The sequence below is a fragment of the Chiloscyllium punctatum genome, chromosome 2 (assembly GCF_047496795.1).
Source record: "Chiloscyllium punctatum isolate Juve2018m chromosome 2, sChiPun1.3, whole genome shotgun sequence".
NCBI classification, from domain to species: Eukaryota; Metazoa; Chordata; class Chondrichthyes; order Orectolobiformes; family Hemiscylliidae; genus Chiloscyllium; species Chiloscyllium punctatum.
The window spans coordinates 145,114,248-145,231,478 of NC_092740.1; the positions used below are offsets into that span (position 1 = coordinate 145,114,248).

The 117,231-nt window shown below is 41.0% G+C and overlaps 1 protein-coding gene across 1 annotated transcript; it reads right to left on the minus strand.

Annotated features, from left to right (window-relative positions):
• Positions 1–30,615: 30,615 nt before the first annotated feature.
• LOC140492543 (FERM and PDZ domain-containing protein 1-like) lies at positions 30,616–73,852 on the minus strand. Its single transcript, XM_072591485.1, has 15 exons — positions 73,833–73,852; positions 72,689–72,840; positions 69,072–69,174; positions 65,627–65,672; positions 63,390–63,494; positions 60,675–60,770; positions 53,997–54,122; positions 52,147–52,266; positions 49,922–50,058; positions 47,432–47,558; positions 43,430–43,525; positions 43,162–43,344; positions 40,960–41,098; positions 35,617–36,465; positions 30,616–32,933 (listed from the first exon to the last, which is right to left on the minus strand). Exons 1-15 carry the CDS (start codon positions 73,850–73,852, stop codon positions 30,616–30,618), a joined length of 4,617 nt encoding a protein of 1,538 aa, XP_072447586.1.
• Between the last annotated feature and the right edge of the window lie 43,379 nt (positions 73,853–117,231).

Below are 117,231 nucleotides of genomic sequence, written 5' to 3' on the forward strand. Positions count from 1 at the left end.
AGCAAAAACTGTGGGCTTGTCTCTGGATTGACATTAAATGTAATCACCACTATCCCTACTCAGGACTTTTTGTCACACCTCAGGTTAAAGGAGACATCTCAGAACACAACTGAGGAAGTCAATCTGGGTGTTCCCCAACGGGAAACCCTGGATGAATCAGGACATACAGAACCTGATAAAAACCAGGCGTGAGGCCTTCAGATCAGGAGACCCACTCAAATACAAGGAATCCAAGTATGACCTCCACAGAGCTATTAAGACAGGACCAATACCGATCCAAACTGGAGACCCAGACAGACACCTGGAGACTATGGCAAGGACTGAATGACATCACAGGTTCTAAAAAGAGTCAGTGCTAGATAGCTGACAATGATACATCCCTCCCAGATCATCTCAACACCCTCTATGCTCGCTTTGAGCAGAATTTCGGCAGACAGGTAACACCTAATCTGACAAGTCCTGATGAGAGTCACTGCATCAGAGGTCAGATCAGTTTTCCTTCACGTGAATCCAAGGAAAGTGATGGGACCACACGAAGTACCAGGCCGTGCACTCCAAGCACGCGCAGATCAACTGGCAGAGGTCTTCTCGGACATCTTCAACCTCTCCCTGCAGCAGGCCACTGTCCCTGACTGTTTCAAGAGGGCCAACATCATCCCTGTGTCTCAGAAGGCTCGTGCAGCATGTCTCAATAACTACCGCCCAGTGGCCCTAACTTCAATAGTCATGAAGTGCTTTGAAAAGCTGGTCATGGCATTAATCAACTCCAGCCTCCCCACTACTCTTCACCCACTCCAATTTGCCTATCAGACCAACAGATCCATGTCAGATGCCATATCACTTACCCTTCACTCCTCCCTAGAACATCTTGACACCAAGAACAGCTTCGTAAGAATCCTACTCATTGACGACAGTTCAGCCTTTAACACTATTATCCCCTTGAGACTGATTACTAAATTTAGTGATCTCGGACTAAGCCCCACTCTCTGCAACTGGATCCTCAGTTTCCTGACCCACAGGCCACAATTAGTGAAGACTGGGGGCAATATTTCATCCTCACTAACACTCAACACTGAAGCCCCCCCAGGGGTGCGTACTCAGGCCCCTACTATACTCACTATGTACCCATGACTGCGTCGCCAAATACCAGACTAATGCCATTTACAAGTTCGCTGATGACACTATCATAGTCGGTCAAATCTCAGATGGCAACGAAACAGACTACAGACGGGAGGTGGAGGACCTGGAAAAATGGTGCACTGAGAACAACCTAGCTCTCAATGTCAGCAAAACCAAGGAACTCATTATTGACTTTCGGTGGGATATTACTCATGCCCCCCTGCACATTAACAGCACAGAGGTGGAACGACTAGAGAGTGTCAAGGTTGTGGGAGTGGTCATCCACAACAAGCTTTCTCGGACTCTTCATGTGGACGCACTGGTTACAAAGGTCCAACAACGTCTCTTCTTCCTCAGGCAGCTGAGGAAATTTGGCATGACGGCGAATACCCTTGCCAACTTTTATAGAAGCGCCATCAAGAGCAATCTGTCTGGATGTATCACTATCTGGTCTGGTAGCTGTACCATTCAAGATCGGAGACGGTTACAGAGAGTGGTGAACTCGGCCCGGACAATCACAAAGGCCAACCTGCCATCTATAGAATCCATCTACCAGGCCCGCTGTCAAGGAAAGGCCGCCAGCATTCTCAAAAATCCATCCCACCCTGGCAATGTTTTTCTACAACCTCTCCCATCGGGGAGAAGGTACAGATGCCTAAACACACGCACCAGCCGGTTTTGGAACCGTTTCTACCCTACTGTTGTTAGAATACTGAATGGACTCACAAACTCTTAACATTCACCTGTATCTGTATTTTTGTTTTTGTCGCTGGTTTACCTATTATTTACTTATCTATGCTACTTAACTCTGTGATCTCCTGTATAGCTCGCAAGACAAAGCTCTTCACTGTGCCTCGGTACACGTGACAATAAATTCAATTCAGTTCAATAACTCTCTTTTAAAGAGCCACATTCATAACATTTGCTTCAAATGAGTCCGGACTGTTCTGTTCACCAGAAGAATTATGAACGGAACTAAACCGTGCAATCATGGTGAACATCCCTACTCCTGACATTAAGACAGTGGGAAGGTTATTGTGGAGGGAGGTGAAAATGGCCAAGGCTAGGACACTTCCCCAGCTCCCCCCTCGATCCCAAAACTGCCACTTCCTCCAACATCTGCTCCCATTTAGCAGTTCTTAGGAGTTAAAATTCAGCTGGAATTGTTGGATACAGTCGAGTTTATATCCCAAGGAGATTGGGAGGCCAGCAGGACTTGAAATGCAAACATTGAGGTTCAAGATGGTTTACATATTCACTAATGGCACCCAATTACTATCATTTTAAACTCACAAATATTGGAATACAAATATTCTTATACCAAGATGGTAACAACAGAAAAATTTGAACTTATACAGCACGACTCACCGTGTGTCAAAATGTTTATAGTGAATGAATTACTTTGGAAATGTAGTCACGTAAATGCAGAGAAATGCAGCATCCAATTTCTGCACAAAAAGATCCCACCAGGAGCAATAACTTAAATGGTCAATCATGATGTTGGTTGAGAGATAAACATTGACTGAGACACTGGGTGTATTCCCCATTCTTGTTTGAAAAGTGGTTCTGCATCTTTTACTGCCAGCAGACAGAGGTCAGTTCAATGTCTCAACTCACACATGGCACCCCGGACAGTTTGGCACCCTTTCAGTACTGCAGTGAAGTGTCAGCCTGGATGATGAGCTCAAATCCCAGGAGTGGGGAATATTGAACCTAAAACCTGCTGACTCAGCAGCAACGAGTGCTCAAATACTACAGTTACATTGTCCCTTTGGCACATCAAAAGTGGATATGAGAAGCAAACAAAGAAATTTACAAGATTAAGTACCATTACAAGTTGTGTCACAAAACATTATGACAATGTAAATGCTATTACACGGAAGGCATATCTATAAAACCTACACAATATTGATAGGTCACAAAGATTTAAAGGTACACAGGCACAGCAATTGTACTGGCAATGGAAACAGCTCTGTAATGAGGCTCAAGTCCTGAACTTGCCCCCACTGGTCACAACAGTCATTCATTGTTATTTCTATGGGGAACTCTTAATTAATCTGGAGATGGGACTACTTCTAATTAAGGATGGCAGCAGGTTTGCGATTCTGGGAGGTCAGTTAGAGGCATTGGAGCGGCAGCCTGCAACTGAGTAAAACACAGACAACAGTTCAAGAGGAGTGTCACTTCCAACTTAACAAAAAAAACTGCCTTACAGTTAGAATTAGGTTTATTGTTATGCAGGTCACTACTGTAGGGTGGAAAGGGGTGGGAACAAGATATAAAATGTAAATGATTTTATTCACAGTTGCTGATAAATGAATAAAATGTAAATATTCACATTTGTAAAATTTCAATAATTATGTAAACAAAGCACTATAGATGAGTGTAAGATGTAAAATGTGAATGAATTACACTATAGTATAAGTAGAATACATGGATTAATTCCTACTTCATTGTGAATAATATATGAAACACAATGAATTATTTTACAGATGGGAATTAATTGAATGATTTCCTTCATTGGTTGGATTAAAAATTGAATGGATTCTTCTACAGAAGGGAAGAGAATGTTGCAATAAATGTGAAGATGTTTTGCAGAGATGGGACACAATATAAAATGTGAATTAATAACTGTATTGATTAGTTTGTTGAAAACATTGTGAATACATTCTACCAAAGATAATGGTATATATGATATAAATAGATCTCTTGATAAATTCAAACATATAGAATTTGAGTTCACACTCCTGAGAGAAGGGCATGATGCTTTCAATGTGGTTAGCTGCTTAGCAGATAAGAATAGTGTTTGAGGTTTTAACCTGCGCCTTTCTCACCACGTGACAGACAAAAGGGCGTCTGCACTGGGAGAGTATTACATTTGCAAAAGTCCAACTCCAAAACTGCTGCAAATGAACCAACTCTCTTTATGACCACTTCAGATTTGAGCCATCGCAACTAACTCCCTCCCCTACAGAGACAGGTCAGTGGTGTTAATATTTAAATGAGGGTGAATTAAAGAAAGTTTTAACTTAAATTTAAACTTAACCACTGCTGCATCGAGGTTCAGATTAAAATGGAGGCACAAATGAGCAGCATCTTATGGGGCCAGTTAAAGGCCAAGCCCCATCCTTCTCTCCTCGTTCTCTCTCATCTTTGGTGGTCTGCATTGCCCTAATGGGCTTTGTATGTAAATAAATCAGTTGGAAAACACGGGTGATTTAATGATGGTGGATAGGAGATGAATATTGCCAGATGATCCAGTGGTGGGAAAAACTGGTTGTACGTGATAGCACTTCCGGGTAAATGTGAAGAAGTAAAGAACATTAAAAAATTTGAAGGCCTAGAGGCCAAATGTTTACAGAGGCTCTGTGCTGATTATGGTATAATGAGATTCATGTAAGTTGTGACACAGTCACAGAGTCATTCAGCACGGAAACCAACTCTCTGGCCAACTTGTCTGTGCCATCCCAGTCTGATCTAGTCCCATTTGCCAGAATTGGGCCCATATCCCTCTAAACACTTCCTACTCATGTGCCCATTCAGATGCCTTTGAAATGCTGTCATTGTACCAGCCTCTACCACTTCCTCTGGCAGCTCATCCCATACATGGACCATCCTCTGCATGAAAAATTTAGCCCTCAGCTTCTTTTTCAATCTTTTCTCTTAAACCCATTCCCTCCAGTTTTGGACTCTCCTACATTAGGAAAAAGGCTTTAGTTTTTGATTCAATCCACACCCCTCATAGTTTTATAAACCTCTATAAGGTCACCCTTCAGCCTCTGCCACTCCAGGGTAAACAGCCCAGCCTATTCACCTTCTTCCTATAACTCAAATCCTCCAAACCTTGAAACATCCTTGTCAATCTTTTCTGCACCTTCTCACATTTAACAACATCCTTCTTATAGAAGGGCAACCAGAATTGTATGCAGTATTCTAAAACTGGCCTCACCAATGTCCTCTACAGCTGCAACATGGCATCCTAACTCCTACACTTAATGTTCTGACCAATAAAAACAAGTGTATCAAACACCTTCTTCACCTCCCTGTCTACCTGTGATTCCACCTTCAAGAAAGTATGCATCCGCACCTCTAAGTCTCTATGTTTGGCAAGACTCCCCAGGCCTTACCATTAAGTGTATAAATCCTGCCCTAGTTTGTCTAACCAAAATGCAACACATCATATCTATCTAAATCAAACCCCATCTGCCACTCCTCAGCCCATTGGCCCATCTCATCAAGGTCCCGTTGTACTCTGAGATAACCACCTTCGCTGACCACTACACCACAGGGAGAAATTTCTCATGTCTCTTCCTTCTCACAATTTACCCAAGACAATGCTGTTTCAAGTAAAAGGTTTTCAAAAAGAAAGATTACTAAAAATTCAACTTCCATAACTCAGCTGCAAAATCAACCACTCTGCTACCTGTAGGAATCTGGAATTATAGAAAGGAAGCAAACAAGGAGCCACTTTTCACAGAAAAACATGCACCTCATAGAGTACGCCCCAGACTCCTGATCAACATGGTCCTTTTGTCAACGATCTAGTTAGAAAATATTTTTTGTTCACACTCTTTATAGCAACTCTCTATCATTCTGATTTATTATAATCTGCCCTTGGTTTCCCTTCTCACTAGCTTGAAACGATTGTTTCCTGCTTTTTTTGTCCCAACTTGCAAGTTTGCTGCAAGCATGAAAATCTTTTTTCTCACAGTGAAGTCACAGCTGTCACAGAAGTCACAGAAAGTTGAGATCACAGCTGTCAAAGTGTTCAAAATCTTGAACTGAAGAAAAATTAGATAGAGGGAAACTTTCCATTGATTGAATGATGTGGGAATGTGGTGAAGACATTTATTATTGCTTTCAAAAATGAATTGGATGATTATCTGAAAAAGAATTGAAGGGCTATGGGAGCAGAATGGGCAGTGGAAGTAATAGAGTACTTCTTGCAAAGAGCTGCCTTGAGATGGTCTCCTGTGCAGTAACAACTCTATTACACTGTTTCACGTCAATTACCTTTCTACAGAGCTGGGAGGATTAGGGTGGAAACAGGAATGTTTTACTGATCACTGAAATCATTATTATCTGAAAAGCTGGGAGCATAACATATGACCTGAAATTATTGAATAAATGTTGAGTCTGGAAGGCTGTAAAGTCCCAAATGGAAAGATGAAGCCTCGCTCTAGAAACTTCTATTGAGCTTCACTGGGTTAGGGCACCAAGCTGAGATCAGAAAGACTAGAGTAGAAAAGAAGTTGCAAATTAAATTGACAGTTAGTGTAAGGTCACACTTGTGAAGCTTTTACTTAAAGCAGTCATCCAATCTGCATTTGATGAGCCCACTGCAGAGGAGACCTCATTGTGAACAGTAAATACAATAAACAGCATTGAAAGTTTTGTGAATAAGTGGCTATTTCTGAAATAAATGTTAATGTTTTTAAACATAAGAATTAGAGAAGACGAAAGGGCAAGTGTTGCATCTCCTGCACTTACATGGTAGAATGCAGTGTGAAGGGCAAATTAAGTTTTGTGTCAGGATGTCATGTGGTTAAGATCCCATTGGAATGCTGGATGGGGAGAGGCAAATGTGGTATTCTGCTGAAGTGAGCTGAAATGGTAAAAGATGTTTGTTGAACATGTACCTTGCTGGGATGATAATGTTACCTTATTTTTTTTATTAACTAAGAACTCCTATCCACTTGAGAGGAAATCGACCCTCAAACATATTCATCCAAGTTCCTACATTTCTATTGTCACTATTGTTATGATTGTAGCTGATGTTATTACTGGACAATTCATATCTTATAATGAAATACATCTTTTTTTTTATTTAATGTGATGGTCTTTCACTGTAACTTAAGCACACGGCTGCAGATTTAGTTTTAACAATAAAACAAGTTTATTTCGCAAAATAAATTAAAACTGAGAGCAAAACAAAATTTCAACTATTTTCTAACACTTTGAACTTCAAAGTTAATCATAATCCAGAGAATTTTTTCTTCCCTGTCCAAAGTATAGTTTTGACTTAACTGCTTTCTCTCAGTTCATGTCCTATGAGCTGTGGAATCTTTTTCTTGAAAGCACACACACCAGAGAGATCTTAGACCTTTTCAGTGTTTTAATAATCTGCAGAGCCATAAATTCACAGCACCAGGGAAACCAAGTTCAACTCCACCCTCAGGTGACTATCTGTGTGGAGTTAACACATTCTCCACAGTCCAATGATGTGTAGATTAGGTGGATTAGCCATGCTAAATTGCCCCATAGTGTCCAGGGATGTACAGGTTAGGTGGATCAGCCATGGGAAATGCAGGTATGGGCTCGAAAGACCGAATGGCTTGCTTCCACACTAGGGATTCTATAGATTCTATAAGCAGTCCTGGTCTGGAAGTTTCACAAACTATACACTGTCACTGAGATAACATATTCCTTTATCTGCTCTGAATAATCTTCTAAGAGAGAGTGTATTTGCATATGATTTCAGCCAGATCTCCTTTGAGCCGAATCAAAAGCTTTTGAACCAAATTTTAAACTTTGCTCATCCCAGATTCTGCTGCAGGTAATGGCTTAATGTTTCTTCTCTCCTGTTATAAACTACCATAGTATAACAAATATCCATTAACATTCCAGGAGGCCTTGCAGTTACCCACTTTCTCATATATACTGGTTTTCAGTCATAGTTTGGAAAGACTGATCTAGTTAACTGTTAAATCCCTTCACAAAAATAGGCCAATACCCATTTGACACTAGTTTGAAATCCAAGCCCCATGCCCCACAAAAAGGGTAATACATATAAACCTTTTACACTCATCCCCCACAAAACCACCAATAGTGTGTTCCTCCTGCTCATTTCCCATGATGTGTGTCAAGTTAATTAACACAGCAATGAAGGAAACAATCAGATAATCCTTTTTTCCTTGTGGCACCAGTTGAGGAAGAAACATTGGCCCTGCTGTTCTTCAAAAAAGTAACATGGTCTCTTTTTATATGACTTTGAGAGAGCAAGCCACCACTTTAATAACTCACCCAAAGGATGACCCCTCTGAAAACACTGCATGTTTTCAGCGTTGTGCTGAAGTGTTTAAGTATGAATTTGTACTGTGGTCTCTGGGTGATGAAAGACTTAACAGCAATCTGGGTTTGTTCAATCTGTCATTCCATTGCATGACACTGTAATCTTTTACTATAAATTCTGTATTTAATGTTCCTGCTCCACATCTACCTGATGAAGGAGCAGTACTCCGAACGTTAGTCCTTCCAAATAAACCTGTTGGACTCTAACCTGGTGTTTTGTGATTTTTAACTTTGCCCACCCCAGTCCAACACTGGCACCTCCACATCATGGAACTCACATGAGGAAGCTCCATGAGCCACAGCTGTCAGATTGCAATGAGACTTGTGATCAGCAAAATGCTATTTAGCATATAATCCTAAATCAAAGTTGATTACAGTTTATTAAGAAATAGAGGTTTGTAAGAAGTAATGTGGAGCATTTGCACATCCTCAAAGGCTTCCTGCCACGTTTCCTTTACTCTTTTCTAACCAGCCACCACCAGGGAATCCATTCCAATAATCTCTTCCTGCTTCTCTCCTTCCAGAGTTCCACAAGTCTTTCCTCGGCCCCCTCACTTTCATGCTACCCTTCGACAATATCATCCAAAACCAAGCCAGTTTCCACATGTACACTGATAACACCCAGGTCTACCTTATCTCTTGACCCCCTCCACTGTCTCTGATTTGTCAGACCAACAGACCATACAAGCTAGCATGAATTTTCTCCAACTAAATAGCAGATGTCATTGTCTTCGTCCTCTGCTACAAACTCCACATCCTAATCCCTGACTTTGTCTCTCTCTGTACCTACTGGCTGAGGCTGAAACCATTTGCAATAGCGTTGTCACATTTGACTGTGAGATATACTCCATTTGCAAAGTTGTTCATCTCCGTCCCTGGCTTGGCTCACCTACTGAAACCCTCATCCATATTCTGTTGCCCTAACAATGCAGCCCTGGCAGTTTTCCTATCTTCCATAAACATGAGTGCTTACAAGGTCCGCCTCTTGTATTTGAACTTGCACTAATTCCTGATCATCCATCTTCTCTACACTCACTTACCATTACAGTCCTGAAGAAGGGTTACACCCGAAACGTCAACCCCTGCACGTCATAATGCTGCCCGGCTTGCTGTGTTCTTCCAGCCTCCTGCCTGTCTACATTGGCTTCTGATCAGACAGTATCTCAATTTTCAAATTCTCAACATTATATTCAAGTATCCCAATATCCTAACCCCCCCAATGTCACCATCCTTGGAACAGGAGTCCGTGATTCAGCTCTTCAAGCCTGATCTGCCTTTCAGCAAGATCATGGATGACCATCTACCTAGATACCATTTTTCCTACTATCCATATCTGTGTATTAGTCTTCAGAAATAAATTTCTGCTTTGAATTTGCTCAGTAATTGAGCTTCTATAGCTATGTGATGCAAAGAATTCCAAAGATTTACAACCTACTGGATGAAGCAATTCCTTCTCATTTCATTCCTGCCTCTTATTCTGGTATTATGTCTCCAATCTCTAGATTCACCAGCCAGAGGAAATGTCTCTACATCCACCCTGTCATGCCTTGTGAAAATTTTATAAGTTTCAATAAGATTCTTTGAAACTTCGGAGAACACACAGCCACTTTCTTCGATCTCTCCACATAAGACAATCCCACCATCCCTAAAGTTAGTCTAGTGAACCTCTATTGCACTACCTGTATGTCAAGCACATTCTTCCTTAGGTAAGGTGACTATAACTGTACACAACACTCTGCAGTCTCATCAAAGCTCTGTACAATTAGAACAATATGTTTTACTTCTGTAATTAATCAGGTGATGAAAGCCTGCCTATGTTTGATGCACCTGCATGTTATCTTTTAGTGACACGTGAGCAGTAACACCCACGTAGCTTTGGACACAAAGACTTAGTAAAAATCTTCTGAAAATCAAAATACATCACATACACTGATTCTCCTGTATCAATGCTAAAAATAATACCTTTCAAAAAACTCCAACAGGTTTTTTCAAACATAATTCCTTCTTAATAGCTCCACATGGACATTCCCCAAATCTACTATTTATTTGTGTCCAGTTATCACTCTTTATAATAGATTATAAAATTTACCTTACTATGACATTAAACTAACAATTTTATAGTTCTCGTTTCTCCCTTTCCAAACCTTCTTAAATAATGGGGTTATGCTTTCTACTTTCTGGACTGCAGGAATCTTTTCAGAGTCTACAGAATTTTACGAGGTAACCACTGTTGCATCCATTATCTGTATGAACACTTTCTTCAACATTCTGAGATGTAGATAATCAGGTTCAGGAAGTTATCAATCTTCAATCTAGTTAACTTCTCAAGCACCACAACATTACTAAAGTTAATTTAATTTTAGTTTCACCAGTCCCTTGGTTACCTGGCATCTCTGGGAGACTTAATGTATTTTCTTCTCTGACGTCAGATACAAATAATTGTTTAGTGTTCCTATTTTCCTGTTCTTCATTCTAAGTTGTCCTGTCTCCACCTGCCCATGTTGGTCCTAACTGATCTCTTTTAGATTCACATGCTTAAATAAACTTTTACACTTTAGAGCTATGACTGATCAAATTTTTAGTTACATGTTCTCATAGCTCCTTATGAACTTTCTGCCAAATTTCATTTGTTAACTCTCCAGTGAAATGAATTCAGGTGTTTTACTGTTATAGCACTCTATAAATACAGGTTGGTTTTATTGTGAAGAATTCACAGTTGGACTTCACACACAACCAGCATTTGATAAGGTAATGGATTTCCTCCTGCTTATAAAAGTGGCAGATTCTCTAAATCTCTCACATGAATTTCATTGGTATCTCTACTGCATGGGAAAAATGCCATATTGAATTCAGTCACAGTCTGTAACTGGCAGGAACCAATACTGTAACAGACTCTGGTCTAAATGACTTAAGCAACATGTCTGGTTATAAAAAATATATAACAAAGAAACAGGTAATTCAGACACCAGTTCATGTCAGCATTAATACTTCATCCAGTACTCTTGCCATCCCCCCTCATCTATCTCTGTCAGCGTCACCATCAATATCCTTCTCCACTCTCTGCTTATTTCATTATCCTTTAAATGTATCCCGACGACTCACCTTGAGGTAGGTGGAGAGGTTTGTTCTGCATTCACAATTGCATTTCTTGGAGGCTATCTTATATTAATTGGCAACTCCCCAAGAGTCCTTTGACAGAATGTTCCAAATGTGCAACCTCTAGCACCCACAGGAACAAGGGCACATGGAAATATATTGCCATTCCTTCACTGTCTCTGGGTCAAAATCCTATTCCTAACAGCACAGGAGTGTTAAAAAAAAGTCAAAACCTGTTCACACTGGCAATTAGGGATGGGCAATGAATGCTTGCCTTGCCAGGGATGCACACATCCCATGAAAAGAAATAACAATTTTTATATTAATGACCTTTAATTGTTGTTCTTTCCCACAAATGGAAGCACACCAGGAGTTACCCGTCAGCCTTTTAATTTCAAGAGAAAGAGCTTGTTCATCTTTTGCTGATGCATATAACCTTGCAGTTCTGAAACCATCATTTTAAATAATTTTTGTACTCATTCTAGTGGCTGTATGTCTTTTTTACAATTTGACAGCCAGAACTGCACATAGTAATCTATAGATTTGAAATAATATCTTAACTCTTCAGTTCTATTCCTCACAAAAATAAACTCTGTTGCCTGCATTACTACATTTAGTGATTTGTGTATTTATACTCCCAGATCTCACTACTCCTTCACTGCTTGTGGATGTTCTAAATTAGATGTGACACCAATATTTTGTTATCAAAATATATATCTCATATTTACTTCTCTTGAAATCTTAGAGGACCATAGGGCTGCTCTCTCATCAGAGAGAGTTGACTGGTGATAAATTTAACCTGAGGGTCCCTACGCCTTAGATGAGGGAGAGGTTAAGAAATTGGGATCTTTATGATAACCTCATCTGGTAAAGGAATTGAACCTGTACTATTGATATTACTCTGCAAACCAGCTGTCCAGCCAACTGAGCTAACCAACTCTATACCACTAAAGAATGTTTTTGTCAATTATATACTCAGTCAACAAGATGATTAATATTTTTCTGTAATTAACTGCAGTCCACAGCATTAACTGTCCTTCTGTGACCACAAATACAGAAATTCTATTTTGGGTTGTAAAGCCCAAATTGTTGCTTTAAGTTGTGATCAAGCTTGTTGATGTTTGTCCCCACTACCCATATTCTGAAACTTTGAATATCTGTCCTTTACCTGACTCTATTATTTTCATTTTTTGGCTGATTTTCTGTCTTTCAGTCAGCTAGCTATCCATTCCTGGACTTGATGTGCCCTGACCTTGTTTGTTATTCTAAGTTAAAAGCAAAATACTGTGGACGTTGGAGAAATGAAAACAAAAAAAACAAGAAAGCCTATTGAAACTCATCAGGTTTGGCAGCATCTGTTTCTCTCTCCGTAGAGTTAATGGTTTGAGTCCACAGACCATGACCCCAACACTGAATATTGAGCCCATTTCCAAAATTGTCACTGGCCTCATCCCCTTTGAGATCACCCCTCCACAGCCTCCCATCTCATAGTTCCCCCAAAACCACACAATCCACTTCTACCTCCTTCCCAAAATTGACCCACAAGACTGCCTTGATAGATCCACCTTTTCAGCTTCTTCTTACTCCACTGAACCTATTTCTTCATAGAGTTATGGAGTCACACAGCACAGAAACAGACCCTTCAGTCCAACCATTCCATGCTGACCATAATCCCAAACTAAACTAGTCTCACCTGCCTGTGCTTGATCCACATCCTTCAAAACATTTCTTGTTCCTGCATTGACCCAAATTTCCTTTGAATGTTGTTAGTGTGCATTCATCCACTTCCTCAGGAAGCTCACTCCACACACAAACCTTTACTCTCTGTGTAAAAGTATTATCCGTCGTGTCTTTTTAAAAATCTTTTTCCTCCCACCTTCAAAATCCCCCAACTTCGAGAAAAAACACCTGCCATTCACCTTATCTATACCTCTCATGATTTTATAAACATCTCTAATGTCACCTATCAACCTCCCATGTTCCAGTGGAAAAAGTCACAGTCTTCCAGTCTATTTTTACATCTCAAACCCTCCATTCCCAGCAGCATCCTGGTAAATCTTTTCTGTACCCTCTCCAGCTTAATAAAATCCTTCCTATAGCAAGCTGAACAGAACTGAACGCAGTACTTCCAATCTTGATTCTATTTCTTTTCTCTGCTCATTCAGTCTTGATTATTCTTCTGACACTTTCCCTCCGTTTCACAATTTATAATTTCTAGCCCTAGCTGCTTCCTCTTCACCATGAATATACCATCCCTCTAGTCATCCATCCCCATTTCAACGGTCTGAAAGTTCCTTTCTCCCTCGAAAAGAGACCGGCACGGTCCCCATCCACCACCACATTCCACCCGGCTAAGCTCATTCTCACTTTGATCGATTCCTACTTTAACTCATCTCACTTTCTCCAAGTCAAAGCTGTGGCTTTGCGTGTCCTCATGGGTCCCAATTGTTCCTGTCTGTGTGTGGGAGCTATCTCATTCCCATCTTACTTGGGCTGCTTCCAACAACGCTTTCACCAGTCCATTAATACATCATGGATGCTGTTTCCATTTGTCATATGGAATCTGAGCCTTTTGTTAATCTAGAAATGTTGTATATTGCCCCCGGCCACTATTCCTCTTTATCTCACTGCAAAGAATTCAGAGAGTATGATCAAAGGTTTGCTTTTGAAATCTATATTGATTATTCATTTGTTTTTTTTTGGTGCCCTAGATGTTTGTCTATTTTAGCTTTTAGTTGGGATTCCTTCATTTTTCCAAAGCGGATGTTAAGCTATCTGATTCATAGCTCCCCGGATATGTTCCTGATGTTGTATCCACTGATCAATCTCTTTGATAAGTAGTGAAGCAAAATAATTATTTACTGCCAATACAGTGTCACTCTCATTGCCTGTGATTTTATGTGGACTATCCCAAATGATTCTGACTTTCCTTTAATATTTATTTGCCTGTACAATATTTTACTGTTTTATGTCTTTTGATAATTTAATTCAGAGTTTTACAGCATAGAAACAGGCTCTTCAGTCCAACTGTCCTTGCCAAACAGATATCCTAACTGGCAAACTGGTCCCATTTGCCAGCATTTGTCCCTTATCCCTCTAAACCCTTCCGATTCTTCTACCTGTCCACTTTGCTCCATCACTCGAGTTACAGGTGCATTTATTCACTCTCCCCCACCCCACCCCAGCACACTTCATTATCCAGCTGTGTTCCCCACACTTAGTATCCAGCTCCTGTCCTTGCTTGTTCTATTGACCCTATTACTTCCACTTTCCCCAGTGTCCAGGATCTTTCCATTGCCCCAGACATAAATGCCCTTTTAAGTTCTATTCCCTCCCATTCCTTTCCATCCCACCCTTCCAGTGCACCTTTTCTGTAGCTTCATCCCTTTTTCCATTCCAAAAATATACTTTAATCAGAGAATAACATGGTATACATACATAGTCACTCAGGCAGTTAGGTTCCACACAGTCTTACCCATTCTAAGAACAAGCAAACGTTGGAGTTTGACTTTCCTGACAGTTCCAACAAACAAATGCAAGGCTTTCCTGACTTATGCAAGACACTCTTTATATATATTTGAGGCATCGGGAGAGTGTACTTCAACAGAAAGAGCTTAGATGGTCTTTCTGCACTGTGCCTGGGCAGCAGCTGCCCCAAGCTTTAGTGCACCCCTCAGCACATAGTCCTGCACATAGTGCAAGTCTGTAACACTCGATCACGTCTCCTCCTTGCTCTGGACACCAACTACTTTCGGGCAGACAAATAGCATTTTTCACCAAGTTGACAGTCCTCCAGGCACAGTTGTCTCGGTGTACATCCTGGGGAACAGACCATAGAGCACAGAGTCCTGTGTAACAGAGCTGCGCGGGACTAACTTCAACACAAACCACTGCATCTCTCTCTCGACTTCCTCTGCAAAGGGGTCTGACAGTCTCAAAGGCTCTTCCCTCCCCCCCCCAATCTAACCACCTCTTCGAGGGCAGTGTGTGGTGGTGCAATTCCTTCCCAATTATTTTGACTGTTCTCTTAATCTCTTCATATCTTCCTTATATTGCTCTCCTCTGCTTTTCATGTAGTATATATCCCTTTTTTTCATTTTTATTGAAAATATATAGATTACTCCTATGAGCATGATTGATTTTTATCTTTTATATCCATTGTCCTGGACATTATTTCTATTTGACTGATAGCTGTGGATGCTATTTTTCGTTCAACTATCAATATATACAGCGACTCCAGATCTTCATGTTGCCTTTCCATCTTTTAAAGTATGCCACACCGTGCAACATTTAATTCCCAGTCCTGAGTTTTCCATGACCACTTCCCCACCATATCAGGTTCCTTACAAGATATTATTGTCACTTGTCCTCTTGTTTTATTATGGATTTGCTGTACAGATGGATTAACTCATTTTTACTAGCTGTTTCTCTCAATTTGTTATGGAACCATCTTTTTTACTCCTTTCCAATAACTCTATTCAGCTGGCTACTTATATCTGCCTGAGCTTATCTGTCCTATCATCTACTTTCCTGCTCAGAGATTTTTTTTTGCATTTCTTCTATCCTTCCCTAATCTTACTCCTTCAAAAACTTTGGCATCTCTTTACTCTTTCTCAACTATGTACTTTTTCCTCTAGGATGTTGTTAGATTGCAACCTGCAGGAGTTTAGTGAATTGTGGGGAGGAAGTTTTATTTTCTGCTGTCTGGTTTCTTAACTACTTTTCACAAATCAATGGGGACAGGAGCAGACCAGTGGCCAAGAGTTGCAAGATTGATAAGGGATTAACTGAGAAGCTCCAGAGGTAAGTAAAAGTCAGAGTATGAGAGAAGGAAATTAAAATTAAGGTAAAGGGAGTATCTCTAAGATTATTTAATTTGAAAACTTAGCAAGTAAGACTAAGTTTTAATCTTGATTGGTAAGGTCAACTGTGTAAAATGTGTAATATGTCATATGTGGGGTGTCGCAGAACCTCCAGCATCTTAGATGACCATGTGTGCAGGAAGGGATCCCAATTGCAGAAACTTGAGTGGCATCTGCAGACATTGTGGACATCGTGAGGCTGGGAGTTACGTGGATAACGTGTTTAGAAAGGTGGTCATATAGCAGGTCAAGGGACTGGATGAAGGAAGGGAATGGGTAGCCACCAGGTTGTGATAAATAATCACGCAGCTCGTCCAGAAGTCTCATGTTCACAAATTGGTTTTCCATTTTGGAAGCTGTTAAAGAGGTGCCGATTCCGCAAGGGAGTATAGACATTACCATGCTTCAAGGACACAAGAGGCCTGACTATTCAGGTCTAAAGGAACAAGTAAGCCAGAGGAGTAGTCATAGGAGATTCATTAGTTAGGAGAATAGCCATACATCTTTGCTGGCCATGTTGTCAGTTGGCTAGGTTTCAATCTCTAAAGGTTTGTCCTGTCACCTCTCTGCCTTTCTGCCTCTCTATCCTCCTTTAAGACATTCCTTAATATACAGCTCTGGCGCCAAGTTTTTGGCCATCACTTATCTTAAAATTTCCTTTGTGATTGAGTATCACTTTGTTTCATAAAGTTCCTCTGAATCAACTTAGGACTTTTCATTACATAATTGGTACTGTTAAAATACACCATTGACGTTCACTGAAGTAGGCCATATGGAGCAACCTTGTCATCTCCTGACATTTTTGGATATTTTCCTTCAAATGGGCAGCCACCCAACTTCATAGTTAATGGGCAGAGCTACAGAGCAACAGTAGGAGACCGTAGTGGGGCCTATTCTAGAGGACCTAAAGTAATCAGGAATAAGGGGAATTAGCTAGAGTTTGTAGGAGGAAGCAAAGAGGATATACAATAGGGTTCAGTAGGGCAGCACATGGCTCAGTGGTTAGCACTACTGCCATTCAGCGCAAGGGACCCAGGTTCAATTCCAACCTTGAGTGACTGTGTGTATGAAGTTGGCACATCTCCCTGCGTCTGTGTGGGTTTCTTCCGAGTGCTCCGATTTCCTCCCACAGTCCAAAGATGTGCAGGTTAGTGGGATTGCTGATGCTAAATTGCCCATAGTGTCCAGGGATGTGCAGACTAGGTGGATTAGTGAGGAGAAATGCAGTGTTACAGAGATAAGGTGAGGGAGTGGGACAGGAGGGGCAGGGATCTGGGTGGGATGCTCTTGGGAGTGTTGGTGTGGACTCGATGGACCAAATAGCCTGTTTCCACACTGTAGAGATTCTATGGTTCTATAAATGTAACACTTCTGCCTCTCCTAGCCCCATGAGAGGTGTGAAGAAAGACACAATTTGTGGGGTCAGCTACCTCTAACTCCCTTTCTCCCGCTGTCTTCCTGACATCGGGAAAACCCAGTTTGCAGTGAATTTTAAATTAGGCTACAGATTACTTTCTATTTAAATATGTCAGTGAAGGTCCCATCTCTCCATGACACCAACGCTCAGGAGGCACAAAGACTGTTCCTTTAAGGGTGATAATGGTGGGATAGGTTCACATATTTAATTGTCTAACCACCAAATCCAACTTCTATCCTGTCCTGCCTAGTGTAAGAATATTGCGGCCTCTATCCTATGAAACATTTAATATTTGATAGAACAAGGTCACTCCAAGTAACAACAAAGAAACTCTACAACATTAGTCAGGTGGCAGCATGGATGCACATTCAGTTAATAGTCGAGCCCGAGACTGTAAAGGTTTCTGGGGTCTCTGACCTTCATATGTTCCAGGATGAAATTGACTTCTTAAATTGTGTTCATTCGTGGGAGGTGAGCTTTGTTAGCCCAACCAGCATTTATTACTTGTCTCTAATTACTGTCATCTTGAACCGCTGAAGTTTACAGTGGGTTGGTGCACCCACGGCACTGTTAGGGTAAGAGTTCCAGGATTTTGATCCAGTGACAGTGAAAAAATGGTGAAATAGTTACAGTCCAAAAAAACCCCAGTAAAACTGGCAAATGAGATGTGCTGGTTTGAAGGATGTTGCCAGGGTTGGGGGATTTGAGCTATAGGGAGAGGCTGGATAGGATAGGGCTGTTTTCCCTGGAGCGTCGGAGGCTGAGGGGTGACCTTATAGAGGTTTACAAAATTATGAGGGGCATGGATAGGGTAAATAGGCAAAGTCTTTTCCCTAGGGTCAGGGAGTCCAGAACTAGATGGCATAGATTTGGGATGAGAGGGGAAAGATATAAAAGAGACCTAAGAGGCAACTTTTTCACACAGAGGGCGGTACATGTATGGAATGAGGTGCCAGAGGAAGTGATGGAGGCTAGTACAATTGCAACATTTAAGAGCCATTTGGATGGGTATATGAATAGGAAGAGTTTGGAGGGATATGGGCCAGGTGCTGGCAGGTGGGACTAGATTGGGTTGGGATATCTGGTCGACACGGACGGGTTAGCCTGATGGGTTTGTTTCCATGCTGTACATCTCTATGACTCCTCTTGTATGTTTCAAAATGGGAGATCCAATACAACCACTTGTATGTTTTTTTTAAACCGGATTTTCCTGTTGGGAAGTCAACATATTGTGGCTTGAAGGGGAATTGAAAATGGTGGTGCTTCCATGAATCTGCTGCACTTGTCTTTCCAGATGGTAGAAGTCGCACTTTTGGAAAATGCTGTCAAAGGGCCCCTGGTGAGTAGTTGCAGTGCATCTGGTTGATGGTATACATTGCTGCTGTCACCATGAGCCAGTGGTGAAAGGAATGAATATTCAAAGTGGTGGATGGGGTGCCAGTCAAGTAGGTTGCTTTGTTCCAGATGTTCTAACTTCGTGAGTGATGTTGAGGCACCAATCATCTAGGCATCTGGAGACTGTTCTATCAAACTCCTGACTTGTGCCTTGTCAATGGTGGACAGGCTTTGTGAAGTCAGGAGGAGAAAACAAGGACTGCAGGTGATTAAGACTAGTGTTGAGAATGTGGTGCTAGAAAAGCACAGCAGGTTTGGCAGCATCCGATGTACAGGAGAATCGACGTTACAGGCAAAAGCCCTTCATCAGGATTGAGGATGTGAGCCGAAGGGGTGGTGAGATAAATGGGAGGGGGTTGGGGCTGTGGGAAGGTAGCTGAGTGGAGTCAGGAGATAAGTTTCCTACAGCAAAATCCCTAATCATTTACCATTGAAAGCTTATCCATGTCATTCTGAAAGGCAAGTTATTTTAAAATAATTTTCATGGCTGCTGCAATCGGGGATTGTCAGGACCTTTTGAAGAGATGAATGAAGATGAATCAAGTATCCTTCTTTATATATCATTGTATTGTGGTTCATAATCACGAACTACAGTACTTCAATTTATTCACTTCATCATTTCCTTATAATGTTCAATAAACCTAAATTCTATCAAATTGAAGCACAAGTGCCTATTTTAATATTTGTTTCAACTTTGAGATCTGGTGCTAAACAGTCATTCATTCATATTTATCCACCCAAAGAAAAAAGAAAGGTTATATATGTACATGGCAGCAACTTAGCTTGCCACCATGTTCATCACATAAAGAGATGTATCAGGAACCTGATAGTATTGACTGGGGATACTACAGTTCAAGTAGATTAGATGGGTCAGTTTTTGTTCAGTGTGTGCAGGAGGGTTTTCTGACACAATAGGCCAGCAAGGGGTGATGCCATATTGGATTTGGTCCTGAGTAATAAACCCGGCCAGGTGTTAGATTTGGAGGTAGGTGAGCACTTTGGCGTTAGTGACTATAAATTGGTTATGTTTACAATAGCAATGGGCAAGGATAGGTACATACCGCAAGGAAAGAGGTATAACTGGGGGAAAGGCAATTATGATGTGATTAGGCAAAATTCAGGATGTATAGGATGGGGAAGGAAACTGCAGGGGATGGACACACTTCAAATGTGGAGCTTACAGTTAGTAAGTTTGCGGATGACACCAAAATCGGAGGTGTAATGGACAGTGAAGAGGGTTACCTCAGATTACAACAGGACCAGATGGGCCAATGGGCTGAGAAGTGGCAGATGGAGTTTAATTCAGATTAATGTGAGGTGCTGCATTTTTGGAAAGCAAATCTTAGCAGGACTTATACACTTAATGGTAAGGTCCTAGGGAGTGTTGCTGAACAAAGAGACCTTGGAGTGCTTGTTCATGGCTCATTGAAAGTGGAGTCGCAGGTAGATAGGACAGTGAAGAAGGCGTTTGGTATGCTTTCCTTTATTGGTCAGAGTATTGAGTACAGGAGTTGGGAGGTCATATTACAGCTGTACAGGACATTGGTTAGGCCACTGTTGGAATATTGTGTGCAATTCTGGTCTCCTTCCTATCGGAAAGATGTTGTGAAACTTGAAAGGGTTCAGAAGAGATTTACAAGGATGCTGCCAAGGTTGGAGGATTTGAGCTACAGGGAGAGGCTGAACAGGCTGGGGCTGTTTTCCCTGGAGTGTCGAAGGCTGAGTGGTGACTTTATAGAGATTTACAAAATGATGAGGGGCATGGATAGGATAAATAGACAAAGTCATTTCCCTGGGGTCAGGGAGTCCAGAACTAGAGGACATAGGTTTAGGGTGAGAGGGGAAAGATATAAAAGAGACCTAAGGGGCAACTTTTCACACAGAGGGTAGTACGTGTATGGAGTGAGCTGCCAGAGGATGTGGCAATTGCAAAGTTTAAGAGGCATTTGGATGGTTTTATGAATAGGAAGGGTTTGGAGGGATTGGGCTGGGTGCTGGCAGGTTGGGTTGGGATATCTGGTTGGCATGGACAGGTTGGACCAAAGGGTCTGTTTCCATGTTGTCCATCTCTATGACTCTATTCAAGGAACAGCTACTGCAGGTCCTTGATACATATATACATATCAGGCAGGGATGTAGTTATCGAGAGAGGGGGCCATGGTTTACTTAAGAAGTTGAAGCTTTTGTCAAGAGAAAGAAAGAAGAAGGCTTATGTGAGGATGAGGTGTGAAGGCTCATTTAGGGGGCTTGAGAGTTATAAGTTAGCCAGGAAAGATCGAAAGAGAGGGCTAACAAGAGCCAGGAGGGGACATGAGAAGTTGTTTGTGGATACAATCAAGAAAGACCCTAAGGCCTTCTATAAGTATATCAGGAATAAAAGAATGACTAGAGTAAGATTAGAGCCAATCAAAGATAGTAGTGGGAAGTTGTGTGTGGAATCTGAGCACATTGGAGAAGTGCTTAATGAATACTTTTCATCAGTATTCACACTGGAAAAGGGCAATGTTAGTGAGAATACAGAGATACAGGCTACAAGATTAGATGGGATTGAGGTTGACAAAGAGGAGCTTTTAGCAATTTTGGAAGATTTGAAAATAGATAAGACCCCAGGGATTTATAATCATCAGGAAAGGAATAATTTGATTAGGGATAGTCATCATGGTTTTGTGAAGGGAAGGTCATGCCTCATAACCTTATTGAGTTATTCGAGAATGTGACAAAACACATGGATGAAGGGAAAACCGTCAATGTGGTGTATCTGGACTTCAGTAAGGCATTTGATAAGGTTCCACACAGTAGGCTAGAGCACAAACTACGGAGTTTCAGGATTGAAGGTGATTTAGCGGTTTGGATCAGAAATTAGCTAGCTGGAAGAAGACAGAGGGTGATGGTTGATGTGAAATGTTTATCCTGGGGCTCAGTTACCAGTGGTGTGCCACATTGATCTGTTTTGGGGCCACTGCTGTTTGTCATTTTTATGAATGATCTGGATGTGTGCATAGAAGGATGGGTTAGTAAATTTGTGGCTGACTCTAAAGTAAGCAGAGTTGTGGATAGTGCTGAAGAATGTTGTGGATTACAGAAGGACATAGATAAGATGCAGAGCTGAGCTGAGAAGTGGCAAATGGAGTTTAATGCAGAAAAGTGTGAGGCAGTTCACTTTGGAAGAAGTAACAGGAATGCAAAATACTGGGCTAACGGTAAAATTCTTGGCAGTATAAATGAACAGAGAGATCTCGGTGTCCAGGTGCATAAATCCCTGAAAGTTGTCACCCAGGTTGACAGGGTTGTTAAGAAAGCATATGGTATGTTGCCGTTTATTGGTAGGAGGATTGAGTTTCAGACCCACGCGGTCATGCTTCAGCTGTACAAGACACTGGTAAGGCCACACCTGGAGTATTGCGTACAGTTCTGGTCACCGCATTACAGGAAGGATGTTGAAACTTTGGAAAGGGTTCAAAGGAGATTTACTAGGATGTTGCCTGGTATGGAAGGAAGGTCTTACAAGGAAAGGCTGAGGGAACTGAGGCTTTTTCATTGGAGAGAAGGAGATTGAGAGGTGACTTACTTGAGACGTATAAGATAACCAGAGAATTAGATAGGGTGGACGGTGAGAGCCTTTTTCCTCGGATGGTGAAGGCTAACATGAGGGGACACAGCTTTAAATTGAGGGGTGACAGATTTAGGAAAGATATCAGGGGTAGTTTCTTTACTCAGAGAGTAGTAGGGGCATGGAACAACCTGCCTGCAACAGTAGTAGACTCGCTGACATTAAGGGCATTTAAATGGGCATTGGACATACAAATGGATAATAAAGGAACAATGTAGGTTGGATGGGCATTGGATTATTTTCACAGGTCAGCGCAACATCGAGGGCCAAAGGGCCTGTACTGTGTTGTAACATCCTATGTTCTATGTTCTAAGTAGGAACACACATACACATGCTTTCATTCCCAATGATAGAAAATAAAAGTTTATTGAGGATTTCCAGCACCAAGTTAGAAGTAGTCTCAACTGCCTTGGTGCCTCAATTGCATCAGTCCTTCCACAATCGTTTCAGCAGCTTAGATTTGTAGATTTTGAAACAAATTGCTCGGTAATTGAAGCAAGAGGTTTGCATTACATCAAAATATTATTTCATTGTATCAGGAAACAACCAAATACAAACACACCTGAAATGTTTTAACTGTATCTTAGCATACAGAACAATAATTTAGTGTTCATTTTTGCTACACAGCATAATGCAGTTAATGAAGTATTTTATCATTATTTTGCAAATATATAGCCATAGCAAGTACATTGCCCATTACCAAGACCTTTTCTCAAAGCTTTAGATTGAATTATACATATTATAGAAACAATGACAATGCTGACTCTTGGACCGGCTCAATAGGAAAATGTGCAAAGTGCATTGTACATACCCAAGGAAATTCAAGTGACTAGAAACATTGCATTACCCTTTGTCAGTCTAATAAACACATTCTCTCAATCTCTTTCTTTTAGAATTTAAGAGTCCATTAGGAAAAGTTGTCAGTGGCTATTCCCGTCTGGAATTTTTTTTGCTGTTGAAAGATTTGACGAAACGTTTGCTCCATATTAACAAATTTTCCAGGGACATTAATTTTAAATTCAACCGAGGTTTTGTTTCAATAGGAGTATTGAATGAATATAAAACGCATTTGCTGACCGAAGTTTTAGGGCAAAGGTTTTTTTAGTTTCTGAGTTTTATTTATAATGACTACAATAACTGTAAAAAAAAACAAGAAATCTTTAAGCCTGCAATCCCAGGAGCACCTGCAAGATCCATGCTGCTAATTTAAATGTCTTTCCACAAGGACATGCCCGAAGTGTTTAGGGAATGCAATTTGAGAATGCCTCAAGGAAAGGGGGATGGATTAACTGTAGGAAATGGGAGACTACAACCTTTTTTATGCAACATGGAGGAGCACCTTTGACCTTTTAAAGGAAAGCTTCATCCTGCAGACATGTTTCAACCAGGTGGGAAAGTTTTGAAAGTTTTCTCCACTTAGTTTAAGGGCAGTCAGTATCCTATGTAAGGGTTCCAGTTTGAACAGAAGATGGAGACCAATTGGCTCATTGGTTCAATGCTGGATCTGGGATGGACAACATAAAACACTATTGGCTCCTGATATCACCTGTGAAAACTGCTCACTATTTCACCATCATCACAGAATGTGACACTTACCCTGCAGCCCCTACTGGAAACCATTCTCTTAAACCTAGTTCCTCCACTGTACCACAAGTGTAAGGAGCTCATGAATTCCTTTGTAACAACATTGAGACCATTCGAGCAGCTGCCTCCACCAAATCCTTCTCCTGTCCTAGATCATCAGGTCTTCCTACAGGGCTAATTCCTGCCCTAAACCAGAACTTATATCTTTCTCTAGGTGCACTCTGCTACTCCTTATGCATTCTCCAAGCTTGTTTTGGCCATGAACATTACTTCATCCTCTCTACGTCATTTATCCACTAAACTACAAACTTATCTGCTTGTCTGCCATGTTAACAACTATTGCCAATTGTTTTCACACTGCCCAGAAATGTATAGGCTAGGTGGATTAGCCTGGGAAATGCAGGGTAATGGGGATACGGGTGCTGGGTCTGCATGGGATACTCTTTGGAGGGTTGGTGTGGACTCAATGGGCCAACTGGCCTGTTTCAAGACTGTAGGGAATCTATAGTTCTATGATTTCTCAGGTCCTGAAACTCCTTTAAATCTGCTGCCATCACTCCTTCAAAAAAACTCAAACTACCATCCCACCTCCAAGGTCTTTGTTCTCTCTCCAGGTCTTAAAATGTGTAGTTACTTCCCAAATTCGCATCCCTCTTCCCTGGAACTCCGTTGGCCTGATTTCTGGTTGAAGAGTGCACAGATGGGACATTTTCTGCTTCTCAACCTGGGAAATCTAGCTCAGGAGGTTGGATTTTCATTTCAGGATGTCTGGGTTCTTTGGAAGGTGGGAATGAGTGTGGTTGTTATTGGCTGCAGAGTTAGGCTGGGAACAAAGTTTGTCTCTGTGCATTGGAGCTGTGCTGAAGATTAATTAAAAAACTAATTAAACCAAAACCAACCTCCATCCCTCCCCTCACAAAATCCCATATTTACTTCCCTTGTACCAGAGATGCTAATCCATGTCACCTAACACCCTATGCACACTTCCATAACTTCCCCATTCCCCTCTCATACTCTCTGTGCCATCCTATGTCATTTTATCCATTCGCATGTTGCCTCAATCTTCCTGTAATCCTATTCCTCTGTAGCCCCATAATCCAGTGCTAACCCGTGCCTCACTCACCCCTTCATCATCCCTATGCCAACACAGTGTCAACATGCCAACTCATGGCCACAATCCTTTGCCCTCCCTGCTGCATGTACACTTAACTAGTATACACAGTGGGAAAATCTCAGGAGCCATGCTGACATAAAATAAAATTGTGTCTATTAATGATACACTGATTAAAAAAGCTCAGTACATTGAAATTCCTAAATTTAATCTTTTATCATAGAATCATAGAATTCCTACAGTTTGGCCAAACATGTCCACACCAACCCTCCAAAGAGTAACCCACCCAGACCCATTGCCGACCTTATTACTCTACATTTACCCCTGACTAATGCAACTAACCTACACATTCCTGAATACTATGGGCAATTTAGCTTGGCCAATTCACCTAACCTGCACATCTTTAGATTGTGGGAAGAAACCAGAGCACCTGGGGGAAACCCACACAGACACAGGGAGAAGGTGGAAACTCTACACAAACAAACATTTATACAGTTAGTGGTAATATCACTGTACTAATAATCAGAATCTATGACTTGCATTCAAATCCCATGCGGAAGATGGTGAAATCTGGTCCAATCTATTCCAGTCTAAAGGCAACCACTTAACTATTGCTGTAAAAACTCATCTGGTTTATTAATGTCCATTAGGGAAGGAAATCTGCCACCCTTTACCCAGTCTGGCCTACAGGGGCCTCTAGGCCCCACTCTTAACTGCTCTTTGAGCATTTAGGATAGGCAATAAATACTGGTCTGGCTAGCATACATCCCATGAATGAGTAAAAAAATGTAATCCCTTGATAAATTTGATAATTCCTGCCCACCTTTAGAATCCTATGGGTTCTTGGGCAATGGATACCCCTCTAAGATAATCTGACTGCCCTCTCCCATGGTCTCCTAAGATAAAATCTACAGGGGTACTCAGGTCTCCTGGCTGTCCAAAATAAATTCATTGAAACACTTCTGGTTTGCTCCTTGTATTCTGGGTTCCTGACAGTGGAGATAACGAAATGGGAGTCAAATAGATTCAGATCATTTAAATGGCCAGGGAATCAGAAATAGACGAAGCTTGGGCCGTGTTTCATGAAAATCAAAAGTGTCAGGTTTAGGAATGGAATTGCTGATGTTTGGGAATTTTCACAACCTCTATGTTGTGGCAAAAAAAAAACTGCATATGTGTTAAAATCCCTCCAACCAACTTTTCACCCTGCCACATTACTGAAATGGCTTTTATCAATGTCACAATGGCGTTCTGTCTGACTGTGAAAAATATCAATTTTTTTCCCTCCTCATCCACCTGGACTAGCCATGGTTGAACACATTAGCCTCCTTTTAGATGCTACCTCATCAGACGCAAGATCTCCTTCTCTGGCTCTGTATCAATTTTCTTTTATAATGTACCTGAGCAGTATCTTGGATGTTTTATTTCATTAAAGACACTACACAGATAAAACTTCTTGTTCTAATGTTTAATTCCACCTTGGAAAATCATACTATATCAATGGGATATTTCCTATTTTCCATTCTGACCAAAGCAGAATGGATGGGTAGGGGGGTGAATAAGGTTACAGAAAAAGAATTGAGACAATGAAGAAAATTAAACAGGTAGATGAAAACTATTATTATGAAAACTAAGATATTACTAATGAATGTTATGTGATATTGTTAATTTTGTGTTAGCCTGAGCTGAATAAAGAGCAATATTGCACATTTGAATCCAGAACGGACTGTACTCGAACTGGAAAGACTAGATTTGGATTCTAGCTCGCTCCTCCTCCGCAACTGGTGAAAACAAAGGCATCAGATATGGAAGTACTTTACCCTTCCAGTCTTTAGATAGTTTAATTTAATCACATTATGATATATGAGTGAGGCCCTTTCTGTTGTATTTCTGCATTGTTAGGTTCAGGGCAGTGCTGTGATTATCAAAAAAAAAATCATGGTTATCTGCTTTACTGCAAATGAAAAAAATTGATATGAACTCATTGTTTTCTTCCTCAGTGTAAAGTATACATACATTTACACACAGAACAGTATAGCTCTGTCATTCAAAACTGATCCCATCCGCACATTGCCCAGATCCCACTATTCCCTGCTTGTTCATGTGTCTGTCTAAATGCCTCTTAAACATTCATGAGATAATTAGACCAGGAAGGTCCTTAACCTATGAATATTATTAGATGACAAACAAATCAGTGGAATCAGGATTCCTCTTAATTTATAGTTGACCTTTAACCATTGACCTAAAGAGTACAGAAGGGCTGGGGTTCATACTTTGATTATTACTCAATGCCCTCCACCCCAACCATACAGCCAACCATGGTGCAATGTCAGATGTAGGGAGTATGCTGGAAATGGTCTCATGGCCAGGATAGCCTCGTGTCACTCATTCTCCCTACACTCAACAAAATTGTACACTCTTCAATGGAACTCCACCTCAAATGAATTTCACAACCTTTATAAAGTATTTGAATGAGGACTTGAAATGTCATAATATTCAAAGCTATGGGACGAGTGTAGGTTTAGTGTAGCTTTGTCAGCACATACTTGATGGACCAAAGGGCCTCTTCGATGCAGTCTGATTCTTTGAACCAGTACTTTGTGTGAGAAGAAAGTGAGAACCTGACAAATGAAGAGCAATTTGGGTGAAATGAATTGTGCAAAGACAGATTTTGACATCACAAAATTATATATTAGTTTTCTCATAAAATTTGATATTTCTTCCTTTGTAAATAAAATACCAGAAAGTGTTTTTACAACCTAGGTTGATTTGGTTCACTCATTTAACCTACCTACTGGTTGATCATTGTAACAGTCTTTCTAGTCAATCTGAATGGACTTACTGTGTGGCCATTGTCATTTCCAGCTGGAATTTCACTAACTTCCATTTATGTAGAAATCTGAGAATAAGACTCATATTGAATTCATGCTCATCAATAACATAAGCTCAAAGGATTATTCCTTGTCCCTTATAATGATCTTATTGGTGTGCTTCATATCTCTCTCTAAGAGTTGATTTGTTTACTGGGCTGGATGACTAGTGTCTGGAGTAGAATGAAATGAACAATGGATGTTCAAATCCTGCACATAAAGGATTGAATTTTTGCCTTGCTGTGCTTAATGCAGACAGGTACCCTTCAAACTGTATAACCACATGGAACTCTGCAACATGTCTGTGGTCCCCATAGATTATGTCTAAAATCACAGTTCTATTTAATAATAATAAATACATGTTAATTTAGAGTCATAAAGTCATTTAGCATGGAAACAGACCTTTTGGTACAAATCATCCATGCCGACCAAGTTTCTCAAACTAAACTAGTGCCACTTGCCTGTGTTTGGCCCCTATCCCTCAATCATGTGCATGTCCAATGTTGTTTAAATTTTGTAACTGTGCCTGTATCTACCACTTCCTCTGGCAGTACATTCTACATATGACTCTCAAATCCCTTTTAAATCTTTCTCCTCTCACCTAGTTTTGAATTCCCCCACTCTTGTTAGGTTATAAAGACAAAGTTGAGTTTTAAATCACCCATTGTAAAATTTGTTGCTACTGTAATAGCATGAGCTAATCGGGTCACTTATGCAGGGGATCATCATATGTGTTTCCTGTAAAAATCAATGTAAATGTGAGTTGTAAATATCCCTACAGAAATCCTCAAATAGCAGAAACAATATTTTCAGTCATTTTCTGGAATGAATATGGCTTTTTAACCACATGTTGAGACTCTCTCCTCTTCCCAAACCCATGGAAATTGACCATCAATGATTAGTGAGGAAATGACTGCCAGCAGGACACTGTTAATTCTTGGATTATGCAACTCTCCAGTGATAGGTCACTGAAAAAAATGCAACTTCCTGCTTGTAGGAGCAAAGATCAGTTTATGTGAATTATAGCTGAAAGAGAAAATAAAATGTTTGAAAGTATGACTTTCTCTGTACATGCAACAATGTGCTTCTGTGAAAGTATAGTCTTTGTTGCCTTTTTATTCAAGGTTGTATGAGTTTTGAACCATTAAAAGAAAAAACAAGGAAGTTTTTCTGATTAAAAGCTGTCTTGGGCATCCATTATCACAAAGGTGATTCCTTAAACCAACACTCCCCATCTAGGGACTGATAATTGTACGGAAACTGTAGACCCAGAATTGCAAGCGATAATTTTCAATACCTTAGTTTTAATGATGGGCAAATTGTCAGCCTCAGTATAACATAATTGTGTTCAAGAGCTCTTTCAGTGCTGTGCATCAAGGAGTTAGTCCCAGACCATGTGTATAACTACGAAAAAACTTAGAATTTTTACAGTCTTGTATGTGACAAATAATGGCTTCTATCTTGATATAATCAGCATTGGCATGTCAAAAGAATTGGTGAGGTAATAGCTTAAATTTTTGTGTTGTTATAAACCACTGAGAGAATTAATGATCTTTCGCAGCATTGCCCATTTAATCTCTGTATCCTAAAATCCTAGCCTCTTTCTATTCAGATAGAAATTACACAAATATATCAACTAACTAAGAAAGTCTTTCTAGTAAACCCTAGCAAGTGATAGATAATGCAACCCGTCTCCCGCCATCCTGAGAAAATCCAATGATCACTCTTTAACATTGTAATATGGAAATAGGATTCTTTAATACCATATATTTTTCTATTGCAACAAACAATGTCAAATTAAAAAGACTGAAACATTCTACGGCTTAAAATATCTAGTGCTAATATCAAACACACAGAACATGAGATAGATACTAAGGGAAAATTCTTATATTTAAACTATTTTTCACTGCCTACTTTATCAACAGTCTGAAGACAGCACCTTCTTTCCTCAGCGCACACACACACACACACACTCATGCACTCATGCACAGACACACGTAGGCAGACATAATATTTTCATTTCGAGAGCTATCAACTGGGTCCCTCTGGATGAGATTGCTTATTTGGTATCAACTCATATCAAATGATATGAAATTTTGTAGCATGACCTGGTCCTCTCTGGTAACACGTGGGAAGCCCCTGAAACCTTCAGATCCCAACAGCCAATGGAATGAATTCAGACCTCAGTTTCAGGTTGAAAGGGCAGCATTAAAATGCTGTCTATATAGAAGTCTGAAGAATCAGCAGAGTACTATATTACCCTAGAAACAGGACATGTCTTGCATCAGTTCTGATTGTTGTTAGTCATGTGGCCAATGCCAATCAATGTGTCATATTGTAGTACACATGTTTTTCCAGGGGATGAGTTTAGTGCATGTCATGTACTTGTCACACAATTCTACATCTTTCTTTAGATTTTTCTAATTATATTCTCTCATGTCCCAAACTTTACAAACACTGTTTTCTGTTTCAGGGGTGAATTATTTGAATGGCTGTGTCAAGCAGAAAACCCCAGCGGTCAGTGCAGTACACTGTTGAGCCAGGAGTTTCATGCTTAAGTCATCACACTTCCTGCTGCATGCATCCTCAGAGATTTGCACAAAGGTTTTATAAGTCAAAGAAACCTCTTTTAAGTTATTGACCACTTCGGCATGACGTTCTGCGCAATGCATGCAGGTCGTGAACTGGAGACATGTTGCTGTTAGCTGTATGAGGGCCTGGAAACTTTCAGAAACTCCCAGGAGCATCTCCACAGGAGCCTGGTCTACTTTAATGCCCTTCTGGCAAGCAGACATCAGTTTTCCACTTTCAGTATATAATTTCTCCTTTATTGATGAAGTAAGTATTGCACATTCTTCCTCAATATGACTTTCTCTGGGGAATTCTTTCAGCACATTGAGTAGCTCCATGATATCGTTCTGTATCAGATGGAATCCATTCGGCATGCTATATCTTTTAGCCTTGAATTGTGACAGAATGGAGCTTTCAAGCTTTGGTGTAAGATCAGTTTTAGGAAAATCAAAGGAACAACAGGTAAGCATGGATTTCTCACTTCGCCCAGTAAATGTTGTGAGGTATTGAGAGAGGTGGTTTCCTGAATCAGGTGGGGTGGTCTTTGGTGAACACTGCTGTATGGAATATGCTAAATCTTTGCTTTCGTCATCAACATCAGTGCCCTGTGCTCTAAAACAATTCCCATATACTATCTTACAGCTACATGTGCTCTTATCACCCATTGGGAGCTGTTCATCTGTTTCCTTATCCAAGTCAGTTGTGAGGACAGCTGGAACTCTGGAGTCAACATTCAAACTGTGTTTATCTTTTATTTGTTGGAGACAGCTCAGTTTGGTGGAGGGACATTTATTTTGCTGAGTTGCAGTTGAGAATTCCTGAATGATTGAGTTGTCTACTTCATAAAGCTGCCTTGGTGTATTTGTCAGCGAAGATATTTCCTGAGGAAGGTTTCTATCTTGAGGGCAAATTATCGATGTACTGATCTCATTTATACTTGCCTCAGTCTGGTTAGAGATCTGTTCTGTTTTTGGTAAGTAATCTTTTGAGCTGTCTTCTGCAGGCTCTGTGTTGCACTTAGAAATGTAAAGAGACCTCACTGCGCAAGTTTCAATCTTTGGTTCTAAGTGTGGTGATCCCAAATGTTTAACCGTGCCGAATGTCTTAAAGGAGACTCGATTTAAATTCAGAAGTAACCTGGATATGTCAAGGGAGTAAGCATCTTTGCTTCCTTTGTCTGTCTCAGATGAGTTCCTCCTGCTGGAGATTCTCTTTTCCAGTACTGAGTTTTCTGACAGTGCTGTCAGATCTCCTGTAGACTTCATAGAATATAGCTGTGAAGTTATACTGCCATCATCATTTTGGTAACATGATCCTCGTCTTTGACTATTTTTAACCACTTCTTCAGAGATGAACATATTTTCCTTGGAGTTTACTTGATATAAAGTTTGCCTGAATGCAGTTCCACTTTGATCCTTGTCCATCCACTGAGCATGTTCATCTCCCATTTCTAGGACTGTGTTGTTTTTGACAATTGCTTCATCTTGCTCCTTGTCTTTCATGCTAATTGTGTTCATGGTTTGTTGTTCATCAGCGCAAGACACAGTGGTAACATTATGCATCTTATCTTCTGTTAGATTCTGTGAGTATGCATGAGCAAGCTCTAGAATTACTCCTGAAGGACTTGAACACTCCTCCACATTGGTGCAGTCAGCTCCAGGCAGCTGGGCTTTAAGAGAAAGTTTGTTTAATTTTTCTCCTACTTTAGTCTCTGTATGAGAAGCACATTCCTCTCTCATGCCTGAATCACATGGGTAACGTCTAACTGAAACTGGAGTAATGACTGGTATTGTTTCTGTGACTGACTTCGTTTCCATGGTATCTGGCTCCATTTCCATTAAATCTGATTGGACCTTTTTATTGGCACAGGTGGAAATGGATTTTAATGGACCAATAGGCTTAGTTTCCAACAAGGCAAGTTCACTCTCGATACTTGTCAAAGAAGAAAGAGTAAGTGATCGCTGCATTTTTGTCATAAGATGTTCCTTTTCATAACAACACATATGATCTCCATCTTTGTTTGAATGACACTGCAATTCAACTGCTTTTACATCATATACGTCATCAGATGCAAAATGTCTTTTTCCTGTAGTTGTGTATTTTATTTCTTCTGCTTTACTTTTGATGCATTCAACAGATTTGATGTCCAGTCCTGTGCCATAAGGACTTGGACTTATCTGCATATTCTGTTTTGCTTCAATCCCCTTAATGTTAGCAGACTCCAACTCTACCAAGAAAACAAAATAAAATATTTAATTTGTGGACATATTGTTTATCCTTTCTCCAAACATCAAACAACAGTGACTACTCTGCTAGTTAACAGAGCAGTTTAATTTTCATCTACATGACTCTTAGCATATACATGTAATCATTGGCCTCCATTGTTAATTGATTTTCAACCTATATTTGAAATAAATTCTTGAATATACCAATAGAGCTGTACAAAGAGGAACTGTCCTATCTTAAATAAAATGAATTGAATAACGGATAAGGAGCAAAACTTCAAGTTTCTATATTCCTTTCTATTTTATAGTGAGCGTAGCAAATGTCTTTACTGTACGAGAGTTGCCCCTTGAAATGATTTATTCCAGTGATTCTAGGGGCACATTAGGGTGAATTTTTATAAGTGGATTTTTCAATGGAACAAGGATTCATTGGTTAAATGCTTGTGCCCTTGCCAGTATTGTGCCTCAATGGGAAGATATACCAAAATCACAAATGTACTCTTGTTCTGCAACCTTATCTAGAATATCATGCTGCTAAATGTCCACTATCCTGTCGATAGTTACAACACTATCTTCCTACATTAGTCTACCGTTTCAGCTCTCTTTGAGACAGTAGACTGAACTAGGGTTTGGCTGCTTGGCAACAAGGAATGTTACACGGTTAATGACAGTTTCAGCTACTCAACAACATGTCGTTTCTGTTTTTTCAATGAAAGCTATGTTGCAGTTAGGAGCCAACCACTAGTGTTCTGAGGAAATGGCACTTCTGCTTGCTCTGCTTAGGTTCAACAGGTCAAGCTTTGCTAGAATGTTGCTGTGATTCATGATGGCCGACTCCCTCCTTCACAATTTGTAGATCTAGAAGAAAGGAGGGACTGCAGATGCTGGAGATCAGAGTCGAGGGTGTAGTGCTGGAAAAATACAGCAGGTCAGGCAGCATCTGAGGAGCAGGAGAATTGACGTTTTGGGCAAAAGCCCTTCATCGGGAAATCCCAAAACGTTGATTCTCCTGCTCCGGTTATATGTCTGGGCAGCTACTCCAAAGGTTTCTAAGACCAAAATCCACCATTGCAAGGTGGGAGCTTAATGAAGCAAACAAGGTCATTTATGCTGGCTACACAGAAAAAGGTTACTAGTAAAAGTTGCCAGGTAGTCAAAAATGCCCGAATGGTTCACTAATGTTAGTGAAACTGTACCGGTCTTCGCTATTGTGTATACAAATAGCATTTCAGATGCAGCTACAAGTCATAAAATGAAAAGATGGGAAGCTATTTACAATTAGCAAAGAAGTGGTATTGAGTAATTTGTTGGAGATGCAGCCTGCCATGTGCTCAGGTTCTGGTGGACTTTATTCAAGAATCTTAAAAGAAATGACTAGTCAGAGTGCGATGCAGGAAAATGTAAAATAACCATTTGTAAGTAACTTCCAACTATCAGATCTTTAAAATTAAAATTAATAAATCCCAGGATCATGTTTGAATACATTAGTGTCTCTAATTTCGATGTTCGTAATTCGGGGACCTCCCTTCCCCCCCGCACCCCCCCACAGTGAGATAGTTGTTGCCTTAGTTTTAATTATCTAAATTTCCTGAGATTCAGGAAAACTTCTATTAAACTGGAAGACAGTGAATGTAATTTCTTTACTCAAATGGGAGGAGGGCAGGAAACAGGGAATGACAGGCTGAACATCTGCATAGGGAAAATGTCAGAAGTTATTATTAAAGAAGTTATAGCAGGCCACTTGGATAAACTCTCAATAATCAGGTAGTATCAACGTGGTTTTGTGAATGGGAAATCACATTTAACCAATCTATTAGAGTTCTTTGAGGAAGGAACATGTCCCATGGATAAAAGAGAACTGATGAATGGATTGTATTTCGATTTCCAGAAGGATAAGTGCCTGACAAGACCACAACTCAGAATATCAACAGGACTGCGGATATTTTTAGTCCTTATTTCCAAAACCTGTGTTTTTTTTAAAAAGACATTAGGGAACAGTTGTTCTTATCCCCTTTTGTGATGATCAAGGGTTGTTCTGGATTTTGGTTTTGGAAACTAAGCAGGGCAGATTCAAAAAGTATCAGCAGGAATGTATTTCCATAATAGTGACCAGGATTTCACTAAACTGGTCTGGAAAATGATCAAAGACATACTAAGGGAAAAAACTTTTAATTTGGAGAAAGAAGTTTTCGTGAATTCTTCTATTTTTAGTGAAGTATAATTTTCTTAAATTGCTTTGTCTGTTTATTTCTTTAGAAACGGAATGACTTTACCAGGGATTAATTGTCTCGAGATTTTAAGCTTTATAATTCTCAGATATGTCAATTACTTAAAATTAACTTTTTCAAATGAGCTCAACAATGGGACTAAATTGAATTCATAACTGAAGATGCAATTTTTAACTTGTGAAGACATCAATAATTTCATCATTGCCTGTTTAATTCAGATTCTTCACATCACTGGAACTCAGTACCTGTTCCTCATGTGACATCACTAGTCGGGTATATAAAGGTGCATTGGTAACATGTAATAAGTGAATCAAAATAAACACAGAAAATATTTTAATTATTCATCATTCTTAAGTATGTTTGAAAATGTGTTCAAATATATTTTGGATTTCATTTAATTTGTTGTATGGAGTAAGTGGAAGTAAATGGAAACCTGATTGTCATCTGTCAGACCTACCTGCTTCAGTTCCACTGAATTTGATGTCACCTGAACATTCCACATCAGTAAACTTTTCAGCTGCATCGAAAAATTCGTCATCAGAGCTGCTGTCCTGAAAGCCAGGGGGAGGAGCCAGAATCGGGATAGTGAGGACCTCACTGGATAGGTTCCCATCAATAGCTGGTTCCTCTGGAAAAGGAATTGGTGGTAACTCAGTGAGCAGGCCACGACTTGTCACATTCCAAGACTTGTCCCCTTGTGCATAACTCTCACCCTCGTTTCTGGGGCACTGGTTGCAAAGTTCTGCAGTGCATGGGTTCTCACTTTGGCTGAGGTCAGGAATAGAGCAAACCACCTTTATATCACTTGCAATGTATTTAGAAAGGGTCGGAGTAGAGGCTAAGGAGTCTGCTGAAGGTTGTTCAAGACTGTCTTTTGATTCCATGGTACAGTGCTTCTTTGTAACTGGCTCACCATCACTCTCTTCAGCGATAGAATCTTTGTCATCATCTTCTGAAATCTCACCATGTGAGTGTGGACCTGAAGTGCTGCTCATTGAAGTCTCCGTTTGCAGTTCGTCCATAGAGTCGGCAGAACAGCTTCTTTCACAAAAGTCTCCTCCCTGACTTGTTGTTTCATCATTCAGATCAGACACATCCCCTGTGCTGCAACTGGTCTCTTCCTGGATATCCTCCCGTAAGCAGTCACTGTCTGTAGCTTCACTTTCCGAGTTCTCGATGTCCTCATTTTCTTCAGTCAGAGGCTGTAAGAATCCACTCCTCATTTTGTGGAGCTCTATAGACAAGTCTAATGATGACTCAATGTCTGATGATGACTCTGAATCACTTAATCCTCGGGCTTCGTCACCTGCACAGTAAAATAAGGTACATCTAAGGTCAGATGAAGGAACCATCTAATATTTCTTTAAAAACTGAATTCTGCCATCTTAAAATGCCCTCCTGGCAATTACTAATGGGCAATAAATGACATCCCATTAATGAATAAAAAAAATTATAAAAACTTCAATGATTAACTTCTATGCTCTTCCTTTCTGTTTAGGTTATTTATTTTGCTTGAAAATGTTTGTTTGGATAAGTTTCTTCACGTAAACAGGGTATTACTGTCTGCAAGGAGTTGGTTGAAGGAAATACCTGGGGTGGAGTCTTTAACTGTTAAAGCTTCAATATTGAAGTCATACCAATTGTACATGTTCATTCAGCTTCAGGACACCACTCAAATACAGTGCCAGGCTATTACTCACAATGTAAAAAGAAAAGTAGTAACTTTTACAGTAAATAAAATTTGATATCCTATTTCTTGATCAATATTTCTGATTGAGACATTCCTTGCATAAGCTTTCAAGACTTTCTAGATCCTATGGATACATATAATAAAATGTAAGTTCCTACATTCTGGAATTTTAACAAGACTTATCAGCAACTGTAACTCACCTAATTGGCATAAAGTCAGAGTGAGCAATGCCATTGGAAAATGTGAGTTGTGTCTGAACTCTCTCTCAGATATCTGCTACTGATATCATTCTGAGAGGGAAACATGTTTAAACTGACATGAGTTTATTTTCTATCATAACTTCATTGCAAAGAGTCACTGTCTGAAAGTGATGCCAATAATCACAAACCTCGCTAATGCTCCACAGAACTGATCAGTCTAATGGAAGGATTGGCATGGACATGAAAATTATTACCATCCCTTAGGTACAATACCCACAGGAGCTGAACAGTCCGTTAACCTCGATTTCTAATAATCTGCACACATCTCAAAGTGTCGGAGAGAAGAGTCCTCCTGTCCTTTACACTGTGTTTTTTCATATATTAATTCATGTGATGACGGCATTGCTGGATGACCAACATTTATTGCCCATCCCCAATTGCCCTTGAGAGGATGGTGGGTGAGTTGCCGTTTATCTTTACTAATTGTGTGGATGATATGTCATAGCAGGAAATGTACACTGAGAAAAGAATCTGAGCCTTTACATTCAGGAAATTGACTGAACTGAAAGCGAATAGAAAAAGTAGGGCTTTATGTAAGCACATACTACTTGGGAACAGATGTGAGTCACTTGGACAATGAAGCCTCCTCTGCCAATCAATACAACCATAACTAATCTATCTGTGTTTCAAATTCCATTTCCCCACTTCCATGTGATAACCTTTCATTCTCCTGCTTAACAAATATTTATCTACTTTTGCCTTAAAAAGGATTTAATGACCGCAGCCCCCACCAACCATCTGAAAGAAAAGCACACATCTCTGCTCTAAAAGGTTGTATTCTTTTAAAAACTGTGACCCCTAATTTTTGATTCACCCACAAGAGGAGACTTTATTTCCATTTCCAACTTGTCAAGGATTGCACTTCTAAACACCAAAGGAAACAAGGCAGTCTGCCCAACCTTTTCTCATAAGACAACTTGCACGTTCCAGGTATCAATCTCAGAAAGCTCCTCTGAACTGTTTTAAAAACATTTATGGTCTTCCTTAATCGAGAAGACCAAAACTACCTGAAATATTAGACCTGTACTGTCATCAATTCCCTGGATAATTGAAGCAAAACACCTTTATGTTTACATTCCATTAGCCTTCATAATTATGTGCTGCACATGCAAACTAATGTTTTGTGAATTATGCACTATCACATATAGATATCTCTGCTCCTTGAAATGGTGCAGTTGTTCTTACTTTAAGTAAAACTCTGCTTTTTTTCATTCTGCCTGCAAACTAAATAATTTTTCCACATTATACTACATTGGCCTAACTTTTGGCGGGGGAAAAACAATGACTGCAGATGCTGGAAACTAGATTCTAGATTAGAGTGGCTCTGGAAAAGCACAGCAGTTCAGGCAGCAACCGAGGAGCAGGAAAATCGATGTTTCGAGCAAAAGCCCTTCATCAGGAATAGAGCTTTTTGTTTCAGGATGTGGTTGAAGAGCTTCAGGGCAGAGGAAATGACCTGGGAGTTGCAGAGTGAGAGGGACTTCCTGAAATTCTTGTAGAGAGAGGAGGAAAACTTCTTCAATGCAGGCATCCTTGCAGAGGATTCGCAGTAGGGTTAAAATCAACTAGGTAAAAACAAGAACTGCAGATGCTGAAAACCAGATTCTAGATTAGAGTGGTGCTGGAAAAGCACAGCAGTTCAGGCAGCATCCAAGGAGCAGGAAATTTTTCCCAAAATGTCGATTTTCCTGCTCCTTGAATACTGCCTGAACTGCTGTGATTTTCCAGCACCACTCTAATCTAGAATCTAATTTTTGGGCACTCATTTAATTGATTGACACCCATCTGAAAACTCCTTATGTCCTCTTCACAACATACTTCCCCACCCATCTTTGAGTCATCTGCAAATTTAGCTGCCATGGCTTTCCTCCCCATATCTAAATCATTGTTATAAATGCTGAGGCCCCAACACAGATTCTTCTGGGACTCATCATCCTGCCAATCAGAAAGAGAGCTTTTTCAAACACATTCTCTCTTTCTGTCAGCCGGTCAATCTTCTAGATATTTTTAATTAACCTGTTCAGTGATGTTATTACACATCTCTGGATCAGATGGGACTTGAACCCAGCCAATCTTCTATCCATTCAAATAAGTGAATATTTAGGTCCTATTTGGTGCAATTATCTTTTATGTGGCACATCAAATCCCACTGAAAACCCAAGTATAGTATCTCTACCGGTTCCATTATCCAAAGCATAGGCTAACCCTTCAAAGATTGACATAAATTGATTAAGCATGATTTCCCTTTCACAGAATAATGCTGATTCTTCCCAAATAGCTAGAGTTGTGTCCAGCTATAAGCTCCTCAGTAATGATTCCAACACTTACCCTGTGACAAGCCAATAGTTTCCTCTTTCCCTCCCTTCTTGAATAATGACATAACATTTGCTACATTTCAATCCAATAGAACCTTATCCAAATCTATGAAACTTTGGAAAATCAACATCAATGCTTCGACTTTCACATTGGTCCCTCTGTTTAAGAACCCAGGATGAAGTCCAAATGGGTCTGAAAGCCTGTCAGCCCAGAGGTCTACCTGTTGGCTTCATCACACTTCCCTCTTAATTGTAATTTCACCAGGTTTCTCTCTCCCTTCGATTTACAGCTATTACTAGAGTGTTTTTGTATTTTCTATAGTGAAGACAGAAGCAAATATTTCTTTAATTCAACTGCCATTTATTTATTATATATTAATTTCTCCCCATTCTCACTATCAAGAGGATCACTCACCTTACTTAATCTTTTCCTTTCTAAATACTAGTAAAAACTCATTATCTGTTCTTCCTTTTCTAGTTAGCATCCTCTCATACTCTAATTTCTTTCCCTTGATTAATCTTGTTGTCATTCTATGCCATTCCTTATCTTCTGTCCAATATCTGATCTGCTAATCATATTATACTTCTTCCTTAATCTCAGTACCTTCCTTAAATTCTTATGTTGGCCATAGATGGTTTGTTCTTCCTTTGCAACTTCTTTTTTACAGTAGGAATACATTTACTCTTAAATATACTTATTTTGAAATATCTCTTAAATATCTACCTTTACTTCTATATGAGTCTATTCCTGAACTTAGTGTCTCAGTTCATCTTAGGTGTGCAGTTTTCGAGCATACATAATTGCCCTTTTTAAATTGTAAAATACTAGTCTCAGACCCACTCATCTCCCTTTAAAGCTGGAAAGGAGATTCAATCTACCTAGAGATGCCTTTTCTCTGTGGCCAATAATTAATCTTGTCACCAAGATTGGTACAAAAGACCAAGATACCAGGAGAAACCTCTTCCCTTTTTTCCAAATAGTACACAGAATTATCTAAGCTTTCCCAAGTCTTAATGTTCAGCATCCAGTCAGTGAGAGAGTCTTCAAGTGTTACTTGAAACTGCAACTTTCACACAGGATGTAAAGGTTGCCACTTAACAAAACCTGACATTAACCAAGGATTCAATCAGTCTCTATATTCAGAACATCCCTGTCTGATTTGGAGTGTTAACAAATGGCAGAGAAAACATAGTTCTGCCTGGGGGTGGTGACAATAGAAACAAAATTCACATTTGGAAGTTTGCTTTCAAAGATCAAAGAAAACTTACAGCCCAGGAACAGGCCATTCGGCCCTCCAAGCCTGAGCCGATCCAAATCCACTGTCTAAATCTATCGCCCAATTCCTAAGCATTTGTATCCCTCTGCTCCCCACCTACTCATACATCTGTCCAGATGCACCTTAAATTAATCTACCGTGTCTGTCTCTACTACCTCTGCATTCCAGGCATCTATCACTCTCTGTGTTTCTTGGGCAAAAGTATGGCAGGAATAAAACTGGGATTCTTATTTTTTAAAAAAACGACTAATGTATTACCTTCTTCAGTTGTCTGACTTTGATAGTTGCTAGGCCAGATGAATATGGAGTCTGTTGAGTTCACATATAGCCTATGATATCCAGCAATCAAACACACAAGGTCTTTAGCATGATGAGCTTCCAGTAACAATGTCAGAGACTGTAAATAAAAACACAGAGTCAGTAATTAAACTTTTCCACTAACAGACCTAACCTGAAAATGATATCAACTCACTCATTTTAAAGATTTTGCTCAACATTAGCTTCCTTGAATTTGCTGGGAGCAGTGTTTTCCCTCATTTGTTTTCCTTCCAATCTATAGCGTGAAAATGTTGTACAATGCAGAAATTGCGAGTTGATAAGTGAGGGCAACAGGGAATCTGAGATCTGGGCAAATATTGGATAAAACAATCTATTTCTTTAACCACGAAATTCAAGGATTGAGAAAGAAGCAGGAACAATAGAGAAGGCAGGTGAATTAGTCAAATTGGGCTCAGAAAGAGAAACAAAGAATAAGAAAAATTGTTTGGACACAGACAAAAAAAAAGTGAAAGGAGAAGTGAAAGCAAATGTAAAAGGTTGCAAATTTCTAACAACATTTATTACAGTTTGGAATAATATCTGGGGTTTGATTTATTCCTCTTCTGAATGGGAGAGGTGGATTGTGTTATGAAAACCTAAACTTCATCATTAAAAATGTCTTGATGTTGTCAAGTACTAACTATTGCCAACTTCCTGAAAGGAAACTTTGCATTTATATAGCATATTTCAGAGCCACTAGACATCACTTTACAAACATGGATTATTTTTCAGATACCATCACTGTTCCAATGTAGGAGTGGGGTGAGTTCAATTAATCATTAATATTTAAATGCAACAATTTCTTATAACTTTCAGGCAAATTTGTCACAGAGAAATGGGGCGCATTCAAGAAGGAAATATGGAGAGTACAGGGCCAACATGTTCCAATAAAGGAAGGGGTGAGACCATTAAATCCTGTGAGCCCTAGATATCTAAAGATACACAGCAATGGATTTAAAGAATAAAGAGATACTTATGGCAGATATCCAGGGCTGAAAACAGCTGAAATCCTAGAGGAGTACAGAATGTTCAAGAGGGAACTTAAAATGGAGAATAGGAGACCAAATAGGTGACATGAAAGGATACTAAAATTAAAATAGAAGGAAATCCTAAACTGGTTTACAGTTAGGGTAAAAGAGTAGTGCCATTGGGACTACAGCAGTAATTTGTGCAGGGAGTCAGGGGATGTAGGTAGGATTCCAAAAGAATACTATGAGACAGTACTCACTTGTGAAATGGACAATATGCATACAGAAAACAGGGAGAAGGTCTGTGATACAATTCAAGAAATTATTATTGACAGAGAGAGCTCTGAGTGGTCTGGCTTAGAATTCGATAAATGTCCAGGGCTGGATGAAATATATCCCAGGTTGGTAAGTGAGGCAGGGACAAAATCAGGGACATTGCAATAATTTTCTATACCTGTCTGGCCCAGGAGAAGAGTCAGAGGACTTGAGGACAGCCAGTGTAGTACTGTTATTCAAAAAGGAGCAAAGGATAAACCAGGAGCTAGAAGCCAGTCAATCTTACCTCGTGGTGGAGAAATTGCTTGAATGATTCTGAGGAACAGAATTAATTTGTAATTGGAGAGGCAGGAATTATGACTCGAAGAGACTGCCTTCCTCTGGTCTGCAGTGGCCTAGTCACTGCTGCCTTTGGAAATTATTCCAGTGTCAGCAGATTAGTGTCACTGGCATTCTGGGAAAACAGGCAAGACGGGCTGGCAGACAGGCAGAAATCCCATCTTTCCTTGGTAAATGTCCTTGGTACTTCCTCCCTTTCCTTCACTTCACTTTGCTGGGCTTGATCAGATTGGCCTGGCCTGGCTGGAAATATGCAGAGGCCTCCCTAGCTCAGGCCCGAGTTAAATTGCAGTCAGGTCTCTTCATGTTGGGATCATGGAGGTGCCAGTGCGGGTAAGTACTAAAGGCATCTGCTGTCTGATTGACAGTGAGCAAAGGTAAGAGTCACTCCCAAGTAACTTCATTGCAAAACATTAGCAAACTGAGGATAGGAATAATTGCTAAACAACTGTTATTGCAGCACAGGTCACAGCATCAAGGATTTGACCAGACAACAACCTGTATTATAAAATGTACCAAGCCCTTGTCCAAGCAAGCAATTAGCATCAATAGCCTTTACCTTCACATCCACCAGGTAGATGTTCACCATGCTGACCTTCTCACACTCAAAGGTCAATTCCAACTTCCGGATGTTGTTGAAGTTTGTTAACTGGTTTATAATATTGAGTTTGCTGTTAATAACTTGGCTGATACCATACTTGGCTCCGACCAACAATGTGATAAATGATTCTCTGTCCTGCAGCTGAAGAAGTTGCATTTCATTAGAAACTTATTAAAAAAAGTCGAGTTTAAAAAAATGAGCCAGGTTTCTGTTTCTCCCTACGTACCAGAAGGGTTGCGTTAAAGGTCTTCCCTCCATATGCTCGAAGATCACTCAGTATGTTCAGGTAATTCAGCCGGACTTGTGCCGTGGATATCAGTTGCTTCAAACAGAATGAGTGTATTTTAATATACTGGCATGGAAAGTTATTTTAATGAAAAGATGTCCCCAGCAGCGTTGCACTTTTGGCAACATTTATCAAAAATGGTCAAAGACTTTCAATGGAAAATAATGGGAATCCCGCCTGGAATTTTCTAACTAGTGATTCAGTACAATGACAGACAACACCTATCAGCAAATCAGGTTATGCATTGGCAGCAGGTATGGCCCTGTGATTACATCCTCTTTAAACTCAATCTTGCATGTTCATAAAGACCCGACAATAATTCTCACCTTCAATGCAAAAAACATGATTTTCAGCATTTCCTTCCCAGACATAATTATAGTTCTGAATTTTCAGATGTCTAGTTAATTTGCCATCTTCACATTTTGATTCCATTATTTACCAAACTAATCCAGTTGAGTTTATTATCATAAAACAACGAGGCACACTTCCTCTGATTTGAAAGAAATTAATGGAAAATCTATGTGAAGAATACATTTTATCTTTTATCTTTGTTGCATGGATTTAAATAACTGCTTTACAAAAAAAAGTTTTAATATCAAATAACCAATGTATATTCATGAAGTTCAATTTATCAAAGATATTCTTTATATTGTGAACAGTTAGTTTTCCTCCCTAAAATGTAATGTCCTGAACGTCTGCAGTTAACGCTGGGGATCACAAAGTGGCTGATAGATAATGATGAGCAATTTCAGGGGCTGATCAACTTCAATCTTTCATACACAAAAATATTGAAATGCTTAACTGGCCTTACAATATGAGAAGATTTAATTAAAACTTTTGACCTAATTATAAAATATGCATCTTTGAAACTGCAATTCCCAAGAAAGCAATTTTGTTTAAAGCACTCTTTACCAACAAGCTTCAACTTAATAGTGCTGGTTACAGTGGAATTTCCTACATCACTTCACAGCTGAGTAGGGGGATGTCTAAAGAGGGGCAGCAGAGGTAGAAGCAGTGGAGGAAAATACACAACTGAAGTCTCTTATTGAGGAATACAGCAGCAGAAAAGACAAACACATGACGAGGTTAAAAGGATATGGACTTGGAGGTCAAGTAGGAAAAGTTTCCTCGAGAAGTATGAGACCATACAGGGATTGTAAAAGTGTTATTAAAATGCAGTATATGGATAAAAAAATCGAAGGGTGAATCAGGATAAAGGATAATTCTGCACTGGTGCTAAGATTATCTTGAAGCACTTAGGATGAGAAGTAACTTACAGGCACGCATTAATGATTGGCTGACTGATAGAGGAGGTGATAGCCTAGTGGTGTTATTGCTGTTTTGTTAATCCAGAGACCCAGATAATGCCCTGTGAACCATTTGAATCCTGCCATGGAAAATGGTGAAATTTTAATTCAATAAATATCTGGAATTAAAGAGTCTAGTGATGATCATAAATCTATTGCCAATTGTTGGGAAAACTTCATTAATGTTCTTCAGGGACAAAGCTGCCATCCTTTGATGGTAGGTTATTTACTCAGCGAGGTAAAAACAATGACTGCAGATGCTGGAAATCAGATTCTGGATTAGTGGTGCTGGAAGAGCACAGCAGTTCAGGCAGCATCCGATTTCGAAGCTACTTGGATGCTGCCTGAACTACTGTGCTCTTCCAGCACCACTAATCCAGAATCTTTATTCAGCGAGTTGTGAGTTCATGGAATGCCCTGCCAGTAGCAGTGGTGGACTCTCCCTCTTTATGGGCATTTAAGCGGGCATTGGATAGGTATATGGAGGATAGTGGGCTCTTGTAGGTTAGGTGGGCTTGGATTGGCGCAACATTGAGGGCCAAAGGGCCTGTACTGCGCTGTATTTTTCTATGATTGAGATGTTAGATATTCCACAAAGAGAATTAAACAAGATTCCATGGTACGATTTAAAGAACAGTAGTGGCCAATATTTACCACTCAGCCAACATTTTATCAAGATACCTTGGTTAGTTATCGTGTTGTTGTTTGTGGGAGCCTGTTTTGTGGAAATTGTTTGCTAGGATTCCTGTCCTATAACAATGACAACATTTCAAAACAGGTTCACTTGGTCTGAAGTATTTGTGACTTGTTTTGTGAAAAAGAAAATTGTTTAGTACATGTCTTTCATTCCTTTAAACAGGCCTCAATGACCTTGGGTTAAGGGATAACAGTTCAGATTCTGCCCTTTATGAGGGCCATTAACTCAGACTGGATTCAAGGTGGAGGCAAATGGAGAAAATAGAGAGTTTAAAAAGAAATGTGATCCTTGGACACAATGAAGCTTAATTTCAATACAGCGCAGAACAGGCCCTTCGGCCCTCGATGAAGCTCGATTACAAGAGGGGCAGACCAGTATGTGTCATCTGCCAGTTTTATGGGGTTTTTTTCCTCTGGGTATGACAGGGCTTTATTGTGATGCCCCCTACAGTTGAATACAGCAACCATTCACGACCAGGTTCCCATATGAGGAAAGGCCACTTGGACAAAGCACCAAGGAATGAATAATGGCAGCAAAACCAAAAACTCGGAATGAGCTAACAGCATCAGGAGATGGAAACAGAGAAAACAGCAAAAGTTTATTTTCTCCTCCTTTAATAATTCACGAATACAGATGTGATCTGAAATGCAACTCAGACACATATTTAAGAGGCTTTAATAAGTAACAAATAAACATTTCACTGATTCTTAGAAGGCAAAGAACATTCACACCTTACACCGGCCTGCTTTAGCAACAGTATTAAAGTGTAAAGGGAAATATTTTCCCTTCAGTATAAAACTAGAAACTTTTGCACTTGGGATAATAACCTCTTCACATGTTCCTACATGTTTCAATGAAGTCACCTCTGACTCATCTAAACTCCTATATAGGTCCAGTTTAGTAAAGCCCTACACTAATCACAATGCATTAATATCCTTCCATACATATGGTGATCAGTATTGTACACAGTGCAGTAAACAGATTCCATAATCGTAATGTGCAAATGAACGATAATTATTTTGCTTGTTTTCTTCATTGAGAGCTATCAATTCTCTTGGACACAAGAAGAACTGTCCAAGTCTTTGAAATACTCTTGTGCTATTGGATCAGTGGTTAGCACTGCTGCCTCACAATGCCAGGGACCCGGAATCAGTTCCAGCCTCGGGAGACTGTCTGTCTGGCGTTTGCATGTTCTCTCCGTGTCTGCGCAAGTTTCCTCCAGTTTCCTCCCACAATCCAAAGATGTGCAGGTTAGGTAAATTGGCCATGCTAAATTGCCTATATTGTTCAGGGATGTGTAGGTTAGGTGCATTAATCAGGGGTACATATAGAGTCATGGATAGGGGAATGGGTCAGGGTGGGTTACACATCAGAGGAACAGTGTAGACTTGTTGGGCCTAATGGCCTGTTTCCACACTGGAGGGACTCCATTCTATGAAATCTCCGGAGAGCAGGAAGGGACCTTGGTTTAATGACTCATTCAACAGATGGCACCTTAAGCATTTCAGCATGCCCTCATTACTGCACTGCAACATCAACCAAGTTACTTGTTCTCAAGTCTCCAGAATTGGACCTGATCCACAATGTTTTTGACCAAATGGCAAGTGCGCTACACATCGAGTCATGGCTTATGAAACAGCACAATTTTATAAAACAGCAAAACCACCAAGAAAGCTGTAAATCTGAAACAGATACCTGAGAAAGTTGGAAATATTCAGCAAGTCAGGTAGCATGCTTGGAGGGAGGAAAACAGTTAACATGGGGAATGCTTTGTCAGCACTGAGAGCACTTTGAGATGTAACAGTATTTAAACAAGGCATAAAAAAAACTCAAGGGTACATGCAGAAAGAGCATCTGTGATTGGGTGGAAAGCAGTAAAGATTAATCTTTTTTTAAAAACTCACTTTTACCTCTGGATAGCCGGTTATACAGAATTACCTTTTGTCCTGGTGCAATCAAGCTATGATTGTTCTTAAGGTGATAGTTAATACCCTTTCTGATATCTTTCTGTCTCATGTTATCAAGCAGAGTTGGTGAGACAAAATTCTCAATTCCCCAATCCTTCCTGAAAATAATAAGATTGCATTTAAAACTATTTAACTCCAAATCATAGAATTTTACAGTACAGAAAAAGGCTATTTCACCCATTGTGTCTGTACTGGCTCCCAGAACAGCTATGATATTTATGACATTGGAAACTATCCCTCCAAACCACTTACCATTCTGACTTGGAAATCCATTGCCATTTCTTCACTGTCACTGGGTCAAAATCCTGCAATTCCAACCCTAAGGGCATTGTGGGTCAATCCACAGTACGTGGACTGCAGCAGTTCAAGATGGCAGCTCACCACCACCTTCTCAAGGGCAACAAGGGATGAGCAAGAAATAGTGGGCCAGCCAGCATCACCCATGATTTATGAGTGATTTTGTTTTAATATCTCGTGTTCAATTAAGTAATAGTTGCATCTTCTGCACAATGATGGTGGAGTTGGAACAAAGAACCCTACCTCATAGAGCCATCTGGTGATCTGAAGCTGCAACTACATTGCGACAGTTGCCGTAGAGATTTCCAATACAGGGAGTGTCTGGTTTGCAAATGGGTTCCATTCTGGAGTTTGTTCACAAGTTGGTTTGTACACAAGGCAGCACACAATGCAGGACAATGGAAAGCAGCTATTCATAAGTACAGGAAATGTTTGGCTATCTGGTCGTTAAAGTTATGAACATGTAATGGAACATATTCATAAGTACAGTCAGTTCTGCTATAATGCTATTGTTCTGTTCTTGTGCAAACCTGTGTTATAAGAAAATCACGTAATAGCAGCACCATTTAAACTAATGGGGCCATAGTCGTGTTATACTCAAAAGTTCACACTATAGAAACAGTGTCCCCAATTCGTCAATTATGTTATAGCGAATTCACATTAACAAAATGCGTGCTATAGCAGAATGATCCGTATGAGCATTCTTAAGGTGGACGTTTGTAAATCAGGGATCCCTGTAAATGATTCGGAACCTTGGGACATCCCAAAGTGCTTTATTGCTAATAAAGTACATTTAAAATATGGTCACTGTCATGATAAAAGAAACATTGCAGTTAATTTGTACACAGCAATTGCTGACACACAGCAATGAGAACTGAAAACCTGATTTTGATGAGCAATAAATATTGGCTAGAAATATCCAATGCATGTTGGATTTTTAAAAAAAAACTCTTGTTTTCTCAGGAAGAATATACCAAATACTGCACTTCTGCTTCCTTGTTGTGAAACCTGAAAGACTTCAGAAAAGACTTGCAAGGATATTGCCCGGGTTTGGAGGGTTTGAGCTAAAGGGAGAGATTGAATAGGCTGGGGCTGATTTCCCGGAGTGTCAGAGGCTGAGGGGTGACCTTATAGAGGTTTACAAAATCATGAGGGGCATGGATTGGGTAAATAGACAAAGTGATTTCTCTGGGTGCGGAGGTCCAGAACCAAAGGGTGAGAGGAGAAACATTTGAAAGGGACCTGAGGGGAAACTTTTTCACACAAAGGGTGGTGCGTGTAGGGAATGAGCTGCCAGAGGAAGTGCAGGAAGCTGGTACAATTACAACATTTAAAAGGCATCTGGAAGGGTATATCAAAAAGAAGGGTTTAGAGTGATATGGGCCAAGTGCTGGAAAATGGGACGAGATTAAGTTAGGACATCTGGTCGGCATGGACGGGTTGGACCAAAGGTCCGTTTGCATGCTGTACATCTCTATGACTCGACGACTCTATCAGTGGACTGCTGTTACAGCTATTGAGGTCACACTGACAGGGTCTGGGAGTGAAAGGTGTCTGGGCCTGTTTTTGTGTCAGTAGAGATTGATGCTAAATTGACTTCCATTCCTATCCTAATTTAAATTCGGGTCTGGATGAAATTTAAAGAATTACGAAGTGCCAGGGAGTTAGTCTTCAAGTAGATGACTAAAAATAAGAATCTAGGATTAATTACACTTAAAGAGTAATTCTATGACATGTTAGTGAAGTAACTCATAACTGAGAAGTTCCTCTCGCCTGGAGTTTCACAAACACTGAGTGCTGTCAATGAGGAGTGTCCTTAATGAAGGGTCGAGTTGCTAAACTCATGCAAACAGTGCCTCACCAACAGCAAGTTCCTCCAAACAAACACCTCACTAGCTCGGAATCTTATGAACAAGGTAACTGACTAATAAAGAATCTCCTTAATAAGGAGTTTCAATACAAGGAAGACTAGCTAATGAAGGATCACACTAATGGGAAGATTTGCCAATTAAGCAGCTCACTAAGAAAGTGTCTGACTGATGAGATGGATTATGAAACAGGGGTCTTGCTATCAAGAAGTCCAGAAAGTGCCGTGTGAACATAGTGTGGTGTGAGGTGCAGCTGAAGCACTGCCCAGTTCAATCTGCTGAATGTATTGACTCACTCAATGTACTTCATGGAGACTTTCTGAGAATGGTTGGAGCTGAGGATGCATTCCTGAATTTGCAGTGCTGCGAGACGGATAGCAGTGATGTATTTCATCTCCATCGCAAACTTCTCCTGCAGCACATCATTGCAACTCTGTAAAAGAGATTACTAAAGGCAACACACAGCCATCTAGAAAATATCCACACAAATTGCCACCACTTACAAATGCTTTCACAAAATTACAGAATAGAATAAAACTATGCAACAGAAAAATGCCCCTTGGTCCATCAAGTATGTGCTGGTCAAAAACCCCTTTTCCAGCACTTGGTCCATACCTTTGTCTGTCTTGGCTTCGCAAGTGCATTGTGTTGCTGCTGGTCCTTTGAACGATCTGTCCAGTTAAACCAACACCCTAGTTCTTTCCTTATAGCTCTACATATTTTCTTTACAACTACATATCCAAAACTAATCAAAGGCTCTGTGGTACAGTGGCAGGAGTTTTGGCTACAAGTCCCATCTGCTCCAGAAGTGTGTAAAAACACCTCTGAGCTCTGAAGGGAGGTGATCATCTAGTAGTACAACTGAACTGTTAACCCAGAGACCCAGATAATGTTCTGGGGACCTGGGTTTGAATCCCACCATGGTAGATGCTGGAAACTGGAATTCAATAAAAATCTGGAATTAAAAGTCTAATGATAACCGTGAACCATTGTTGGTGAAAAACCCACCTCGGTCACGAACATCCCTTAGGGAAGGAGTCTGCCATCCTTAACGTCTGGCCTACTTGTGACTCCAGACCCACAGCAATGTGGTTTGACTTTTAACTGCCATCTGGACAATTCAGAATGGGTAACAAATGTTAGCCTAGTCAGTGATGCTCTGATCCCATTAATTAATTTAAAAAACAGGTTGAACAGAAATTATCTACAAACACTAAACAAATCTTACTGTCAAACTACATCCACCATTCTTTTCCAGGCAGTGAATTCCAGATTATAACACACTGAATATAAAACTTTCACCTCCTTTCTCTTAAATTATTTTTCTGCTGCATGGAATCCTGAGATTCCTGCAGTATCTTCCAGAACCGGAAGTCATTGAAATCTACAGGACTTCTGAGAGGGAGCATTGTTCATCTGCTCACTGTTCTTTTACCTTAAACCAGTGCCTTCTGGTTAGTAACCAAAGTGAAAATGGTGAAAACAGTTTCTTTTCATTTACTCAGTCAAAGCCACTTGTATTTATAGACACCCGTATTAAATCTCCCCTTAATTTTCTCTGCTCTACAGAGAACCACCTCACTTTCTCTAGCTGCTACAAAACTCAAATTACCAATCACCATATGTCAACTATAATTTTAACCATGAATACAGAACATCTCACAAATACCAAAATTGTTGGATGTACGAAAATGAAGTCAGTCTAGTTCACCATCTGCAATCTTGCTATACTAATTGTACAATGATAATGTTACTATTAACTAATCATGGTAATTAATCCCTAACTATTAATCTACAACAGATGCAGACAACACGTGTGCAAAACCACTGGAGGTGGGGATTTTGGCAGATCCAAAGTCACCCATTTCTCCTAGACCGGTCACACTTACCAAATGTCATGTTTATATGACACATCCAAAGTTGCTATTGTCTGAAAGTAATCTATTTAATTTTTATGTGAATCGCCCAAGCTGATTTACTCCACTCCCTTAGAGGTATGTTCCCCAACGTCCTCATTGAAATACTTTTAAAATTCATTTAGGGGATGAGGGTGTCGCTGGCCAAGCCAGCCTCTAATGCACATCCCTTAATTACCCAGAAGGTGGTTTCAGAGTGAACCACATTACTGTGGGTCTGGGTCACATGTGCATAGTTTCCTTCCCTGAAGGATTTTAGTGAACCGGATGAGTTTTTCCCAACAATCAACATTTGACCCTTAATTTCAGATAATTCAAATTCCACCATCTGCAGTGGCAGGATTTGTTCCCAGGCTCCTAAAACATTAGCTGGGGTCTCTGGATTAATAGTCCAGTGATATGAGCACGAGGCCATAATCTCCCCTAATGTACTTCAGAGTATTAGTTTTGAATATATTCCACTTTAAGTGCAGAATACGTCCTCCGGCTTTATCACTCTTGGGAAACAGAACCTTATTTGGTGTGTGGTCAGTCATGATTATTATAAGCGGCTTACCATGATCCTTATAATGGGCTTACCATGAACCTTCATGTCAAATAGATACCTGTGAGTAGAGGTATTCAAAAGTAACTGGATCATCTTGTAAAAGTACAAGTGGATCTCTTGGCAGGAAACAAACCCTGAAGAGGCACCTATAATCACGGAGCTCTCGCTTCTGGACCACCTGTGACAAGGTAGAAAACATTTATATCAGGAATTAACTTCTTATTGTCACACTGTGGAAATAATCAACAAAAAAATTTCTTTAAGCTTATGTTTTAAGAAGAAGCATTTTGCACTGGGTGGTGTTGTGAAACAGAGGAGGGAAGCTTCTCTGGATACATTTGTTGATATCAGCCTAGGTTTCCTTTTGTTAAATAGAGGCCCAGTCCCCAAGTTCTTTAATTACTTGCAATGCAATGCTATTTTTAGCAGTCTCAATAAAACTTGTTATTTCTATGCTGAATCAATTTTCACATACATTTTGCAGTTGAACATACGAAACATAAGCATTAGGAACTGGGGAAGGCCATTTGGTCTTTCTAGCCTGCTCTACCATTCAACAAAATTATAATTAACATGTACCTTAACTCCACCTTCCTGTACTATCTCCATATCCCTTTGTTCTTTTAGAACACAAAAATCTGCCACCCTCTACCTTGAATAGGCTCGATGTCAGACCATCCTCAGCTCTCCAAATACAGTTATCCAAAGATTCACGACTCAACTCTCTATCCCGGTCCTACTTGAGCAGCATCTTATTCTGAGGGTGTGACCCTATGTCCGAGATTCACCAGCCACGTGGGAACTTACAAAGGGGGGGAGTGACAGCCAAGGGGAAGCCTCTCAATGTGGACACGGCACCCGAAGAAGGATGGACCACCACTCTCTTTCCTCCTATCTTTTAACCAGTCTGCCTAAAGAAAGAGCTGACCCATGCCAAGTATATCATGGCATCGCCATTTAGATCAAGTTAACAATTCCAAATACCTGTTAATTTCTTTTAAAAATACAGTCTAGTTGCTGATACTGGCACTCACTCATGGACCTTCATTTTATCAGGAGCAGGTTGGAGTGGACAGGAAGGCAGTAAATTAGCCACCTGTCATATTTTATGTTACATGGGACATTAAGAACAGTCCCATGGATTTCCATTCTATCTCCTCGCATTCTTCTGAACTTCAAGAAACACTGAATTCATTTACTCAACCTTCCAACATAAGACAATCACCTCATTCTAGGAACCAGTCTGACTGGTCAAAGCCCCTCTTCTACTGTCACATCCTTCCTTCGGTAGATGGACCCAAACAGTACACAGTCGTTTAGGTGTGACCTCACCAATATCTTGGAATTGTTGTGCGAAGACTGTTTGACTCCTGCATCCAATCCAATTTTTTATCCAAAGTGAACATACAATTTGCCTTCCCAGAAAAGTGATTACCAGGAAATACCACAGGTAATGCAGAGAGACATCTTCTTCACTCCTATGTTGTCTAATATTGATCAGCATTTCTGAACCAGAATTTGATAAAGCCAAGAGATGCTGCTTTGTTCAAATTCCATTTACAAAGTCTCCAAAAATAGAACTTTTCTTTAGGCGTCAGCAGATGGAACTATTTAAAATGCCAGACTTGGACAGCAGTCCAATGTTAGGTAACAAAGCCAACAGATATAGAGGCAAAACAGAAGTTGACTGGAAGAGCTCAGCAGGTCTGGCAGCATTTGTGAAGAGAAATCAGAGTTAATGTGACCCAGTGGGTCCAGTGACCCTTCCTCAGAACTGATACAGAGGACGGTTAAGGGTTTCATTCTGTAGACGTACATGTGGGTAACTTTAGTTGTCTACTTAAAAGCTTGCAAACTCTCAGGGATATCACTCCCTCATGTACACAGTCCACAGAAACCCCAACATACCTGCTCAATGATTTCATCATCATGTAAGAGATAGACCTTGGTGATACTGTATCGTTCCTCCAAAACCAGGGCAAAATGTTCAATACAACGGATGGATAACTTTGACTTCAGGGTGAGGATGATATCCTGTCAAATTGCAGAAGAAAGGGACAACAAAATTAATTTCTTATTGCCTTTCTGAATTTCCTGTTGAAGATATACGGTCTTATTACCTATCCCCAACTTTCACTCACACAATACTCTTCTTCTATTGGCTGATTCCTGGGACGAAGGGGTTGAGTTCTCAGGAGCGGCTAAACAGGTTCGGCCATTATTCACTCGAGTGTAGAAGAATGAGGGGTGACCTGACTGAAACATATAGGATTCTCAGGGGACGTGAAAGGCTGGATGTTGAGAAGATGTTTCCACTTGTGGGGGAATCTCAAACTCGGGGACATAGTTACAGAATGACATGGAAAGGAATTTCTTTTCCCGGAGAAAGGTGAATAGCTGAATTCTCAATCACAAAGAGTTGTGGAGTTGAGATCCCTGAAAGTATTTAAAGAAGCACTAGGTAGATATTTAAAATATTAAGAAGTGAGCATGAAACAGGAGTTGAGGGCTGGAGCAGATCAGCCATGATCTTGCATAATGGCAGGGTAGGAGTGAGGGAGCTAAATGGCCTACTTCTCCACTTGTTCCTTATGCTCTTATGATCTAAGAAGACTCCTAAGGCAACATGATTATAAGCATTGCAGAAATAAGAAGGAAATAGTGTTAAATCATCCCTAACGTCCTGCCTTACTCACTGCCCAAGTCTGCAGTCCCTGTTCCATCCACAGTCTACATCCGCTCCTCCATATCTGTGGGAACCCCCTGCTCGATCCAGTGTCCCAACCCCATCCTCCATCCACTCTCCCAACCCCATCCTCCACCCACTCTCCCAAACCCCCTTCTCCACCCACTCTCCCAAACCCCCTTCTCCACCCACTCTCCCAAATCCCCTTCCCCATCCACTCTCCCAAACCCCTGTCACCACCCACTATCCCAACCCCCTTCTCCACCCACTATCCCAACCCCCTTCTCCACCCACTCTCCCAAACCCCTTCTCCACCCACTCTCCAAAACCCCCTTCTCCACCCATTCTCCCAAACCCCCTTCTCCACCCACTCTCCCAAACCCCCTTCTCCACCCACTCTCCCAAACCCCTTCTCCACCCACTATCCCAACCCCCTTCTCCACCCACTATCCCAACCCCCTTCTCCACCCACTCTCCCAAACCCCTTCTCCACCCACTATCCCAACCCCCTTCTCCACCCACTCTCCCAAACCCCCTTCTCCACCCACTCTCCCAAACCCCCTTCTCTACCCACTCTCCCAAACCCCTTCTCCACCCACTATCCCAACCCCCTTCTCCACCCACTATCCCAACCCCCTTCTCCATCCACTCTCCCAAACCCTTTCACCACCCACTATCCCAACCCCCTTCTCCACCCACTCTCCCAAACCCCTTCTCCACCCACTCTCCCGACCGCCTTCCCCACCCACTCTCCCAGCCACCTTCCCCATCCACTCTCCCAACCTCCTTCCCCACCCACTCTCCCAACTCCTTTCCCCACCCACTCTCCCAACCCTCTTCTCCACCCACTCTCCCAATGCCCTTCTCCACTGTTCCAACCCCCTTTCCCATCTACTCTCCCAATCCCCTTCTTCATCCACCCTCCCAACCACCTTCTCCACCCACTCTCCCAACCCCCTTCTCCACCCACCCTCCCAACCCCTTTCTTCACCCACCCTCCCAACCACCTCCTCCATCCACTCTCCCAGCCCTCTTCTCCATCCACTATCCCAACCCCCTTCTCTACCCACTCTCCCAACCCCCTTCTTCACCCACCCTCCCAACCGCCTTCTTCACCCACGCTCCCAACCCCCTACTTTACCCACTCCCCTAACCCCCTTCTTCTCCCACTCTCCCAGCCCCCTTCTCCACCCACTCTCCCAACCCCCTTCTCCACCCACTCTCCCAACCCCCTTCTTCACCCAACCTCCCAAACCCCTTCTTCACCCACCCTCTCAAAACCCTTCTCCATCCACTCTCCCAGCCCCCTTCTCCACCTACTCTCCCAACCACAATCTCTCTCCAATGTCCCAAATCCCTTCCTCATCTATTCTCCCAAACCCCTTCTCCATCCACTGTACCAACCCTCTTCTACACCTGCTGTCCAAACCCCCTTCTCCATCCACTCACTACATCTCTTGCTCTATAAATTGTCCAAACCTATGCACCATCCACAATCCTGGTGCCTAATATATCGACTCAGAGGGCATGAAGTTCCTGTTTTTTCTCACACTGGCTTTAGGTGGTGAGTAACGTACCCCTACCCTTGGCTGTGAAGACAGTCAGAGCTAACTGGTAAGCCTGGGTGAGTTTCCTGGCCCTTCATTGGGCTCAATGCTAGTATCCTGGGTTGTCAGAAACTGCCTGCCAATCAGAGGCTAGCAGCCTTTGAGTCCTGAAGTCAGGCAAGGCCTGCTCATCATGAGATCCAGCTGCAATAACACAAGTCTTCTTTATCTTCTTGTCACAGGGTGGGAAGGCGATGGGGGATGGTCAGGGAGTTCAGAGGTAGATGCCATTTGGGGTAACTGGAGATCCCCTCCCAATCCGGCAGCGAGGTCACCCTGGTTTTCCAGGGAAACCAACCACCAGCAGGAATGTAAAGAGAGAGACGTCGAAGGTGGTCATTTGAGGCTCTTCAGTGGCCAATAATTGATTACTTAAGACCTTAGCAGATTGAATAGGTTGCCCATGGACCTTCTTGACTAGAACTAATTGGTGACCAGACTTAAAGGGTTGGGGGGGGGGGGTTACCATATCTCCCAGTACCTCTGCCATTGGCAGGACAGAGCCCATTGTAATTAGCAGTCGTTCTTGTTTCCCTTTCCAACATCTATTGTCTGTCCTGTTCTGTCAACGTCTAAAAGCTTTTGAAAACTTTTTTAATTGCTGGATACATTAACTTGCAAAGATGGAAAAGCATTTTCGGAGTTGACTTATTTCAGTTATCATACATGAACCTTGACAATCCTCACTGCAGAATTTGGCCTTTAGCGGATAAATGCTTTCATCCATTTTGCAGTGAATACAAGACTTTGGATATGACCTTGAAAGTCAGATTAAAAATCAAGGGTTGACCAACAAGCCTACATCAATAATTTTTGTTCTATGTTTTGTTTGCTATTCTGCAGATTCGGTTGCTTTTGGATACTGTTCATGTGCATTAAAGAAAGGGACAGCATTCGGACAACACATTTTTATCACCAAAAGATGTTCCAAAGTGCTTTAATGCCAAAGAGCTACTTCTGAAACATGATCAGTATTGTACCTCAAAGTTCGCTCATTTCACAGATTACCAGATGGCTACAGTATAATCAATCTTGCTCTTTCAGTTCATAACCAAATTAAAATCTCAAAGAAATTATTGAACTATGATTCCCTTTCAACCTTCAATGTCTCCAGACTGTTAGACTTTGGATTGACATCCAGTACTGATGAGAGAAGATTTCTTCAAACTGAATACCAGAAAGACTAAAGCTATTATTTTCAAGTCCTGCCGTTCTCTAGTTACCAATTCCACCTCTCTCTCAACTAGCTGAGGCTGAACCAGACTTTGCAACCTGGGTACCACATTTGACCAGAGATCTTACCACAAATCCACATCATCACTCAGACTGCCTATATCCCACCTCAATACTATTGCCTGACTCCATCCTCGACTCATCTGTTGCTGAAACACTCGACTGCAACTTAATTATATTGAGGTCCGAATTCCTGCCCGGTGTCCCCTCTCCCATCCTTCATAGATGATAACTTATCCATAAATCTGTTGCCTCCATTTAACTTACAAGTTCCTCTTCACCCGAACCCTGTCTCTTTGGTGTACACTGACTTGACCATTATCCTTCATTTCAAAACCCTCCATTTTCTTGACCATCTTTATTTCTGTGTGTCCTCCACTCCTACCATCCTCCAAGACACCTACATTCTTCAAATTCTGGCCTCATTCAACTCCCTGACTTTAAACATTCCATCGCTGATAGCCAAGATCAGCATTTCCCTGCCTTTCCATCCCTTTCACCTCATTTAGGACACATCTCTTTCACTAAGAGTTTTATCATTTATCCTAGTATCTCTTTATATGATTTGTGTCAATTTTGGTTTCATAAATGTCCTGTGAAACACCTGAGTAAATACACTCTATAAATGCAGATTGTTGTCATTGATGTTGTTAATAAAAATCATTTTAATATAAGGAGCAGATCAGAATACTGAGATTCTGAAATTAAAAAAATAGAAAAAGCTGGAAATAATAAACCTGTCAGACTGTATCTATGGAGAGAGAAACAAAATTAAAGTTTCAGCATTAATGAAGAGCATATTTCAGAATTAGAGAGAGTTGGAGATGTAACAGGTTCAAAATGAGTATTGCAGACAGAGAGCAGTGAGTGGTGAAAGAGAAAAAGGAAAGATCTGTGATGGAAGGCAGGAGAGATTAAATGACAAGGTGGATGATTTCACTGGGCAAAACAGGATGTTAATGAAACAAACATTGGTGATGGAGTAATAGTGAAGAAGGTTATCTCAGAGTACAATAGGATCTTGATCAGGTGGGTCAATGGGCCGAGGAATGGCAGATGGAGTTTAATTTAGATAAATGTGAGGTGCTGCATTTTGATAGGGCAAATCAGGGCAGGACTTATACACTTCATGATAAGGTCCTGGGGAGTGCTACTGAACAAAGATACTTAGGAGTGCAAGTGCATAGTTCCTTGAAACTGGAGTTGCAGGTGGTGAAGAAGGCATTTGGCATGTTTGTCAGTGCATTGGTCAGTGCATTGAATATAGGAATTGAGAGGTCATGTTGCAACTGTACAGGAAACTGGTGAAGCCACTTATAGAATACTACGTTCAATTCTGGTCGCCTTTCTATAAGAAATACATTCTTAAGCTTGAAAGGGTTCAGAAAATATTAAAAAGGATGTTGCCAGAGTTGGAGGGTTTGAGCTATAGGGACAGGCTGAACAGGCTGGGGCTGTTTTCCCTGGAGCGTAGGAGGCTGAGGGGTGACCTTATAGAGGTTTATAGAAATCAGGAGGGGCATGGATAGGATGACTGGTCAAGATCGTTTTCCTGGGGTAGGGGAATCCAAAATTAGAGGGCATAGGTTTAAAGTGAGAGGGAAAAGATTTGACAGGGACCTGACAGGCAACTTTTTCACACAGAGGCTGGTGCATGTATGGAATGAGTTGCCAGAGGACGAGTTGCAGGCTGGTACAATTGCAACATTTAAAAGGCATGTGAATGGGGAGATGAATAGGAAGAGATTAGAGGGGTATGGGCCAAATGTTGACAAATGGGACAAGATCAGATTGGGATATCTGGTCAGCATGGTTGAGTTGGACCGAAGGGTCTCTTTCCGTGCTGCATGACTCCATGACTGTATGACTCTACAACAAGACAAAAGAACAATCTAACTCATTTCAGTCAAACAGCCTGTTCCTTGAATTTGGAACCAGTCATTTATTGGATGTTTATGTCTCACTAGTGCTCCCAGAGGAGACCTCTGTTTAAAGGTAAGGTGCTTTATCTGAATGATAAATCCAAATCAATCTCGCTATTATTTATATTAATGAATGCTAGATTGCCCATAGCAACTTCCATGGTTAGATAACAAACCTGAGACTTTACTACACATCATATTGAGTGAAATATTTCCCTGGGATCACTTAGTGGCCACAGCTTGTAAAAACATTATGGCACTTGAATGGAAATGTTGATTTACAACATTCAGTGTTAACAAAGCATAAACAAAAATTGTGACAATGAAAAGTAACATTTGTAGACAGGAACGAATGGTCTAGAATTGGTTTTTAAATCAGAATTAGATTTTAGGTTTTATTGTCACGTGTACTCAAGTATAAAAGTATAGGAGTATGGTGACAAGTTACAATGCCACCACACACGGCACCACGTTAGGTACAAAGTAAGGGGCAGCACGGTGACTCAGTGGTTAGCACTGCTGCCTCACAGCGCCAGGGACTGGGCTCCATTTCAGCCTCAGGGAAATGTCTGTGTGGAGTTTGCACCTTCTCCCTGTGTTGACGTGGGTTTCCTCCGGGTGCTCTGGTTTCCTCCCACAATCCAGAGATGTGCAGGTTAGGTGAATTGTCCGTGCTAAATTGCCCACAGTGTTCAGCAATGTGTAGGTTAGGTGTATTAGTCAGGGGAAATGTAAAGTAAAAGGGTAGGGGAATGGGTCTGGGTGAGATACTCTTCGGAGGGTCAGTGTGGACTTGTTGGGCCAAAGGGCCTGTTTCCACACTGCAAGGATTCTATAAAATAAAAGTTCTACCTATTACAAACTTTAGGTACAAAAATAGAGAAATAAAGAAAAAAAGCACCATCATCTCTCTCCTACATCTTTGTCACTAATGCTACTTTAATCCATCGACAACTGAATTAAAATTTTTCCCTCATTTACTGCCCTCCCCACCAAGCCCATCCCCAACACCTCCTCCCTCCCTCCTACCCCACCCCCAGTCGATGGTTAAAATTAATAGTACATTCAAAGCTGAGCAAAATCAACAAATGGGAAAATATCACAGCAAGGAACAAAGAACACCTATAGCCGTCATTACCTTCACTGTTGTATTTTTCTCATATCGAAAGGCTTTGGTCTGTCCATTTTCCAAATACACCTTGAGAACACTGGGCATGAAAAGTAGTGAGTTACCCTGCGGGAATGATAAAACACAAAATTCTAGGATTATTTATGAAAACAGATAAGCAAAATAACATAATAGACTCCTCATTATCGTTGTTACAAATACTAAAATGAGGGACAGCAGAGAGAGTGTGTGTACGCATATATAAAATATATAGGTGTGGATGTATTTGTGCATATGCATGTGTGTGCGCATGCACATTTATGTTTCTGTGTAACTTTGTCTGTGTGTGTGTATGCATTTGTGTGTGTTTGCCTGTGTGTTTGTATGTGTCTGTGTTTGTGTGTGTCTGCATATGTGTGCCTGTGTGGGTGTTGGTATCTGTGCTTGTGTGTGTGTCTGTATCTGTGTCTGCGTATGTGCATATGTCTGTGCGTGTGTGTGTGTGTGTGTGTGTGTGTGTGTGTACCTGTTTTTGTGTTTGTGCCTAGTGATATGTACAGTTTGCCTCCAATATCCCTCCTGGAGTTTCAGATCCAATCTCTCCAGGTATTCATGAAGTTCTTGCTGTCATTTTGTTCCAAAGTTCACTCACATACACACATCCATAGAAAAGCTCAGCCAATCCTTTGGGATTAAACAATAAAAAAAACCATCACAGCCACAGGAGTTTTCTCTGGTTTTGTCCGGAGACCAGGCCAAACAAAGCAACTGGTTTGGAGGGACCACACTGAAGATCAGGAATCCAGAGTGGGGTTGAGGTAGTGTGCATCTTGTGCCTAAAGTTCCAGATTTCCAGCCTTACTAAGGGCCTTGTTGTAGGTTTAGATTAGATTCCCTACAATGTGGAAACAGACTCCTTGGCCCAACCAGTCCACAACGACCCTCCGAAGAGTAACCCACCCAGACACATCCCTCTCTGACTAATGCACCTAACACTATGAGAAATTTAGCATGGCCAATACACCTGACTTGCACATCTTTGTGACTGTGGGAGGAAACCGGAGCACCCGGAGGAACCCCACGCAGACACGGGGAGAACATGCAAACTCCACACAGACAATCGACCAAGGCTGGAATCAAACCTGGGACTCTGGTGCTGTGAGGCAGCAGTGCTAACCATTGAGCCACCCTAAGTGCTGCCCTAAGTAGAGTTAGTAGATCTAATGAAGGACATACAGTTACTTCAGATTAGTGAAAGAAGTCCTCAAAATATGGCTAGTTGAAGGGCACTAAATTTTGATCTGGGCATCCAAAAAAGTAGTGGCATAACTGAGAGTTGGCACCATGGTATGAAGTATCAGGGGATCAAATGTCCACACACGTCTGGAGCACAAACTGTTTTTAATAACCTGATGGGGAAGACACACAGGTTCCTTCCAGTTCCACATTACCTGTAGGGAGGCAGAAGTAGGAAACCACAGACCAGTTATGTGTGGCACCTTATCAAATGCTTTCCAGAAGTCCAGATATACTACATCTGCAGGACCCCCATTACCAACTTCACTTGTTACATCTTCAAAGAGCTCTAGCAAATTAAATGAATTACTCCTCATAAAGAAAATGAATTATTCTTCATCAAACCACACTAACTCTGGTGGGTTGTGTTTTACTTTACAAATGTAATACTACTTAATAATGAATTTAAACAATTTCCCAATGACAGACATTAAACTAACCATTCTGTGGTTTCCTACTTTCTATTTCCCTCCCATTTTGAACTATTGTCTTACATTAGCAATTTTCCATCCACTAGAACCTTTCCAGAATTCGGGACATTTTGGAATACTATAATTAATGTATCCACTCTCCATGCTGTCACTTCCTTTAAGACTATACTGTATAGGTCATCAGATCCTGGGGACTTGTCTGCCTTTAATCCCAATACTTTGCTCAGAATTTTCTCCCTATTGATGGTGATTGCTACAAATTCTACCTTTTCTATAATCTCTGCATTACCTGTTACCATTGGGATGGTTTCAGTGTCTTCCACTGTGAAAACTGAGGTAAAAAATCGATTTAGAGTCTCTGCCATTTCTGTGCTCCCCACTATTAACTCCTCGACCTCGAAAGGGCCAACATTCATTTTAGCTACTCTCCTTTTTATATACTGATAAAATTATTTGCTGTCTGTTTTTATATTTTGAACTAGTTTTCTTTCAGAATTAACCTTCGTTCTTTTTATTACTTTTGAGTCACCCTTTGCTGGTCTTTAAAAGTTTCCCAATCCTCCAGCCTGCCATTGCCCTTTACAATATGGCATGCCTTTGTTTTTGCCCTTATGTTATCTTTAACTTCCTTAGTTAGCTATGGATGCATTTATCCCTCTTATATTCTTTTCTTCCTTTCTAAATATATTTTAGTTGGAGGAATTAAATATCTCCTTTAATGTTCATCAATAGTCCTACATTTTAGTCTTTCCACCTGGTCAACGAGGGCCAAATCTGTCGATTTCCCTATGTAATTAGCTTTTTTTAATTCTAGAATGCTGGTATGGGACTCAGGTTTCACTCACGCTCACCACAATCAACATTATTCAGGCCCTCAGGAAGCATAAAACCAATAAGACACCTAGTGATTTATAGTAAAATACACGTTACCCAGTCCAGAACATTCTGAGAGCAAATCAGATTAATTATAATCTGGCTGAACTAGTCAGTGGGCTAAATGCCTGTAGAAGGCACAAACCTGTGGGTGGCCATTGACAATCACTTCCTCAGCAAAGCGTACTTTGACTGGGTTGCTTTTCAATCTGGCTCGCCTTTCTTCAGTAATAAATGATGACTTGGGCCCCTGTATACAAACAGAAACCATGACACTTAAACAACAGCTTTGGCGTTTTGTGTTGACAATGTGTGGCAATTGGGAAAGCCCTGCACTGATGTTTTGAATTCCAAAAGTTTGATTGTAACCTAAAATACGAACATACAAACAAGGATTAAGAGAGTAGGCCTATGAGCCTCCTTCACTCTTCAATAAAATCATGGCTGTTCCGACTTTATTGTAGGATCCAGGCCCTTCAGCCCAACAAGTCCACACCAACCTTCCAAAGAGTAACTCACCCAGACCCTTTCCCCAACCCCTGATTAATGCACCTAACCTACACAACCCTGAATACAATGGGCAATTTAGCACGACCAAACCACCTAACCTGCACATCTTTGGACTGTGGGAGAAAACCGGAGCACCAAGAGGAAACCCACGCAGACATTGGGAGATTGTGCAAACTCCACACGGTCACCCGAGGCTGGATTCGAACCGAGGTTCCTGGCCCTGTGAGGCAGCACTGCTAACCACTGAGCCATCATGCTTCCTCTTGATTTTAACCTCAACTCTACATTCCTGCATCTCCCTGATAATCTTTCAACTCCTCAGTCATCAAGAAACTGTCTATCTCTGCCTTTAAAAATATTTAAATACTCTGCATTCAGTGCCTTGTGAGGAAGGGAATTCTAAAGGCCCACAACCCTTTGAGAGAAAAAGGGTTTCCTCATCTTTGTTTTAAATGGGTGCCCCCCTATTTTAAAATAATGATCTCCAGTTCTCAGATTCTCCCACAGAGGAAACCTGAATTCTTTCAGCATTCACCCGTTCAAGACCACTTGAGATCTTAGATGTTTTAGTTAATTCATTTATAACTCTTCAAAACTCCACGGGATACAAGCCCATCTGACCTAGCCTCTCCATCTAAGGCAATCCACTTATTCCAGGTATTCCTTCTCTGAACTGCTTTCGATGCGTTAACATCCTTCCGTAAGTACAGTGACCAATACTTTATACAGTACTCCAGATGTGTTCTCCCCAATGCCCTGTAAAATTAATGTATAACCTCCCTACTCTTGCAGTTAGTTCCCCTTGCAATAAACCATTCAAATTGTGCCATGTGACCTTTTGTATCCATCTGAAAGAGGACATGGCATCTTGGTTTAATAATTCAACTCTAAAAGTGTAGTGCTTGCCTCAGTCTTGCACTGGAGCTCATCCAATATCCCCGTAATATCATGGACTTCTAGTTAGATAGAGAGAGCTGGAGGTCTAGTTGATGGGTGTTGCTCCACTTTAGGATATGCTGAGATTAATGATCAAATCTTCATTTGTATCCTGCATAAAGCTTCTTTGATTATGTAGCTTGATAACACATCACACAAGACAAATGGCCACTGAAGCATGAATCAAACCCTTCTGACATGAGCTGGTTGAATTTGTGTCAAACTTGGACCCGTGCACAGTCTCATCAAGCCCCATCAAATGTTAATTGAACATAAAGCACCATCCTGTTCTGAGTCAGGTGGCTTTCTGCAAGCTTACTTCAAGACATCTCTTAATGCTAAGGAAACAGGGTCAATTGAAGTTTTCAAGACTAAGCTTGATCGATTTTTGTTGGAATACTCAGCGACAGTGAGTAGACAGAGATGAGGTACAACTGACTGAAGGAACAGGCCAAATAGCCTGCTCCTGTTCTCGTGTCCAAGATCAAGTGCTCACTGTAGATGTCAGCATCCATCCCAGCTATAGATCCGTTATATCTGAGCTGAGAGGAATATCATGTCATTCAAACTGCCATTGCAAATGCCAGACTAAAGTATTTGGGAATGAATCTGAATCACGTCGAGTGAATCTCTTCTGGACTGCAACGAGTTGCGAAGAAACCCATAGAATCCCGACAGTGTAGACACAGGCCATTTGGCCCAACAGGTCCACACCGACCCTCCGAAGAGTATCCCACCCAGATCCATTCCCCTACCATATAGCTCTACATTTCCCCTGACTAATGCACTTAACCCACACATCCCTGAACACTGTGGGCAATTTAGTAATTTAATATGGAAACTTCACACAGACAGTCGCCCGAGGCTGGAATCGAACCGATGACCATGAGTAGCATTGGAAAGCTCTGCTTTTTAAAGTCGAAAGGTTGTACTTACTGAGGCATTTCGCAGTACAGTCACTGTAACAGTGTTACCACATTCCCTGCAATAAACAATTTGACAAATATTAAAACAATATGGGTCCAGTGCAGAAAAAAAAGGACGCTTGACTAAAACCTGCAAAATTATGCTCCTGGCGCAGAATATTATTTTCTGAGATCACAGGAGATCACAGGCTTGAACTTAACAGCAACACATAAGACTCATAAGAGTTGAACAGCGTGGAACCAGACTCTTTTGTCCAACTTGTCCTCACTGACCAGACATCCCAATCTGATCTAGTCCATCTATCTCACTCAGATTGTAGTTCAATGTTAAAAATAAAATTGCCACTATCTTACAAGACCCATGGGACTGCGCTCTCATTTGAGAAAGAGAGGTGACTGGTGAATTAGAATTAGGTTCATTGTCACATGTACTCAAGTTACAAAAGTACTGGAGTGCAGTGAAAAGTGTACAATGTCACCAACACAGTGCCATCTTAAGTACAAAATACCTAGATATAAATCTCAGGTATAAAATTAGAGAAAATAAAGAAAGAAGTTACAGAACATGACAGATATACACAGTATAAGTTAGGAAAATAAGAAATAAAGAAATAAAAAGATTCACATTGCAGTCTTACTATTGTTGGGGGGTGGGGGTTCAGAACTAGAGGGCATAGGTTTAGGGTGAGAGGGGAAAGATATAAAAGGGCTTGAAGAGGCAATGTTTCACGCAGAGGGTGGTGCGTATATGGAACAAGCTGCCAGAGGAAGTGGTGGAGGCTGGTACAATTACAACATTTAAAAGGCATCTGGATGGGTATATGAATAGGAAGGGTTTAGAGAGATATTGGGCTAAGCGCTGGCAAATGGTACCAGATTAGGTTCGGATATCTGATCAGCATGGATGAGTTGGACAGAAGGGTCTGTTTCTGTGCTATACATCTCCATGACTCTCTGACTCTATTGGGGCTTTCTGTAATGGTAGTGGTTTAACTTGAACCTCAGACAAGGGGAAAGGTTGAGAAGGAGAGTCCTTCATAGTAACCAATGTCTATACAAAGACATCAGCATCAGAAACATTTCTGGTAAACAATAGCACTAAAGCTCCAGTGTAAGTCCAGAGTTCAGATACAAAGGGCAGATATCTTTGTATAAACAGTCTCCCACAGCCCAGATTAAAGCAGAGTGAAGTCTAATGAATACGTCCGCCTTATACATTCTGGATTTGATCCTGAACACATTAGAGATTGAAATATATCCAAAGGAGTACAAGTCATAACTCAGACCATACTTAGTTTTACATATTCGGTTCTTACAAACCCTGCCTCCAATGTTTGGCATGTATTTAAATTGGGGTTGCAGTGAGGTTTTCTACACAAGTGGGAACTCCATTCTATATATTCTGCTAAACAGTTCTTAAGATCCAGCCAGACAACACTGTTTAAGCCCAAAACCTTTGATAACACCTTTGACAGGAAGCAATTCAAATTCAGAAAAGTTACTGAGAGATTCTTTTGTAATGATCCCCACCTTAGCACTGAATCCTAGAGCTGCAAGCATTGGACAGGAGAAATATATTCCAACAAAAGAGACTCTGGGTTTGACAAATGCACACGCTACATATATCTTGATTTGGTTTATCATTTATGAACAATCTTTAACTTGAAATGCTTTCTTTAACTGCATTTCTGATAGAATACACTGAATTGTAAATAGTGGGACTATGGATACAATGGAGAATTCATCTGAGGTAAGCAAGCAAGAACTCAACTGTGTGGATAATAGAGTGTTCAACTGTGTGTATTTATGGAGAAATTGGCTGTACGTGTAATGGGGTACTGGTTGTTTGTGTAGGGTACACAACGGAGCATTCAATAGTACTTGAAATGGAGTTCTTGATTGTGTGTATATGGAGTATTTGACTATATGTATATTCAAGTATTTGACTGTATGTGTAACCTGACAGTGCATATATCAAAGAAAGAGAAAGTGAGGACTGCAGATGCTGGAGGTCAGAGTCGAGAGTGTGGTGCTGGAAAAGCACAGCAGGTCAGGCAGCATCCGAGGAGCAGGGGAGTTGACGTTTCGGGAAAAAGCCCTTCAACAGGAATAAATGATTTCTGATGAAGGGCTTTTGCCTGAAATGTCGATTCTCCTGCTCCTCGAATGCTGCTTGACCTGCTGTGCTTTTCCAGCATCACACTCTTGACGCATATCAAAGCATTCAATTGTGCATACAAGTTTGTCTTTGTATTTGAATTTTCAAATGTGTTTAAAATGGGGTATTCAATTGTGTTTGCATGTAATAGAGAACTAGGCAAGGTGTGTAATGGAATAGTCAACCTTGTGTGTGAAAAAATATTCAACAGTCTGTGTAATGGAATTTTCGATTGAAATGTCGACTGTGCGTGCAGCAGAATATTTGTCTCTGTGAGTAATTGAGAACTCAACTGTTTGTGTAATTCAATATATGTAATGGTTTATATTATAGAACACTATTGTGCAAGATGTCTTGGTGAGCTGCTGTAGAACTATGGAGACATATGACACTCAATTAAATCATGTTGGTGATCTCCCTTTAGAACTGCAAACAATTTTCTACACTTTAGCTTTGTTTTATTTTCTGAGTTTGCCACCAACAACTTGCATTTATATAGCACTTTGAATGTCATAAAACTTCATAATTCAAACTTCATAGCACGTTCACCTATTAAAGAACTTAAAGACAGCCCTCAAATAAGGTCATAGCGATGGACAGCACAGAAACAGTCCCTTCAGTCCAATGTATCCATGCTGAACAGATATCCTAAATTAATCTAGTCCCGTTTGCCAGCATTTGGCCCACATCCCTCTCAACCCTTCCTATTCAGATGCCTTTTAAATGTTGCAATTGTACCAGCCTCCATCACTTCCTCTGGCAGCTCATTCCATACATGCAGCACCCTCTGCGTGAAAAGGTTGCCCCTTAGGACCCTTTTAGATCTTTCCCCCTCACCCTAAACCTATGCCCTCTGGTTCTGGACGCCCCCACCCCAGGGAAAAGCCATTGGCTATTTACCCTAACCATGTCTCTCATGATTTTATAAACATCTGTAAGGTCAGCCTCCGATGCTCCAGAGAAAACAGCCCCAGCCTGTTCAGCCTTTCCCTGTAGCTCAAATCCTCCAACCCTGGCAACATCCTTGTAAATCTTTTCTGAGACCTTTCAAGTATCACAACATCCTTCCGACAGGAAGGAGACGAGAATTGCACATAATATTCCAAAAGTGGCTTAACCAATGTCCTGTACAGCCACAACATGACATCCCAACTCCTATGTTCAATGCATTGACCAATAAAGGAAACCATAACATCTTCTTCACTATCCTGTCTACCTGCGACTCTGGTCATTAATAATTAGCTGGTGGTAACTATTAAAACTTTACATTCAGTGAATGAGCTAAAAAGGTCCTCACCTAATAATGTTATCGATATGTTCCTGGGAAATTGTATCCAGAGTAATGTTGTTAATTTGTAAAATCTGGTCTCCTGGGAATAGCTTTCCCTCTCCAGGACCACCTAAGAAGCAAAATGAAGTCAGCATATTTTTGAATGGAGCATTAGTTGTCCCTCACAGAAAGAGGAGAAAAAGCTGAAAGTACATGGGAAGCTCATTAGCAAATGCAAAGGATAAAAAAAACACACAGATAATTATTCATACTTTTTTTTACAACTGCACATCTTGCTGCCTGAAGCTTGTCTCATCTCAATGAAAAGGGAATGATGCATTTCTCAGATTGTGGAGAGAGAGAGAGAGAGAGAGGTGGATTGTACCTGTTTGGGACTTTCTTATAGAGAACTAGGGAACACAGATAATGTCAATGGGCCTAAGGATTCTTGTGTGTGTTTGTTGAATAATCACAGCGTAGAACCAGCAGACCAGCATGCTAGAAATCATAAGGAAATTGATATTGGACCAAGGACAGGAGCTCACCAAAATAACCAAAGCAAATCTGCCTGTGTGGAGTTTCTACGTTCCCCCTCCATGTCTATGTGGGTTTCCTTTGGGTGCTCCGGTTTCCTGCCAGTCCAAAGATGTGCAGGTTAGGTGGACTGGCCATGCTAAATTGCCCCATAGTGTGTAGGCTAGATGGGTTAACTGTGGTAAATGTGGAGTTAAGGAGATTGGGTGAGATGCTGTTCAGAGGGTTAGTGCAGACTCAATGGGCCGAATAGCCTCTATCTGCACGGTAGGGATTCAATGATGATTCTATGAAAATAATGAACAAGTTAAAGGCATGAAAGTGTGACAAATCACCCAGAGCAGAAGATTCCATGCCAGAGTTTTAAAGGAGAATTGGTGCAGACAATACATATACCCTGACTGTAACCTGTCAAAGCTGAGGAACTGGTCCCATAGACTGAAAAATTACTCATGTCACTCCAACAGTTGAGAAAGGGAGAAGAACTGCATCAGAGGTCAGATCAGTTTTCCTTCGTGTGAATCCAAGGAAAGTGATGGGACCACACGGAGTACCAGGCCCTGCACTCAGAGCGTGCGCAGATTAACTGGCAGAGGTCTTCTTGGACATCTTGAACCTCTCCCTGCAGCAGGCCACTGTCCCTGCCTGTTTCAAGAGGGCCAACATCATCCCTGTGTCTCAGAAGGCTCGTGCAGCATGTCTCAATGACTACCGCCCAGTGGCCCTAACTTCAATAGTCATGAAGTGCTTTGAAAAGCTGATCATGGCATTAATCAACTCCAGCCTCCCCACTACTCTTGACCCACTCCAATTTGCCTATCGAACCAACAGATCCATGTCAGATGCCATATCACTTAACCTTCACTCCTCCCTAGAACATCTTGACACCAAGAACAGCTACGTGAGAATCCTACTCATTGACTACAGTTCAGCTTTCAACGCTATTATTCCCTCGAGACTGATTACTAAATTTAGTTATTTCAGACTAAGCCCCACTCTCTGCAACTGGATCCTCAGTTTCCTGACCCACAGGCCACAATTAGTGAAGACTGGGGACAATATTTCATCCTCACTAACACTCAACACTGGAGCCCCTTAGGGTTGTGTACTCATCCCCCTACTGTACTCACTGTATACCCATGATGCGTCACCAAATATCTGACGAATGCCATTTACAAGTTCGCTGATGATACCACCATAGTCAGTCGAATTTCAGATGGTGACGAAACAGACTACAGACGGGAGGTGGAGGACCTGGAAAAATGGTGCATTAAGAACAACCTAGCTCTCAATGTCGGCAAAACCAAGGAACTCATTACTGACTTTCGGCACAGAGTGCACATTAACAGCACAGAGGTGGAACGACTGGAGAGAGTCAAGCTCTTCGGAATGGTCATCCATAACAAGCTTTCTTGGACTCTTCATGTGGGTGCACTGATTACAAAGGCCCAACAATGTCTCTTCTCCCTCAGGCAGCTGAGGAAATTTGGCATGACGGTGAATACCCTTGTTATATTTTATAGGTGCGCCATTGACAGCATTCCGTCTGGACGTATCACTGCTGTACCAAACAAGATTTGGAGATGTGGTGAACTCGGCCCGGACAATCATAAAGGCCAACCTCCCATCTATAGAATCCATCTATCACGCCCACTGTCAAGGAAAGGCCGCCAGCATTCTTAAAGATCCATCCCACCCTGGCAATGTTTTTCTACAACCTCTACCATCGGGAAGAAGGTACAGAAGCCTGAACACACGCACCAACCGGTTTCATAACAGTTTCTACCCTACTGTTGTTAGAATACTGAATGAACTCACAAACTCTTAACATTCGCCTGTGCCTGTGTTTTTGTTTTTGCTGCTGTTTACCTATTATTTACTTATCTGTGCTACTGAACTATGTGATCTGGCTGTATTGCTCGCAAGACAAAGCTTTCCACTGTGCCTTGGTACACGTGACAATAAATTACATTAAATTAAGTTCAGAAGCCTGGGTGAATTATAGCCCAAATAACCTCACATCTTGCATTGGCAAATATCTAGGCCTATCATTGAGGACAGAGTGGCTGAAGATGTAGCTAATTTTCAGCCGATCAGAGACAGTAGTAAAGGCCCTACAAATCTCTATGAACTTTTTTAAATACGTGAGGAGAGAACCTCTGGGTCCTAACATCCACTGGTCATATCTCACCCCTTGGAAAAAATCCAGCAATGAGATGATAAGCCACTTTTATGATCTTATTGTGGGGTGGGTTCTTGAGGAAGGGGTCTCAGGAGGAGTTGGAGGCTTGGATTGGGGTGCGGATTTGAGGCCATTCCTTGCCCCCATCCCTGCCCCCATTGTCACTAGTTGGATAAAATGCAGGCTCTATTCCTTAACCTAGTTTGCAAGTTGTCATGGTTTCTCAGTTTGGAAATTAGGCACCTTTGTTGACCACCAGGGGGCAGATAATTTGGAAGGTGACGGGTTCAGGCCCTGAATTGACCATTTTGGTGGAAGTCAAGAAGGCTATCTATGGATCATTTTAATTAATTACCGAGGTGGCAGGAAGAGGGTGAGGGGCCAAGCCCATTATATCACCTTCTGACCACCTTCGGGGAAGAGAAAATTCCACTGTAAGTATTGTCACCATGGCAAAGGTGACAAAGTGTTATCAGAGGACTGTGTGGGAGGAAGAGTGAGATGAGTCAGGGTTAATGCTGGAGGTGTTGAGATGGACTGTATCAGTTAAAAGCCCTGCCCCTATCAGACCCTCTTGAAAACAGTTCAGGCCTTCCCTCAGATTAGATGACTTACAGTGTGGAAACAGGCCCAACAAGTCCACACCGACCCACTGAAGTGCAACCCACCCAGACCCATTCCCCTACATTTAGCCCTTCACCTAACACTACGGGCATTTTAGAATGGCCAGTTCACCTAACCTGCACATTTTTGGACTGTGGAAGGAAACCGGAGCACCCGGAGGAAACCCACACAGACACGGGGAGAATGTACAAACTCCACACAGAGGCGGGAATTGAACCCGTGTCTCTGGCGCTGTGAGGCAGCAGTGCTATCTGCTGTGCCAACGTGCCGCCCACATTGGAACCTCCATTCCCAGGGTATTTACCTGCAGTGACAGACCTCACACATACTGGTGTATCTTCTGAGACCATAAAGCCGTAGTCCAGAAGTGGATCTTTGATAATCTTCACTGTCACCTTCAAAGGGCTGCTCAGCTGGTTTGTGTTAGCAGCTGCTCCATCGGCTGGACCTTGATTTCTTCAATCACAAACAAAGCAAGAGTCGTATTTGTCAATCATTGTCAGTATCTTATTATTTTCCATATTATTTTCCATATTATTTAATCCACCTTGCACCCATCCTCACCGCACCCCTTCAATCCTCCATCCCCCACCCCCAGCCTGGACTCTGTCAGGTTCCTGCAAAATTCTCACTCGTAGCCTCTCCCCATCGCATTGGCTTTCTGAGAGCTAGGTCATTGTAAAAGGGATTTCCTCTGCTTCTCTGTATCCACCTCAAAACTGACACACCCATCCTCTAGGACAAGAGGGACCTGCCAAATCCAGGGTGAAAAATTCCAGCAAGCTGTTTCAACAATGTCAAAGGATCAGAAGATTCTTGGTGAGTTAATAGAATCAAAGACAGAGGCTAAGAATCACAGAACGGCTGCCCTGTCCAAACTGCAGCAAATTGGTTAGGATGAGATCAAAATGTAGTTAGTGAATAAAACCAGGAAATTTTCAGCAAGTTTGGCAGCATCTGTGGAGAAATTTTCAGGTTAGTGAGTCACTGATGCACCCATTGAGGTGAATGATCAGTCCACGGTCTAGAATGGCAGAACAGGCTCAAAGGGCTGAATGGTCTGCTCAGGCTCCAATATGCCTTCATCAGAAGTGGATAAAGTCAGGGTGCGATTTCCCCTCCCTGGAGATGGTGAGGAAAAGGCAAATATTTGGCTGGGTTCACCCAGAGGCATACTCAGTCCCTTTCTCACCACCTCCACTCCGGGCAGGAAAATCCATGGTGGGCATCCTCAGCCTGCCAACAAGTGAAGCTTTTGAATCATCAGCTAATGGGCACTTTCGGGCCTCAGCCACTCATTGGCCTGAATACCCTCTCTCCTAGCTAATAAGAACAGGGTGTGTTTTCTTCACAGGGAACCTCCACTTGCCTCAATCTGGGGCTAATTGGGACAGGGAGAGGTTCTCATCCCATCCCCAATAGTGTCCCCAAAATACCCACTTACTTACCCACTGGTGAAGCTGGTCATGGTGTGCCACTTGTGCTTCCACCATACTCCCTGAGCCTACAAATCTCTGATTGGCCAGTTACCTGTGGGTGGGTGGTGGGCAGGGCAAGGATTCAGTGAGCAAGCTCCTGATTGGACAAAGGAGAAGCCCTTAAGTACTAAATTGATGCTCAATACAATGATTGTTCATGCTGGGGTGATAGAGGGGGCTAGTAGGTTAATGCCCCATGAAGTCACCTATGCCTGCACTTAGTACTCACCACATTAAATCCTAGCCTTAGGGATGTACCAGGTTTTAAGCAAATGCAAGGGTAGTGAGTGGAAAGAAAAACCATGGGATGGTCTGTAATGAGATTGAAGGCTGGACAATAATAAAGGAGGGGTAATGGTGTTAGGCAAATGAAGTCAGAATGGAACAAATCAAGGAGCAAAACATGAATGAGGAAGAGGGATACACAATGACAACAGAGTCACTGCCACAAGATTGTCTGTTTTCCCTGGAGGCTGAGGGGTGACCTTACAGAGGTTTATAAAATCGTGAGGGTAAATAGATAAGGACTTTTCCATGGGTGGGGGAGTCCAAAACTAGAGGGCATAGGTTTAAGATGAAAGGGAAACAATTTAAAAGGGTCCTAAGGGGCACCTTTTTCACACAAAGGGTGGTGTGTGTATGGAATGAGTTGCCAGAGGAAGTGGTGGACATTGGCACAATTACAACATTGAAAAAGCATCTGGATGGGTATATGAACAGGAAGGGTTTAGAGGGGTAAGGGCCAAGTGCTGGCAAATGGGACTAAATTAGGTTATCTGGTGCTCATTGACGAGTTGGACTGAATAGTCTGTTTTCGTGTTGCCCTGACTCTATAAATGATTCCGAGATCTGAATTATTGGGTTAGACATCAAATGGCCATGGGATTTTGATCCAGTGCTGGGAAACTTTGAAAATTACAGTCCCACATATTACCTTGGAATGCCATCTTCTGGGACAGTTGTGAATTTGAAAGGCTTAGTTTTAATTTTAAAAGTTTGAGTGAATTCTCCCACCCTGATGTCATGAGAGTAATGACAAGTGTGGTGACAAAATAAGGTGAGAAAGGAAAAAAGTATAGATTTGCATCATTGCAAAAGAAGGTCTTGATTTGCCCTGCAACTTAGAAAGGTGATTTCGAAGAGGTGACGACCTTATTTCAGTGCATTTGCAGTTCATTAAAAGCCCAATTCGACCTACTTACATCGCTTTTCCAAAACACCGGTCCTCTACCACGAAATATAGACAGTGAAAATTCCCAACAGAAAGTTCAGTGCCGGTTCCTGACAACTACAACTTGGTGAAGACCCATCCTGCCATCACCCAATGCACTTCACACATCGACACAGGATGCTGACATGGCGGATTGACGCTCATTAACTTTAGCACCAGGTTACAGACTGTCGGAGACCATCATCACTCAGACTGCCAGCTGCTTACACACCAAATACAATTCATGCGCTTCGAGTAAGTGGTGATGTGTGAACATTAGAGGATCCACCACAGTCAATCAATCACACTATATGAGGATGGTCACAGTCAATTCAAGTGATATAGTCTAGTGATTACAGGTGGGTCAGTTGAGGCATCAATCTGTGAGGGGGGTGGTCCAGCTTTTTTTTGCAATGAGACAAAGGGAGAGATTCAGTCTGACAGAGAGGGACACATGAGCGGAGGGAGGAGATGATGAACAGGAGAGTGTTATGGACCAGACCAGACCAGACCCTCTCAAAATATTTTAAGAAGGTAGTCTAGGCCCGAATCTTTTCTTATTTTAAAGACAGATGTAACATGCCGTGTTCTGGACACTATTTACTGGTCAAACTACTTGATATTAAACAAGAAATTTGAGGGTGCATACATGAGGATCAGTGGTCGGCACAACATCGTGGGCTGAAGGGCCTGTACTGTGCTGTATTGTTCTATGTTCTATGTAAAACACAATGTATTCAAATGCTATAGTTAAAATACAACAAAAGAAAGAAGAACTTAGAATAAATTAATTTGACGGAAAACTTAACAGAACAATAAATACAACAACTATTACTAATTAACTGTTTCAATATAGTAGTATTCCTTAAACACACCTTTTGGCAAAAAGGCAAATTCAGAAAACAGATTTTGACTCACATGTCATCCAGCAACCTATGAAGAGAACCGCTAGCTTTTCATTATAATCAAAAGAGGGGAAAAATAGATTCCACTTTTTCAACATCACAATAGCAACCGATGCTGAATCTCAAAACTAAAAAACTAGAAATGTGAGAACTGGCCACACCCATCAGGCTGCATCTATTATTCCAACTTTTAAAAAAAACAAGGCCTCCCAAGTTGTTTACATTCTAGGCTCTCACTAGCCAATTCGGCACCTCTGCCTTAAAACTTTGCTTAATCGTAACCAGGACAAAACACACTTCCTTTAGCCACAGCATTATCACAAGAGGTCATCAGGTGTCCCCAGTGAGTGAGCTAGAAATGCTGAAAGGGTTAGCAGTTTGGGAGGCTGAGGTGATGCTGTGAGCCCTTGGGTGGGACACAATGCATGCAAGGAGTTCATGAGCCTTGGGAAGGGCAAGTGCCATATCCTGAGTAAGAGGTAACAGAGCGAAGATGGTGGCACTTGATCTTGCAGAGTGCAGAAAATCTTTTCACTCTGTACACAGCACTGACCCACACTGCTCTTTATGCCAGGGTTGGTTGGCTTTGTTATGGTGTTCCCCTTTGGGGGATGGGGGAGGTGAGCAAGGATAAGGATTCCCATCCTCTCCACCAGACAGCCCAGCAGCACCTTCAGATCTCTGTCCTGGAAGGAGCTTGTCTTTCCCCTTGAGACTGTTTCCAGATCAAGCCCCTGCAGTGTGAGAGATCAATGCTGATTGGGAGAGTCTGAAGTAGTGGCAGCTGGGCTTTTGGGGCAGGGGTGGGTGTTACAAGGAAACCAGGAGAAGATCTTACCTGGAGCACAGGATACACGATTTCATGAGAAAGGCAGCCAACATCTCAGGAGTATAATTAGTGAGGAGAAAAGTAGAAGACGATGTGAGAAAATTGATTGTGGGTCACTGTGAAACTCACTGGCTGTCACACTTTCAGGAGAAATCGGAGAATTCAGCCTGACATCACGGTATTGGAAAGTACAGGATGTTCAAAGGATGTTCACGACAAAAAGTTTGGAAAAAAGTAATAGATCAATTCAAATCAGAGAGATTTTTGAAACAAGCACAGAGGAAGTCTCCTTGCTGGATGTGAATCTGATTAGAATGTTTTTGTTTTGTTGGTGGGCAACAAGATTCCGTGCGTTGAAGTGTTCCATGCAGACCCCAACTGGACGGGAACCATAGAGGTTACCATAACAACACCCCTCTGCAGGGATGGCCTGCTCTACCACTTATTAAAAATGTGAATTATAAACAGGGGACGTAGCCAGGCCACCACAAGGGGGTGGAAGGAGCAAGCCCTCTACACTGTGCCCTATCTCCAGCCCTCTCCCTGTAACCACACTACACCCAGCACAAACACACACACAAACACCTCTTCCCACCCTATCTCTTGCAAAAATGCCATCCAGTATTCCCAATTTCTCCGCCTCCGCCGTATCTGCTCCCAGGAGGACCAGTTCCACCATAGGACACACCAGATGGCCTCCTTCTTTACAGACCGCAATTTCCCTTCCCACGTGGTTAAAGATGCCCTCCAACGCATCTCGTCCACATCCCGCACCTCCGCCCTCAGACCCCACCCCTCCAACCGTAACAAGGACAGAACGCTCCTGGTGCTCACCTTCCACCCTACAAACCTTCGCATCAACCAAATCATCCACCGACATTTCCACCACCTCCAAAAAGACTCCACCACCAGGGATATATTTCCTTCCCCACCCCTTTCCGCCTTCCGCAAAGACCGTTCCCTCCGTGACTACTTGGTCAGGTCCACACCCCCCCTACGACCCACCCTCCCATTCTGGCACTTTCCCCTGCCACCGCAGGAACTGTAAAACCTGTGCCCACACCTCCTCCCTCACCTCTATCCAAGGCCCTAAAGGAGCCTTCCACATCCATCAAAGTTTCACCTGCACATCCACCAATATCATTTATTGTATCCGTTGCTCCCGATGTGGTCTCCTCTACATTGGGGAGACTGGGCGCCTCCTAGCAGAGCGCTTTAGGGAACATCTCCGAGACACCCGCACCAATCAACCAAACCGCCCCGTGGCCCAACATTTCAACTCCCCCTCCCACTCTGCCGAGAACATGGAGGTCCTGGGCCTCCTTCACCGCCGCTCCCTCACCACCAGACGCCTGGAGGATGAACGCCTCATCTTCCGCCTCGGAACATTTCAACCCCAGGGCATCAATGTGGACTTCAATAGCTTCCTCATTTCCCCTTTCCCCCACCTTATCCTTGTTTCAAACTTCCAGCTCAGTAACTGTCTCCTTGACTTGTCCGGACTTGTCCGACCTGTCTATCTTCTTTTCCACCTATCCACTCCACCCTCTCCTCCTTGACCTATCACCTTCATCTCCTCCCCACCCTCCTCTAGCTTATCTCTCCACGCTTCAGGCTCACTGCCTTTATTCCTGATGAAGGGCTTTTGCCCGAAACGTCGATTTCGCTGCTCGTTGGATGCTGCCTGAACTGCTGTGCTCTTCCAGCACCACTAATCGTATTTGGTTTTCCGCATCTGCAGTCATTGTTTTTACCACACACAAACACCGCCAGCCCAGAACACTGAAAGCAGACTGGAACATCTCACTGTCAACTCTGGAATCAGGTATTAAAGATGCTTCAGCTCTGAGTGAGAGCTAGTCAGACTATCATGATACCCATATTAAGAAGCTAGACAGTGTAAGTATGAACAGTATCTAACCTTTCAAATGTTTCGTACATTGTGAACACCCCCAACCAGTTCTTTGAAAATACCTGAGCTATGTTTGTGGAACAGCCCCCTTCTCTTAACCATCCTTCGTCAACAACGTCTCTTCTTCCTCAGGCAGCTGAGGAAATTTGGCATGACGGCGAATACCCTTGCCAACTTTTATAGGAGCGCCATCAAGAGCAATCTGTCTGGATGTATCACTATCTGGTCTGGTAGCTGTACCATTCAAGATCGGAGACGGTTACAGAGAGTGGTGAACTCGGCCCAGACAATCACAAAGGCCAACCTCCCATCTATAGAATTCCATCTACCAGGCCCGCTGTCAAGGAAAGGCCGCCAGCATTCTCAAAAATCCATCCCACCCTGGCAATGTTTTTCTACAACCTCTCCCATCGGGGAGAAGGTACAGAAGCCGGAACACACGCAACAGCCGGTTTTGGAACCGTTTCTACCCTACTGTTGTTAGAATACTGAATGGACTCACAAACTCTTAACATTCACCTGTATCTGTATTTTTGTTTTTGTCGCTGGTTTACCTATTATTTACTTATCTATGCTACTTAACTCTGTGATCTCCTGTATAGCTCGCAAGACAAAGCTCTTCACTGTGCCTCGGTACACGTGACAATAAATTCAATTCAGTTCAATAACTCTCTTTTAAAGAGCCACATTCATAACATTTGCTTCAAGTGAGTCCGGACTGTTCTGTTCACCAGAAGAATTATGAACGGAACTAAACCGTGCAATCATGGTGAACATCCCTACTCCTGACATTAAGACGGTGGGAAGGTTATTGTGGAGGGAGGTGAAAATGGCCAAGGCTAGGACACTTCCCCAGCTCCCCCCTCGATCCCAAAACTGCCACTTCCTCCAACATCTGCTCCCATTTAGCAGTTCTTAGGAGTTAAAATTCAGCTGGAATTGTTGGATACAGTCGAGTTTATATCCCAAGGAGATTGGGAGGCCAGCAGGACTTGAAATGCAAACATTGAGGTTCAAGATGGTTTACATATTCACTAATGGCACCCAATTACTATCATTTTAAACTCACAAATATTGGAATACAAATATTCTTATACCAAGATGGTAACAACAGAAAAATTTGAACTTATACAGCACGACTCACCGTGTGTCAAAATGTTTATAGTGAATGAATTACTTTGGAAATGTAGTCACGTAAGTGCAGAGAAATGCAGCATCCAATTTCTGCACAAAAAGATCCCACCAGGAGCAATAACTTAAATGGTCAATCATGATGTTGGTTGAGAGATAAACATTGACTGAGACACTGGGTGTATTCCCCATTCTTGTTTGAAAAGTGGTTCTGCATCTTTTACTGCCAGCAGACAGAGGTCAGTTCAATGTCTCAACTCACACATGGCACCCCGGACAGTTTGGCACCCTTTCAGTACTGCAGTGAAGTGTCAGCCTGGATGATGAGCTCAAATCCCAGGAGTGGGGAATATTGAACCTAAAACCTGATGACTCAGCAGCAACGAGTGCTCAAATACTACAGTTACATTGTCCCTTTGGCACATCAAAAGTGGATATGAGAAGCAAACAAAGAAATTTACAAGATGAAGTACCATTACAAGTTGTGTAACAAAACATTATGACAATGTAAATGCTATTACACGGAAGGCATATCTATAAAACCTACACAATATTGATAGGTCACAAAGATTTAAAGGTACACAGGCACAGCAATTGTACTGGCAATGGAAACAGCTCTGTAATGAGGCTCAAGTCCTGAACTTGCCCCCACTGGTCACAACAGTCATTCATTGTTATTTCTATAGGGAACTCTTAATTAATCTGGAGATGGGACTACTTCTAATTAAGGATGGCAGCAGGTTTGCGATTCTGGGAGGTCAGTTAGAGGCATTGGAGCGGCAGCCTGCAACTGAGTAAGACACAGACAACAGTTCAAGAGGAGTGTCACTTCCAACTTAACAAAAAAAACTGCCTTACAGTTAGAATTAGGTTTATTGTTATGCAGGTCACTACTGTAGGGTGGAAAGGGGTGGGAACAAGATATAAAATGTAAATGATTTTATTCACAGTTGCTGATAAATGAATAAAATGTAAATATTCACATTTGTAAAATTTCAATAATTATGTAAACAAAGCACTATAGATGAGTGTAAGATGTAAAATGTGAATGAATTACACTATAGTATAAGTAGAATACATGGATTAATTCCTACTTCATTGTGAATAATATATGAAACACAATGAATTATTTTACAGATGGGAATTAATTGAATGATTTCCTTCATTGGTTGGATTAAAAATTGAATGGATTCTTCTACAAAAGGGAAGAGAATGTTGCAATAAATGTGAAGATGTTTTGCAGAGATGGGACACAATATAAAATGTGAATTAATAACTGTATTGATTAGTTTGTTGAAAACATTGTGAATACATTCTACCAAAGATAATGGTATATATGATATAAATAGATCTCTTGATAAATTCAAACATATAGAATTTGAGTTCACACTCCTGAGGGAAGGGCATGATGCTTTCAATGTGGTTAGCTGCTTAGCAGATAAGAATAGTGTTTGAGGTTTTAACCTGCGCCTTTCTCACCACGTGACAGACAAAAGGGCGTCTGCACTGGGAGAGTATTACATTTGCAAAAGTCCAACTCCAAAACTGCTGCAAATGAACCAACTCTCTTTATGACCACTTCAGATTTGAGCCATCGCAACTAACTCCCTCCCCTACAGAGACAGGTCAGTGGTGTTAATATTTAAATGAGGGTGAATTAAAGAAAGTTTTAACTTAAATTTAAACTTAACCACTGCTGCATCGAGGTTCAGATTAAAATGGAGGCACAAATGAGCATCATCTTATGGGGCCAGTTAAAGGCCAAGCCCCATCCTTCTCTCCTCGTTCTCTCTCATCTTTGGTGGTCTGCATTGCCCTAATGGGCTTTGTATGTAAATAAATCAGTTGGAAAACACGGGTGATTTAATGATGGTGGATAGGAGATGAATATTGCCAGATGATCCAGTGGTGGGAAAAACTGGTTGTACGTGATAGCACTTCCGGGTAAATGTGAAGAAGTAAAGAACATTAAAAAATTTGAAGGCCTAGAGGCCAAATGTTTACAGAGGCTCTGTGCTGATTATGGTATAATGAGATTCATGTAAGTTGTGACACAATCACAGAGTCATTCAGCACGGAAACCAACTCTCTGGCCAACTTGTCTGTGCCATCCCAGTCTGATCTAGTCCCATTTGCCAGAATTGGGCCCATATCCCTCTAAACACTTCCTACTCATGTGCCCATTCAGATGCCTTTGAAATGCTGTCATTGTACCAGCCTCTACCACTTCCTCTGGCAGCTCATCCCATACATGGACCATCCTCTGCATGAAAAATTTAGCCCTCAGCTTCTTTTTAAATCTTTTCTCTTAAACCCATTCCCTCCAGTTTTGGACTCTCCTACATTAGGAAAAAGGCTTTAGTTTTTGATTCAATCCACACCCCTCATAGTTTTATAAACCTCTATAAGGTCACCCTTCAGCCTCTGCCACTCCAGGGTAAACAGCCCAGCCTATTCACCTTCTTCCTATAACTCAAATCCTCCAAACCTTGAAACATCCTTGTCAATCTTTTCTGGACCTTCTCACATTTAACAACATCCTTCTTATAGAAGGGCAACCAGAATTGTATGCAGTATTCTAAAACTGGCCTCACCAATGTCCTCTACAGCTGCAACATGGCATCCTAACTCCTACACTTAATGTTCTGACCAATAAAAACAAGTGTATCAAACACCTTCTTCACCTCCCTGTCTACCTGTGATTCCACCTTCAAGAAAGTATGCATCCGCACCTCTAAGTCTCTATGTTTGGCAAGACTCCCCAGGCCTTACCATTAAGTGTATAAATCCTGCCTTAGTTTGTCTAACCAAAATGCAACACATCATATCTATCTAAATCAAACCCCATCTGCCACTCCTCAGCCCATTGGCCCATCTGATCAAGGTCCCGTTGTACTCTGAGATAATCACATTCGCTGACCACTACACCACAGGGAGAAATTTCTCTTGTCTCTTCCTTCTCACAATTTACCCAAGACAATGCTGTTTCAAGTAAAAGGTTTTCAAAAAGAAAGATTACTAAAAATTCAACTTCCATAACTCAGCTGCAAAATCAACCACTCTGCTGCCTGTAGGAATCTGGAATTATAGAAAGGAAGCAAACAAGGAGCCACTTTTCACAGAAAAACATGCACCTCATAGAGTACGCCCCAGACTCCTGATCAACATGGTCCTTTTGTCAACGATCTAGTTAGAAAATATTTTTTGTCCACACTCTTTATAGCAACTCTCTATCATTCTGATTTATTATAATCTGCCCTTGGTTTCCCTTCTCACTAGCTTGAAACGATTGTTTCCTGCTTTTTTTGTCCCAACTTGCAAGTTTGCTGCAAGCATGAAAATCTTTTTTCTCACAGTGAAGTCACAGCTGTCACAGAAGTCACAGAAAGTTGAGATCACAGCTGTCAAAGTGTTCAAAATCTTGAACTGAAGAAAAATTAGATAGAGGGAAACTTTCCATTGATTGAAGGATGTGGGAATGTGGTGAAGACATTTATTATTGCTTTCAAAAATGAATTGGATGATTATCTGAAAAAGAATTGAAGGGCTATGGGAGCAGAATGGGCAGTGGAAGTAATAGAGTACTTCTTGCAAAGAGCTGCCTTGAGATGGTCTCCTGTGCAGTAACAACTCTATTACACTGTTTCACGTCAATTACCTTTCTACAGAGCTGGGAGGATTAGGGTGGAAACAGGAATGTTTTACTGATCACTGAAATCATTATTATCTGAAAAGCTGGGAGCATAACATATGACCTGAAATTATTGAATAAATGTTGAGTCTGGAAGGCTGTAAAGTCCCAAATGGAAAGATGAAGCCTCGCTCTAGAAACTTCTATTGAGCTTCACTGGGTTAGGGCACCAAGCTGAGATCAGAAAGACGAGAGTAGAAAAGAAGTTGCAAATTAAATTGACAGTTAGTGTAAGGTCACACTTGTGAAGCTTTTACTTAAAGCAGTCATCCAATCTGCATTTGATGAGCCCACTGCAGAGGAGACCTCATTGTGAACAGTAAATACAACAAACAGCATTGAAAGTTTTGTGAATAAGTGGCTATTTCTGAAATAAATGTTAATGTTTTTAAACATAAGAATTAGAGAAGACGAAAGGGCAAGTGTTGCATCTCCTGCACTTACATGGTAGAATGCAGTGTGAAGGGCAAATTAAGTTTTGTGTCAGGATGTCATGTGGTTAAGATCCCATTGGAATGCTGGATGGGGAGAGGCAAATGTGGTATTCTGCTGAAGTGAGCTGAAATGGTAAAAGATGTTTGTTGAACATGTACCTTGCTGGGATGATAATGTTACCTTATTTTTTATTAACTAAGAACTCCTATCCACTTGAGAGGAAATCGACCCTCAAACATATTCATCCAAGTTCCTACATTTCTATTGTCACTATTGTTATGATTGTAGCTGATGTTATTACTGGACAATTCATATCTTATAATGAAATACATCTTTTTTTTTATTTAATGTGATGGTCTTTCACTGTAACTTAAGCACACGGCTGCAGATTTAGTTTTAACAATAAAACAAGTTTATTATGCAAAATAAATTAAAACTGAGAGCAAAACAAAATTTCAACTATTTTCTAACACTTTGAACTTCAAAGTTAATCATAATCCAGAGAATTTTTTCTTCCCTGTCCAAAGTATAGTTTTGACTTAACTGCTTTCTCTCAGTTCATGTCCTATGAGCTGTGGAATCTTTTTCTTGAAAGCACACACACCAGAGAGATCTTAGACCTTTCCACTGCATGTTTTCAGCGTTGTGCTGACGTGTTTAAGTATGAATTTGTACTGTGGTCTCTGGGTGATGAAAGACTTAACAGCAATCTGGGTTTGTTCAATATGTCATTCCATTGCATGACACTGTAATCTTTTACTATAAATTCTGTATTTAATGTTCCTGCTCCACATCTACCTGATGAAGGAGCAGTACTCCGAACGTTAGTCCTTCCAAATAAACCTGTTGGACTCTAACCTGGTGTTTTGTGATTTTTAACTTTGCCCACCCCAGTCCAACACTGGCACCTCCACATCATGGAACTCACATGAGGAAGCTCCATGAGCCACAGCTGTCAGATTGCAATGAGACTTGTGATCAGCAAAATGCTATTTAGCATATAATCCTAAATCAAAGTTGATGACAGTTTATTAAGAAATAGAGGTTTGTAAGAACTAATGTGGAACATTTGCACATCCTCAAAGGCTTCCTGCCACGTTTCCTTTATTCTTTTCTAACCAGCCACCACCAGGGAATCCATTCCAATAATCTCTTCCTGCTTCTCTCCTTCCAGAGTTCCACAAGTCTTTCCTCGGCCCCCTCACTTTCATGCTACCCTTCGACAATATCATCCAAAACCAAGCCAGTTTCCACATGTACACTGATAACACCCAGGTCTACCTTATCTCTTGACCCCCTCCACTGTCTCTGATTTGTCAGACCAACAGACCATACAAGCTAGCATGAATTTTCTCCAACTAAATAGCAGATGTCATTGTCTTCGTCCTCTGCTACAAACTCCACATCCTAATCCCTGACTTTGTCTCTCTCTGTACCTACTGGCTGAGGCTGAAACCATTTGCAATAGCGTTGTCACATTTGACTGTGAGATATACTCCATTTGCAAAGTTGTTCATCTCTGTCCCTGGCTTGGCTTACCTACTGAAACCCTCATCCATATTCTGTTGCCCTAACAATGCAGCCCTGGCAGTTTTCCTATCTTCCATAAACATGAGTGCTTACAAGGTCCGCCTCTTGTATTTGAACTTGCACTAATTCCTGATCATCCATCTTCTCTACACTCACTTACCATTACAGTCCTGAAGAAGGGTTACACCCAAAACGTCAACCCCTGCACGTCATAATGCTGCCCGGCTTGCTGTGTTCTTCCAGCCTCCTACCTGTCTACATTGGCTTCTGATCAGACAGTATCTCAATTTTCAAATTCTCAACATTATATTCAAGTATCCCAATATCCTAACCCCCCCAATGTCACCATCCTTGGAACAGGAGTCCGTGATTCAGCTCTTCAAGCTTGATCTGCCTTTCAGCAAGATCATGGATGACCATCTACCTAGATACCATTTTTCCTACTATCCATATCTGTGTATTAGTCTTCAGAAATAAATTTCTGCTTTGAACTTGCTCAGTAATTGAGCTTCTATAACTATGTGGTGCAAAGAATTCCAAAGATTTACAACCTACTGGATGAAGCAATTCCTTCTCATTTTATTCCTGCCTCTTATTCTGGTATTATGTCTCCAATCTCTAGATTCACCAGCCAGAGGAAATGTCTCTACATCCACCCTGTCATGCCTTGTGAAAATTTTATAAGTTTCAATAAGATTCTTTGAAACTTCGGAGAACACACAGCCACTTTCTTCGATCTCTCCACATAAGACAATCCCACCATCCCTAAAGTTAGTCTAGTGAACCTCTATTGCACTACCTGTATGTCAAGCACATTCTTCCTTAGGTAAGGTGACTATAACTGTACACAACACTCTGCAGCCTCATCAAAGCTCTGTACAATTAGAACAATATGTTTTACTTCTGTAATTAATCAGGTGATGAAAGCCTGCCTATGTTTGATGCACCTGCATGTTATCTTTTAGTGACACGTGAACAGTAACACCCACGTAGCTTTGGACACAAAGACTTAGTAAAAATCTTCTGAAAATCTAAATACATCACATACACTGATTCTCCTGTATCAATGCTAAAAATAATACCTTTCAAAATCTCCAACAGGTTTTTTCAAACATAATTCCTTCTTAATAGCTCCACATGGACATTCCCCAAATCTACTATTTATTTGTGTCCAGTTATCACTCTTTATAATAGATTATAAAATTTACCTTACTATGACATTAAACTAACAATTTTATAGTTCTCGTTTCTCCCTTTCCAAACCTTCTTAAATAATGGGGTTATGCTTTCTACTTTCTGGACTGCAGGAATCTTTTCAGAGTCTACAGAATTTTACGAGGTAACCACTGTTGCATCCATTATCTGTATGAACATTTTCTTCAACATTCTGAGATGTAGATAATCAGGTTCAGGAAGTTATCAATCTTCAATCTAGTTAACTTCTCAAGCACCACAACATTACTAAAGTTAATTTAATTTTAGTTTCACCAGTCCCTTGGTTACCTGGTATCTCTGGGAGATTTAATGTATTTTCTTCTCTGACGTCAGATACAAATAATTGTTTAGTGTTCCTATTTTCCTGTTCTTCATTCTAAGTTGTCCTGTCTCCACCTGCCCATGTTGGTCCTGACTGATCTCTTTTAGATTCACATGCTTAAATAAACTTTTACACTTTAGAGCTATGACTGAACAAATTTTTAGTTACATGTTCTCATAGCTCCTTATTAACTTTCTGCCAAATTTCATTTGTTAACTCTCCAGTGAAATAAATTCAGGTGTTTTACTGTTATAGCACTCTATAAATACAGGTTGGTTTTATTGTGAAGAATTCACAATTGGACTTCACACACAACCAGCATTTGATAAGGTAATGGATTTCCTCCTGCTTATAAAAGTGGCAGATTCTCTAAATCTCTCACATGAATTTCATTGGTATCTCTACTGCATGGGGAAAATGCCATATTGAATTCAGTCACAGTCTGTAACTGGCAGGAACCAATACTGTAACAGACTCTGGTCTAAATGACTTAAGCAACATGTCTGGTTATAAAAAATATATAACAAAGAAACAGGTAATTCAGACACCAGTTCATGTCAGCATTAATACTTCATCCAGTACTCTTGCCATCCCCCCTCATCTATCTCTGTCAGCGTCACCATCAATATCCTTCTCCACTCTCTGCTTATTTCATTATCCTTTAAATGTATCCCGACGACTCACCTTGAGGTAGGTGGAGAGGTTTGTTCTGCATTCACAATTGCATTTCTTGGAGGCTATCTTATATTAATTGGCAACTCCCCAAGAGTCCTTTGACAGAATGTTCCAAATGTGCAACCTCTAGCACCCACAGGAACAAGGGCACATGGAAATATATTGCCATTCCTTCACTGTCTCTGGTCAAAATCCTATTCCTAACAGCACAGGAGTGTTAAATAAAAAGCTCAATACCTGTTCACGCTGGCAATTAGGGATGGGCAATGAATGCTTGCCTTGCCAGGGATGCACACATCCCATGAAAAGAAATAACAATTTTTATATTAATGACCTTTAATTGTTGTTCTTTCCCACAAATGGAAGCACACCAGGAGTTACCCGTCAGCCTTTTAATTTCAAGAGAAAGAGCTTGTTCATCTTTTGCTGATGCATATAACCTTGCAGTTCTGAAACCATCATTTTAAATAATTTTTGTACTCATTCTAGTGGCTGTATGTCTTTTTTATAATTTGACAGCCAGAACTGCACATAGTAATCTATAGATTTGAAATAATATCTTAACTCTTCAGTTCTATTCCTCACAAAAATAAACTCTGTTGCCTGCATTACTACATTTAGTGATTTGTGTATTTATACTCCCAGATCTCACTACTCCTTCACTGCTTGTGGATGTTCTAAATTAGATGTGACACCAATATTTTGTTATCAAAATATATATCTCACATTTACTTCTCTTGAAATCTTAGAGGACCACAGGGCTGCTCTCTCATCAGAGAGAGTTGACTGGTGATAAATTTAACCTGAGGGTCCCTACGCCTTAGATGAGGGAGAGGTTAAGAAATTGGGATCTTTATGATAACCTCATCTGGTAAAGGAATTGAACCTGTACTATTGGTATTACTCTGCAAACCAGCCGTCCAGCCAACTGAGTTAACTGACTCTATACCACTAAAGAATGTTTTTGTCAATTATATACTCAGTCAACAAGATGATTAATATTTTTCTGTAATTAACTGCAGTCCACAGCATTAACTGTCCTTCTGTGACCACAAATACAGAAATTCTATTTTGGGTTGTAAAGCCCAAATTGTTGCTTTAAGTTGTGATCAAGCTTGTTGAAGTTTATTTGTCCCCACTACCCATATTCTGAAACTTTGAATATCTGTCCTTTACCTGACTCTATTATTTTCATTTTTTGGCTGATTTTCTGTCTTTCAGTCAGCTAGCTATCCATTCCTGTACTTGATGTGCCCTGACCTTGTTTGTTATTCTAAGTTAAAAGCAAAATACTGTGGACGTTGGAGAAATGAAAACAAAAAAAACAAGAAAGCCTATTGAAACTCATCAGGTTTGGCAGCATCTGTTTCTCTCTCCGTAGAGTTAATGGTTTGAGTCCACAGACCATGACCCCAACACTGAATATTGAGCCCATTTCCAAAATTGTCACTGACCTCATCCCCTTTGAGATCACCCCTCCACAGCCTCCCATCTCATAGTTCCCCCAAAACCACACAATCCACCTCTACCTCCTTCCCAAAATTGACCCACAAGACTGCCTTGATAGATCCATCTTTTCAGCTTCTTCTTACTCCACTGAACCTATTTCTTCATAGAGTTATGGAGTCACACAGCACAGAAACAGACCCTTCAGTCCAACCATTCCATGCTGACCATAATCCCAAACTAAACTAGTCTCACCTGCCTGTGCTTGATCCATATCCTTCAAAACATTTCTTGTTCCTGCATTGACCCAAATTTCCTTTGAATGTTGTTAGTGTACATTCATCCACTTCCTCAGGAAGCTCACTCCACACACAAACTTTTACTCTCTGTGTAAAAGTATTATCCGTCGTGTCTTTTAAAAAATCTTTTTCATCCCACCTTCAAAATCCCCCAACTTTGAGAAAAAACACCTGCCATTCACCTTATCTATACCTCTCATGATTTTATAAACCTCTCTAGCGTCACCTGTCAACCTCCCATGGTCCAGTGGAAAAAGTCACAGTCTTTCCAGTCTATTTTTACATCTCAAACCCTCCATTCCCAGCAGCATCCTGGTAAATCTTTTCTGTACCCTCTCCAGCTTAATAAAATCCTTCCTTTAGCAAGCTGAACAGAACTGAACGCAGTACTTCCAATCTTGATTCTATTTCTTTTCTCTGCTCATTCAGTCTTGATTATTCTTCTGACACTTTTCCTCCGTCTCACAATTTATAATTTCTAGCCCTAGGTGCTTCCTCTTCACCATGAATATACCATCCCTCTAGTCATCCATCCCCATTTCAATGGTCTGAAAGTTCCTTTCTCCCTCGAAAAGAGGCCGGCACGGTCCCCATCCACCACCACATTCCACCCGGCTAAGCTCATTCTCACTTTGATCGATTCCTACTTTAACTCATCTCACTTTCTCCAAGTCAAAGCTGTGGCTTTGCGTGTCCTCATGGGTCCCAATTGTTCCTGTCTGTGTGTGGGAGCTATCTCATTCCCATCTTACTTGGGCTGCTTCCAACAACGCTTTCACCAGTCCATTCATTACATCATGGATGCTGTTTCCATTTGTCATATGGAATCTGAGCCTTTTGTTAATCTAGAAATGTTGTATATTGTCCCCGGCCACTATTCCTCTTTATCTCACTGCAAAGAATTCAGAGAGTATGATCAAAGGTTTGCTTTTGAAATCTGTATTGGTTATTCATTTGTTTTTTTTTGTGCCCTAGATGTTTGTCTATTTTAGCTTTTAGTTGGGATTCCTTCATTTTTCCAAAGCGGATGTTAAGCTATCTGATTCATAGCTCCCCGGCTATGTTCCTGATGTTGTATCCACTGATCAATCTCTTTGATAAGTAGTGAAGTAAAATAATTATTTACTGCCAATACAGTGTCACTCTCATTGCCTGTGATTTTATGTGGACTATCCCAAATGATTCTGACTTTCCTTTAATATTTATTTGCCTGTACAATATTTTACTGTTTTATGTCTTTTGATAATTTAATTCAGAGTTATACAGCATGGAAACAGGCTCTTCAGTCCAACTGTCCTTGCCAACCAGATATCCTAACTGGCAAACTGGTCCCATTTGCCAGCATTTGTCCATTATCCCTCGAAACCCTTCCGATTCTTGTACCTGTCCACTTTGCTCCATCACTCGAGTTATAGGTGCATTTATTCACTCTCCCCCACCCCCGCCAGCACACTTCATTATCCAGCTGTGTTCCCCACACTTAGTATCCAGCTCCTGTCCTTGCTTATTCTATTGACCCTATTATTTCCACTTTCCCCAGTGTCCAGGATCTTTCCACTGTCCCAGACATAAATGCCCTTTTAAGTTCTATTCCCTCCCATTCCTTTCCATCCCACCCTTCCAGTGCACCTTTTCTGTAGCTTCATCCCTTTTTTCATTCCAAAAATATACTTTAATCAGAGAATAACATGGTATACATACATAGTCACTCAGGCAGTTAGGTTCCACACAGTCTTACCCATACTAAGAACAAGCAAACGTTGGAGTTTGACTTTCCTGACAGTTCCAACAAACAAATGCAAGGCTTTCCTGACTTATGCAAGACACTCTTTATATATATTTGAGGCATCGGGAGAGTGTACTTCAACAGAAAGAGCTTAGATGGTCTTTCTGCAGTGTGCCTTGGCGGCAGCTGCCCCAAGCTTTAGTGCACCCCTTAGCACATAGTCCTGCACATAGTGCAAGTCTGTAACACTCGATCACGTCTCCTCCTTGCTCTGGACACCAACTACTTTCGGGCAGACAAATAGCATTTTTCACCAAGTTGACAGTCCTCCAGGCACAGTTGTCTCGGTGTACATCCTGGGGAACAGACCATAGAGCACAGAGTCCTGTGTAACAGAGCTGCGTGGGACTAACTTCAACACAAACCACTGCATCTCTCTCTAGACTTCCTCTGCAAAGGGGTGTGACAGTCTCGAAGGCACTTCCCTCCCCCTCCCAATCTAACCACCTCTTCGAGGGCAGTGTGTGGTGGTGCAATTCCTTCCCAATTATTTTGACTGTTCTCATAATCTCTTCATATCTTCCTTATATTGCTCTCCTCTGCTTTTCATGTCGTATATATCCCTTTTTTTCATTTTTATTGAAAATATATAGATTACTCCTATGAGCATGATTGATTTTTATCTTTTATATCCATTGTCCTGGACATTATTTCTATTTGACTGATAGCTGTGGATCCTATTTTTCGTTCAACTATCAATATATACAGCGACTCCAGTTCTTCATGTTGCCTTTCCATCTTTTAAAGTATGCCACACCGTGCAACATTTAATTCCCAGTCCTGAGTTTTCCATGACCACTTCCCCACCATATCAGGTTCCTCACAAGATATTATTGTCACTTGTTCTCTTGTTTTACTATGGATTTGCTGTACAGATGGATTAACTCATTTTTACTAGCTGTTTCTCTCAATTTGTTTTGGAACCATCTTTTTTACTCCTTTCCAATAACTCTATTCAGCTGGCTACTTATATCTGCCTGAGCTTATCTGTCCTATCATCTACTTTCCTGCTCAGAGATTTTTTTTTGCATTTCTTCTATCCTTCCCTAATCTTACTCCTTCAAAAACTTTGGCATCTCTTTACTCTTTCTCAACTATGTACTTTTTCCTCTAGGATGTTGTTAGATTGCAACCTGCAGGAGTTTAGTGAATTGTGGGGAGGAAGTTTTATTTTCTGCTGTCTGGTTTCTTAACTACTTTTCACAAATCAATGGGGACAGGAGCAGACCAGTGGCCAAGAGTTGCAAGATTGATAAGGGATTAACTGAGAAGCTCCAGAGGTAAGTAAAAGTCAGAGTATGAGAGAAGGAAATTAAAATTAAGGTAAAGGGAGTATCTCTAAGATTATTTAATTTGAAAACTTAGCAAGTAAGACTAAGTTTTAATCTTGATTGGTAAGGTCAACTGTGTAAAATGTGTAATATGTCATATGTGGGGTGTCGCAGAACCTCCAGCATCTTAGATGACCATGTGTGCAGGAAGGGATCCCAATTGCAGAAACTTGAGTGGCATCTGCAGACATTGTGGACATCGTGAGGCTGGGAGTTACGTGGATAACGTGTTTAGAAAGGTGGTCATATAGCAGGTCAAGGGACTGGATGAAGGAAGGGAATGGGTAGCCACCAGGTTGTGATAAATAATCACGCAGCTCGTCCAGAAGTCTCATGTTCACAAATTGGTTTTCCATTTTGGAAGCTGTTAAAGAGGTGCCGATTCCGCAAGGGAGTATAGACATTACCATGCTTCAAGGACACAAGAGGCCTGACTATTCAGGTCTAAAGGAACAAGTAAGCCAGAGGAGTAGTCATAGGAGATTCATTAGTTAGGAGAATAGCCATACATCTTTGCTGGCCATGTTGTCAGTTGGCTAGGTTTCAATCTCTAAAGGTTTGTCCTGTCACCTCTCTGCCTTTCTGCCTCTCTATCCTCCTTTAAGACATTCCTTAATATACAGCTCTGGCGCCAAGTTTTTGGCCATCACTTATCTTAAAATTTCCTTTGTGATTCAGTATCACTTTGTTTCATAAAGTTCCTCTGAATCAACTTAGGACTTTTCATTATATAATTGGTACTGTTAAAATACACCATTGACGTTCACTGAAGTAGGCCATATGGAGCAACCTTGTCATCTCCTGACATTTTTGGATATTTTCCTTCAAATGGGCAGCCACCCAACTTCATAGTTAATGGGCAGAGCTACAGAGCAACAGTAGGAGACCGTAGTGGGGCCTATTCTAGAGGACCTAAAGTAATCAGGAATAAGGGGAATTAGCTAGAGTTTGTAGGAGGAAGCAAAGAGGATATACAATAGGGTTCAGTAGGGCAGCACATGGCTCAGTGGTTAGCACTACTGCCATTCAGCGCAAGAGACCCAGGTTCAATTCCAACCTTGAGTGACTGTGTGTATGAAGTTGGCACATCTCCCTGCGTCTGTGTGGGTTTCTTCCGAGTGCTCCGATTTCCTCCCACAGTCCGAAGATGTGCAGGTTAGTGGGATTGCTGATGCTAAATTGCCCATAGTGTCCAGGGATGTGCAGACTAGGTGGATTAGTGAGGAGAAATGCAGTGTTACAGAGATAAGGTGAGGGAGTGGGACAGGAGGGGCAGGGATCTGGGTGGGATGCTCTTGGGAGTGTTGGTGTGGACTCGATGGACCAAATAGCCTGTTTCCACACTGTAGAGATTCTATGGTTCTATAAATGTAACACTTCTGCCTCTCCTAGCCCCATGAGAGGTGTGAAGAAAGACACAATTTGTGGGGTCAGCTACCTCTAACTCCCTTTCTCCCGCTGTCTTCCTGACATCGGGAAAACCCAGTTTGCAGTGAATTTTAAATTAGGCTACAGATTACTTTCTATTTAAATATGTCAGTGAAGGTCCCATCTCTCCATGACACCAACGCTCAGGAGGCACAAAGACTGTTCCTTTAAGGGTGATAATGGTGGGATAGGTTCACATATTTAATTGTCTAACCACCAAATCCAACTTCTATCCTGTCCTGCCTAGTGTAAGAATATTGCGGCCTCTATCCTATGAAACATTTAATATTTGATAGAACAAGGTCACTCCAAGTAACAACAAAGAAACTCTACAACATTAGTCAGGTGGCAGCATGGATGCACATTCAGTTAATAGTCGAGCCCGAGACTGTAAAGGTTTCTGGGGTCTCTGACCTTCATATGTTCCAGGATGAAATTGACTTCTTAAATTGTGTTCATTCGTGGGAGGTGAGCTTTGTTAGCCCAACCAGCATTTATTACTTGTCTCTAATTACTGTCATCTTGAACCGCTGAAGTTTACAGTGGGTTGGTGCACCCACAGCACTGTTAGGGTAAGAGTTCCAGGATTTTGATCCAGTGACAGTGAAAAAATGGTGAAATAGTTACAGTCCAAAAAAACCCCAGTAAAACTGACAAATGAGATGTGCTGGTTTGAAGGATGTTGCCAGGGTTGGGGGATTTGAGCTATAGGGAGAGGCTGGATAGGATAGGGCTGTTTTCCCTGGAGCGTCGGAGGCTGAGGGGTGACCTTATAGAGGTTTACAAAATTATGAGGGGCATGGATAGGGTAAATAGGCATAGTCTTTTCCCTAGGGTCAGGGAGTCCAGAACGAGATGGCATAGATTTGGGATGAGAGGGGAAAGATATAAAAGAGACCTAAGAGGCAACTTTTTCACACAGAGTGCGGTACATGTATGGAATGAGGTGCCAGAGGAAGTGATGGAGGCTAGTACAATTGCAACATTTAAGAGCCATTTGGATGGGTATATGAATTGGAAGAGTTTGGAGGGATATGGGCCAGGTGCTGGCAGGTGGGACTAGATTGGGTTGGGATATCTGGTCGACACGGACGGGTTAGCCTGATGGGTTTGTTTCCATGCTGTACATCTCTATGACTCCTCTTGTATGTTTCAAAATGGGAGATCCAATACAACCACTTGTATGTTTTTTTTAAACCGGATTTTCCTGTTGGGAAGTCAACATATTGTGGCTTGAAGGGGAATTGAAAATGGTGGTGCTCCCATGAATCTGCTGCTCTTGTCTTTCCAGATGGTAGAAGTCGCACTTTTGGAAAATGCTGTCAAAGGGCCCCTGGTGAGTAGTTGCAGTGCATCTGGTTGATGGTATACATTGCTGCTGTCACCATGAGCCAGTGGTGAAAGGAATGAATATTCAAAGTGGTGGATGGGGTGCCAGTCAAGTAGGTTGCTTTGTTCCAGATGTTCTAACTTCTTGAGTGATGTTGAGGCACCAATCATCTAGGCATCTGGAGACTGTTCTATCAAACTCCTGACTTGTGCCTTGTCAATGGTGGACAGGCTTTGTGAAGTCAGGAGGAGAAAACGAGGACTGCAGGTGCTGAAGACTAGTGTTGAGAATGTGGTGCTAGAAAAGCACAGCAGGTTTGGCAGCATCCGATGTACAGGAGAATCGACGTTACAGGCAAAAGCCCTTCATCAGGATTGAGGATGTGAGCCGAAGGGGTGGTGAGATAAATGGGAGGGGGTTGGGGCTGTGGGAAGGTAGCTGAGTGGAGTCAGGAGATAAGTTTCCTACAGCAAAATCCCTAATCATTTACCATTGAAAGCTTATCCATGTCATTCTGAAAGGCAAGTTATTTTAAAATAATTTTCATGGCTGCTGCAATAGGGGATTGTCAGGACCTTTTGAAGAGATGAATGAAGATGAATCAAGTATCCTTCTTTATATATCATTGTATTGTGGTTCATAATCACTAACTACAGTACTTCAATTTATTCACTTCATCATTTCCTTATAATGTTCAATAATCCTAAATTCTATCAAATTGAAGCACAAGTGCCTATTTTAATATTTGTTTCAACTTTGAGATCTGGTGCTAAACAGTCATTCATTCATATTTATCCACCCAAAGAAAAAAGAAAGGTTATATATGTACATGGCAGCAACTTAGCTTGCCACCATGTTCATCACATAAAGAGATGTATCAGGAACCTGATAGTATTGACTGGGGATACTACAGTTCAAGTAGATTAGATGGGTCAGTTTTTGTTCAGTGTGTGCAGGAGGGTTTTCTGACACAATCGGCCAGCAAGGGGCGATGCCATATTGGATTTGGTCCTGAGTAATAAACCCGGCCAGGTGTTAGATTTGGAGGTAGGTGAGCACTTTGGCGTTAGTGACTATAAATTGGTTATGTTTACAATAGCAATGGGCAAGGATAGGTACATACCGCAAGGAAAGAGGTATAACTGGGGGAAAGGCAATTATGATGTGATTAGGCAAAATTCAGGATGTATAGGATGGGGAAGGAAACTGCAGGGGATGGACACACTTCAAATGTGGAGCTTACAGTTAGTAAGTTTGCGGATGACACCAAAATCGGAGGTGTAATGGACAGTGAAGAGGGTTACCTCAGATTACAACAGGACCAGATGGGCCAATGGGCTGAGAAGTGGCAGATGGAGTTTAATTCAGATTAATGTGAGGTGCTGCATTTTTGGAAAGCAAATCTTAGCAGGACTTATACACTTAATGGTAAGGTCCTAGGGAGTGTTGCTGAACAAAGAGACCTTGGAGTGCTTGTTCATGGCTCATTGAAAGTGGAGTCGCAGGTAGATAGGACAGTGAAGAAGGCGTTTGGTATGCTTTCCTTTATTGGTCAGAGTATTGAGTAGAGGAGTTGGGAGGTCATATTACAGCTGTACAGGACATTGGTTAGGCCACTGTTGGAATATTGTGTGCAATTCTGGTCTCCTTCCTATCTGAAAGATGTTGTGAAACTTGAAAGGGTTCAGAAGAGATTTACAAGGATGCTGCCAAGGTTGGAGGATTTGAGCTACAGGGAGAGGCTGAACAGGCTGGGGCTGTTTTCCCTGGAGTGTCGAAGGCTGAGGGGTGACTTTATAGAGATTTACAAAATGATGAGGGGCATGGATAGGATAAATAGACAAAGTCATTTCCCTGGGGTCAGGGAGTCCAGAACTAGAGGACATAGGTTTAGGGTGAGAGGGAAAAGATATAAAAGAGACCTAAGGGGCAACTTTTCACACAGAGGGTAGTACGTGTATGGAGTGAGCTGCCAGAGGATGTGGCAATTGCAAAGTTTAAGAGGCATTTGGATGGTTTTATGAATAGGAAGGGTTTGGAGGGATTGGGCTGGGTGCTGGCAGGTTGGGTTGGGATATCTGGTTGGCATGGACAGGTTGGACCAAAGGGTCTGTTTCCATGTTGTCCATCTCTATGACTCTATTCAAGGAACAGCTACTGCAGGTCCTTGATACATGTATACATATCAGGCAGGGATGTAATTATCGAGAGAGGGGGCCATGGTTTACTTAAGAAGTTGAAGCTTTTGTCAAGAGAAAGAAAGAAGAAGGCTTATGTGAGGATGAGGTGTGAAGGCTCAGTTAGAGGGCTTGAGAGTTATAAGTTATCCAGGAAAGATCTAAAGAGAGGGCTAACAAGAGCCAGGAGGGGACATGAGAAGTTGTTTGTGGATACAATCAAGAAAGACCCTAAGGCCTTCTATAAGTATATCAGGAATAAAAGAATGACTAGAGTAAGATTAGAGCCAATCAAAGATAGTAGTGGGAAGTTGTGTGTGGAATCTGAGCACATAGGAGAAGTGCTTAATGAATACTTTTCATCAGTATTCACACTGGAAAAGGGCAATGTTAGTGAGAATACAGAGATACAGGCTACAAGATTAGATGGGATTGAGGTTGACAAAGAGGAGCTTTTAGCAATTTTGGAAGATTTGAAAATAGATAAGACCCCAGGGATTTATAATCATCAGGAAAGGAATAATTTGATTAGGGATAGTCATCATGGTTTTGTGAAGGGAAGGTCATGCCTCATAACCTTATTGAGTTATTCGAGAATGTGACAAAACACGTGGATGAAGGTAAAACCGTCAATGTGGTGTATCTGGACTTCAGTAAGGCATTTGATAAGGTTCCACACAGTAGGCTAGAGCACAAACTACGGAGTTTCAGGATTGAAGGTGATTTAGCGGTTTGGATCAGAAATTAGCTAGCTGAAAGAAGACAGAGGGTGATGGTTGATGTGAAATGTTTATCCTGGGGCTCAGTTACCAGTGGTGTGCCACATTGATCTGTTTTGGGGCCACTGCTGTTTGTCATTTTTATGAATGATCTGGATGTGTGCATAGAAGGATGGGTTAGTAAATTTGTGGCTGACTCTAAAGTAAGCAGAGTTGTGGATAGTGCTGAAGAATGTTGTGGATTACAGAAGGACATAGATAAGATGCAGAGCTGAGCTGAGAAGTGGCAAATGGAGTTTAATGCAGAAAAGTGTGAGGCAGTTCACTTTGGAAGAAGTAACAGGAATGCAAAATACTGGGCTAACGGTAAAATTCTTGGCAGTATAGATGAACAGAGAGATCTCGGTGTCCAGGTGCATAAATCCCTGAAAGTTGTCACCCAGGTTGACAGGGTTGTTAAGAAAGCATATGGTATGTTGCCGTTTATTGGTAGGAGGATTGAGTTTCAGACCCACGCGGTCATGCTTCAGCTGTACAAGACACTGGTAAGGCCACACCTGGAGTATTGCGTACAGTTCTGGTCACCGCATTACAGGAAGGATGTTGAAACTTTGGAAAGGGTTCAAAGGAGATTTACTAGGATGTTGCCTGGTATGGAAGGAAGGTCTTACAAGGAAAGGCTGAGGGAACTGAGGCTTTTTCGTTGGAGAGAAGGAGATTGAGAGGTGACTTACTTGAGACGTATAAGATAACCAGAGAATTAGATAGGGTGGACGGTGAGAGCCTTTTTCCTCGGATGGTGAAGGCTAACATGAGGGGACACAGCTTTAAATTGAGGGGTGACAGATTTAGGAAAGATATCAGGGGTAGTTTCTTTACTCAGAGAGTAGTAGGGGCATGGAACAACCTGCCTGCAACAGTAGTAGACTCGCTGACATTAAGGGCATTTAAATGGGCATTGGACATACAAATGGATAATAAAGGAACAATGTAGGTTGGATGGGCATTGGATTATTTTCACAGGTCAGCGCAACATCGAGGGCCGAAGGGCCTGTACTGTGTTGTAACATCCTATGTTCTATGTTCTAAGTAGGAACACACATACACATGCTTTCATTCCCAATGATAGAAAATAAAAGTTTATTGAGGATTTCCAGCACCAAGTTAGAAGTAGTCTCAACTGCCTTGGTGCCTCAATTGCATCAGTCCTTCCACAATCGTTTCAGCAGCTTAGATTTGTAGATTTTGAAACAAATTGCTCGGTAATTGAAGCAAGAGGTTTGCATTACATCAAAATATTATTTCATTGTATCAGGAAACAACCAAATACAAACACACCTGAAATGTTTTAACTGTATCTTAGCATACAGAACAATAATTTAGTGTTCATTTTTGCTACACAGCATAATGCAGTTAATGAAGTATTTTATCATTATTTTGCAAATATATAGCCATAGCAAGTACATTGCCCATTACCAAGACCTTTTCTCAAAGCTTTAGATTGAATTATACATATTATAGAAACAATGACAATGCTGACTCTTGGACCGGCTCAATAGGAAAATGTGCAAAGTGCATTGTACATACCCAAGGAAATTCAAGTGACTAGAAACATTGCATTACCCTTTGTCAGTCTAATAAACACATTCTCTCAATCTCTTTCTTTTAGAATTTAAGAGTCCATTAGGAAAAGTTGTCAGTGGCTATTCCCGTCTGGAATTTTTTTTGCTGTTGAAAGATTTGACGAAACGTTTGCTCCATATTAACAAATTTTCCAGGGACATTAATTTTAAATTCAACCGAGGTTTTGTTTCAATAGGAGTATTGAATGAATATAAAACGCATTTGCTGACCGAAGTTTTAGGGCAAAGGTTTTTTTAGTTTCTGAGTTTTATTTATAATGACTACAATAACTGTAAAAAAAAACAAGAAATCTTTAAGCCTGCAATCCCAGGAGCACCTGCAAGATCCATGCTGCTAATTTAAATGTCTTTCCACAAGGACATGCCCGAAGTGTTTAGGGAATGCAATTTGAGAATGCCTCAAGGAAAGGGGGATGGATTAACTGTAGGAAATGGGAGACTACAACCTTTTTTATGCAACATGGAGGAGCACCTTTGACCTTTTAAAGGAAAGCTTCAGCCTGCAGACATGTTTCAACCAGGTGGGAAAGTTTTGAAAGTTTTCTCCACTTAGTTTAAGGGCAGTCAGTATCCTATGTAAGGGTTCCAGTTTGAACAGAAGATGGAGACCAATTGGCTCATTGGTTCAATGCTGGATCTGGGATGGACAACATAAAACACTATTGGCTCATGATATCACCTGTGAAAACTGCTCACTATTTCACCATCATCACAGAATGTGACACTTACCCTGCAGCCCCTACTGGAAACCATTCTCTTAAACCTAGTTCCTCCACTGTACCACAAGTGTAAGGAGCTCATGAATTCCTTTGTAACAACATTGAGACCATTCGAGCAGCTGCCTCCACCAAATCCTTCTCCTGTCCTAGATCATCAGGTCTTCCTACAGGGCTAATTCCTGCCCTAAACCAGAACTTATATCTTTCTCTAGGTGCACTCTGCTACTCCTTATGCATTCTCCAAGCTTGTTTTGGCCATGAACATTACTTCATCCTCTCTACGTCATTTATCCACTAAACTACAAACTTATCTGCTTGTCTGCCATGTTAACAACTATTGCTAATTGTTTTCACACTGCCCAGAAATGTATAGGCTAGGTGGATTAGCCTGGGAAATGCAGGGTAATGGGGATACGGGTGCTGGGTCTGCATGGGATACTCTTTGGAGGGTTGGTGTGGACTCAATGGGCCAACTGGCCTGTTTCCAGACTGTAGGGAATCTATAGTTCTATGATTTCTCAGGTCCTGAAACTCCTTTAAATCTGCTGCCATCACTCCTTCAAAAAAACTCAAACTACCATCCCACCTCCAAGGTCTTTGTTCTCTCTCCAGGTCTTAAAATGTGTAGTTACTTCCCAAATTCGCATCCCTCTTCCCTGGAACTCCGTTGGCCTGATTTCTGGTTGAAGAGTGCACAGATGGGACATTTTCTGCTTCTCAACCTGGGAAATCTAGCTCAGGAGGTTGGATTTTCATTTCAGGATGTCTGGGTTCTTTGGAAGGTGGGAATGAGTGTGGTTGTTATTGGCTGCAGAGTTAGGCTGGGAACAAAGTTTGTCTCTGTGCATTGGAGCTGTGCTGAAGATTAATTAAAAAACTAATTAAACCAAAACCAACCTCCATCCCTCCCCTCACAAAATCCCATATTTACTTCCCTTGTACCAGAGATGCTAATCCATGTCACCTAACACCCTATGCACACTTCCATAACTTCCCCATTCCCCTCTCATACTTTCTGTGCCATCCTATGTCATTTTATCCATTCGCATGTTGCCTCAATCTTCCTGTAATCCTATTCCTCTGTAGCCCCATAATCCAGTGCTAACCCGTGCCTCACTCACCCCTTCATCATCCCTATGCCAACACAGTGTCAACATGCCAACTCATGGCCACAATCCTTTGCCCTCCCTGCTCCATGTACACTTAACTAGTATACACAGTGGGAAAATCTCAGGAGCCATGCTGACATAAAATAAAATTGTGTCTATTAATGATACACTGATTAAAAAAGCTCAGTACATTGAAATTCCTAAATTTAATCTTTTATCATAGAATCATAGAATTCCTACAGTTTGGCCAAACATGTCCACACCAACCCTCCAAAGAGTAACCCACCCAGACCCATTGCCGACCTTATTACTCTACATTTACCCCTGACTAATGCAACTAACCTACACATTCCTGAATACTATGGGCAATTTAGCTTGGCCAATTCACCTAACCTGCACATCTTTAGATTGTGGGAAGAAACCAGAGCACCTGGGGGAAACCCACACAGACACAGGGAGAAGGTGGAAACTCTACACAAACAAACATTTATACAGTTAGTGGTAATATCACTGTACTAATAATCAGAATCTATGACTTGCATTCAAATCCCATGCGGAAGATGGTGAAATCTGGTCCAATCTATTCCAGTCTAAAGGCAACCACTTAACTATTGCTGTAAAAACTCATCTGGTTTATTAATGTCCATTAGGGAAGGAAATCTGCCACCCTTTACCCAGTCTGGCCTACAGGGGCCTCTAGGCCCCACTCTTAACTGCTCTTTGAGCATTTAGGATAGGCAATAAATACTGGTCTGGCTAGCATACATCCCATGAATGAGTAAAAAAATGTAATTCCTTGATAAATTTGATAATTCCTGCCCACCTTTAGAATCCTATGGGTTCTTGGGCAATGGATACCCCTCTAAGATAATCTGACTGCCCTCTCCCATGGTCTCCTAAGATAAAATCTACAGGGGTACTCAGGTCTCCTGGCTGTCCAAAATAAATTCATTGAAACACTTCTGGTTTGCTCCTTGTATTCTGGGTTCCTGACAGTGGAGATAACGAAATGGGAGTCAAATAGATTCAGATCATTTAAATGGCCAGGGAATCAGAAATAGACGAAGCTTGGGCCATGTTTCATGAAAATCGAAAGTGTCAGGTTTAGGAATGGAACTGCTGATGTTTGGGAATTTTCACAACCTCTATGTTGTGGCAAAAAAAAAACTGCATATGTGTTAGAATCCCTCCAACCAACTTTTCACCCTGCCACATTACCAAAAATGGCTTTTATCAATGTCACAATAGCGTTCTGTCTGACTGTGAAAAATATCAATTTTTTCCCTCCTCATCCACCTGGACTAGCCATGGTTGAACACATTAGCCTCCTTTTAGATGCTACCTCATCAGACGCAAGATCTCCTTCTCTGACTCTGTATCACATTTTCTTTTATAATGTACCTGAGCAGTATCTTGGATGTTTTATTTCATTAAAGACACTACACAGATAAAACTTCTTGTTCTAATGTTTAATTCCACCTTGGAAAATTATACTATATCAATGGGATATTTCCTATTTTCCATTCTGACCTTAGCAGAATGGATGGGTAGGGGGGTGAATAAGGTTACAGAAAAAGAATTGAGACAATGAAGGAAATTAAACAGGTACAAGAAAACTATTATTATGAAAACTAAGGTATTATTAATGAATGTTATGTGATATTGTTAATTTTGTGTTAGCCGGAGCTGAATAAAGAGCAATATTGCACATTTGAATCCAGAACGGACTGTACTCGAACTGGAACTACTAGATTTGGATTCTAGCTCACTCCTCCTCCGCAACTGGTGAAAACAAAGGCATCAGATATGGAAGTACTTTACCCTTCCAGTCTTTAGATAGTTTAATTTAATCACATTATGATATATGAGTGAGGCCCTTTCTGTTGTATTTCTGCATTGTTAGGTTCAGGGCAGTGCTGTGATTATCAAAAAAAAATCATGGTTATCTGCTTTAGTGCAAATGAAAAAAATTGATATGAACTCATTGTTTTTTTCCTCAGTGTAAAGTATACATACATTTACACACAGAACAGTATAGCTCTGTCATTCAAAACTGATCCCATCCGCACATTGCCCAGATCCCTCTATTCCCTGCTTGTTCATGTGTCTGTCTAAATGCCTCTTAAACATTCATGAGATAATTAGACCAGGAAGGTCCTTAACCTATGAATATTATTAGATGACAAACAAATCAGTGGAATCAGGATTCCTCTTAATTTATAGATTAGATTAGATTAGATTACTTACAGTGTGGAAACAGGCCCTTCGGCCCAACAAGTCCACACCGCCCCGCCGAAGCGTAACCCACCCATACATCTACATTTACCCCTTACCGAACACTACGGGCAATTCAGCATGACCAATTCACCTGACCCTGCACATCTTTTTGGACTGTGGGAGGAAACCGGAGCACCCGGAGGTTAAAGTTGACCTTTAACCATTGACCTAAAGAGTACAGAAGGGCTGGGGTTCATACTTTGATTATTACTCAATGCCCTCCACCCCAACCATACAGCCAACCATGGTGCAATGTCAGATGTAGGGAGTATGCTGGAAATGGTCTCATGGCCAGGATAGCCTCGTGTCACTCATTCTCCCTACACTCAACAAAATTGTACACTCTTCAATGGAACTCCACCTCAAATGAATTTCACAACCTTTATAAAGTATTTGAATGAGGACTTGAAATGTCATAATATTCAAAGCTATGGGACAAGTGTAGGTTTAGTGTAGCTTTGTCAGCACATACTTGATGGACCAAAGGGCCTCTTCGATGCAGTCTGATTCTTTGAACCAGTACTTTATGCGAGAAGAAAGTGAGAACCTGACAAATGAAGAGCAATTTGGTTGAAATGAATTGTGGAAAGACAGATTTTGACATCACAAAATTATATATTAGTTTTCTCATAAAATTTGATATTTCTTCCTTTGTAAATAAAATACCAGAAAGTGTTTTTTCAACCTAGGTTGATTTGGTTCACTCATTTAACCTACCTACTGGTTGATCATTGTAACAGTCTTTCTAGTCAATCTGAATGGACTTACTGTGTGGCCATTGTCATTTCCAGCTGGAATTTCACTAACTTCCATTTATGTAGAAATCTGAGAATAAGACTCATATTGAATTCATGCTCATCAATAACATAAGCTCAAAGGATTATTCCTTGTCCCTTATAATGATCTTATTGGTGTGCTTCATATCTCTCTCTAAGAGTTGATTTGTTTACTGGGCTGGATGACTAGTGTCTGGAGTAGAATGAAATGAACAATGGATGTTCAAATCCTGCACATAAAGGATTGAATTTTTGCCTTGCTATGCTTAATGCAGACAGGTACCCTTCAAACTGTATAACCACATGGAACTCTGCAACATGTCTGTGGTCCCCATAGATTATGCCTAAAATCACAGTTCTATTTAATAATAATAAATACATGTTAATTTAGAGTCATAAAGTCATTTAGCATGGAAACAGACCTTTTGGTACAAATCATCCATGCCGACCAAGTTTCTCAAACTAAACTAGTGCCACTTGCCTGTGTTTGGCCCCTATCCCTCAATCATGTGCATGTCCAATGTTGTTTAAATTTTGTAACTGTGCCTGTATCTACCACTTCCTCTGGCAGTACATTCTACATATGACCCTCAAATCCCTTTTAAATCTTTCTCCTCTCACCTAGTTTTGAATTCCCCCACTCTTGTTAGGTTATAAAGACAAAGTTGAGTTTTAAATCACCCATTGTAAAATTTGTTGCTACTGTAATAGCATGAGCTAATCGGGTCACTTATGCAGGGGATCATCATATGTGTTTCCTGTAAAAATCAATGTAAATGTGAGTTGTAAATATCCCAACAGAAATCCTCAAATAGCAGAAACAATATTTTCAGTCATTTTCTGGAATGAATATGGCTTTTTAACCACATGTTGAGACTCTCTCCTCTTCCCCAAACCCATGGAAATTGACCATCAATGATTAGTGAGGAAATGACTGCCAGCAGGACACTGTTAATTCTTGGATTATGCAACTCTCCAGTGATAGGTCACTGAAAAAAATGCAACTTCCGGCTTGTAGGAGCAAAGATCAGTTTATGTGAATTATAGCTGAAAGAGAAAATAAAATGTTTGAAAGTATGACTTTCTCTGTACATGCAACAATGTGCTTCTGTGAAAGTATAGTCTTTGTTGCCTTTTTATTCAAGGTTGTATGAGTTTTGAACCATTAAAAGAAAAAACAAGGAAGTTTTTCTGATTAAAAGCTGTCTTGGGCATCCATTATCACAAAGGTGATTCCTTAAACCAACACTCCCCATCTAGGGACTGATAATTGTACGGAAACTGTAGACCCAGAATTGCAAGCGATAATTTTCAATACCTTAGTTTTAATGATGGGCAAATTGTCAGCCTCAGTATAACATAATTGTGTTCAAGAGCTCTTTCAGTGCTGTGCATCAAGGAGTTAGTCCCAGACCATGTGTATAACTACGAAAAAACTTAGAATTTTTACAGCCTTGTATGTGACAAATAATGGCTTCTATCTTGATATAATCAGCATTGGCATGTTAGAAGAATTGGTGAGGTGATAACTTAAATTTTTGTGTTGTTATAAACCACTGAGAGAATTAATGATCTTTCGCAGCATTGCCCATTTAATCTCTGTATCCGAAAATCCTAGCCTCTTTCTATTCAGATAGAAATTACACAAATATATCAACTAACTAAGAAAGTCTTTCTAGTAAACCCTAGCAAGTGATAGATAATGCAACCCGTCTCCCGCCATCCTGAGAAAATCCAATGATCACTGTTTAACATTGTAATATGGAAATACGATTCTTTAATACCATATATTTTTCTATTGCAACAAACAATGTCAAATTAAAAAGACTGAAACATTCTACAGCTTAAAATAATATCTAGTGCTAATATCAAACACACAGAACATGAGATAGATACTAAGGGAAAATTCTTATATTTAAACTATTTTTCACTGCCTACTTTCTCAACAGTCTGAAGACAGAACATTCTTCCCTCAACATACACACACACACACACACACACACACACACACACGTAGGCAGACATAATATTTTCATTTCGAGAGCTATCAACTGGGTCCCTCTGGATGAGATTGCTTATTTGATATCAACTCATATCAAATGATATGAAATTTTGTAGCATGAACTGGTCCTCTCTGGTAACGTGATGGGAAGCCCCTGAAACCTTCAGATCCCAACAGCCAATGGAATGAATTCAGACCTCAGTTTCAGGTTGAAAGGGCAGCATTAAAATGCTGTCTATATAGAAGTCTGAAGAATCAGCAGAGTACTATATTACCCTAGAAACAGGACATGTCTTGCATCAGTTCTGATTGTGGTTAGTCATGTGGCCAATGCCAATCAATGTGTCATATTGTAGTACACATGTTTTTCCAGGGGATGAGTTTAGTGCATGTCATGTACTTGTCACACAATTCTACATCTTTCTTTAGATTTTTCTAATTATATTCTCTCATGTCCCAAACTTTACAAACACTGTTTTCTGTTTCAGGGGTGAATTATTTGAATGGCTGTGTCAAGCAGAAAACCCCAGCGGTCAGTGCAGTACACTGTTGAGCCAGGAGTTTCATGCTTAAGTCATCACACTTCCTGCTGCATGCATCCTCAGAGATTTGCACAAAGGTTTTATAAGTCAAAGAAACTTCTTTTAAGTTATTGACCACTTCGGCATGACGTTCTGCGCAATGCATGCAGGTCGTGAACTGGAGACATGTTGCTGTTAGCTGTATGAGGGCCTGGAAACTTTCAGAAACTCCCAGGAGCATCTCCACAGGAGCCTGGTCTACTTTAATGCCCTTCTGGCAAGCAGACATCAGTTTTCCACTTTCAGTATATAATTTCTCCTTTATTGATGAAGTAAGTATTGCACATTCTTCCTCAATATGACTTTCTCTGGGGAATTCTTTCAGCACATTGAGTAGCTCCATGATATCGTTCTGTATCAGATGGAATCCATTCGGCATGCTATATCTTTTAGCCTTGAATTGTGACAGAATGGAGCCTTCAAGCTTTGGTGTAAGATCAGTTTTAGGAAAATCAAAGGAACAACAGGTAAGCATGGATTTCTCACTTCGCCCAGTAAATGTTGTGAGGTATTGAGAGAGGTGGTTTCCTGAATCAGGTGGGGTGGTCTTTGGTGAACACTGCTGTATGGAATATGCTAAATCTTTGCTTTCGTCATCAACATCAGTGCCCTGTGCTCTAAAACAATTCCCATATACTATCTTACAGCTACATGTGTTCTTATCACCCATTGGGAGCTGTTCATCTGTTTCCTTATCCAAGTCAGTTGTGAGGACAGCTGGAACTCTGGAGTCAACATTCAAACTGTGTTTATCTTTTATTTGTTGGAGACAGCTCAGTTTGGTGGAGGGACATTCATTTTGCTGAGTTGCAGTTGCGGATTCCTGAATGATTGAGTTGTCTACTTCATAAAGCTGCCTTGGTGTATTTGTCAGCGAAGATATTTCCTGAGGAAGGTTTCTATCTTGAGGGCAAATTATCGATGTACTGATCTCATTTATACTTGCCTCAGTCTGGTTAGAGATCTGTTCTGTTTTTGGTAAGTAATCTTTCGAGCTGTCTTCTGCAGGCTCTGTGTTGCACTTAGAAATGTTAAGAGACCTCACTGCGCAAGTTTCAATCTTTGGTTCTAAGTGTGGTGATCCCAAATGTTTAACCATGCCGAATGTCTTAAAGGAGACTCGGTTTAAGTTCAGAAGTAACCTGGATATGTCAAGGGAGTAAGCATCTTTGCTTCCTTTGTCTGTCTCAGATGAGTTCCTCCTGCTGGAGATTCTCTTTTCCAGTACTGAGTTTTCTGACAGTGCTGTCAGATCTCCTGTAGACCTCACAGAATATAGCTGTGAAGTTATACTGCCATCATCATTTTGGTAACATGATCCTCCTCTTTGACTATTTTTAACCACTTCTTCAGAGATGAACATATTTTCCTTGGAGTTTACTTGATATAAAGTTTGCCTGAATTCAGTTCCACTTTGATCCTTGTCCATCCACTGAGCATGTTCATCTCCCATTTCTAGGACTGTGTTGTTTTTGACAATTGCTTCATCTTGCTCCTTGTCTTTCATGCTAATTGTGTTCATGGTTTGTTGTTCATCAGCGCAAGACATAGTTGTAACATTATGCATCTTATCTTCTGTTAGATTCTGTGAGTATGCATGAGCAAGCTCTAGAATTACTCCTGAAGGACTTGAACACTCCTCCACATTGGTGCAGTCAGCTCCAGGCAGCTGGGCTTTAAGAGAAAGTTTGTTTAATTTTTCTCCTACTTTAGTCTCTGTATGAGAAGCACATTCCTCTCTCATGCCTGAATCACATGGGTAACGTCTAACTGAAACTGGAGTAATGACTGGTATTGTTTCTGTGACTGACTTCGTTTCCATGGTATCTGGCTCCATTTCCATTAAATCTGATTGGACCTTTTTATTGGCACAGGTGGAAATGGATTTTAATGGACCAATAGGCTTAGTTTCCAACAAGGCAAGTTCACTCTCGATACTTGTCAAAGAAGAAAGAGTAAGTGATCGCTGCATTTTTGTCATAAGATGTTCCTTTTCATAACAACACATATGATCTCCATCTTTGTTTGAATGACACTGCAATTCAACTGCTTTTACATCATATACGTCATCAGATGCAAAATGTCTTTTTCCTGTAGTTGAGTATTTTATTTCTTCTACTTTACCTTTGATGCATTCAACAGATTTGATGTCCAGTCCTGTGCCATAAAGACTTGGACTTATCTGCATATTCTGTTTTGCTTCAATCCCCTTAATGTTAGCAGACTCCAACTCTACCAAGAAAACAAAATAAAATATTTAATTTGTGGACATATTGTTTATCCTTTCTCCAAACATCAAACAACAGTGACTACTCTGCTAGTTAACAGAGCAGTTTAATTTTCATCTACATGACTCTTAGCATATACATGTAATCATTGGCCTCCATTGTTAATTGATTTTCAACCTATATTTGAAATAAATTCTTGAATATACCAATAGAGCTGTACAAAGAGGAACTGTCCTATCTTAAATAAAATGAATTGAATAACGGATAAGGAGCAAAACTTCAAGTTTCTATATTCCTTTCTATTTTATAGTGAGCGTAGCAAATGTCTTTACTGTACTAGAGTTGCCCCTTGAAATGATTTATTCCAGCGATTCTAGGGGCACATTAGGGTGAATTTTTATAAGTGGATTTTTCAATGGAACAAGGATTCATTGGTTAAATGCTTGTGCCCTTGCCAGTATTGTGCCTCAATGGGAAGATATACCAAAATCACAAATGTACTCTTGTTCTGCAACCTTATCTAGAATATCATGCTGCTAAATGTCCACTATCCTGTCTATAGTTACAACACTATCTTCCTACATTAGTCTACCGTTTCAGCTCTCTTTGAGACAGTAGACTGAACTAGGGTTTGGCTGCTTGGCAACAAGGAATGTTACACGGTTAATGACAGTTTCAGCTACTCCACAACATGTCGTTTCTGTTTTTTCAATGAAAGCTATGTTGCAGTTAGGAGCCAACCACTAGTGTTCTGAGGAAATGGCACTTCTGCTTGCTCTGCTTAGGTTCAACAGGTCAAGCTTTGCTAGAATGTTGCTGTGATTCATGATGGCCGACTCCCTCCTTCACAATTTGTAGATCTAGAAGAAAGGAGGGACTGCAGATGCTGGAGATCAGAGTCGAGGGTGTAGTGCTGGAAAAATACAGCAGGTCAGGCAGCATCTGAGGAGCAGGAGAATCGACGTTTTGGGCATAAGCCCTTCATCGGGAAATCCCAAAACGTTGATTCTCCTGCTCCGGTTATATGTCTCAGCAGCTACTCCAAAGGTTTCTAAGACCAAAATCCATCATTGCAAGGTGGGAGTTTAATGAAGCAAACAAGGTCATTTATGCTGGCTACAAAGAAAAAGGTTACTAGTAAAAGTTGCCAGTTAGTCAAAAATGCCCTAATGGTTCACTAATGTTAGTGAAACTGTATCGGTCTTCGCTATTGTGTATACAAATAGCATTTCAGATGCAGCTACAAGTCATAAAATGAAAAGATGGGAAGCTATTTACAATTAGCAAAGAAGTGGTATTGAGTAATTTGTTGGAGATGCAGCCTGCCATGTGCTCAGGTTCTGGTGGACTTTATTCAAGAATCTTAAAAGAAATGACTAGTCAGAATGCGATGCAGGAAAATGTAAAATAACCATTTGTAAGTAACTTCCATCTATCAGATCTTTAAAATTAAAGTTAATAAATCCCAGGATCATGTTTGAATACATTAGTGTCTCTAATTTCGATGTTCGTAATTCGGGGACCTCCCTTCCCCCCCCCCCCCCCACAGTCAGATAGTTGTTGCCTTAGTTATAATTATCAAAAATTCAGGAAAAATTTTATTAAACTGGAAGACAGTGAATGTAATTTCTTTACTCAAATGGGAGGAGGCCAGGAAGCAGGGAATGACAGGCTTAACATCTGCATAGGGAAAATGTCAGAAGTTATTATTAAAGAAGTTATAGCAGGCCACTTGGATAAACTCTCAATAATCAGGGAGTATCAATGTGTTTTTGTGAATGGGAAATCACATTTAACCAATCTATTAGAGTTCTTTGAGGAAGGAACATGTCCCATGGATAAAAGAGAACTGATGAATGGATTGTATTTCGATTTCCAGAAGGATAAGTGCCTGACAAGACCACAACTCAGAATATCAACAGTACTGCGGATATTTATAGTCCTTATTTCCAAAACCTGTGTTTTTTTAAAAAAGACTACAATTACTGAGATAAAATGACGGCAGATATAAATTTAAAGATTGACTGACTAAGGTTTAGTGTGGGATTGATGGAATATAACAGCGAAAGGAATAAAACAACAGACTGAACTGTGATCTCTTGTGAGTATGACGATAATGGGAGGAGCCGGTGAGCTCCTGCTCAAAACTAAGTCACTCATGCAAATTACAGACACGTTTTGTATTTTTCCCTGAAAATAATGTACAAGGACAGGAATGAAATAGCCAGCTTCAACTCTACAGTAGTGGACTAGTGGTACTGAAGGCCTTTCTGTGGACCAGCATTCAGGCATTAGTGGGCTGTGCGGGTCACAACTGAAGAACTATGTCATTGTCACCCTTGTTGCTTGTAAAGGAATTTTCTTACTCGAAATGCTCCAAGTCAGCTAACAGAACAATGAAACAGAGATCCCTCTCTGTTGCAAACTGCTTAAAAAAGAAATCAGGACAAGTGAGCTTTAATCAGCCTGCAAATGCACAATTCTCAAAAAAAATTCAATTACCAATATCAACATTACCAGGAACAACATTCAACTACCTGCTCTTCATAAACAATGCAAGAACAACGTTTTCTTAATTATCATTGTTTTATTACACTGTAATTTATACACCACTATTGTCTTGAAGTGTCAGGAATTACTGTGCTGTCTTACATGTTTTGCACTTCATATGCCGCCTTGTTTATGATCATGTAGTTTGCACCATTTCTTGTGGCACTCCACTGGCCACAGACCTCCAGTCTGAAAAATAACCCTCCACCACCACCCTCTTGTCTTCTACCTTTGAGCCAGTTCTGTATCCAAATGGCTAGTTTTCCCTGTATTCCATGAGATCTAATCTTGCTAACCAGTCTCCAATGGGGAACGTTGTCGAATGCCTTACTGAAGTCCATATAGATCACATCTACCGCTCTGCCCTCATCAATCCTCTTTGTTACTTCTTCAAAAACCTCAATCAAGTTTGTGAGACATGATTTCCCACGCACAAAGCCATGTTGACTATCCCTAATCAGTCCTTGCCTTTCCAAATGCATGTAAATCCTGTCCCTCAGGATTCCATCCAACAACATGCCCACCACCAATGTCAGGCTCACTTGTCTATAGTTCCCTGGCTTGTCCTTACCGCTTTTCTTAAACAGTGGCACCACGTTTGCCAACCTTCAGTCTTCTGGCACCTCACTTGTGACTATCAATGAAAGAAATATCTTAGCTAGAGGCCCAGCAATCACTTCCCTAGCTTTCCACAGAGGTCGAGGGTACACCTGATCAGGTCCTGGGGACTTATCCACTTTTATGCATTTAAGACATCCAGCACCTCCTCCTCTGTACAATGGATGTTTTTGTCAAGATGTCACCACCTATTTCCCCACATTCTATATCTTCCATGTGCTTCTCCACAGTAAACACTGATGCAAAATACTCATTTAGTATCTCCCCCATCTCCTGTGGTTCCACACATAGGGCTGTCTTGCTGATCTTTGAGGGATCCTATTCTCTCCCTAGTTACCCTTTTGTCCTTAACATATTTATAAAATCCCTTTCTTCTCCTCTGTTTCCTTATCCTTAGACTCCAATCACCTTGCAAAAAAGTAAAACAGCCTTTACTTTAATTGTTGCTGTACCTGCATGATAACTTTCTGAGTTCCATGCACCAGTACACCCAAGTCTCTCTATACACGAATATTCAAACATTTTATAGCTATACTTTGCCATTCTTATTACCAAAGTGAATAATTTCTCACCCACACAGAATCACAGAATTGTCATGGTACAGATGGATACCCAATTGGCCCATTGAGTCTGTACTGGATGTCTGAGCTTTTTTATCCTAGTGTCAGACTCCTGCGTATTCTCCATAACTCCGCACATTTGTTTTCAATTTAAATAATTGTTCAATGCCCTCTCGACCGTTTTAATTCACCTTCCCTCCATCACACTTCCAGGCAGTGCATTCCAGATCCTAACTATGTGCTGCATGAATTTCATTTTTCTCACTTTGCATTTGCTTTTTTTGCAAAATGCCTTTAAGGTGTACCCTCTGGTTCTCAATCCCTTTAAGAGCAGGCACAAGTTTCTCCCTGTCTATTCTGTACAGACCACTCACAATTTCCAAAACTTCTATCAAATCTCCCATCAGCCTTCTCCTCTCCAGCAAAACAGTCCCAACCTCTCGGATCTATCTTCACAGCTGAAATTTCTCATCGCTGAAACTATTCTCATGGGCCTTTCTGTACTCTGTCCAATGCATTCACATCCTTCTAAAGGTGTGGCACCCAGAACTGTATGCCATCCTCCAACTGAGATATAACCAGTGTCCTGTATAGGTTCAGAATAGCCTCCCTGCTCTTGACCCCTATGTCCATATTAATGAAGACCCGAGTACTGCATACTTTATTAACAGCTCTTTCTACTTGTCATGGCACCATTAATGAATTATGCAGACAATCAACTGGTTCTTTCTGCTCCTGCAGATATTAAAAATTGTATCCCTTATAGAATCACAGAGTCATAGAGATGTACAGCACGGAAACAGACCCTTTGGTCCAACTCGTTCATGCCGACCAGATATCCCAGATAACACAATCTTTCTACAACTTCTTCTGGCAGCTCATTCTATACATGTACCACCCTCTGGGTGAAATAGTTGTCCCTTAGGTCTCTTTTATATCTTTCCCCTCTCATCCTAAACCCATGCCCTCTAGTTCTGGACTCTCCCAACAGGGAAAAAAACTCTGTCTATTTATCCTATCCATGCCCCTCATGATTTTGTAAACCTCTATAAGGTCACCCCTCAGCTTCCGCTGCTCCAGGGAAAACAACCTCTCCCTGTAGCTCAAATCCTCCAACCTTGGCAACATTCCTGTAAATCATTTCTGAACCCTTTCAAGTTTCACCACATCTTTCCGATAGGAAGGAGATCTTATATTGTCTGCCCATTTCTTTCCTACCAAACTGCACCACCCACACTTTTCTACAATGAATTTACCTGCCCCAAATGCCCACATCACTAAGTTGTCAATGTTTTCTGAACCGTCTTCTTACATTTATAATTCTTCTGAATTTTGTGACATCTGCAAGCTTTGAAACTTTCTCCTGCAACAAAAATCCCTAGTATCAACCATAGGGAACACTATTGTAAACCTCACTCTAGCTGAAAAATACCCATCAGCCATTACTCTGTTTCCTGTCGCTCAACCAAGAATAAAATGGACAGCAGTAATCACATCCTCAAGAAGCTTTAATAAATTAAGTAAACCATTTCCTTTTCATAAAACCATGTTGGTGCTGTCTTATTCTTTTATATTGTTCTAAATGCATTATTAAGACTTCCATAATGATAGTTTCCAACATTTTCTCAGCCACTGTTGTCAGGATAACTACCATTTCATTCCCTGTTCTCCCTCTCCCTTCTTTCTTGAAGAGCAATGTTACATTTACCTATTTCTAATATGCTGGACTGGTGTTTTTAACATGGAATTTTGCAAAATCATAACTATTGCACCCACTATCTCTACAGCTACCTCTTTTGGAACCCCAGGATGTAGATCATCAGAGTTTAGGATTTGTTAGCTTTTAGCCTCTTGAGTTTCTCTAATACATTTCCCCCACTAATATTAATCACTTTTACATTCCTCACCCTTATTAACTCCTTGATTAATCAACAGTTCTCTTATATATTTGTGTATTCTACTGTGAAGATGGGTACAAATAATAATTTCTCCTGTCTCTTCCTCCAAGGGACCAACATTTATTTTAGCCACCCTCTTCCTTTCTTCACAAATTTAAAAACTTTTCAGATTTTCTTTTAAATTCCTGGTTAGTTCATTCTATTCTTTTTATACTTCTTGCCTGGCTTTTGATCACTCAGTGTTTTTTTCTAAACACTCCCAAATCTCAGCCTTTCAACTATTCTTTACAACCTTATAACCTTATCCCATTCACTGATCAACTACTACCATTGGTCTCCTTTTTACTATCAATGATGTGGAGGTGCCAGTGTTGGACTGGGGTGGACAAAGTTAAAAATCACACAACACCAGGTTGTAGTCCAACAGGTTTATTTGGAAGCACTAGCTTTCGGAGCGCCACTCCTTCATCAGGTGGTTGTGATGAACCATTTGGAAACTATTGCTTCCAAATAAACCTGTTGGACTTCAACATGCTGTTGTGTGATTTTTAACTTTTACTATCAACTCTCTTTTCAAAGACATGACTGAATCTTCCTCCACCACCACCAACTACATATTAAGGTTTTTCTATGTTCTCTTTTGTTACTTCACCAGTCATTTTAAATTTGAGTCCTCAGGTTCTCCATCTCTCCTCTGATTTTTTTTGTATCTGCTCTGTCTAGATCGCTCATCCTTTCAACGTCACTTCTCGAAGGTGAACAGTCTCACTTGTACAATTCTGCTGATCAAATTTGAATCCCTTATCCCTGAGACCAATCTTGTAAATCTTTCCTGCACCCTTCATCTCTTGAAAGCCATGATTACATCTATTTCCACCACACCTTCAGGTAACACATTCTGGATCAAACACACTCACCATGTAAAAATATTAAATGCATTACATGTCATCTGCCACATGTCTGTCCATTTCACAGCCATTTCATATCCTCTTAAAGCTTACACTGATGTCTAAAATTTGTCAAGAAAAACAGTGATCCTATTTTTTAACCATGGGAAACATCACTGAACACCTTCTCCCTCCAGTCCAAAAACAATTACTACTACCCATTTAGAGCCCCTCAGTCATTTCATTTTTATGTATTCCAAGGTTTTCAAATTTGATAGCAAACCTACTTTGGGATACCTTATCAAACACTTTATATACATTACATTAACTGCATTACCCTCAACAACCCTCTTTATTGCCTCTTATACAAGTTATGTAAAAATTATCTGCCTTTAAACACACTGAATAGGCTGGGGCTATTTTCTCTGGAGCATCAGACTGAGGGTGACGTTATCGAAATTTATAAAATCATGATGGGCATGGATAGGTAAACAGACAAGAATTTTCCCCTGGGTGAAAGAGTCCAAAACTAGAGGGCAGAGGCTTAAAGTGAGAGGGGAAAGATATAAAAGGGACCTACTGGGCAATTTTGTCATGCAGAGGGTGGTATGTGTATGGAAGAAGCTGCCACAGGAAGTGGTGGAGGCTGGTACAATTGTAAGGCGTCTGGATTGGTATATGAATAAAAAGGGTTTAGAGGGATATGGGCCAAATGCTGGCAAATGGGACTAGATTAATTTAGGATATCTGGTTGGCATGGACAAGTTGGACTGAACAGTCTGTTTCCATGCTGTATATCTCTATGACTCTAAAGTGATGCTTGCTTTACATAACTAACTTACACTTATCCTAATACTGTTAATTCTGTCCCAGATTATCATTTTGAAAATCTTTCCCACCACCAAAGTCAAACTGTCTCTCCATTAGGGAACAGTTGTTCTTATCCCCTTTTGTGATGATCAAGGGCTGTTCTGGATTTTGGTTTTGGAAAGTAAGCAGGGCAGATTCAAGAAGTATCAGCAGGAATGTATTTCCATAATAGTGACCAGGATTTCACTAAACTGGTCTGGAAAATGATCAAAGACATACCAAGGGTAAAAACTTTTAATTTGGAGAAAGAAGTTTTAGTGAATTCTTCTATTTTTAGTGA

Coding starts and splice junctions, on each gene's coding strand:
- LOC140492543 (XM_072591485.1), bottom strand. CDS start 73,852: ATGACCAGCTTCACCAGTGG. Junction 52,267..53,996: donor ATGATGAAATCATTGAGCAG/GTATGTTGGGGT, acceptor ACCTTGTCACAG/GTGGTCCAGAAGCGAGAGCT. Junction 43,345..43,429: donor CCTTTAACGCAACCCTTCTG/GTACGTAGGGAG, acceptor CAACTTCTTCAG/CTGCAGGACAGAGAATCATT.